At 41.6% G+C, this 122,891-nt stretch overlaps 2 protein-coding genes across 7 annotated transcripts in view; both read left to right on the top strand.

Moving 5' to 3' along the window:
- The window catches only part of LOC147181617 (RNA binding protein fox-1 homolog 3-like), a 486,306-nt gene extending 452,485 nt beyond the window's left edge, over positions 1 to 33,821 (top strand). For 4 of the 6 annotated variants that reach the window (XM_086090602.1, XM_086090576.1, XM_086090609.1 and 1 more), the window contains 5 exons: positions 9,096 to 9,228; positions 10,914 to 10,953; positions 14,687 to 14,745; positions 18,404 to 18,482; positions 21,329 to 22,919. In XM_086090602.1, the coding sequence (XP_085946728.1) occupies positions 9,096 to 9,228; positions 10,914 to 10,953; positions 14,687 to 14,745; positions 18,404 to 18,482; positions 21,329 to 21,373 (356 nt within the window). In that variant the 3' untranslated portion in view covers positions 21,374 to 22,919. Of the gene's footprint in view, positions 1 to 9,095; positions 9,229 to 10,913; positions 10,954 to 14,686; positions 14,746 to 18,403; positions 18,483 to 21,328; positions 22,920 to 27,847 lie in introns of those variants that run through there. The other 2 variants (XM_086090584.1, XM_086090593.1) reach the window with 2 other exon arrangements.
- A 17,870-nt stretch (positions 33,822 to 51,691) lies between these two features.
- On the top strand, positions 51,692 to 121,625 carry grin2ca (glutamate receptor, ionotropic, N-methyl D-aspartate 2Ca). Its single transcript, XM_086090663.1, has 13 exons — positions 51,692 to 51,757; positions 77,617 to 78,049; positions 91,729 to 92,330; positions 98,369 to 98,483; positions 104,507 to 104,718; positions 108,573 to 108,741; positions 110,066 to 110,219; positions 111,201 to 111,326; positions 112,234 to 112,463; positions 113,991 to 114,151; positions 114,232 to 114,419; positions 116,262 to 116,494; positions 118,902 to 121,625. Exons 2-13 carry the CDS (start codon positions 77,633 to 77,635, stop codon positions 120,480 to 120,482), a joined length of 4,188 nt encoding a protein of 1,395 aa, XP_085946789.1. The 5' UTR covers positions 51,692 to 51,757; positions 77,617 to 77,632; the 3' UTR covers positions 120,483 to 121,625.
- The last annotated feature ends 1,266 nt before the right edge of the window (positions 121,626 to 122,891 follow it).

The following is a 122,891-nucleotide window of genomic DNA, read 5'->3' on the forward strand; positions in this document are numbered from 1 at the left end:
CCGTGGTTCTGCTGGTTGTGTTTCAGAACCACAGACAGCTTCCACGCAAAACCACAGCCTTCCCCTTCGGGCTCGCTAACAAAGGAGGCGGCGAGAGAAGCTCCCTTTCTTTTTTTCCACATTCAGAGGACCCGTGAAAAGAAGAGAAGGCTAATTGGCGCCTTAATAAACGTGGACAGATCCTCTCATTGTCGGCGTGTACGTTTGGGGACTAATTAAGCGTCTAACACTTGATGAGATGAAGCTGTTCAGGGTCCCCAGCGCGGATTAAACGCTTGCATTAGTAACGTCAACCCCGTAAAACATCGCCAGCCGCTGCTTAGCACCCTATAAAACTCATACAGTCAACTCTCACCGACTTGTACACTTTTCTTGTAGAATGTAACTAAAACTGTAGCTGGGCGGGAAACTTCTCAAGATGATGGAGAGAAACTCAATATCATGAAATTATATTTTATACCATAACAGACCTGTCTTTATGAAGCCAAGGATTCATACTTACGTTAAATTGGAGTGCCACAAGGCTCACTACTGAGAAATGGAAACATGTGATCTCCCCCAGCCAATCAGTAAATGAATTGAAAGCTATTAAAAACTCAAATACATTTTCAAATTAAATGTCAACCAAAAAATGTACGCAAACTATTACTTTTTAAAGCAAAACACAGAGGCCTAAAGACAAATATAATGGCAGTTACATCAAATGTTTAAATATGATGACATTTTTAATTTGAAAAACATAAAAAGGATTTAAATTTTGAAAGTTTAAATAAAAACCATTACTTAAACTTTCTTTTTCCAAATTAAGACATTTGTTTAATGTTCAAGTAAAATGAAATTATATTTCGTTAGGTCCCCGGTTTGACCAGAAGGTGGATCCCAGAATCACAGAACACAGAGGGAGAGTGCCAGTGGTTTATTCACCAAAACACATGAATAGAAACACAAAGCGCTGGTCGAAAGTCATGAAAAAAGGTGCTTGCAAAATGCAAGCAAAGGAAGTAACACAAACACAAAATACCCGAAGGCTATAAACCACAAAAACAAGAAATCAACACAAATATTACAGCTATGAAAACGCGCCACACAAGGTGGGAACAAAAAGAGACGTAGCAAAACTTACATATACCAAAACAAGAGCTTTAGAGCCACAAGTAGCGAAGACGAGAAACAGAGAAACAGAGAAACAGAGAAACAGAGAAACAGAGAAACAGAGAAACAGAGAAACAGAGAAACAGAGAAACAGAGAAACAGAGAAACAGAGAAACAGAGAAACAGAGAAACAGAGAAACAGAGAAACAGAGAAACAGAGAAACAGAGAAACAGAGAAACAGAGAAACAGAGAAACAGAGAAACAGAGAAACAGAGAAACAGAGAAACAGAGAAACAGAGAAACAGAGAAACAGAGAAACAGAGAAACAGAGAAACAGAGAAACAGAGAAACAGAGAAACAGAGAAACAGAGAAACAGAGAAACAGAGAAACAGAGAAACAGAGAAACAGAGAAACAGAGAAACACTATGCTGTGGCTGTGAGCTAGCGGAGTAACAACCCGACAGTGGCAGCTTGGAAACTCAGTCCTCTTATAGTCCTAATGACTGATGCGAAACAGGTGCGGCGCAAGGGGACACGCCCCCCTCATTAACCAGGCACTGCGAGACAGAGGAAAAAAACACACCGAGAGCCTAGCAACATGACATATTCAATTATACAGTAACAGCGAATTTTATATACTAAATTTATTAACAGTAAATCAAAGGCCCAAACACAAAACATACTCAAAAAGGAAAAATAATTAATCAAATTTCATTTATAAATATGTTATTGCATGTTTTTACAATTTATGTAAAATTATATTAAAATAATTATTTAAATATCTGGATTATTTTCTTTCTTTTTTTTACAAATCAATGAATCCATAAGCAATTTGTTTAAATTGTAACATGAATTTGAAATTGTATTTAATTGGACCAATATTAATAACAACAATCAGATCAATTTTACTTGAAATCACAGAGGCCACAATACTCCCAAGATTTTAGTAATTAAATTAAATAATTAAACAAAAATCAAATTTAAACAAATTTAGAATCCCCAAAAATATTTTTTCCCACAAATGAAAAATATATTTTCAAACTAATAAAGAAAATACAGTGTTCCCTCGCTACTTCGCTGCAGATTCACTCTATTGCGGATTTTCATTTGTGACCAATGTTTCTGGTTAAGATAAGCCATTTTAATAATAAAAAGAAAACCGTCATCAGCAGCTCGGTATTTATTTTACATTTGGCATGCTAAAATTTACATTTATTAAGTGTAACACGCAGAGCCGTGTGTGTGATCGTAAAAAAAAATTTGTCAACCTCTAATTTGTGGAAATTCACTTCTTGCTGGTGGTATTGGAACGTATCATCAGCAAAAAGTGAGGGAACACCGTATATGTTAAAAAAAAATTACATTTTATGGAAATTCAATCATCAATGAGCCTTTTATTTTTAAGGTTACTGTTGTAACCTGTGAGTTTGAGAGATATTAACATGTTTGGGGTTAATAGTTTGGAGTTTATTTAGGCTTTAATCTTTTAATATAGGAAATTGTATTTAAATAATGGTAATACCATTTTTTGCTCTCAACAATACAATATTTTCCCCCTCGCTTTGATCCTGGAGAATGTTTGACTTTAACGTCGGTGCCATGTCCACGCAGGCCGTTGTTGCCTAGCGAGGTGTGACAGTGGTGTGATTTATGGCTTATTATTGAGGCAGCGTAGCCTATCGCCGGCTCGTTATGAGTTTACCTTCGCATACATCAGCACATGCACGTCGCATACCAATGCTAACAAATACATAAAAGAACAACAGCCCGTTTCAGGCAACGTTTACAAATGCTAACGAGATGAACGCCGCATTCAGGTCCGCATAAATCACCACGGGCTGGTAACGGTTTGTTAGCTGGGGCGCTAACATGTGGCCGTCACTCGAGACAAATGAGGTGCGAATATTGGTGCAATGTAGCAATTTTTGCAGAATCCTCCCAACACACAGACAATCAACACTAATAAAACTTCACATAGCTGCGTCAGTGTTAGCATTAGCGCACATCTGATGCAATCTTACTGAACTATGGCGATGTTAAGTTGAGCAATTAGCATCTTAGGCTGGTAGGGGTTTGTTTGCCAAGATGCTTAAGTATGAGCGTTGCCTGAAATTTGAATATGCACGCAGGCTAATGTTGTTTTATAGCAGTAACAACAAAAAAACAGTTGTTACAAGCTAAAATTGGTTAGCATTAGCATTAGCACACATCTGATGCAACCTAATGCAACATTGATCTGAGCGTATCGCAACATGCTGCTAGCATGAACCGCTAATGTGTGGGTATCGCCTGAGTGAAATGACTTGCAAATATGTGCGCAGACCCGCTAACACAGTTAATACATATATTGCATACACCTAAAAATGCTAATACACAAAAACTGACTAACTCATCTTCAGGGAGTGCTACACAGTGCTCTGATAGTGTTAGCATACATATAGCGACTGTAAGCACAGACCAGCTAACAACTCAGAATCTACTCAGCCAAAACTCAGTGGGTGCTTCAAAGACCTACCACAGTGCTAAAATTAGCATTACGATATCAGCGCACCACTTCTTGCTGAAATTGAGACTCAAATAATGAGATGAAGACCCACTAATATGGTAGTTTTAGCGTAATCCTTCTCACACAATACTATTCAAAGCCATTGTTGCTCGCGACTATAATGCCCGACAGAGCTGATAGTGTTAGGGTGATTAAAGACAGAGATTAAAATGTGTTGACTGGTGCCAGTATCTTACTGGATAGATAGAAAGAATACTTTGAGATAATGAATGAGGAATTTCTTGGCCTAAACTTGACACCAATGTCAGTCTTTTGCTTTTAAAAGCAATGCGGAATATTTCAATGTGGAGTCATCGCGATAGAGTTACGCGCAGACGGCGAGCGGACGGTTCATCCTAAATGAATCGGACACACGTTATTAACTCTACCCGCACGGATGCCGCTGGTCATGCCGGAGCACCGCCACTCGAGTGGCCTGCGGAGAATTCACTACGAAAATGCCCACGGCGATACAGCGGTGGGATGAGAGAACCGTGTGGTGGTGGCAGGCCGGGCATTTGGTTTACTTTGTATGTACATCCATAATATCTTTCTAATATGTGACAAAAACATTAAACATTGCAATAAAATGCGCCTTACGCATAAGCAATGTGGATTCATAAAATGTCTTCAAATCGTGAGATGTGTTTTGCTAGTCAAACTTGGCAGGAACAAAATCTGGTGTGACCAACCAATCAGGACCGGAAAAAACTGATGCCACTGAGACCCAGCACTAGGGTTGGGTACCTTTCACATTTGAATCGGTACCTTTCCAATACTCGGTACCTTGGGAATCGATACCGGTACTCAACTGTACCAATTTTTTTATTATTTAGTATTTATTAAATTATAATTTATTAGTTTTGGTGGTAGTAAATGTTCATCATTGTTTAATAGAATAATCTTTTTAAAAATCAATTTAACAATTACCTTCCAATATATAAAACTTGAATAATAAAAATAAAATAAAATTTCATTCAAATGAGCCAGAGAGGAATAGTAAAAATAAAGGTTTAACATTTTACAATTACTAAAGTATAATTGATATACATAAGTTAATGTTACAAAAAAGCAAAGTGTGAATCAAAGTTATGTGCAATGAACTATGTAAATATATAAATGAATAATAATTGATGTTATCTTGTTTCTTGTGCAGATTTTTTTAAGAACGTAAAGCCTGCCCCGCAATGAGCTCGAAGTTTGAACCCATGTTGGACTCAAATATTTAAAACATGACAGTTGAAAGAGGACATGACATGAACAAAGAGAATGATTGCGTTCAAATTAATCATTTGAATGTACCCGATTTGGTCTGTAAAGTTTGCTATATTTTGGCCACAATCTTTTGCTAATTTGAATATGGTCACCAGTAGTATATCCAAATTACAGTGTCTGTATACCTTAACGATGGTGAAGCCGTGTGCCTTTGATTCGATCGGTGGGGGAAGACGTGCGCGGGCTCCTCATACAGCGAGGACGACACGACACCTCCCTCTCAGCCGTGCATTGTCAGCCGGCACCCGGCATACTTCAGAAACTGTCATTTCTTTGGCTCGGTGCCGCAAAAATCGTCCTCGTTTTCAAAACCCAGAAATGTATTTTAGCGCGTGAAATCCTACGTGAGTGGGTGACGTCAGTACGCTGGTGCACGTATGATGTTGCGTTCAAGTGTATGGAGTTAAAATCATGCCAAATCATGTTACCCTGCTGCTGCGATTATGTAATGTATTGCAATGGGCGTTTCCAGAGCCGCGGGTGTTTCTATTGTTGTTATCACCTACATATTGCAATTATGCCGTGTTGCTCAGCATGGCATTGTTCACGATCACAACCACCAGGCAGTGGCGTTATGATGCAGGGTTAGTTAGGGTTAAATAAGTTAAATAACACAATTTGATGTAGGTGGGACTGCACAATGCAGCTTTCTACCTCGTCAAATGAGTGGCGTGCCGTGTTACTTTTTTTTTTAAAGACTTGAGATTAATGAAGTGTTAAGAGTTAAAATCCATTATAAGTTACAATTGGCTTTAAGTCCAGTCACTCTCTACAGACTCGACTCTCTGCTTAGACTGATTCAACAGCGCCCCCTGCTGTAAAGTTTACTGGTATTTGGATGGATCGTGGGGTTTGTGCGCGTAGATCTGCTCAGCAGAATATTTGTGCCAAAAGTCACGTGACTGTTGTCCGAAGTTGTAGAATTGCTTTTTACGTATGCGAAGGATTTTTTTTGCACTTGAAGGATATTTTTTCATGCTTGAAAGCTTTTAGTTAGCACGTTTTTTGGGTAATTGAAGATATGCTTCTTTATGTCACATTTTGTGTGCGTAGATCACGTTTTGTGTTTGCGGGGTTTTGGCATGATTTTAACTCCATACAAGTGCACCATGCAAAATTGTCAACTCTTCCACTCCAGTCACAACTTTGAAAGACGTGCTTCAGAACCGAAACATGGCACCGTTTGATTTTATGTGAACCGGTGCTCGGAAGTGCCAACCCAAATCGGTCCATACCACAAAATGTACCGTTTTCGGTACCCATCCCTACCTAGCACAAATTTGAAATCTGATTGGTCTTTGAAAAATATCTTGCTACAGACATAGTTTTAGTATCAAGGCTGAAATCTGAATTTTTTTTTATATCTTAACATCCTCATATACATTTACATAGACAATATACATACAATTAACTGTTGAAAATAAAGGAATAAAAATTAATGGAACAAATTTTGTCAACATACATACTTTTTAGGAACTATTAGAATATGTTTTTTATGTTGCTTCATTGATAGAAATACTGTAAAAGAAAGATATAAAAATAGTTTGACATTGATATATATTTTAGATTAATGTAAGAAAAATAATTTTTGTTAACAAAATGTTTTGTGTGAGTTTGTGTACGTGCGTATGGTGCCATACTCATTAGACTTATAAGATATTTTATATTTTAGCATTGTAAAATATTTAACGGTAATTTAAAAAAAACATGTTGTAGAAATGTAATGGTTTTATTTAGTTTTATTAGTGCACTGCATGTGTATTTATTTTTGAAATAATTAAATGTTTAATTTATTGTCTCTTCTTTTACTGTTTTTCTTACAGTGAAATAGTACAGTACAGTGAATTATTACATTTATACATATAAAAAAAATTTGGGTCAGTTTTAATTGATTTTAACTCATTAACTCCCAGCCGTTTTCACCAAAACCATCCCCCTTCACTCCCATTTTGACAGATTTTGCAAGGCCCACAGAGTATTGTGTATATAAAAACAAAATATATATTTCATCAGGATTTTTTTTTTATTTCTATCTGTTTCCGTTTTACAGCAATTAACATTAGAATATAGCTCAATTTCATAATAGTAATAGTAATTGAGGATTTTTTCAACATGGTCCTGATTCATTTCCTATGCTCTGCGGCCACCTGCTAGCCGCTTGTGTAATAACTACCATTTCTTCAACCGTGCTTTGCAGTTGAGAGACTGCATCAAAGCCTATGCTCTAGAAAAAACATAACATATAAGAAAACGTATAAATATATCTTTGGGACACTGAAAACATTCAAAATAGAACGTATTTATACGTTTTTGTGAGCAAACGAGTTCATGCATTTTTTGTGCACGGGAGATGACCATCAGAGAGTAAATGTAAAATAAAGGGTATAGCCTCTAAATTGTAAGCAAACATGTATTAGAGCTGTCAAATGATTGCATTTTTTAATCAGATTAATCACATTTTAGCATTTTTATTAATCATGATTAATCACTATGCCTTTTATCAACATTTTTGTCCGCCAAATTTGAAGAACACCTGTTATGTGTTAATATTAATCTGCGTTAATACATGATTAATGCGATCATTTTTTGTGATTAATCAATGAGTTAATGCTTTAACTTTGACAGCACTGATAGGAAACATGACAATATTTTATTTTAAAATGCTGCTCTAATAACTTTTCTTTCTTTATTTTTCTTTTCTTTTTTTTTTTACTTCTAAAGCACACGCTGCCAGTTGTCAGGAGGTTTGGCATCTCCCGGCCAACCATACTGCACAAAGTGACAGGCTGCTGTACGATAAGCCGTAATTTTCGTTTTGTACCATTTGAAATGGCACCGCTGCCACCCTGACTGAAGGTTAACCACCAACGTTGAGCGTCACTTGGCTCACGACCCTCCCTCGTCCTTCACCCCGAGCTTCGCTGCCACCGCCGTTGGCCAGAGCCGCTCCCAGATGGCTTGGAGATGGGGGTCATGGCGAGGTCGAGGGAGTTGGGGGATTGGGGGTGGGGGCTTGGCCATCCCGGCCCATCTGCTTCATTTCCCCGTGGGGAGCTTGTGAACATCTCGTCACCTTCACCTTTTTTCCAGCTGGGTGGAACCCTTGCATCCGTTACCTGCGACAATGCCCACATTAAAGTTGATCGCAACTGAACTGGGCATAAAAATACATACATATATATATATATATATATATATATATATATATATATATATATATATTGAAACAGTTACAAGGACATGAGAAAATTAATGCATAGATTAATTAGAACCCAAAAAAATAAAAAATACAATAAATGGCAACAAAATAATAAAACAACAAAAACTAGTCCTAAAATGCATTAAAACAGAATAAAACAACCAAGAAATATAATATATTGGAATGAAACTGTCCCCCAAAAATGCAATAAAATGCAATAATTTAGAATAAAACCAACCCCAAAAATGCAATAAAAGAAAAACAAAGGAACCCGAAAAGCACAATGACATAAAATCAGATCAGCTCCAGGCAAAAAATACAGTAACTGTGAAAGAAAAACACAAAATACAATATTTTTTTGTGAATTAGAATTAAACCAACCCAAAAATATAATAAACTGCAATAAAACCAGCCGACGTTTACGATAAAATGCAATAAAATAGAACAAAAGCAACCAAAAATACTGAGAGGAAAAACAACCAAAAGATGTAATTTTGTAATTTTTTAAAATTTCAGATTGCTATGTTTTATGAATTTACAAAACTACATTTTGTAAACTGCATGGAAAATTATATGAATATAAAGTACATGCATAAAACAAGTAACGAAACAGATGTTCACTTCACTGAGAAGAATAAAAATGTGCTTTATATGTTATGTTTTGAAAATGAAATGAATGAATGAAAGTCAGAATATCACCTGCATCATTTCCACCTTGGGGAGCCACCTCGTGAACATACCGTCATGCTCACCTTTTTTTCCAGCCGGGTGGCGCTGTCGCATCCAACCGCGTTTCGGATGCGTAAGCCAAACGTGGTCACTTGCTCACAAAGTGACGAGGCGCAAAAAAGGCGCGTGCCTTATGAGGCGCACGTCAGGAAAAAGACGATATGTTTGTGCCTGCACGTGTCCGATGTTTTCTGTCAGCAGGTAAGCAAAGTGGCTCTCTAACCGCCATTTTTTTTGTGTGTGTGTTCCATAGTAACGGGCTTCCCGTACCCCGCCACGGGCGCCGCCGTGGCCTATAGGGGGGCCCACTTGCGAGGTCGGGGGCGGGCCGTCTACAACACCTTCCGCACGGCCCCGCCTCCGCCGCCCATCCCGGCTTACGGAGCGTGAGTATTGTGTTTACTGTCAAACTAAATATCAAACACAGAATTACACGTTTGTGTATTCAACCAAACTACGTAATTTTGCCTTCCGGAAGTCCACTAGCTTACTGCTAACACACGACGCACAACACAATAGGCAGGCTAACAAACAATCTACAATCTCACAGTTGATATTTGACCACAAACAGTGCAGCAGCGCATACAGACAGATAATATAAAAAGTATGCATACTTTTGCCCCAAATGAAAGCCAAACATTGATGAGATTTTTTTCTATCCTTAAAACATTTTCATAACGATACTACTTGTCAAAGTGGGATTTAATTAAAGAAAGACCACAGTCTGTTTGAAACATCATATCAGAAAATGTTTGTGTGCAATATCCTAATTATGAAATAAATAAAAAATTTCATATATATATTTTTTTTTTAATGTATTTGTATTTTTAGTGGGGGAGGTTTTAATAATTATTAATTCATGTATAATGTATTTTACATTTATTAGTACATTGTAATTCTTGTGTCTTTCTATTTAATTTAAATTGGAAGTCTACCTTGAACATTTCTTGACAATAGTATGTTGTTATATGTGACCTCACTAGTCTAAGCGTGACATTCTGATTAGAATATGAGTTATAAAGCAAAATCCAGCCATTTTTATCAATCTCGGGGCGGCCATTTTGCCACTTGCTGTCGACTGAAGATGACATCACAGTTGCTCAGGGCTCAGGCAACGACCAATAACAGCTCACCTGTTTTCCGAAGCTGAGCTGTGATTGGCTGTTACCTGAGACCTGAGCAACTGTGATGTCATCTTCAGTCGACAGCAAGTGGCAAAATGGCCGCCCTCTGAAATGGATAAAAACAGCTGGATTTTGCTGCTTAACTGATTCCACTTATGCAATATTGACCAGAATACCACAATGTCCCAAAAATGTTGGTTAATTTCCCCTTTTATTTATTTATTTTAAAAAAATATATATATTTTTTTTTTATTCACATTTATATATTTCTTTATTTATTATTAATTTTATGATTGTCACTTGCGTGCACTATTACATTTATTTTACTTTTTTTTTCACATTTTATATTTAACATATTTCAAAATGTTTTTACACTTGACGTAGTGTCCCAGCAAACAAACACACATTCACTTTCATGTGTTTAGTGAGCGCTGAGGGGGTTTATGAGTGGGCGCCGTGTCCTTGCCACTATCATAAGTGCGTGTGTGTGTGTGTGTGTGTGTGTGCGTGCGTGCGTGCGTGCGTGCGTGTGTGTGTGTGTGTGTGTGTGTGTTAGCTACCCAAAGCCTCAGGGGCTCCGAGATAGCGTTAGCATTAGCGCCGACCACATAGCTGATCTCTTGGCTTTGTGCGGCCTTGCCGGCACTCGCCATCGCCTCTTATCGGCTGTGGCTTGGGGAGAGGTCCCACATTGCACCCCCCTCATTGAGGCCACCCCCCACTTCCTCACTTGTCGATCAAAAGTGAGGATGTGTACCTAAAAAAAAAGTGTGTGTGGGTTTATAGAAATTTGTTGTACTTCACAATTAATACAAGTGAACTGTACTAAACAAATGAAACGTGTTACAAAACAAAGGATAATATGGGTCGGTTTAAGCGTGTGAAATCAATTTCAAAAGTTGAAGGATTTGAAAGTGTTCTCATGCTCTCCTGTTTGTCCCTCACAGTGTGGTGTACCAAGACGGCTTCTATGGTGCCGAGATTTACGTGAGTACACTCAGTGGGTGGGTGGGGGGCGGTGGGGCCTTAGGGAACAACGTGATCCCCCCGCAGCGTTGGGCAGCATCTCGCCCTCGCTGCCAAGTCGGCGTCGATTAGGCCGGCGTCGCCTGTGCCAAGAAACCTGACAAGAACACTTAAGACCCCCTCAGCTCCAGCCGGCCAGACATCCTGTCCCGTGTTCTCTCATTTTGCGCATCCATGTCACTTCAGAGGGGTCTGGATGGGGTAGCCCAGTCACCCCAGTGGGGTGGGGGTCTTGCGCGGGCCCGAGAGGAGCCCGGCCGACACAGCCGGGCTGGAGAGAAGAGGGGTGGTGGAAGATAAGGGGATTAGTCCTTGTATGCAGGGGTTGGCTTCAGGGGTGAATGCCGCCCTTGATGGAAGGGGTGGGGGGGCATAATACCCAAATTAGCGCCATGCCCCCACTTCTTGTACCCCACAGTGCAATGGTTGAGATAGCAAGATGACAGTCGCTTCTCACTTTCATGCTGGGAGCGTCTGATAGAAAAGAGCCCCCGATGCCCCACATAGATTTTCGACCCCCCTGCCCTCCACCCACGCCGCCCACCATGATAGGACCAAGATGTCGCCGCTGTTTATCGCAGACACCCACCGCGCGTGACGGATTTTTGTTTGTCTAGTTTGTTGTGATAACAAAAACCACGCCATCGCTTCAGTGAGGCCTGCCCTCGGTACCGCATTGTCAAAATCATCATCCTCACCGTCCTCGCCTGGACAATGTCATCACATCCACCATCACTACAACCCATTATGACAACAGCAATACAATCAGTGCCATATCAACATCAAAATAACATCACCACAAGCAGCACTGTCTGTCCCCACCTATGGAAGTACATCTGTGCTATCGAAGTTGCCGTTCGAACTTTGAATTTGTTTACTTTATCACACTTCTAAAACAAAATTCAATGGGCCCTGTTGTCATAGACAGGCACACGGATGCATGACCGGGGGTCCAAGTAGGTCTCCAATTGCCCACGTCATTATCAGCAAGGGGAGATCTTGCAGTTTAACTGGCGCGCCAATGAGGAAGAATGAGAGGAGCCCATTCAATTGGCCAGTAGCCGGCTGCATTCCATCCCACTCCCTGTGCAAAATCTAGGAAATTCACAAAAGAAAGAAAACTCCACCTATGCGCATAGTTAGGCTGCACTTTGCGCTGGACATGCGCTGGGCACAAAAATAGGGCCCATTGTCTTCAATAAATATGAAACACAAGATATAACCAGTAGCCACCTAAATTTCAGTTGCTTATAAAGAGTTTTTCAATGGTAAATATATTCTGTTAAATCACATGGTATTTGTCAGAGTCTTATCTGAGTTTGAATTTAAAAATTCATGTTAAATTTAACACCGTTTTTTTAAAATATTTTTTTTTACTTTTTCTAATGGTAAAAAACGTCAATATTGTGTAAAACAATATTCAACATTTTAAATTGAAATTAACTATAAGCTCTAATTGATGTGTTTTTTTATGATCAGAAAATTCAGTGTAAAATTCATTGGTCAAAATCAGATGAGACAGTAAATTTTAAGTTTTATTTTGAATTTAAGATGCTGGATAATATTTACATGTACGGGCCAAAAGTTTGAACACACAGCTCATTCAATGTGTTTGCTTTATTCTCATTACTATTCACATTGTAGATTCTCACTGAAGGCATCAAAACTAAGAATCAACACATGTAGAGTTACAGTATGTACTTAACACAAAAAAAAAAGGTGAAATAATTTGAAAACATATTTTAGATTCTAGTTTCTTCAAAATAGCCATGATTTGCTCTGATTACTGTTTTGCACACTCTGGGAACTCCTTCAATACTGTTGCAAAGCATTTCAGTTGACTATAAGCTTTTTTTTCCTATAGTAAAAAGCTTCTCGTAAGAAGTATCAGTTGACAAATGTAAACGTCCATGGCTGTGAATTAATTAATATGACTTTTGACATTAACCCGCCATCACCACCTTCCATCACATCATTATCAACCCAACCAACCATCATCGTGATCGGCATCCACCCGCCATCCCAGCAAGCGTCTCCCTTTGCTGACCTGCTAACAAATTAGCACAAATCTCCCCCACATACGTCACTTATGCTAATGTGTGTGCACGTGCGCGCCTCGTGCACGCCCGCCGCGACACAATAACAAATGTGCTGCGCTGTCGTGTGCACGATTTGACAACGCGGGCGGCGGTGATTTATGGCCCCGCGTTTGCGGCGGCGGCTGCAGTTGTAATCAGTCCCGAGGCGTGGCCGTCCCGCAGGAAGTCATCCGCCCGCCACTTCCTGTCCCCTGCGGAAAAACAAACAAACCCAAAGGGAAAGCGATAGGACTGTAGGGGTCGGCATGAACCTGTGACCTGAATTCTCTGTGAGTTTGAAAATGAACGGTCACTGCATTATTAAACGGCACCCGAGCGGCGTGCGGGACCCAGATGGGCGGCCGCTAATAGAAAAGAGTCGGGCAGCTTCATTTTTCACAGAGTTGTGCGGCGCCCCGACAATGAGCTCCTTAATTCCTTCCGCACTCTGGCAAATGAACACTCTCCCGCCGTCACCACGCCCCGCCGCCGCCGTCTTACTTGATTGGCCGGCCGGCGGCATGTCGAGGGAAGAAAAAGGATGTTTAATAATGCAGCGGGCGTATCTTCGCTCTCAAAATGCTGCGAATTTGGGTGCTCAGTCAAATGTTCAACTGATTAGCAAGCCTCCCTCTGCTTACGTATGAGCCCGAACCTCCACCATCACAGTCCTCCCTCGTCATATTGCGGACATTATCATGGATTTTTAAATCGTACTTATCCAATTTTACAGTATGTTGCAGATTTTTGGCTATGATGTGTATATTTATTCTCCCACACGGACTGTAGACTCAATTAGCAATAAGCGTGATCCAGGAGGCAAGAGTGCGTAAAAGGCAGAATGACCACATTTTGGGATCATTTCACTCAAGTGCGATGTGTTGACTGAAAGCGAAACTGACATCCGCATGTCTCCACTAAACTAAGCATCATTAGCTTCTTTGAAATGTCCAGCCGCTGGTGCACTTTCAAACACTTTATTGAGCAAACACTAACAAAATGTACATGCCAAAACTGATGCCAAGGCACTTAACATGCAAACATTCACATTCACTGACTCCCACGTCACTCACCGGGCCAGGATCCACCTTTCAAAGCTACGCACAGTCAATAAAATCACAGATACTCCAGTCTAGAACATGAGGATGGCGACCTCCAAGTAAGTAAAAAAAAATGTGTATGCATAAAGTTTTCAAATAAAACAAATCTCTACTTTGCATATTTGGGTGGGGTTCTAGAACATCCCTCGAATAAACAAAAGATTTCTTCTTCTTTACTCGCTATGGGTAGAATGATTCACAAAATACACAGTTTGGTTTAGGTCACAGTTTTGTGTTCAGGAATTTGGGTTTGTTCCGGTATACGTTGAATGTTCGGAAAAGGAATTATGTCGTGTAACGTCTTTCAGCAACGCAAACTATACCAGCGCAGCATTCTCTTGTTTTCCATCCATTGGGGATGGACACCCATCATCTTCACCCACCTCTGATTTATGGCCCCATGCTCATTACCTGCGATTGAAGTTAGCCCGTGTCTGAGCCACGCCAAATGTTGAATAGCACCCCCTGGTGTCCGTAACGATGAACTTTTCTTGTCTTCTTGCGTTTTGTTTACAGGGTGGATACGCAGCGTACAGATTTGCCCAGCCCGCCACCACTGCTGCTTACAGCGACAGGTGAGCGCCACCACCTTCTTTCTGGTTAATGAGCATGTAGCGGTTAGCTGAGCCAACGTAGCAATCGGAGTAAAAAGTACCTTGTTCAATAAGCTGCATAAAGGCCAGTGATATTCAAGGTGATATTTTCAAACCACTACACGTTTGAAACCTTAATTCTTGTTTGAATCTGTAAACAAGATTGAAACCCTCATTGTAAAGTCTGAGGCAGGGGTCAGCAACCTTTACTGTCGAAAAGAGACATTTTAGGCCAAATAAATAACAAAAAAGCTGCAAACGCTTTGAACATTATGATGAACGAAACAGTGTGTTAGTGTTCGTCTACTGCACTGAGGGCCCAAGAGCTAATTAAAGCTGCACCGTAACAGAAAATATGCAGCATCCAATACTTTGAGATTCGTTTTCTTCTACCTAATTTTTTTGTGCGTGTAGTTTTTCATACATTTTTAGACTCTTTCTGTCAAATTTCTGACATTCTTGGCAATTTTATGAGCATACTGTATTATGGTCATTTTCTGCCTCTCTTTTTTGGACCCTTTATGGTTATTTTTTTACATCTGTTTCTGGCTTTTTGCTATCAATTTTGACATTTTTGGCAATTTTGTGGACATTTTATGGTAATTTTTGGGATTTTTTCTTTTGGTTTTGGGCATTTTAGAGTTACTTTTTTCAAATCGATTTTCAGACTTTTTTAGGCAATTTCGTGTAAATTATATGGTCATTTTCTGCTTTTGTTCTTCCTTTTTATGGTCACTTTTTTGACATGCTTAGGGATTTAAAAAAATAAGTTTTTGGACAATTTTTTAAATATTTAATTATTCATATTTTATTATTTTTATCTAAATTAATTTCTATATTAATTTCTACTAATTTTTTTAGAGATCCACAGGGAGCCACAGGAATGGGACTTAAGAGCCACATGTGGCCCCAGAGCTGCAGGTTGCGGACCCCTGGTATAAGAGCTTTATTTTGATTCAAGTCTCGTTTAGCTTGTTTAGGAATTTAGCAGATTGTTGGGCATAGACTTTAGACTAAGTCAACCCAGGTCTAAGTGTGCACCAAACCCTCTGCATCTTTGTATCAATCCTTTAATTGAGCACAATGTTGTTATCATCATCATCTTTATTATATTTATTAAAACACCCGCCTGGGCCGTGGCGCAGCTACGGGCAAGTTGAAAGACAAACCAGAAAAAATTGGAGATGTGTGAGATTCCATATTCTCGTGTCAGAGGCGGGAGACGATTCGGCTGACTCCAACGGATGAATGCAATCAATGTCAACTTGCTCTCTGGACTTCTGGCATTCGAGTTAAAAAAAAAAAAAGGAGAAAAAAGTAACCTTGCAGGACCTGAGCTGATGTTCATGAAGGCTCAAGTTATGAATGCGCTGTGTGAACGATTGCCAGAGCGTGTTTGCTGATAAGGAGTGTGCGTGCGTGTGTACGGGTGTCTGCACCTGAGAGGATGAAGATCATATCCGCACTGTCAACATTTATCAGGCGGGGAAGCCGAAATCACAAATTGGACAAGAGTGTAGCTGCTGCTTTTTTTCCTCGTTCAGTTTTCTTGAGACTTTTTCCCGCGGATTTTATGTCATCGTTACGGAGAACGCGATTTAGTTTGTTTTATTTTGTTTGATTGGCGTCCTGTGGGAAAGCAGCTAGAAATGTAAATGACCACAAAGTGTCCAACCTAAGTGGGAGTCCGCTTAGTCGATGAAAAAAAAACATGTTGATAATTTTTCTTCCATAGAGGAAAAACAAATGACGGAGCACCGTAACACTTGTTTTCTGTGGGATTCACTTTTCCTTCTTATTCTCCTCCTCCTTTGCATAAATTGCTCTTTTTCATTCTGTGTTAGGTTTCAAGGCTCCACATAGGGTATACTGTAATCCTTTTTATTTTTATTTTTGAACCACAAAAACATGGTGTGATTGTCAATGAAGTAGCTGAATGTCACGAAGCATCTTGTGCTTCTTACAGGATTTTGCAAGGAATTCACTCACTACAACTTCTACTGTAATCCATCTTCTGCTAATATTCTTTTACATTCAGACTCATTTATCCTTTCTGACTTGTTTCTTCTTCTTCTGGACGGAGTCAAATTATTCCAAGTCTCACATTTCAACAATTCAATGAATTCGGCAACATTTCCGTTAAGCTTTTCAACATTCGTTCCCTCCACTTCTTCAACGGGTGCTGTTGCACCGAATCTTCGGTGATTTACTCACAGAATCCATCAAAAGTAACGCGGAGGGATGAAGTGAGGAGTTTTTCTCCTCGCGGGGGTCCGCTGACATCGTGTTGGACCCCCCGCCGGCTGTCACTCACTCCTGCGAGATACAGTCGAGCGTGAGAGAGCTGAGGGGCTCGGGTTCCATCTGACGATAAGGGTAGCCGAGAGAGAGCATGTGGCGCTCCGCCTGATAGCCTCGCTGACTCGCTGACCTTCACTCCCGACGTTCTTAAAGTGCCGGCTCCGCGTTTAATTCGTCTCCTTGAAGATGACTTCCTCTGTTTTGTTTTGCTTGATTTGCTGCCCTCGCTCCTCGGCCGTCTTATCTTCGCGCCACAGACCGGGTGGAGGAAACACGGGAAGTAAATAAATAAATACGCATCTTGTCCCGCCTGCTGGGGAAATCGCAAGGATTAGTTCCGAACCGGCGATGATGAAAAGCCAGGCGAGGTACGTACGGTGTGCCCCTCCGGGCGTGACCGTGTTCTCTCACGCTCGTCTTTTGTCTACCCTCACTAGTGCGATTACGGCATATTTCATCCCGTCTTTGTGCAGCCTAATGGGGATGAAGTGGTCGCCTTCCACACATTAAAGAGTAAATTGAAAGACATATGATTGATAGTGGCCAATAAGTTTTGTTTGAGTCAGGGGAGAAATTGCATGGAGCAGGTCAGAATGCAGTAGCCCAGCTCTTCCGTCTCGCACGGCTGCTGCAGTTACACGACTGTAAACAAGCCAGCTCGCTATCACAAACATACAATTGTTGACCGTCACTGTGCAAATTCTCCTGCAACCACATGCTGCTTCACCAAGCCATTACTATCTGACTTCACGTAGCAGCCTGTTCCCTTTATGTCAGTAGTTGTCACATCTAAACTAATCATTCAGCAGAATAGCGGTGACAAACATACAATTGTCCACAGTTGCTGTGTCAAACACAACCTTGAGCCACACGCTGCTTCACCAAGACGTTACCTAATCGCATGTAGCAGCCTGTTCTGCTACATTTTCATTTCAGACGCTGCAGTCGCACTTTGATTAATCATGAACAAATGATGGCAAAACATTGTTGACCATCACCATGCAAAGTAATCTGGAGCCACATGCTGCTTCACCAAGACAACATGTAGAAAGAAGCCCGCTGTGGCAAATGTTCATGCATCTGCCACATTTGATGATTATTCCACCTGGTGCTGACAAAATTCAATTGTTGATAGTTGCTTTGCAAATTAACCTTGAGCCACATGCTGCTTCATTAGACTTTCTCTTATCGCATAAAGCATCCGGTACTGGTAAATTGCCGTAAAGGCAGCTACTGTCACACTTGAACTCATCATTTAACTGCGTGCTGATGACAAACTTCCACTTGTTGACATGTTGCGTCATCACGCCTTAACTACTTCTTCCGGTCTCTCTTGCAGCTACGGCAGAGTCTATGCAACGGCCGACCCCTACCACCACACGATCGGCCCCGCAGCCACGTACAGTGTGGGAACCATGGTAAGCTCCTCAAGACCGCCGACGTACCCCCAAACACTCTGCACGCCTTTGTGTGTCTCTGCATCACACACGCACACATGTACTGTACAAGCACATGTACACACATAGAGACATACAGACTAAGGCATGGGCCGATTATCGGTTTGATGGTTTGTCGTGGTTTTAAAAAGTCACGGTTTCAATAAGCGCTAATACTGGCTGTCACCAGTAATGAGCTCTTCTTTTCTTTTTTGAGGGGACGTCTAAGCAGGGCACAATATGATTGATATGGTTGAGTCAACGAGCCACCTCTTTAAAGTCTCTCCTTCTCATTGTGTAACGGAGAAGGGGGAGGAGGGTGGGAGCAAGACTGCAAACACAGATGCTTTTCTGCTCTAAATAATGTGCTTTGACCTACAAAAAAAAAAACGGAATGTGTCAGTGAGTACTTGTTAGCCCTTAGTACAACATGAGTAGCCCAAAGGGTCTGTTCTAAAAATAGCTTAGCAGTGATGGGACACTGTGACTTACTAAGACAGAAGAAGAAGAATGTTAACATTTTTTTATTTAAACATAAAGCTGCTAAATGTAGAAATGTGGCCAAAAATATATTTTCAATAGCCTTTTTAATATGACTATTTATGACTCAAATGTCTTCTTAATTAGCAGATTAACACCTTCCTACTAGCCTTAATAGTTTTGAGACTGGATTAGGGTTCAAATTCCCCGCCCTCTGTCTGCGGATGTGACGTCATGCATGCATTGTGTATGTGCAGAAGGGAGTGTGCAGTTTCAGTTTTGGCCACAGGTGGCAGTAGCGATTCGAAATTAAATGTCCTGCATTGAGCAGTTTTAACATGATACACATATATTCTGTATGAAATACTCAATAGTTTGTTTAAAAATAAAATAGATTGTGTTCAATGGGGGGGAGGAGGATTATGTTTTTATTAGGACATTTTAGAGCTGTCATTTTAATGATATTTTTGCTTACGGTTATTATCATACCATCAAAATCTAATATCAGCCTGTGCCTACAGACACACAAGCAATACATACACACAAACACAGTTTTGCACACACACACACACACACACACCAATAAAGACCCATGGGGTGTTTATTGGTACGAGCGGTACCAAACTCCATTGGTCCTTTTGCCTTTTTGCTCTTTGAATGTGGCGTGTTGAGCAAAACTGGAGCGTTAATGTCTGTTTTTAGCTAGCGTTTGCAGCTATCTTGAAACATCAAAGATGAAAAAGAAAAAAAAAACGGAAATGTTCCCTACATTTGAAAAAGTGGCAACTTTCTCTTTTTGGTTGTGCGCGGGATGGCGAGCTCATCAAACGTGCGCCCAGGGACGAAAAAAGAAGAAGCCAAAAAGGTGGGGTGGGGGGTGTTTGTTTTTTTTGTCTGTGATCGGCGGCATCCGGCATGCATGCATGCATCACTCCCAACGTGAAAAAGCATAGGGTTCCCCCGGTGCAGCTGCTAGCTAAAAGCTTTCATTAATTACGACATCTTTTTTCTCTTCATTGACTTAATTAAAAATGTGCCGCTTATATGCTTCCTCCCCCCTTTTTGCTTCAAATTTCCTTCCATGACGCTTTAATCCCCACTAAAAATATCCACGCGAGTGTGTGCGTCTATGCGAGTGGATAGCATGTGCATGTGTTTCACGATAACCAAGCCTTGAGTTTTAATTACACGTAACGAATGACAACTTTTACATGTAAAATCTTCTATAATAAGAAAAATAAATCATAATACAATAATAATAATAATACTAATAATAATACTAATAATAATACTAATAATAATAATAATGAAGAGTTAATTTGAGGTTGGAAAAAAAAATTGCATGAAAGTTTCACACGGCAAAATGAGCCTTTGAAGACATTGGCTTTGGATTCCTAATTACGGCAGGACTGTCTGTGCGTTTGTGTGTGCGTATATATATATGTGTGTGTGTGTCCTAGATAATGTGAGCCTGACTCAGGGCTGAGGTCCCGCGGCGCTCCTGGAAGATTCCCCCCCCCAAACCCAATCCCCCACCCCAGCATGAAAGGCGTCCACCATTAAAACAGTGTCTCTCTCTTCTTCCTCCTCCGAAAAGAATGATAGAAAGAGAAGGAAGAAAATGAAAGAACTCAATAGAAAGAGAAAGATGAACCAAGCCGAAGAAGAAAGAAAGAAGAAGAATGATAGATAGATAGATAGATAGAAAAAAGAGAAGGAAACAGAATGAGAGAATAAGAAAAAGTGAAAGGAGAGCGAGTGAGAGAGCGAGAAAGAGAGAGAGAGAGAAAGAGAAGGGTGTTTAGGAAAAGTTTGTGTGAAAGATAGAACGATAAAGAACAGAAAGAAAGACACAAACAGAAAAAGAGAGAAAAAACAGAAAGTGAAAATAAGAAAGAGTGAGAAATACAAAAACAAATGTGAAAGAAAAAAGAAATTGAAAGAATGATAGCACCAAAAAAGCGGAAGAAAGAATGTAAGAGAACGAAAGAGAAACAAAAAGAAATGTACAAAAAAAAAACAGATGACGATAATTGAGTGGAGCTATAGGTAGAAAAAAATACCCCCCCCCCCCACCTACTTAATTTGCCGTTGTTGAAGCAAGTCTCATGTGATTTACTCAAGTCTCGCGCGACTTCAGCGCCGAAATTTCACAAATATTTGCGTTTTTCCTCCTCCGTCGTTTCCGGCAGTTTGTGCGTGGCGCTCGCCATCTTTGTCAAGTGACATCACTGGAAGGAAATTTGAGGACAAAAGCAGTCGTAACAATTGAAAAATAAAGAAGTCAACACAAATTGCGAGTGCTGACGTGAATGCTGATTGGTCCTTTTTCATCTTTGATGTTGCAGGCTAGCCTTTACAGAGGAGGGTACAGTCGCTTCACGCCCTACTAATACCACCAAAGAACACAAACACCCCAACAAAAAAAAACAAAAAAAAGAAAGAACTCTTGAAAAAAATGCCCCACAAATCAAGAAGTCCCCCTCATGAGGAGACAAATCTTAACGAGCAGCTCCTCCTCCGCCAGCCGACTTTTCTACCGCCACCTTTTTCACACACTCTCGTCTCCTTCATTCTTTTTGTCACAGGTTTTGTTTCTCTGTTTTTTTGTTGTTGATGATGTTTGTTGAAATGATGGAATTGTCGTGTTGGCATCGTAGCGTGTATATATTGTAAATGCCGGACATTCTTCTGCCTAAAAAAGTATATTCAAACTACGATTTATTATGGTATGACAAGTAATAAAGTGGGCTAACTCCATTTTTGCCATTTGTGATTCAAAGTTTGATGGCAGCAATGAGGTCTTCTTCTCGACAATGGATTTGGGGAATTCGATTTTAGCGTTACAATACAAGAATTTGGGACTTGGACCGTACTGTTCTATTCATGTTGGATCATATTGCTCTCACTTTTATCCACAAATGAGGTAGTGTCATCATATTTTAGCTTCAAACGTTGTTTGTCTGAAAGGGGAAAAAATTAGTGCGGTAGTGGTCCAAGTCCAAACAATTGTTGTCTTCTGCCAGTCTCCAGAACTACCAGATTGGTACACTCGTACAGCACTAGTAGGAAATCTCAATGTCCCATCGCTGGTGAACGGGCTGCTCATGAGGTCCTTGTTGTTGACCCCATGGGTCCATTTCACAAAGCAGGTTCAACAAACTCTGCGACTAACCCTGAACAGCGATTTGACCTACCCCGAGATAGAAAACTCTGCATTTTCGGTTCCAGGACGGCTGATTTGAGCTCGTTTGAACAACGCAGAGTCGGTGAAAACCTGGAGTTACCGCCACACTAAAAAGGCCGCATCAATGGAGCCCCGAGTAGACGAGTCACCATGGCCACATTACCCCTCTCAACTGGAAATCTTAATGTGATCATATGGCGAAAAAAAAATGCAACGCCGCAGCGGCTCCCCGTAGAGGGAGGCGGCGTGGGAAAACGTTGCTGCTCGGGTGTCGGGTCAATTCATAAATTTAAATGTAGTCCTTTGCAATCACAATAATATTGCAGAGGAAACCCTGTTGTATGGTAGCTCAGTGATGTATTTTATTTAAGCGCAATCCTGCGGGGGGAAAGGAGAAAAGGAAATATGAAAAACTTAAGATGAAATTCAAATGGGTTTAAGACAAAAATAGCGCAACCCAATATATGCTGGGATGTGAGCGCATATGACTACGGCTGGTAATGTTGCAAACGTAAGGACGGATTAAGTTGTGTATGTCGATGTGAAAAGGTACCGTTTAAAAAGATAAATGTCAGGAAATGCCAGAACATCTATGCGCGGCCCGATAACCACCTCACAGCGAATATTGAATTCCCTGCGCAGTAATGCTGCCTGCACACTCTAAAAAGAGAATTGTTGAACCAATTTAAGATTACAAATTGAATTGTTGACCAATTTCATAAAATGGCTTCAATTGGTAACACACAATTAAATTAACTTAATTCAAATGAATATATTAAGTTAAATGAACTCATAATGAATTAAACTTAATATATTCACTTTGGATTAATTTAATTCAATTGTGTGTTACCAGCAATTTTATTAAGTTGGTCAACAATTCAATTTGTTAATCCAAAATGAATATATTAATTTGAATGGACTCCTAACTAATTAAACTTAAATTAATTTAATTAAATCGTGTGTTACCAATTGAAGCAATTTTATTAAGTCAACCATTCAATTTGTAATCTTAATTTGGTCCAACAATTCTCTTTTTAGAGTGCACCCTCATCAACGGGATCATTTGTCAAAAGGACATGCTATATTTTTAATATAGGCCTATTGACTGTTTTTTGGGGGGAATAACAGAGCGATGTTACGCCAAAACTCGCCATCTGACTGAATGAATGAGGAAATCCAATGTCATGTGTGGATGAATGGAGGCGGGGACAGAGAACCTCGAGGTTCATTGCGATAAACCTGCTACCGACCAGGTTAGGTTCATAGACTCTGTTACTACGGTAACTGACCGAGAGTTTGAGTTACCTCTTTTTATGAAACAGGCTCGAGTTACCTCTTTTTCTCTGTTTTCAGTTACCTCCCTTTCTGAAAGGGAAAACACAGAGCCTCCTGCATTTCAGGCTTAACAGACTCAGGGTTCTCACTAAACCTGCTTTGTGAAATGGACCCCTGCTCCAACGCTTCCTTTCTAGGATTGTGTCGGTGTAATGTTTCATTCATGTTCATCTTTGCAAACGGGAGTTGACCCAGTGTTGCGCTGATGAACGATGGAAAGTGCCGAGTGCAATAAAGGACCGCCCTCTGCGGGTCAAGTCTTGAAATGACAAACATGCAATTAGCCCACTCTCGTTGTCAGTGGCTCAAATAGACGCATGTTAGATACATGTTGATATCTGAGCAGTGTCCCATCTTAAAGTTTTGTATTTATTCCAAAATATAACATGCAAAAAGCTACAATGTACTGCAATGTAGCAGCAATTGTACATAAGCATATTTAAATGTACGCACACGTATGTTTTCTGTATGTATTCCTATATGATGTGTGTTTACAGTACGTATGAGGAGAACATAGTTTTAATTTAAAGGTTAAAACATATTTTGTTACCTCATTCATATGATGTGGTCAGTTTGTGACAAAGTAACTTGATGTGTGTTAGAATAAAACAGTTAAAAGGGTTGCTTGTAGGTGTTTAAACAACTTTTTGTCAATTTGTTTTTCTGAACAAATTGTTGTAAATTGATGATTTTGCTGCTAATCAACAGGATTCGCATACATGCATCCATATATATTTTTTCCCCACTCGTCAACACGGTTTGTGTCTGTACCTTTTTTTTCTTCTTTTTTTTTTACGTCCTCTACTTTGCGGAAATTCACCTATCGCGGGTGGGCGTGGAACGTAACACCCGCGAAAATTGAGGGAACACTGTATATTGAAATTAATTCACAAAAAAAATACAACCTGTCAAAAAAGCACTGTGCATCAGGTATAGCTTTTAGCATCCGTCTAAGCTTGGTTTGACATGAATCCCGCATTTGCGTAGCAGGCTTGGGGATGCTCAGCAGCAGATGTTGGCGGCGGCGGACGCTGATTGAAGGCGTCACGTCGTCTCCAGGTGGACAGTTCGAGTGGGCGGAACCTCAACACTACAAAGCGGCGGCGAACTTCCGGGCTTGATTTATTTACCGACGGGAGGCGCGCGGGGACGGCTCGCTGTCGCCGCTGATTAGCCTGCATCTATGCTGACGACGGTCCCGGGGTGCCACGTGCCAGACTTTTCACTTCGCGAGCACAAAAAGTTGCAAAGTGGGCCGGCGTCATGACACGCGCAAAAAATCTGTGATGGGAAGTCTCATGGGGGGAGGGGCAAGCCGCTGCAAAGGGGCTCCTCGCCAAGCAAAACTACCAAAAGTATTTTCAACACTCAACGTCGCCGCATGCAACTGTTCTCTTATCTGACTTTTTTTTTCTTCTGAAAAAATATAGACTTTTCCACACAACAAATTGTAAAGAATTTCTTATTGTTATCCAAATAAAATATGTAGAAAAAGTTTAACTGGAAGAATTTTTATAACATTTGAAAAATTAAAGAAAATAAAAAATAACAGAAATATTTATAAAATCGAAAACTCCAAAGTAGTTTTTAAAATCTAAAAATATGGATTAAAAAAAATTCTCAATCACTTTTTTTCTATATAAAATTTCAAATTTGAAAATTATTTTTTTCACTGGCAAAAATATTTAAAACATTTCATCTCTAAAACAGTTTTGTCAAAATAATGTTAGAAAAAGATGCCTTTCACTTTCAACTAAACTATCTTACAAAAATTCTCAAAAACAAAAACTTGTTTTCTCAGCTTTAAAAAAATCACAAAATAATAACTTTTTCTCCCAAATTTAAAACTAATTCTCAAACTATGCAAATGTATTTCTCAAAAATATTTTCAAAATATGTCCCTCCCATTAGCAATCTAAAAACAATAAATATTTCTTTGCCGACGTTACGGTGGAGACGTTACGGTGGAGACGTTGCGGTGGAGACGTTGCGGTGGAGACGTTGCGGTGGAGACGTTGCGGTGGAGACGTTGCGGTGGATGCCTTCGGGGTGTCGCTAGAGTGGAGATTCCTCTGGATTTTATGACCAGTTCAGGACGTCGTTTTTCGTTTCAGGAACTAGAAACAAAGTTGTGAGAGTTGGCTCATCACCATGGCAATTATTTAGTGTCAATTTGCAATGGTGTCGGCCGTAAACTCGCCAAAACGCAACAGCCTTGTACTTAGCAAACACTGTTTTGTTTTGTTTTGTTTTGTTTTCCCTCTCGTCACACATATCCACACAATCGTGGTCTCCCGGGCAGGAAGTCGATTTGCGCCGCCTGCGCTTACAAGCACAGTTGCCTTCACGGAAACTATCCGCGGGCGGGAGAAGAAAAGAAAACTGAGTACGCCATCGAAACGGACCAATCACGAGTGATGTTACGACCCGCCATCTACGGCGTTCAAGATTGGTGTGCGAGCGACGCCGTACTTGACTTTAATGACTGGCGTCGATCACGTGATGTACGCCGGTCATTAACGCAAGAGCAAACGCAGAAGTATAAACCAGGCTTTAGTCAACAAACCGCCACTTTGGAGTGTCCCAGGACAAAAGGAGTTTCTTTGTCTTCGATGAGGTTGCAAAACTTAGCAACCGGCCGATGGTCACTACGTATGTTAAGGGCACAGACCCTTCACCGAGAGAAGTGTTGCAGATGGTGCGTGTTCACTATGGGCAAAATGACTTTGAAGAGGTCAGATGGGATCGGGTCTAACGCACATGTTGTGGTCTTCGAGGCAGCTACCAAAGAGCCAAAGCTTCAGATGAGATCAGTTCAAACTGATGGACAAGGATACGAGGCCTGATCTGTCATATTGCTGGAGAGCTGCTGGTTAATAATTTCTTGTCTAGTTAGACCTGAGGAAAAACTGAAGAAAATCATCAGCGGCATAAGGCAAATTAGGAACCGGAGTGGACCGAGTACGTTTGGTCACACTATCAAACAGAACCCCATGATTATTCTTATTGGAGTCAATCAAATTAGAGAAGTATGCAGCCCTGTTGATAGAAAGTGCACGTTTCTAACGTTTAAAACCTTGAGTCTAATTTTGTAGCTCGCCACTTGTTCTCAAGTTGGCGACAAGAAGAGTTTTAATAAGTGAATGTGTTCAGAAAACCAGGGCACAGTACCTTTACTCATTTTAAGAGGGGCAAGAAGCGATGGAGTCACGTTTACCCCCGGTTAGCTAAAATATAACGAAAACTGTGGGGATTCGGCTTTGAGCGTACGCTCGACGGATACATTGAAAAACGTACAAAACACACAAAAGTGACACAGGGACTTGCAGGATGGATGAGAGGCCGCCATTGACACCTTTTGTAAAAACAAGGTCCGAAGTGTTGCCATGTGAATGAGTAGCACCGTTGACATGTTGGATAACATCAAGAATGAAAAGAAAATCTAAATTCCATTGCTTTGGAATCAGTGATATCATTAATATGGCATTTAGATCACCCACCAGGACTATTTTGTCATATTTGATCAGAGCAATCGATAGAAAACTCAAAGAACTCGGAGAGAAAAACAGGATTATGTCGAGGAGGTGGAGGTCTATAAATTACCAATGCCAAGACATGTTGGTGGGTTTCAATAACCATGGGCAGGTATTCAAAAGATGTGAAGGCACCTAATGAACATACCGTCTGCAGGGCTGAATTTCTACTATCGCCACACGTCAACTTTATGCTTCATGTTTCAAGCGCGATTAAATTAAAGACAAATAAAAATGTAACATTGTTACTCAAAACACCTTTGTATATATTCACAGACGTGTCAGTAGTCTCCCTTCCAAGCACTCTCTCCCGCCCGCGCTTTTGATGACGTATGAATCGGATGTGTGCTGATGAGAGTTCACAGTGCAGACGCATCGCATACATATCCGATTTATATCCACATACAAAAGAGGCCCAGGTCAGATACTTTTGAAAAAATCGGAATTGTACCGTTCACTCTGCATGAAAAAAATCAAATACTTCGGAATTGAGCCGCAGTGTGAACGCAGCCCAAATGATTGCAACGCCGCTACACGTTTTGACTTGCCTAGCAGAGAATAAGATGCTGTAGTCAGGGGGAGACACGCATGTAAATACCATGAAATAAAAGCTGCAATTCTCAACTTTTGTCTTATATTCATCTTTTGATCTGAGACCCAATTGTCTTCAATATACAACAAAAACAAAATAATTGACCTTGCAATACTTTTGGAAACAAACCTGCGTGCGTGTGTGTGTGTGTGGGAAAGCTGACGGACTTCCCTAAGAAGAGTTGAATTCAGATTTTTTTTCTTGTGTGTGTTGTCTGCAGTAAATACGAAACGTCGGGAAGAGGAAGCAGCGCTCAGCACAGTTGGACATCGCAGACGAGAGGAGGCGGAGCAACTTTTGCGTAAAGACGGGAGGGAGACGTACAAAACGGTGGCGGCATCAACGGCCGCCTCCCCCAGCCACCACGGACCGACGTCTTTTTTGGGGCGGCCGCCCGGCCAGGAAGAAAGACAGAAAGAAAAGCGTTCGGATGAGAGGCGTCCCGTTATTATAAAACATTTTATTTTTCTATACTTTTGTCACGTGTGTGTATAAAGGCGTATAAATATATATATGTACAAATATGTCTTTTTATGTTTTGCGGGGAATTCAGAACCGACGGCCGGATGCGGCGGAGGAGGGAGAACCCGTGCCTCCTCTTCTCTTCCTCCTCCACCTCCTTTACTTTTTTCCTCCCTCCCCGCGGACGCTGTCGTGATGTCACTTCCTGCCGGCAGCAACCCCACCCCCCTCCCTTTGGTTTACAGCGCCCCACCCCCACCCCAATGGCGGCTGAGCTTCCACCTGCGGCCGAGGACAGGAAAGTCGGTCGTCGGCAAGTCGGGCGGTTGGTGGCGAACGTCGGGATTTCCCGGAGGACATCTCGAGCGACGGCGTCCATCCGACGAGGGCTCAAATGAGGCCGAGACCACGTCCAAACGTACGCACTTTGCCAAAAAACAAAAGCTCATTTTGACATAGTTCCTAAACATGCAAACATCGTTTTTTGTTTTGCCTTAAAAATTGAAAGGTCCGCTTCCATTTGTTACTTTTTTCCTAAAATATAGGCCTTTTATTCGGGTGGGACTTTTTCACAAAATAAATTCTACTTTATTCTCATTATAACCTAAAAAAAACAAAAAAAAAACGTTTTATTTGTGAAATATTACTTTATTTTATTTTGGCAAGGAATGAATCTTCTCAAATGTTTAAAAAAAAATTGAAAAAATTCATCTTTTCTTGAAAAAAAGATCTTAAAAAAGGTAAGGTTTTTTCTCATGTTTTTTTCCCCTGAAATAGGACATATCATAAAGCTTTTATTTTGCAAAGTACAGTTTTTTTGTCTGTTGAACTGCAACTCTATTACAAAATTTCATGATTTAATTTATGCAAAATTATGACTTTTTTTATTGAAAGAAACTTTTTAGAGAGAATTTGAGAAAATTCTCATTCTTCTTGAAAAATGTTTTAAAATTTCTTGAAAGAAAACAAAGAGTTTTCTTGTATTTTTTTTTCTTGAAAAAATTGACTCACACCTTAAAAAATATGACAAATCTCGAATCTCTTTAAAAAAAAATATTTGTAGAAAATAATGACTATCTTGAAAATACAAAAAAGTAAGTTGTGACTTAATTCATGGTTGTTTACAACATTTTTCCCTGGGAAAGATAGCACTTTTTTTTCTCAGAAAATATATAACATTTTTACCATTTTTCCTAAAAAAATAAAATAAATAATATTTAAATAAAAATAAAAATGAAGGTGAAGATATGCAAGTTTCCCAAGTGTACATCTTATTATTTCTTGGAAAAAACAATAACTGTTTTTTATCCTCCAAGTACATATTAATTTTGTTTTCTGTGCGGCCCCTGTACTCCTTATGTGTGGGTTTTTTTTTTTTTTTTTTTTTGTGGTTTGTAAAACTAGCGGACGCGTACGTGTGGACGTGGCCCCCGCCAGTACCAATTTGCGTACTTGTGTTTGTGTTTTTCGTTTTGTGGAGGACGAACTTTGCCAATTTCTATGAGGAGTGGCTGTCAAACGTGTGGAAACAGGAGAATGTCGGTTGCGTTCTTTGAATGTACTCTTTCTTCTCTGCGTGGATTCTTTTTGCTGTACATAAATATATAGACATATCTATTATATGGGCTGTGCTGATGTCAGGGAGTAGAGGGGGCGGCCACACGAGCCCCCCTTTAGATTTCAGTCCTTGCCACACCCCACCCACCCCCACCCCCCACCACAACCTCCGCAGTCCCCCTCCACTAAATATGCTCCTGATATTTACTGTAACATGTGATCATGTGTTATATGATTGAACGTGTGATGGTGATTGTGTGCCCCCCGCCCCCTCTCGAGTTTCCCCTACACACGCACACACCGCCGCCCCCGCCTCCCTCAACACAATCATTGACTTCGCCTCCTTCTGGAATTAAATCCGTCCAATTTCTGGCTTCTCCCGGCCGTCCTTTGTGGGATTTGAACGCGCGGCCTCTGAGCTCTTTGATCACAAGCCAACAGGAGGAAGCGTTCGCTAATGCTAGTCCACGGGCGTTTTACAGTGTGGGTTGGGGGGGTCGAGTGGAGAGGGAGGGGGAGGGGGGGGCAGAGTAGAGATAACCAGCTAAGGGCGGACTCACACTCACACTAGGCTGTTCCAACCACACTACAGGCCACTTGAAGCCCAAAGCCAACAACCTTCCTTGGTAATTATTCATCATAGTAAACACCTTGCACAGTAGAAATCAATGCTAAAACTGCTACAAATAATCCACAAGTGAAGAAAAAAAATGACCCACATCTTTCTAAAACGTGCAATGTACATATTGTGATTAATCCAATACTACAATCCTGCACAATGGAAAATTAACAGAAGGAAACAAATAATCCACACACGCTCGGTTAAACATGCAATGTACGTCAGAATTCAGTTGGTGGTTTCTCCCGACAGGTATACCTGGTGAGCACCCTTGTGCACAATAGAAATAGTGAAATCAAATAGAAATAATCCACAGAATTAAAAAGAAAAAGGTCTCTGTGTTATGCTTTGTGATGCATGTACGCACATGTTGTATGCAATCATGTCTCCAGTTATATATGATACAGCAATTACAAACATGAGCAATGACATTGATCCCCTCGACATTTGTTCATGATAATTTATGCCATGGCTTGACAGTTATTCATGATAAACGTCACTTTGCAAAATAGAAATCATCACATAAACACAATGGCTAGAAATTGTCCACAGTCAGATAAATCCACGGCACGCTTTGTCACATGCAATTTTTGTTGTTGTTAATGCGCTTATTCCTTTCACCATTTATCTGAGATCATCTCAATTGACATGCACAATAGAAAGGCCACACAACTAGGAATAATCCACTTTAAAAAAAAATAATTGGTGCATGCCACACGCATCCACGTACACACTTTTTGATTGATGCGATTAATTGACAGATTAAAGATATGTTTTCAGCACATAAGCGTGTTCATGATACCTTGCACAATAGAAATCACCAAAGACAAATAGGAACAATTCATAGTCAGAAAATAATCAGACAATGATCCAATGCATATGTCATGTCACAATTGATGTAACCGCTCCTTCTCGTCAGTTATTTATAACAACCACCTTGCACAATAGAAATAAACAAATAGAAATAATACCCAAAGTGAATGAATGAATGACCTAGTGTGAGTATCCTGTATAGATATCTTCAAGAGGCTTGTGGCCGCGAGCTCAACTCCCATTCAGGAAAATCTTCCGTCATTCCACTCGATTGATTTCCTTTGGTCAAACAAATCAGGGCTCCTTCCCCATTTGACGCTTCCTGTAAAGTACAAAGACTCCCTGTGTGGCGACCAATCGAAAGACGGACGGAGCAGGCAGAGATGAACAACCGCCACTGTCGTGCGCATCCTCCGCCAATGATCTATGCACTACCCTCAACCACCACACGATGTCACTCACGCGCACACGTTAGCAAGACTGTTAGCAATTGATACAAAATGTACCTTTGTTGTTTTTGTTTTACAAAAAAAGACCAAATGACAACTCTTGATCGAATCTAAAAAAAACACACATGAAAATCTGCATTTGGGAGGCGAGCCAAGTTGTTTGCGTAGCAGATGTATTAGATACAAAAAAAATGTGTACTTAAGTGTTTAAATGTCTGTGCTTTTACAGAGACGTAAGTGATTATTATTATTATTATGCAGTACAACTGTTTATAAACATGCCGTTTAAGGCAGCGAATCTAGAGTCTGTTTTTAATGGTTAGCCTTTGATTGGCGTAGTAGAGGAGATTTCTAAATAAAGCCGTGTAACCGATGCATGGCTTCACACTGTTGGATATTTTTCATTTCAGGCGGTAAAGCAGCTTTAAGAATTTTTTGAACCACTTGAAACCACACTTGGAATCCAAATCTTAGCCATTAGCATAGCATAGATGTATATCGTCAGTATTATCACGACAACATCTACTGTAAATGTAGTTTTATGGCAGAAAATCTTTTCATCTGTTTTGATTCATCATTCTTTGACGGGTATACAGTATTTTCATTTCAGGCGGTAAAGCAGCTTTAATTATTTTCCTACCACTTCCATGTTAGCCATTAGCATAGCATAGCTGTATATTTGTCAGTATTGTCACGAAAAGCATTGAGATGTACTTTTTATGGCAGAAAATCTATTAGCGATAGTCTGTTTCCATTGTGCAGCTTTTAATGAATGTATATATACGTAGTAGAAGCGAACTGATGTAGGCTTTCTTGTTGTATATATATTTATTTGAAGGTGGTAAAGCAGCTTTAATTCCTTTTTTTTTCACCAATTCCGTAGCCTCTTAAAATCTCAAATCCAAATGTTAGCTATTAGTATAGCATAGACTTAGATTTTCACATCTGCTGTAAAAGTCAGTATTGTGTACCACTTACTAAAAGTGTCTAGATTTACCTTTTTAATGACATGAAAAAAATCTATAGCATTTGATTGATATAAATGTGAAATTCTTCTTCTTCTTAGTCTTCTTGCTTTTGTATATAGTTTATTTGTAATCTTTTTTTTCATACCAATTCCGTAACCGCCTAAGCCCTGAAATACAAATCTTAATCATTAGCATATTTTCACATCAGCAGAACCCATCAGTATTGTTTTATTTATTACTCTGAAAAACTATTTCATGGCAGAAAATCCATTATGAATCGTCTGCCATCATTGTATAGTCTTTGACTGCTTAAAAAAAAAAAAAAAGGTGAACTGATGCTGGCTTTTTACTGTTGGTGCTTACAACAGATGTTATATACTATATAATTATTGTTTTGTTTTTAACAATTCCGTAGCTTCCTAAGCCCTAGAATCCAAATCGTAAACATTAGTATACCTTGGCTGTATATTTCTACATCTGCCAGTAAAGTTTTATCCTGTGTCCCATTCACTAAACCGAGACGCACCGTAGTCGTCTCTCATTGGTTAGCCTTTGACTGGTATTGATGGGAAAATCATCTTCCAGGCCTTAAGAGGGTAAAACTCCACTTCCCTTGACGCTTTGCGGCATCCCAGCTGTTTGTTTACATGGTAACGGTTGTAAAAAAAAACAAAGACGACGACGACTGGTCTTCCACTTCTTCTTCTGTAGCCACGCGAGCAAGCTTGCGACGTTTGACGCGCACAGCGACAAGCCGGCGGTTGTTTATCTCCGCTCCACCAGGTGGCACCCCACCAGATTCCCGGTCCGGAACATAAGTGGGTCCCACTTCATGAACTGACCTCCACCCAGCACCCCCAAACCACTGCCCAGTATGTGTGCAACCCAATGACCCCACTCCCCGCCCCTTTTGTACTCCTGCTGTTCTGTACATAATAAGCCCCATGCCCCACCTCATCCTAAAACAACAACAAAAAACCTTCCTCGTCCAAAAAATGTGTATTTTGTTCAAAAAACAGCAAATTTATTTATAAGGATTTTTAAGGACTTTATCGCTTTCTGCGTTTTGTAAATGTTTAAGGTAAAAAAAAAAAAAGTTTTAAAAATGTTAAATGGCTATATTGAAAGGTTGAAAAAATGTCTCCTCTTTCCTTCCTTCCCCTGTACTATTTCTTGTGTTTTGTTTCTTTATCTTTCTGTATGCTTCTCTTTCCGTGCTTCAGATGAAGAGTTATATTTATTATGACATTAACATTATTATAATTATGAGTAATTATTAATATCATCATCATTCATTATGACCATAAATAAACTTGTCTACTTCAAGGTGGCGCTTTATTGGTAGTTTGTGTGGCTAACATGTTTGCTTTAGCATGTTAGCAGTTAGCATGTCATGCCTGAAAATGCAGCCCTTTTAGCAAGCCTGTATATTCTGGTTAAAACGTACAAAAAAAGGGGGGGGGGTGGGGGGGCTTAGAAAAGTTAGAATGGGAATCAGCCCCCAGCACAAGTTTCTCCAATTGAAACAAAATTTAGTGGCCATGCCAATCATGACAAGACACACGAAAAAGTGAAACAGGAAGTCGTCGATTTTGCTTTAAAGCAGTCATTTTGGGCAGAACTACAAGCACCCTAAGGTGGTCCATCCAGGAGCTTTTTGCCTTTGGATGTCACGCCCTGCGGCTTCTCAAGGTGGAGGACGGCAATCATTTCCACAAAGTGGCAAACAGGCAGCAAAAGAGAAAATCACAAATGTAAATACAGGAAAAGAAAAGAGATCCTCCTGTGTGTTGACTCGCTGCCTCGGCAAAGCAAACAAAAAGACGGAAGGTCGCGTCCGAATGTCAACATGACGTCCCCAGGCTTACGCAGGGAACAGACAAAAACATTGGACGTCATTTTTGGATTAACAAAACAAAACCAATCGTAGTGACTTCACTAGATTATAATTGTGTAAGAGAAGCATCAACTCCACCACTAATCAGTTGTGTGAACCACTTCACCAACTATGACGTCGTGGTTAGGTGAGATGTTTCAAAATCTCACACGCACACAGTGCTGCCGCCAGCGGTGTGAACGACGACACTATCAATGACAGTGGGTCAAGTTTCAGTCTTGAAATCTCACATTAGGACGATTAAGATGATGTGAAGATCATAGAAATGTCATTGTCTTAAAATTACAGGGTCGTCTTTCTCTCCCAAATCTGACTGCGTTATGGTCCAGAATGTGAGCTACTACACTATCACTGACAAAGCGATCTTCTGTTCAATTAATGGGACGACACGAGTGCCATTGTCAAAAAAAGTTACGAAAATGAAGTGATGCTTTTGTCACTGTGATGGTTATCGATCGCACGGTGGTTGCGTGGAAGTCAAACATGGGAAACACTACACTATCACTGAACTTAAGAGTTAGCTGTTTTAAATGCTGCGTTCAAATCATTAGCATCTAAAAGGCCAGGAAATCAAAGTGTCGCTTTGTTACCCTGTACAGTTACCAAACCCCTGCTTTTATTATTATATTTATATTGAGACAATTAGATAATGGTGCCATCGTCCGAAGATTTGTACTGTTCCATGGCTCCCTCGTACCACTATCGATAATATCAGATGTCAGTCCTGTCAACAACTACACTGGTAATGACATAGTGTGTCAGATGTTTCGAAATTGCGCCTTCAGAAAGATAATGAAAGCACCATTGTCTCAAAAATTGTCATCTTTGTCCCAGGTACATTTGTCAAACCCATACTCACTGCAATGAAGCCAGCCATGTAAACCACACTACAAAACGACACTATCGCTAACCTCGTGGTTCAGATGTCTAGCAATCTATTCAGATCGTTAGTCCTAAGTGACGTTTAAAAAGCCAGGGAATCAAAGTGGCGTTTTTGTACACTGTACTGTTCAGCAACGGTGGGTCATATTCAGATAAAGAGATGATGTCAGCACTATCTTTGGTCACCTTATACAGTTATCCATCTCATACTGACTGGCCTGAAGTCAGCTATATAAACCGCTACGCTATCAATGGTCCCACCAATAAGATTATTAGTTGCCTATGCTAACATTTTAAAAAGCCGTAAAACCACGGTGTCACCTTCATGCCCTGTTTGGTTAGCATTAGCTGTGTGAACTATTACATTATCAACAACTGTGCATGTTTCAATCTCGGAATCCTGCATTTAAATAGAAGTAGTAGATGTAGTGAGACGACATTAGAACCATCTTCTTAATAACACCGTCCGTCATACAGTTCATACGCTGGCTTCAATTGTCAGTCGTGTAAACCACTACATAATCAACAAGAGTAGATCATGTGTTTCAGTCTTGGAATTCAGATGTCAACGTCATTAATGCCCAAAAGCCAGGAAATTGCACTATTGCCTTCTTCCCCCGTACAGTTGTCAATCATGTCAGCCGTGTGAACCACGAAACTATCCACTGAAATTCAACGTGTCGTCGGTGTCTTCAGTGCTCGATTGAGGTCAAGCGGGAATGTAAAAGGGATGAAAGCATGTGCTAAGATCCAGTAAAATGTGTCACCACGGTGAGCGCGATCGCACAATTACGAAGCCACTAGTCTTTATGGTGAGGGTCCAAAAAAAACATCTGGACCTTTGATGACATCCAAAACAGAGGTGCTATGAGACACCGCATATCATCACATTGTCTGTGGATTATTATGATATAGTCATTTTTGCTTATTTCTACAGTGCAAGATGACGAGAGGAGCAGTCTCATTCAACATATGACACTGTACATGTATTTCTATGCACCGAAAATACATGTATTTATTTATTTATTTATTTTACTTTGTGGATTATTTCTAGTGGATCTGTTTGTTTCTGTTGTGCAAAATGGTTGTTATCGTTAATAATTTTGCAAATAATGACAGCATTACAGTATTCTTTAACACCACTGCAATTAACTTTTTTTTTTTACTTGGTGGATTATTTTAATCACTCTGCTTACTTCTCATGTGCAAGGTGATGGTTATCAAGAACAATTGGCAAAGGGCTATTACAGTGATTGGATGATTGCAATATGTTCCATGTGCACTTCATAGACTATTATTTTACTCTGTGGATTATTTCTACTCATTGTGTTTATTTGTATTGTGCATGGCGGCAGTTATCATGAATAACGTGGCAGGAATTAATTGTGTGCCAGCGAGCGGACTTGTTTGAGACTCATGGTCCTGGATTACTTGCAGTCCACGTGGGCCTTGGATGAGCGCCAAAGCGGAGGGGGTCACGAGACGCCACGCCGTACATCATCACATCACGAGCCGGCAAAAAGCGCCACGACACGCGAGGAAGCGAGGCGGCGCAAATATTCCGGACTCCCCGGTGTCCTTTTTTTTTGGCAGCAAATGAAATGAACGTGGATGATTCATGAGGCAAATTACGAGCGTATCCGACCCGGTTACAACCCAGTTTGCTTGTCAGTTCACTCAAGTATTTATACGACTATAATTAATCTCAGACGCCAGTGCCGGGGAAAAAAAAAAAAGAAGAGCTGAGCCGGCGTTCTTAAAGGCCAAGCTAGCGTATCAGTTGCAAGAAGACCAAGAAGAAGTCAGAATAAGAAGTCGCTAATACTTATTATCCATTTGTCTGTTTTGACAACTCATTGAAATTATACTAATTGGATTAATTGTGGCAAAATGAGAGTCTCTGAGAAGCTGGAAATAAATGAGACGAGAGGAAGATGATTGATTTCCAGCTTGGGTGTAAGAGACAGCGACCTCTGGTGGCGCAAATATGAACAACAGCACGATCACTGACAGTAAATGCTGCTGCACTATACTCTCACTGGGCAATTTACACAACACTGTGTTAATGCTAATTTACTGACTTTGGGGATTATTTCAAGTCATATTTAACTTTATTGCACATAGTGGAAGTTGTCATAAAGAACTGGAGAGAAGGTCAATCACATTTAATCTGTAATATAGATTGTGGATTTTCTCTGATTTTGTGGATTATTTCTGGCCATTGCGTTTATTTCTATTGTGCCACATATAATAGGAGCTATGAGATATTACTGGCAAGGAGCAATCGCATCGTGGTTGGTGTGTATTCACATGCATGTACCCATGGACTTTTTTTTTGACTGTGGAATATTTCTTGCTGTTATGTTTATTTCTATTGTGCAAAGTAGCAATTAAAATGAATACTTGGCAAGAGGATATATTGCATTTCTCATATGTAACATGAACATTCTGTATGTGTGTGTATGTGCATGCAGTTTTTTTTAACTCTATGGATTTGTTGTAGTCATAAACTCACATTACAGTAATTAAATCATAATAATAAAATACTGCATCAGATTTATATAGCGCTTTTTTGGACACTCAAAAGCGCTTCACAGTGGATACATTACTATATGCTCACACATTCACACTCTGGTGGCGGTAAACTGCATACGTAACCACAGCTACCCTGGGGCAGACTGACTGACTTTCTAGTGTGGAAGATGGCCTTTATGCCTTAATTTTATTTACTGTGTGGATTATTTCTAGTTATTTCTGTTATGCTAGGGGGTGGTTATCATATCTGACCAAGAATGACTGCTGAAGTTATTTATTCATTTATTTTTACTTTGCGGATTATTCCAAGACATTCTGTTGATTTCAATTTTACTGCTGGATTCTTGCCCATCCGTGCCTCAAATCGGGCAAGAGCTGAGCCCCCTAAAGTCTGCTTCTTTTCAGCGAAGTAGGCCCTATCACTTTCCAGTACACTTTTGTCTTGCGGCATAACTCTGCGAGAGTTTTGGATTAAACTTGATGAATTAGCCAGGATTTAAGTGCGGGAGTCAGCAATTGTAGTTTGATTAAGACGACATTTTAATTGATGAACGTTCCCTTGATTGATGAAACAGCGATTAGATTTTTTTCCCAGTACAAACGGAAAAATATGGAGAGGGAAAAAAACATGCCTGATAAATCATCCTACACCGTATCCATCATAATGCGTGAGAGAGAGAGAGAGAGAGAGAGAGAGAGAGAGAGAGAGAGAGAGAGAGAGAGAGAGAGAGAGAGAGAGAGAGAGAGAGAGAGAGAGAGAGAGAGAGAGAGCAGCAGGTTCCTCGTCGACTGCATTCGACAGAACATCCATCAGTGCGCCGCTCCACCATCTGCCGCTTCACTGCGGCAGCCGCCCGGCCTGCTCGGAACCGCTCAGCGCCATCTGCAGCCCGCTTCCCTCCCGACATCACATTACAACGCTCGCAAGTTTTACTCGAGTTAAACATCTTGATTTTATCATGGAGGGAAGAAGTAAGGTAACGAGTTTAAAAGCGAGTCGGGGTAAGGATTTGATATGTTAATCAATGGGCTCAGTCTGTACGTTGATTAATTACTGTGCTGGCATTTACAGTGGACATGATACACTACCGGACTGGTTCAGTTCCAGATGCTGTAATACCCCGGCTGAGCAACAGAGGGTGACAAATACCGACAAAAGTCCAACGGAGGACTCCATCCACCTTCGATGGGCTATTAGGGTTCAAGTGAGCTGCAGCGTATGTCATCTGATTTATAGACAAAGAACGGACTGGTCACCAGACCAGTTAATCATTCAGGTCACACAAAGGCAAACAATTGGACTAATCATCTGTTAATGCTACCGTGCACAAAATATTTATGTGTGGAGGTTCCGTGTGGATTTTGAGTGACCTGTCCAAGCTACACCTCTCAAAGATTCAAAAGTCAGACCCAGGAACCTTAACAGTCCACCGTGCTGCCCAAACAGAAACCATCATGAGCCTAACATCGAGTTCAATTGTGTGATGTCATGGTTTATGATCTTTACTTAACCCCTTTCTCTAATCATATGCCAGCAGGAGCTCCCCCAAGGCCAAAGTTCGTCATGTATTGGCCTGACATGCTCGGAGCTCACTGCCGGCCGATCGGCCCCGAGCTCACCTCTCTGCCATCACCGGGCCATAAGGTAAAATAATGATAAGGAGCCTTGAGAGGAGCTAAGAATAGAAGCTAAAGTGCTGAGCCAGCAGAATTGTGGAGTCACCATTTGCGCAATGAGGTGAGTTCACGTTTATGGCCGTCACTCCGAGGGTAACGCAAGGGCAGGGGGAGGAGAGGGATGCGAGCACGGGGCCTCCTGTGGCATCAGAGAAACCTGCGAAGCGTGAAGAAGGGGAAAAAGTAGCTTAGCTTCATTGAAGATGTATTCAATAGCCTGACCTTCACCTTAACTAAGCACTAAAACCTATGCCAAACCTAACCCGCATTTTAATCCCTACCTTTAACCCCAAAAAACTAGACCCTAATTGCAGAACTAACCTTATTTTAATCACAAAGGCCAACCCTAACCCTGAAATCAGGGGCCACCAAGCTTTTTGACGTTGAGATCTACTTCTTGGGTACTGATTATTGCTAAACTTGATACACACTTCTGACACCCTAACCCTAACCATTATTAATAATGAATTATCTTTGTTTACATGACAACACTGATCATGTTAATACTTTCCCACAATAATTAGGAAACATAAATATCAATATGCAACACTTTATTTCTATCAATCTAATCTAGTGTTCATGTTTTCAAAAGAGCTCTTCTACAGCATTCCCAGAAAATCACAATGTCCCATCATTGGTGCGCTATTATTAGAACAGGCCAACGGGCCACTCATGAGGTCATTGGGGACTACCTGGTGCCCATGGGCATCACTTTGGTGACCCCTGCTCTAAATCCTAACCCCAACCCAAACATACCATTACCATACCCTATTACAACCTAATTCAAACAAAACAAAAACCTTCCCTTTCTTTCTTGTGACTATTCAGGCATCCCACAATTTTAATAAATATTTTTATTTTTATAAAATATTGACGTATAACCAAGACATTTTCTTTTAGTATTCTTACTATTATATAACATTTAAGTGATCAAATCTGAGTCTGTGCCTGGTCTACGTTTTGAGATAGAGCCTTCATTTCCTAACCCTAAATAAACTCTACCCAAGTCCCTAACCCTAAACCCCACCTGAATGACAAATCACTAACACACAACTCTAACGGAACCTTACCCTAGTGACTAGGGTATCGTATGAGGAAGATGATGATGAGGATGATGATGCATGGCTTCCCTGGGCCTGCTGGCGCCATGTTACCAAGTGGCGCAGGATTTAGCAGCACCGCCACTGGTGTCCATCTGCACACCGGATTTGAAATGTGGCTTCGCTGCGACCCGTCTGTTGTCCGGAGCCTCTGGAGACACAACGGGGGCGGGGAGGGGAGGCCTGTGCCAGGAAACATTCCCGCAGCCTCTAAAATTGCGGAGGAGGGGAGCAAAATGTCACCTTTTAGAGCGGGGTCACGCCTCTAGCTGATGTTTTAACTCTGACCTCAGAGCTTCTGTTGCCTTTTTGTATTTGTTTGCACGACATGCAAAGAATTGGCTTGGTAGCAACAACCTAATTCGGTGGGCGCACTCAGCCCCTAATGAATGCGAGTTTAACATTGCAATTATGAAATTTGGTAAACACGTCGAGCGCGAGTAGACCCATAACTAAAGCCACAAGAAGCCATGATAGAAGAATTTGGCCATTTTGATTTGAAGCAGCCATTTTCAGAGTTACTCTAAAATGGAGCTACTATCTCTGGACGTTTTTGTGTGAAATGTTTGCATCACTGGCTCTGTGCTGTGGAAATTAAATACATAAATAAATAAATACATAAATAAATAAATGAATAACTTGATTGTTATTGAGATTATAGAAGTTGTACGTTTGATGTAGTTCAGTTTTATTTTGAAAGGGACTAGATCACAGTACTTTAAGCCCTTCCACAGTTGGGCAAATAATGATTAGGGTTAGGTGACCTTTGACACCATAACGATGTCATTTTTTAAATGCAATATTAGGTGTTTTGCTGGTTATTTTTCTAATGCGGAAGTAAAACCCCCGGTTGAGTAAAACTCCTCTCCTCGTGTGGTTGCCGCGCCCCTGGCGAGCCGGCTGCAGTCTGCTGCCGGATCGCTGCATTTGGCCACGCAAGCCATTCATTCGCCAATAAACATTTGAAACAAAACGGCTCCTTGTGGAGGAGGAGGGGAGGAGAGGGAAGAAGAGAGAGAAAAGAAGAAGGAGAAGAAAAAAAACTGACCGGGTCACAAACCGGGTACCCGTTGCTTACAGGGCGATTGCGCCAATCACTACACTATTAATTAGCATTTTAACATGGCTAAAAGCTCCAAAAAGTTTTCATATTGATGTCCCTTTAAAGTGTACCACCTTTGTATGATAGTTTAGTTTAGTTTAGGGCGGATGAGTAGAAACACTAACGAGATCCTGGAATCAGGTCTCTCAGCAAGATAAGGTTTTCAATGTATTGAAGCAAGATCGGTATAGATTGTATATGATCAACATGTCTAATACAAGTAAATGCACAAGAAAATATCAAGATGCCTTGCCCGGAAAGACAGAGGTCTCTGCCATTTTGCTTTTTTGACCCAATTGCAATTGACCCACCATTTTAGAGTCAATTGGATCTGTTCTAGAGAGTTTGTCCTACCAGCTTCGAGTGAAGTATACTGGACAGAAGAATGTGAGCTTTTCCAGCCAGATGAACGCCACTAATTGTTGCCTTCAGTTTGCACGACAAGAGAGATTTAGACTGTGAGTTTGCATGCTTGCATGCTTGCATGCTGGCCTGCGAGACTGCGCAGTGGACAATCCCACATGTTGGTTTAAAGGCAGCTTACCAAGTGTTGTTTACTCTGATCAAATCCATTTTTTGTTCACCCTGAGGATTATTAAACCGGCCAGGCTGCCGCTGCGGGATGGGAGTCAAAATAAATGATTGTGACAGGAGAGCATCATTGGTGACACCTCGCCTTGCTGTCCATTTGCAATTGTCTTCTTCAATTAAAAGGCCTCAGCTATGGCTACACGTGGCCTGTAGAGGGCACCCTATACATGTTCATGGCGCACATCCTCCTTTAGCCATCCATCTTTGAGAGGCCGCAGTGGACTGAAGTTATTGCAGTAAAACGTAACCTTAAAGACTAATTCATAACCAAACCTAATCCTTATCAACATCCCTTCATCCTAACTCAGTACACTGACCATAATCTGAACCAATTTTAAACCTAAACTAACTATAGGTAACCCTGGCCCAGATCCCTACTATACCGTATACCCTGACCCTTTACTATATGTCGTTGCCTGGATGGTAGAGTTGGGTCAAGTGTTTTACAATCCTAGTACTGAATCTTTTTCAATACAGTTGTTTGCGGTCCTGAAATAAAAGGAAATGTGACATACACTTGTTTTTTTTCGTCAGACTGTACTGTATTACACTAAATTCAAGGTTTGTGGGTCTGAAAATCTCAATAACCATCACGTTTTCTAACATCAACGTGCAAATTCCGGCGTGAAAGCTATAATGTGACTGCTCAACGCTGCGAGACGGGATAAATTCAGCCTCCCTCACGGGATGTCTGACAGTCAATTCTGGCCTTTTACCTCATCTATTTTTTCGCGCCGCCACCTCAGTCACGGGACCGCCTCTGAAAATAGCTCCGGGCAAACCCAGATAAAAAGGAGCGATGGTGTTCATAAAGGCCACCACAAAGCAGAAGGTCTCATTCTTGGGCTGTTTTTTCCCCCCTTTCTTTCTCCCGCCCCTGCCGTATTGTCCTGTGAGGCGACAGGAAGGCCAGGCCACAGAGGGGAGAGCATATGCCCGCCTTTTGCCTTCCCTTCTGCTACCGCTACTCACATGTGTTACTTCCTCCCCCATCAGCCCACCTGTGCAGACCCAAGACTTTCAGATTGCGTTCAATGCCAGGCCAACAGAGCAGCGGACATGTGACTGTAATTTGGACATTTGATGCAGGTATACCCGTGTTTGAGCTGGTATAGTTGGTATCAGAATATCAGAAGAAGAATATGTTGAGGTTTATTTACGTATACACAATTGGACCTCTGCATTTGACCCATCACAGTAAAAATACACTTTTTAGTGGCGCACATTGGAGCAGGGGGGCTGCTTCAGTGCCCAGGGAGCAGTTCAAGGACATTGCATCTGTGTGTTCGAGAGACGGTCGTGAACTGGGGTCCCACTGGGTTAATCACTTGGCCACAGCTGCCCTTAAGAACCACAATCTCACTAATAAAGCCTCGTTTCCACCGACGGTATCTTCCCGGCTCTACTCTACTCTACTCTACTCGCTTTTTCTGGTACCTGTTCCTTTGCGGTTCTAAAAAAAGAAAGTAGCCCAGTTCCAAAACGTGACGTAATTATTTTGAAGGCCGTTGATTGGTTCGAGACATGTCGTCATCAATGTGCACAAACCACAACCCCGGGAAAACAGCTGCCATTAACGATGAAGAGAGGACAACAATGGCTTCCAAACAGATTCATGCTTGGACTTTTGGGGAGGTGCAAACCTTTTTAACATTCCGTCATGCAGTCTCTTCTGGTTGCTGCAATATTCATTCCATGTCTTCAGGCTGAAATAAACAGGCACAAACCATTGTTTGCGCTCTCCATTGTTTTTGCCTGTGTGCGCAGTGCAAGCTAGCTGCGGTCGCTTTAGCATGACATCACCGGCAAGGTGAGGAGGGGCTCCTGGGTGGTGGCCGTGGCAGTGGAGACGCACTGCTTTTTGGTGTAGCGCCAAGTCGAGCAGAGCAGAGCAGAGTAGAGTAGAGTAGAGTAGGGTAGATACCGTCGGTGGAAACGAGGCTTAAATGTTCACCAAATTACTGGTGAATTTAATTTTTTATTTTTGGGAGACTTTCTGTTTCTTGTCAAATTCAGCCCCGGAAGCCAGTTTTACATAGCAACATGAAATTTGGTAGGACTGTCTATCATGAGTACAGTAGACCTCAAAGAAAAAAACTCTCGAGAAGCCAAGCTAAAAAAAGAACGGAAATAGCCCGTGTTGGTTGGAAGTAGACAGTTTAGGGTCCGTTTCTAAGGGTCCAACAAAGGCTACGTTCACACTGCAGGTCTTAATGCTCAATTCCGATTTTTGGGTGAAATACGATTTTTTTGAGTAAGCGTTCATATTCCCTATTAATTGCGACCCCGTCTGTCTGCTGTGTGAACGTAATACGTCCCCAAAGTGACCCGCAAGCGCAGAAGAAGATACATCACTCACAAGCTGTGTTTGCAGAAGTAAATACGTACAGTCCAGCGTCCTAGTTGTATGTTTTAATTTTCTGCAAGCTTCATTTGTGAATGAATGAATAAATAAATAAATAAATAAATAAACAAACAAACAAACGTATGGTCCAGCGTGTCATGGCCACAGACATTTATAAGTCAATCGTCTGGGCTCATATTATTACCATCTCATATCTACAGAAGGAGTGATAGAAATAATATTTTGTGAAAAGGAGGCGAGCCTGTTCGAACTCTCCTCTAATAAATGAGTCTGTGTGGCTAAATTACTAATATCACCACAAATGTCAACTGTACATAAGTACATATATTGGAGCTGTCAAACGATTACATTTTTAATCAGATTAATCACATTTTACAATTTTGATTAATCACTTAATAAAAAAGGGCTTTTTTATCAAAAATGTTCCTGCCAAATTCGAAGAGCACTGGTTATGTGTTCATTCTTTTGACATTTAATGTTATAAGGACGTCTTAAAAAAAAGTTCTCTACTGCACACACTCAATCTCCTCTTTTTCTAATCAATTAATTACTTGCATAATTTAAAATGGAAAAAAATGACCCCAATAGTTTGATATGAACAAATATTCTAAATGTGATACGCAAACATTTATTAAATGCTTTACTTTAATGCATGTAATTATGTTTATTGCTAATACACAACCTGTGCTACCTTAAACGCTAAAGGATAATCTATGGTCAAAATTAAAAGTGTGATTAATCTTAATTTATGATTAATGCGATAATTTTTTGTGATCAATTAATCAGTTAACGCTTTAACTTTGACAGCACTAATTTATATATATATATACGTATATACATATATATATACGTATATATATATACGTATATATATATATATATACGTATATATATATATATACGTATACATACATATACATATATATATATATATATATATATATATATATATATATATATATACGTATATAAATATTAGGGGTGTGCCAAAAAATCGATTCAATCATTCTCATAAGAATCACGATTCTCATTTAGTACGATTCAGAATCGATTTAAATTGTATTTTTTTTAATTGATTTTTTTACTGTCTTGCCTTTGTCTGTGTGTGCCTTTATTTGGAACGCTGTTCATGTTGTACCCGGTTTGGCCACTGAGGGGCAGTGTGGTTCCACGCAGTCTAATACACTGTTAAGTAGTAGCCACATTAGAGAGTAGAAGGAAAAAGTCACAATCAAGTTATTCCAATAAAAGTTTGTTTTTTTTCGGCGTGCAGCCGTTCTTTTGAGTGATAAAAGTGCCGCGAGTAGCGCGCTAATTAGCATTAGCGAGTCAGACTGGAGCATGCACATCTATAGATTGAAGCAAAAATCATTGTCAAATCATTTTGAATAAAAAATTGGCCTTAATCGACCTAAAAAATCTGAATCGAATCGTGAGACATTCAAAGATTCCCACCCCTAATATATATATATATATATATATATATATATATATATATATATATATATATATATACACCAAACCCAACTAGAATTCCATTTAGAAGCAGCAAAGTGCAGACAGCCTTCATAAGCGCAAGCCGATACACAATCTTCCCTTTTCGAATCTCCATTTGTTTGCTTCATTGATCACCTCTTGGACGGACGAGCTCACCAAGCCGTTGATCAGACTCTGGTTTTGTGGACATTTATTACGCTACGCGATCAATGCAGGTCACATGGTGCATCCATAGACGACCATGATGTCCTCGCGCCTTTTTCAGAAGGGCCTCCGCCCACAGAAGATTCATCTGCAGAGCAAAAATGAAGATTAATGGCTTTTCGTGCTCTGCTACAAGTTTGAAATTGTCTTTCGGTTTTGACATTACGGCATACGCAAACGTAAGAGGGACGTGCAGAAACCGTCTCGCCGGCTCATTTTGCTCCTAGTGAGTCACAAGGCGGACACATTTTGCAGAAGTATAAACAACAGCGCTAGAAACACCCTCACTTTCAGCGGTGGAAAGGAGCCAAGTAAATTTTGTTTAGGTAGGAAATTCAATCTCAAATCACCACTGCCACCACTTTGGCCGAAAAATGGAACTGTACACTCCCTTTTTAATGTACACACTCGCATGACGTCACACCTACAGACAGAGGTCAGGAAATTCAAACCCGAATCCAGTCTGAAAACGATTAGCCAAAAGCTTGCTGGAGTACCCATTGCTAGGTGTTCATTTGCTAATTAGAAGACGTTAGAGTCCGAAATGCTCAAATCAAAAGGCTATTTTAAAGATATTTTTGGGCAAATTGCTCATAAGGCAGCTTCAGTTAAAATATTTATTTTTCTTAAGACTTTTACTCTCGACATTTAAAAACAGACAATTAAAGTGTAACTACCCACATTTCAGAGGTTTTTTTTTTGTGTGTGTGTGTTTTTTTTTACTTAAGCAAAGGAGTTGCTTCTCCCAGAGTCTGTATCTGTACACAAGTAACACTTGAACACTTTAGTCACCTCTTCTCACTTAAGAGAGCAGCAGGTGTATTTTTTCCTGATAAACTGTAGGGGGTGCTCAAGCCATGACCTACCTGAAGTGACAGACCCAATGGGCTGGTCCTCTGAGGGGGGAAAAAGAAAAGCAAGAGGCACGGGCAGATATTCTGCAAATACCCGTAACAACCTTTTGCTACACTTACGCGTGACACATTGTGCTGAGTCAAAACTACAAGTGCCGCAAGGTCGCTTAAGGTGAGTTGAGTAATGAGGATTGATGCTCTGGGTGAGCACGACAGAATGGCACAATGACAATTATCAGGTAGCAAATGTCAGGGGGATTACCATCACATTTTTCAGTCAGCGCTTTGCACTTTCTGTTTAGCCCGTGCAAGGCAGGGGAGAAATTGCATAAAGCATGGAATGCAGTCAAGTGAATGTTTTGCACCCACCCACAAGTTTGACCCCTGCCATGCTTTAAACAAATTAAAACCTATTAAAACACTTTTTAAAGTACTCTCGCACCTGTTCTCGCTCACTCACTCGCTTGCGCAGTTCTCCCAAGAACTGCTTATCACTCCCAGTTGAAGGTTACTGTCACATTTACACAGAAACTAAAGATAATTTTACATTGTGTATTTAAACTTAAAAACACCAACTACTGTTATTTTGTCAAATGAAAGTCCACTAACTTTAGGTTTAGGTTTATGGTTTTATTGAACATACGAACATAAAGAAAAAACAAAACACATTACAAGTTTAAAATATAAGTTGAAGTAAAAAAGAAAAACAAGAATAGGAAGAAAGAAAAGGGTTTATATGTTCAAAAGTGGTAAGAGGAAGTTAAAAACGTATCTAGTCCTACCCCTTATTCGTTTTATGTTGATAAAATGATAATTAATGCTAACATACAAGGCAAAAACACCAAAGACGGGCTGACGGAAATTAGCATGGATGCTAAAGTAAATATAAACTCTCAAATAACTGCTACTTTAACACCCATGGAGCAGCAACATGTAGAAACAGAGAATACAACAATACTCACAGGCGTACGGTATGCTGTTTTTCTTTGGTCCATCCCTCCATTTTCAACCGCTTATCCGGGGGCATGTCACGTCCTCCAATTCTTCCGGGGGGGAGACACCTTACCAGGGAGGCGCCCAGGAGCCGTCCAAACCAGATGCCCGAGGCCACCTCATCTGGCACCTCTCAATGGGCAGGAACAGCAACTGGACTCTGAGTCCCTCCTGGATAACTGAGCTTCTTACCTTATCTATAAGGGAGAGCCCGGACACCTTGCGGGGGAAACTCATTTTGGCCGCTTGTACTGTATCAAGGAAGATTAAAAAACCAAGAGAGTCAAAACTGGCACTAAGAAATCTTTTGAAATGTGTGTTTTAATAAGATTAAATCATGTGGGAGGGGTACAACTATGTAGCAGATTTTCACTTTTGCAGGTGGCTCTCAAACAGGGTTCACCAATTCCAGCCCTTGAGGTCCGGGGGTCCTGTAGGTTTGAGATGTTTCCGCCTACCGACACACCTGATACTAAAGATCAGAATCGTTATCAGAAATGCTGATGAGCTGATTATATGAATCAGGTGTGCTAGTGGGCGGAAACATCTACAAGTAAAGCCTGCAGGACTCCGGACCTCGAGGACCGGAATTGGTGAACCCTGCTCTAGAACATATCGCCAACGATAAAAAAGGGGTACACTTCAGGTGAATATGTGAAAACCAAACTGCAAATTGGTGGTGGGTCACTGCACAACAAAATTATTTGAACTGGCCTTCAGTTTTCAACTGTTTACATCCTCAGCGTGGACCAAAAGAATTTGAGACAGAACTAGGTGTCCTCTGCTGTTTGAAGCATGAAATTCCCTTTCGTCATCATTTTTGTCAAAGATGGCCAACTGCTGGAATGCTGCCAGCTCCTGCACTTATGAAGACAAGCGGCTTAACGACATTTGGAGACTGAACAAGTCCTTGTGGAAACGGGGAGAGAATCACTTAGTTACCATTTGTTTTCCATTTTAAATGGAAAATCTCAAATTGCCACCTTGGCTGAGAGAGGAAAAACGTATCCCGTCTCACATGAGGGGCATTAAGTGGTGGGTGCACCACTGACAGTACATTTACAACCTAAATTGTAGTATTTGGTCGTTGAAATTGTATTAATTTATTCCCAACAATGTATTATATTCATTTAAAAGCATTTATTTTTGCTGTATACTTTTTTTGATGGCTTTTTTGACCAATCAAATTTCAGCTTGGAGATGGTTCAAGGATATACCAGCTCAGTGACCTAGTGGTACAGTGTCCGCCCTGAGACTGGGAGGTCGTGGGTTCAATTCCCGGCGGGGTCATACCAAAGACTATCAAAAAAAATGGGACCCATTGTCGCTCTGCTTGACACTCAGCATAAAGGGTTGGAATTGGGAGGTTAGATCACCATATGATTCCCGAGCGCGGCTGCTGCTGCTGCTGCTGCTGCTCACCGCTCCCTCAGGGGATGGGTCAAGTGCGGAGAACGAATTTCGCCCCACTTAGGTGGGTGTGACAATCAGTGAATCTTAATCTTAATATGATGTCCCCACTGAAGGTCCAAGTAAAAAAATATATAAGCATGGCTGGATGCTCTGAAGAAACCACTCAAGACAATACTGAGACGTTCCTGAACATCGCTTAAATCACGATGACTTTTGCTCTCTATCAGACAACAATTTTGTTCAAGGGCTTGTCTTTTGACTTGTGGCTGAACTTGATGAAGAGGTTTCAAGTCTTCAAGCAGTTTGACCAAAGCTTTTAACAAAAAATCTAACAATAGTCTGTAGATTAAATGTTGTTAAGCAAGTCAATTAGCCAAACACGCCTTTGACAAAAAATGTTTCAAAGTCTTCGATTGAAACACTGAAAAGACAAGCACATGATACATGACAGATCACGCTAGTCCCAAATGTGCATATTTCAATCCATGGGGATTTGTCTGCTCGAATCTTCACTTTTCCTTTTTTTCATCTGTATTTCAAACCTCTGGCCTTCTGGTTCCCAAAGCCAAGTCCTTACAAGCAAAACACAGTGGGGGAGGTTTACGGCATTTTGGGGAGTTAAGGTGGACCTGCAAATTTGCTCAGACGTCTGAGTCTGTAAAGGGATAGTGAGAGTCTGGGACTAAGATTCGAAGTTTTAACACACAAGACTCACTTCTATATCTAATTAAATTTTGGAGGGATGTGGCAAATAAATGCCATCACTGTTCCTGTGAAACTCTGTGTAAAAGGGGTTTATGTCCATGTCCATGAACTCTTCACGTGATGTCTAAACAGACTTCTGTTTTCAGTCATTAATCCTGGCTTGCCAACAACTACAACCTCTGATCTGGGATTCTTAGCCAGACAGTTCGACTCAACCAGGCAGAATAAGTCCAGTTACCTCCCCACAACCTTGATAGATCACACACACAGAGAGGACAATTCCCAGAGAGCGAGTCAAGGGCAAACCTGTTGATGTGAGCTACAGTGAGACCTGTAGCAGAACGCCACTAAGAGATTGTGATGACGCATTAGACGTCGACGGGAGGGGAGAAAAAAAGTGTCTGTGTAGTTGCAGAGCATCCGGAAGGGAGGGGGGTTTGATACACGGAGAGGAGAGAGGCAAGAGTAGAGGAGGGAGGGTGAAGAATAAATCCTTACTACATAATCATTAGAGCTCACAAGCCCTTCCTGTGATACGCCGTGTTGCAGTCAGGATTACGACTGGCCAGTGAGAGCCCCGCTGATGGTGGACAGCGGGGTGCAGGTGGGACGGGGGGGGGGAGATACCAAAAACGGGACAGGAAGTGAGTGAAACATCAAGACAAAAAAAAATAATCAGTTGAAAGGAATTTTCCAAACTCAGACGGCGGTCTTGCTCACATCTGTCTCCCGCGCCGTCACCATCTGCTCTCTCCTCTCTCCTGGACTTGCTTTGATGGAGCTGGAGCGCCAGGCGAGGGTGAGGAGGGGAGGCTGGGGGAAGAAGGAGACCAGGGTCACCCTGAAGGATCAGCCTCAGAAGGACAGGTATCCCCACAGAAAAATGGAGTACCACTTGGAGGAGGATTTGTTTTGCTAAGTTTCTGGCATACTTTTGGAGGTTTGTTTCCCTTCCAAGCATCGATCTCGGGCCAACACCGGGATTATTACTCTCCCAGAGGTGGCTAAACATCTTTAAAATAAAAAGGCTTTGCACGCTCAAAGCACCCAGGGACGTTTACCTGAGATCTCCTCCCCGAGCCAAATGTCTCACCTTCCCAACCGGAACATTTAGCCTAAAGTGAGTGTGAAGAGCCACCATGTGTTAATTTGCTCACTCTGAGATCTCTCCATCCCGTCGCATCATCACCCCGCCAACTCCTCCTCTACCACCTCCTTCCCTCCTCCTCACCAGCCAGTGATAATGTGACCTTCTGCCAAAGTGCTGGAAACCATGCCGCCGTCGCAGCGGGCTCCTCTGTTGCTGCTACTGAAATAGACTCAAACAAGTGCAGGGGGAGAAAGAGGGAAAAGAAGAAGGGGACGGGGGAAGAAGAGGGGGAAGAGGAGGATCAAGGACAGGAATGAGCGCTGACAGTTCCGGGCTGGATGAGGATCGCCGACACAGGTAAGAACCTTGTCATTTGTACTACTTGAAAAGAGACGCACTTCAGAAAGTAGCCAGGATTCATGTGGACATTCTCGATTTGTTTTAGTCAAATGCTTGGTGGAGGTATTCAGGTCCTCTGCAGGGAATCAGATATCCCGCTGAGTGTGTCGAAAGGTGTGCGCGAACTGTTGCTTTAACTTGCCAGGGGGTTAGCAGTCGGGTCGGCGGTGGTGAGGCAGCACAGTCAGTAGTAGATCAATGAGTCATTGCAAACAGTCGGAGCAGCTTATCGATGGCCGCACACCTGCCGCCGGAGAGGCACTTTGTCAGTATGTGAGAGCTTGCCGTGGATCTTGAAGGGTCCGCTACTGCACTTGTGGTTGCTGACAAGCACAAAGCAGCTGCAATCTGCATAAAGATACAGTATATTAAAGCGGAGCCGTTGGACGCCCAGACTGATCGATCTGAATACGGGAAGCTTGGTTAAGAAGAAAACTTACATTGACTGACCCAAATTGTTAACTAACTTGGGCAATATACTGCACTGAAGGATTTTACGAATAAGAATCTAGTGTCGGAAAGTCAAAGCTCACGAATGTTCACACTATGTATACAAAGCAACTAAGAGAAAATGACACGTTGACTTTTTGAGTCATTGCGGTGCCATTTAAGGATTGTAGATATCGATAGTGTGTGCTTCAAAATGTTGGCAATGACTACTAAAGAACAAGAAGATATTTCAGCCATCTGTGGACTGGGAATGCTAAGGCTAAAAACAAAAGCTAAACAAGAAAAGGCAAAGGTAACAACATATATTATAACATTTTGGATCGAGAGATCAGGGAACACCAGTTCTATAATTGAAAATGACAATAATGGTCATATGACATTTTGGGAGCTACCAATCGTTCATCGGAATAAGGCTTTGAACTCGCTTAAACCTGGTACACACAAACACAATTGGGCTGTTTATGTCTCCTCTTGCCACCTCCTGACCAAGGGCAACAAATATCTTAAAACCATACACATGGTATAAAATCATTGTGTGATGAGGTGTGTTGTGTGAATTTTTCCCACTGATATTCTTAAATATTAAACGAGTCTTCATGTGTGTGTGGAAAGCTAACGGCTCCCCTGTCATGACTCTGTGTTATGTGACATGAAACGGAATGTAGCCAATCAAGTGACCTGACTGAGGAACTAGGAAGCGGGTGAAACAAAAACAAATATAAAGTCCAATGAACCTCAGAAATGGACGACAGCTCGTAGAGCGGTGGGGAGCCAGAGTGTGCTTATTTTAAGTCTCCGGCAAAAAATAGCTTTCACACTGTCTCCAGAATTTGTCAGTCTTTTTTTTTTTTTTTAAGTTTGGCGATTTTCCATTACATTACCCCAAAACCACAATCGTTCCTTCCTCTCGTATACTCTTGTATATTGTGTCTTGTGTGGTTAGGATGTTCTTTCTTCATTTGGTTTATTCACACATGGCTTCTGTCTTTGGAGGATTATACTCTAGATCAGTTGTAGGAAACCCTGGTCCTCGAGAGCCACTGTCCTGCCTATTTTCCATGTCTCCCTCCACCAACACACCTGATTCATGAACAAGATCGTTATTAGGCTCATACAAAGCTTCCTGATTAGTTGATCATTTGAGTTCGCTGTGTTGGAGGAAGGAGTCATGGAAAACGGGCAGGACAGTGGCTCTCGAGGACCAGGGTTCCCTATTCCTGTTCTAGATCGTTGGTGGAACAGAATCTTTATGAGTGTGATGCGAGTCGTTGAGATAATCGGAGCATGCCACACCAGCTTTAGGCAACTATCAATCAAATGTGTCAATCGAAACTATAAGCAAAGTCAACAGAAAAAACGGTTCCTATTTAGTAGACCAGAGTGCATGTGTTAATCCAAAGTGAGGCGTACATGGTAGATTTACATGGTGATCTTTGGAGACATGACAAGGACGCCGCAAAGATTGCAAATCAGATATGACAAGGTTATTTTTTAAATTCAATTCCCCAAAACAAAGACCTGACACTAAATTTAGCGTTCACAAATTGGAACTCAAGGACGCCAAAACCTTGTCCGTCAGCAAACTTGTTTCATTTTATTTTTTATTTTTTGGGTATACGGGATTTTTTTTATGCCATTGTGGAATTTGACGTAAAGTTGTGTAATGTGAGCCACTTTAATCATATCATTCAATACAGGCACAATTTTAAAGGCCGGCAGGGGGGTCAATCCCCAAAAGCTGTGACAAGCTTGAGGAGGAAAATAATTCAATCCAGCCTTTTCCTTCCTTTTTTCCGTTCATGAAACAATTTGGTGTCCTACATTCACTCCTGACATCATTGACCTGACGAAATCCACACGGATTATTTGCCGAATTCTCCCTGGCCTCTGTGGAAATGGGGTGAAAGTCAAAATAAAAGCAGAACATCGGGAGCGAGAGGACGCTGCTGAAACACTAACTCTCAAATGACACCGCGATAATGAAACGGGGATAAAATATGACTTGTTTCACCCGAGTATGAAGGGGGCGTGTAAACAGTGGCACGGCAGTCCGGCAGGTGACGAATGGCTCTTCATTACGCTACTTCAAGCATGTCGGCGTTTGAGTAATTAGATCTCGTACAATGTGGATGTGTAAACACAAACACATACTTTTCAAGGCGACACACAAACAGCACTAATGGACAACTTTGTTTATGAACACTTCACACGTAGTGTAACAAATGAACACACACACATACTGGGTATTATGTGAATATAAAGTCAAAAGGAGAACAAGAAAATGAGTTTACTGGTCAACACAATTATTATTAATCATCTAGTTTTTTAACTCACGTAGTTGTCGGTTTCCAAAAGCTTTTTGTATCCAGACAAAAAGTGCTTGTGCTCCATTAAGTTCATCATGAAGACAGATGAATAAATTGTGTTTATTGATCAAGAAGTATACCGCAGTGGTCTGTTGTTGTTGGAAAGTCTTTGCTAGCCCGACAGAAAGCATTGGCAACTCAATAAGTTAAGAAACAAGAACTCAAATGTAAAGTTTGTAGAAATAGCGATCAACAAGTTTATCTTGCTTTGTTTCCTTCACAAATATTTCCACATCCAGACAGAGAGAATTTGTGCAACAGTAAGTTGAGAAAAAGTTGTTTTTTGTTTAGTTGTTTTAAGCAAAGCAAGTTGGTTAAATTTGTAGATTTTCTTTCTCAACATTTCTTCTTTTTTTTTTGTTCAGAATGCATCAGAGGAGATAAATGATCAACAAGTTTGTCCAACTGCCATCTAACCTGCTCTCAGGTGAAGGCGTGTGCACATTTGTTTGTTTTTAATCGCTTACTTAATTAAAGCTGCCGTATGGAACTTTTTTCCCCAAATATAACTTTACAGTAAGCTTTTTATTTGACCATTTATGACTGAAACCTTAGCTGTTCACAATGGGTACTCCTTCAAGCCTCTGGCCAATAGTTTTTAGGACTGGAATCGGGTTAGAATTTCCCGCGCCCTGTCTGTGGATGTGACGTAATGTGCGTGGTGTCTAGCGATTCGAAATGGAATATTCTACGTTCAGTGGCTTTAAAAAGGCTTTTTTATTACATTTTTTTGCCCGCTAAATTTGGAGAGCACCTGTTATGTGTTAATTGACCTTACCTTAAACCACGCCCACATGACCTAGTAAACCAATCAAGACGCAAGACGTCATTTCTGCGTCGGCACGCGTGTTTTGCATTGGACAAACACAGCCATCTGGCTACCGGTGGTGCATTAAACGCTGCAGTCACGGCTTGTGTAAGAGAGATAACTGTTATCCCGATCGACTGGAAGGAGGTGTCCGCCTGACATTGTCCGGTTAATTCCCTTCCCTAAACCCTCAAACAACGACGAAAAATGTCTGCGCTGGATCAAACTTTGTGGAAGAGCACACGACCAGTTGAATCCCTCCAAAATTACTTGAAACTACTACGTCCGCACTAAGGTAATGTTCTCTATTGTTGTTTTTAGCCAAAGGCTAACGATAGCTCCGGGTAGCTAACCTTCCACGCTAATGTTTGATGACTTAGTATTTAGTATTAATGCCAACAAAACATCGAAACTATGAGGTAATATAAATTCATTCTTACCCTGCTTGACAGGAACAATTTCCAAAAACTTCGGTTTTGCTGACAATCGGTCGAAGTGAGTGAGGCGACGCTGATGTTTTTTGACTTCTGTGGCATCAGGCAGTGACGTGTATTTCCTTTGTATTAGGGCAAAATTGCAAGGTGAGGGAGTGAAGATACCCTTCACTAAAAATTGAAGGCCCCTCTGTTTGCTTCGAAGAGAAATATCGGCGTCCTGAAAATACCTGACCGAGAAATCAGAAGGAACTTTGCCATTGCTGTGGATGCACTTGACCGGTAAATGTCGGAGGGTGCTGCTCGTTGCATTTGGTGGGCTGTTTCCTGTTTATGATCAAACAATACATTGAACCAATCAATGAGTTTATCTTGCGTAGCTGTCAGTTGTTGGTGTCTGTCTGAACAATTTTTGTACCCGGACAAGCATTTACAATCAAATATTTTTATTAATACACAGCAAGCCTCAAAATAACTTTTTTTTGTTTGCGGAGCAGTTTTGTTAATTAGTGATTTTGTTTGAGGGGAAACTTTTGAATTTTTAGGAGCAGTCTGTGATTGGCTGGAGGGAAAAGAGGTTGAGTCTCCGCCCCAAAACATCCCGGTCAGGTCCAAATGAAAACAAAAGGTTAAAATACAGGCGGGGGGAAGGGGGATTGACGACAAAATTACCACCACACATTAACAGAAACCCTGAGGTGTCAGCTGTTGTTGAGACGGATTTCATTTGTAACCATCCAGTGTTGATTTTGGAGGGAAATGCCTCGTAAGCTATCTTTGAATTGCCGGCTATTTTGCTGTTCAAAGTTGGATATGCTCCGCTTTAAAGCAGTTCCAGCCAGACTTATGCGAAAAGTGTACAGTAGTCTACTCGATCATCAAAACACTTAATTCTGATTTTAAATTTTAGCTTAGCAGTTAGCATGGCTTCTCCATCTTCTGTTTACTTTGACTTTCTGTCTCATCATCCCTTCGTGAGAATGATATTTGTCAAATGTGCAGTTTATTTGCCACCATGGAGAAGATGCCAATAATGTATTTAGCTGCACTAGCTAGCCAACTGAAGCTTGTTGCTGCTAGCAGGTGTGGTGCACCGAGCTTGCCTCGATAGTACCCGAACAGAGGAAAGTATTCAATTATGAAATCTGTACTCCATCAGCGGGCCAGCATCTGTAGCGCATTTGTGGCCCGATACAACGCAGTATCGATCATTTGCTTTCGCCTCCTACTTTCCACACGAAGGTGACCTAAGCATAGTCCACCATGTAAACACACATGCATCCAGCCCAGTAAAGCTTTCTCCGCGGTGGCTGACATTTCTTTGAGTGCAGAAGAATGACAGGGACTAAAAATATGAATTTTATTACTACATTGCAAATTTAAATAACAGCCCAGGTATGTTTCTGTTGAGGATATTATCTTATGGCACGTGTAGTTAAGAACCTAACAAGAAAGTCTCATTTGAAAAAAAGAGAAGTATTTAAAAGGACAAATGATTTAAAATACCTTAATATTTTATGAATCTAAAAGTACTTGGTATCTGTATCGGCGATATTGGTACCAGTATTTACTTAGTATTGATCAATACCAAAATCTCAAGTATCGCACAGCTCTGAATGTAAATGAGAGTAACTCAGTCCGCCACGCATGTAAACGTGTTGCCCTGATTGTTCCACAAACCGGAATTCTGACCATAACCCGAGTATTGACTGCATGTAAACGTAGTCTGTGTTTTGATAGAAGTAAATGTTTAATATTCAACAAGTGAACTGATCAGAAGGTTTCTTTTCTTTGTGAAAGCTACACTTCGTAAATGGCTGCACAGAAGTTGAGAAAATTATTATTTTTATTTTCCAGCTTTGGCAAATAAGAGAAGTTCCACAATCGACACGTTAATGAACAACATGTATACCTAACCGTCTTCAGCACTAAATCCAAAAGCATGGTAGAACAGCATATCCCACATTGTTATTGCACCTGACATGAATTGTGGATTTGGGGAATAAATTCGGCTCAAACATATTTGACGGTGAACATTTCACTCGTTATCACTGTCTTCCGCAGGCAGTTAACTCTGTGTAGCATGTACCTCATGTATGGTTTGTGCTATCCCAATGACACCTTGAGTGTGCGTGCTCCATCAAACGTTCAATAACGAATTTATCTGCAGACCACATCTGAAAACGAAGGAGACATAAAAACGTACGAACACGAACACGAACACGTGGGTGCTCCTGAATACTCCGCTTTCATTGGCCACTGGTTAGGATTGAAAGCCAGTCACCAGTAAGCAGGACGGTAAACATTTATGGCACCGCAACCACGAGGGCAGTAACCAGAACATCAATGCAATCTCTCCAAGGTCTGGGGGAGGGGGAAGCTAAATCACCAAACATTGCCGCGTGAAGCGTATTCTTGCAATTTATGGACACTTGACAGCCACGTCACCATAGCGTAGCAGGCTTGCGGAGGTTAAGGCTGTGGGGCTGATGATATCGCCAATCGGGGGCTACTAGAAGTCATATTGTCAGGTGTCAGGCCGAACTTTCTCGCACTCGCCTCTCCAGAGTTTATGGCTGCGCTCACGGGCACGCCAGAGTTCCTGGCCCATTGAAATTCATAGCGCGGTATCGTTCGCACCTCCTCAAACGCATCATCCCTGCTGGGAAGGAAAACTGACACACCGCAGGCAAAGGGGGGAAGGCATGCATCTCCATCCTTGTCGTTCTGGACGGCAAGTATGCGTGCACGTGGTAGCACGGCTCGGTCCATGTGACGTTGGTAATGGCGGGGAACGGACGAGCTTAATTGCTGTGAGACGTGGAACGCTTGAATGTTTCACATCAAGCAGCTTGGAACAGGAACCTTTCTTTAGTATTCATGCTTTAACAAGTTTTAAAAAGTATATTGTGTTTGAGAAACAAAAAGTGAAATGATGATGAAGTTTGTATTTAAGGCTAAATATGTGTTCCTTCTTTGAACGGCTATTTTGAGAGCTTTCCCTGTTAACACAGTCAACAAATTATTAGCCCCTAAAGCCAGTTTGACTTCAACGTGAAACTTGATAGACATGTCTATGAAAGTCTCAAGACGCCATGCCTGATAAGACACAGGAAGTTTGCAATTTTGGTTAATTTGAAGCATCCATTTTGGGGTCAAAGCACCCTCCAGACATTCAGGTAAACTTAACCCCAAAACCAGTTTCAATTAGCAACATGGAATTTGGTAAGCATGTATATCATGAGTAGACTTACAAAAAGGTCTCATGAAGCGATGAATGAAATTGAATAGGAAGTCTGACATTTTGCTTTGAAGCTGCCAATTTTGAGTCATTGGGAGCAATATCCTCAAAAATGGCTCAGTAGCACCATTCTGACTTGTTGGAAAACTCAGCACACAAAGCCACTTTCATTTTGCACCATGAAATCTGGGACGCATGTCATTTGTGAAGAGCATGCAAAAAAAGTATTTCCATGACTGAAAATGAACAAGAAGTCTGACATTTTGAATTCTAGAGGCCATTTTACGGTTACGCTCAAAACATAGTAGAGGACCCACAAAAAAGTATCAAGCAGCAATGCCTAAAAAGACAGGACGTCTGCCAATTTGGTTTGAAACACCCATTCGACTAGGGTCAAATAACCGTGAGCATTTTGGAAAATTTTGCTCCTGAAATTAGTTTTATTGGCAACAAGAAATTTGGTGGCATGTAGACTCACCCAAAAAAATTTAAAATAAATCTCATATGCAGTGCCTAAAAAAACAGGAAGTCTGCCATTTTTACTCGTGTATTTTCAGGTTATTGAACACTCAAGAAAATGGCTCGGTGGCACCCTTTGGAATTTGTAGCAAAAATCGGCCTCCAAAGTCAGTTTCATGAGTAACATGAAAGTTAGTAGGCATATATGCCAACCATGACGAGACACCAAAAACTCCCAAGAAGCCATACACGAAAGCACACAGGAAAAGTTTGCCATTCTGGTTTAAAATGGACGTTTTACAGCCATTTACAACATTTCTAGGTGTCTTCAAAAAGACTTCGAAAAACCTGCCCTTGAAATTTTGTTCGAGTGTTACCAAATTTCAACCACATATAAGTAACACACAAAAATGTTACATTGAAAATTGCATTATGAATGATATTGTCATTTTGTGTCTGGATGGAGCATTGCCAGAAAACATGAAACTCTCATAAATCACAGTTTTTTAAAGGACGCGTGTGATGATAAATGCAGTAACTCTACAATTTCCTTCAAACTTTTTATTCTCTCACTGAGCCCTCAATCTGGCACGTCTGTCAAATATAAGGGGGCGAAGAGGAACCATTTTTGATGAGAACTATACCACCACTTCAGCTGATGAATAACCGTCCCAAGAAGTCCTTCAAAGTGATTATAGTTCATTGTTGAGAAGTGCGTATATTTAAGAGGTATGACGTCAACCAGATTTGCCCCAAAATAAATTCAACTCCACCAAGTCAGGTTAGAAATCGGCTTTGAAATTTTGAGAGGAAATCCCTCAGACGGGAGCTACGTATTAAACTCAATTTTCATAGGCGGCTGTTTGAACAGTGGCTGCAGAGAAATGCTGTAAAAAAAAAAAAAAATACTACACAACTACACCCTCCCTCCAAGACAGATTAAGACAAAAGTGGTCTGCTCATATGTGGATTACAGGCCGTGTATGCGTGTGTGCGTGTCAGGGGTCAACTGCATGTGTGTGGGCATCCGTCCAGTCCACGGTGACAGCTGGACTGGCAACGGGGGGGTGGAGGGACGGCGGGGTGGGCTAGCGGTCTGGTTTAGCACGGGCAGCCACCGTATCAGATTAACCATCGCCTTACACTTATCCCCGCTCCATATACACAACATGGCTGCCAGCGGAACGCTCCATAGCCGCCCACCCATCAGTCACCTGTCAGTCAGGGCCGGCAGGCGGGTCAAAGTGGGAATATCCATGTCGGAACGGGCACGTGGAGGCCTCTAAAGCTTCAGGTAAACATCAAACCAACGTGTTATAGGAAAAATGGATTACACCGACCCAGATAATCCACAGCCAGCAAACACGTTGGCGTGCAATCTGTTCAATTGGTGACCGAGCAAACGCCACCAGGCACCACACGACATGATTGGCGTCCTTTAATGGAGACGTTTATTCGGACTGTTCCACCGGGACATCTGTAATGTGATGGGATACCGCTGGGATTCCAGAGACAGAATTGCAATAGAAAGGAGAATGACAGCCCTCTAACTGCTGTGGCATTTAAAAGATGCTGATGATGTCTAGTTCACAGGTCTGGACTGCTTGGTCCAGTCCTTTTATTTCCCACTGGAATGGTAAAATCCTTTAATCGAGGCTCCATGTTGACATTGACATTTCTTGAACCCATACCACCAGTGTGTACTTAATACACAAAAAAAACCTAATTGAACAATCGCGTTTGACTGAAATGCCTGGACAATTTTTCAACTGCTTTTGAAAACTGTCCACAATCAGTGGAGGCTGGTGTTTGTGGCTCTCAATCTGCTTCTTCTATCCTTCCTTTAGTCTTTCCTCTGGTCTCTTGAGGTCTCCCTAATCTGTTGGAATTGAGATGTTTCTGGGGTTGGTGAAAGATTCTGGTTTTGTAACTCTGGATGGTAGGTGGTGTCTGGTTGGTGCTGGATTTCACTTTGTTTCATATTTCTTTCCTTTGATCCTTCCTCTGGTCTCCTGACATCTTCACAACTTTGGCGGGACTGGAAAGTATCCGGTTAAAATGAAGTTTTTTTTTAACAGGTTTCAGGTGAATTAAAGAGCACAAACTCACACGCACGCACGCACGCACGCACACAAAACCCATAAGAGAGCGATGATGATGATAAGTTGACTCGGGAAGGCTGCTGAATGAACAATACTGAGCTCTCAAAAACAAAAAAAAATAAAAATAAAACTATCCACAACTGAGGCAGCTCTTCTTTGACATTTGCTATTAAGCACACTTTGTAGTTGGCTACTCTCAGTGGCAAATGTGAGTAAAACCCACACACTACAGAGCCCTGCTAAGACCCGAGGACCCTTCAAAGGAATTAACTGAGTATTTACAAGACCAAACCCCCACCGCCGATCGTGCACACATCGTGAGCCTTTATTGGCACTCGTAATGATCATATTTTGCGATATTTCCACCAGGGCAGGCTTTCATCCAATAACACTAAATCACGTCTTGTCTCGTTAATGAGGAGGCACGGCGAATAAACGTCCTGGTTTCCGTGTCACAGCCAAGACACCCCCGCTGACGTCTTAATGGCTTTGATTAAAAGCGCAAAGTGGCCCCTTGCTGGTGTTAGGAGGTGTTCTAATGAATTAAGAACACATAAGATAAGATGGTCGTGATTAGCGCGGTGAGAGATGTGCGGGGATGAACCCAGCGGGACTTTGGTGTTCTTCAGATTGTAAAGGGAGTTGAACAACGGTTAAATGGCAAAGCAGCAGGAAGTCAACTGCCCTACACCACATTTACTTTTGGGGGATTTTACACTGGCATCTCGAGAACCTGCAGATGTGGGTGCGTGCCAACACACACACTCATTTAGACAAGAGTGACGCTTCGCAGATTAGTTAATTAGCTCCGGATTGAAGCAGATTAGGAGCAGAGTTAAACATGTAAACACAGACTGAGTGAAGGACACTTGATTGGCATCCTGCGTAAGTGGGGCTTTCAGGAGCTGGTTAATGACCCCGGAAAAACTACAATGGTATGATGACTTGGACTAAAATGGGTGGGAAAGAAATGGAGCCTTTAATGCCCTACTGTAATACTCCCGCATGTGGGCAAGGAGAGCCAATGGTACTCACTCAGCCGTCATTTCAGACATTTATTTAAAGAGACAAAACAAAATAGCTCTTAATGGCCAAAGATACAGGAAGTCCGCCATTTTGGTTTGTAATGGCCATTTTAGGAAGAATGATTGCAACCCCCGTCTTATGCTGCATTCGAGGAAAGTGGGAAGTCGGACTTTTCCGACTTCAAACCAGGAAGTGTGTACGGGAACGTCCCCTTGAACTCGGAAATCCCACTTGCGAAGTCGGGAAAAAGGCTTACGACCTTCCTCGAATGCAGCATAAAAATGTATCTTCAGTTTCACATGGCCCCATGAAATACGGTAAACATGTCCATCATTAGTAGACCCACATAAACGTCTGAAGAATCCATATGTTAAAAAAAAAAAGAAAAAAAGGGAAGCTTGCCATGTTAGTTTGAGGCTGATTTTGGATTTTCCTGTTTTTTGACGGCCCCTTCAAAGATAAACATCTCTTAGAGAGGGTGTCTGATTGCTACTAAATTTGAATTACGTATACTAGACAGATGAGCAACACTAAATTGTGAGGAATTTGAGTTTTTGACAGCAAGTTTGATGACTTGCTATAAAACAAACTTAAATGTATACTTGCAATAACAAATTTCCTTCAAACGTTATTAATTTCCCTTTACGCTGGTTCTAAATCCAAACAAATCAAAGGTTGACCAGTGTCCCATAATAGATTGTTGAGTGGAAGAAGAACAAATAGTGGCACCTTTGCAAAGGTGTTTTTTTGTTCTCAGGTTGTTTTCATTAAATAGCAACAAGATATCAATGAGGAATGACCCCACCAGCTGCCGATCCATGCTCGGCCGTATTGATCATGTAGCAGAAAGGGCGACAGGTGCGCATTGTTAAAACAACTGCGGCGTAGGCCTGATGCCCGGAATATAAAAGACGCCATTAAACACGGGGTGCAGCGATGACACATCGGCTCTCGGCAAGAAATCCTTTTCCCCGTCGCAGCTTCACATTAACGATCTGGATCGGGACTTGACACCGCAGCCGCAACTCATCGACTGATGGCACTTGTGTTTTGTAGCCATCATCAAATGTAGAAATAGACAAGCTGAATGGAGTGGGTCACAATAATAGATGGCGGAGCTTTGTGGGGAAACAGCGGAATATCAAGTAGCAGTGGTGTACGCCCCCGCCAAATAGAGCAACAAAAGTAAAGCGGTGAGCAACCTCTTGCGCCCTCTTTTTTTTGGCCAATCTTTGAAATTGAAGTAAAAAAAAAAAAAAAAGCTTTGCAATTTTGTGTCCCCCATCCGTCTAGGATAACTGCCTCGGTTGAGGCTGATTTGGGTGCATTCGCTCGTAGCAGTTTGTCTTGATAACAAGCGGCTTCAAACCAAAATCAATGAATTCCTGCTGCGTTTCCTACAACGGTCCAGCAGACTTTATCATGCATCCTACACGTCCACCCAATTTTGTAAAGGAAATACAGGAGATGATGTCAGGGGGGGGGGGATTCAAGCATTCAGAAATCCTCATAATGATTCATCATATATTCACCATGTTGCACCCAACAATATATGGTTTATTTTAGACCCAAACGTTCCAATTTTAGAATTACCCCCTCCCCAAAAATGGCGGCTTCAATCCAAAATGTTGACTTCTTTTCTCATTTTGGAGATGCATCCTGCTATGACAAACATGAGCACCAAATTTTATGATGATCAGAGAAACTGGTGTTGGTGGTTGATTTTTATTTATTTTTCAAAGAAAGGGCACTACTGAGAATGTTGCCAAAATGTCCACTTCACACCAAAATGATTAACTTCCTCTTCACTTTTTGGCATAGGTCCTTGACACTTTTTCATGTGTCCAGCCATGATAGAAATGTTCATCAAATTAGGTGTCAATCCAGAGATGCTCCGATCAGGTTTTTATGCTGCCAATGCCGATACTGGTCATCTGTGAGTAAGATTTATTTATGGTGACTTGAGTACCATTGGCTATATTATCTAACTTCCTGTTAAATTCCAGGCAAAACTGGTGTTGGGGTCTTATTTCTTCTAACTTTTCAGTGGCTGCTTCTGAGTGAGTTTTGGGCATTCAAGACCCGGTACAGTACTGTACACACACTTGAAAAAAATGTGACCCCCAAAAGCCAACATATTCATTGAAGTTAAAACGGGGTTCCCAAGGACACATCGTCTCCTCAACAGTCTAACGCAAATTTCCAGAAGGAAGATTTGCGCTTCCGTCCATATGAAACCACACTCACATTATCAACAATATTCAATTTATGCCAGCAGATAACATGCAGGCTGATATTTTGCCTGTCAGGTTTATCAAAAATTCCAGCTATCAGTAGTTCCTCCAACGCAATAAATATACATAAGACCTCAGCAGTTATTTCCCCTTCAGTCTTTATCGACGCGCTTTGAATGGACGAGACAATATCGCTGCTGCTACGCTCAGATACTAAATGGAAGCATTGTGAGGAACTATGTCCTCTGATTACATTTCCATTATTTTTATTCCCAGCAATGTTATGGGAGAGCACTCAATCTGATACGTCGCGAGGCACCTCTGCCGTTTGTCTTGGTGAAAATTCTATTCTTTAGGAGGCATGGCCACCAAATACTCTCAGTAGCACATACAGTACACGTTTTTAAAAATTCAGCCCAAGAAGCTTGTTTTCCCACAAATCATGACTACACCCTACCAAAAAAGTCTCAAGAAGTCTTGCTTGGAGAGACACAGGAAGTCTGACATTTTGGTTCAAAACGTCCATCTTAGGGTCATTTGGGGCATTTCTAGCAGTCCAATTTGCCCTTGATTGATATCAAATTTGAACCACACATTTATATGTGACTATCAGACCATAAATGAAAAATATAATGCACTGGATTGGGTATTGGGAGTTATGAATGCTAATTTGACCTTGATTTGGACTCAACTAAAAAGGAACAGGATGAGATGTAATACAACATCCAAATATACGACTTGAAATGATTTTTAAAAAATGTTGTTTGCAAGTCTGCTTTGTCCCCTTGTCGCTCAATTTAACTTTGCCTGTAGGACAGATTGGATCAACATCAAATAAGCCAAATATAATTACAACCAAGGATTAGATCACACACACAAAAAAAAAAAAAACTGAAAAATTATCATTGGTGTCAGGAAAGTGACAGGAAACTTAGAAATGCTTCCATCTCTTCAAGGAAACAACCTTTTGTCCTTACTATTTTTATCATTTGGCTATTAAAGAGACGCAAGCTGGTTGGTTTTCAGTATTGACTTCAATACCAGTATGGCTTTAATATACAAATAAATCGGAAATGTGTTCCCTCATCCTAACAGTGCACCCTCAATCTCCCGCGTGTTTTTTTCCTTTCAATTTGTACGTTTAACGATGCTGACTTTCATGAAGTGTCGCTTGCTGTCAAAGCATGAAATTTGTGCGGCGGGCGAGCGAGATGAAAGCACAACGGAGCGACGACTTCCATCTATTTCCGTCCCGAGTTCATGCTCGACAAAATAGCGAGTCCACGCTGGCCCGCTGGTGGTCATGCATCTTTGCTTTCAAAAAGGGATGTCCCGGCTGACTTTTGATCCCCTCGTCAGGCTTCATGAATGAGTTTTTAGAGCAGTGCTTGTGAAACTGGGGTCTTGCCAGCCATAGCTTGGGAGTGTGCAAAATAATTTGCAATAAATTATTTTGTAGGGATCGGCGCACCGATGAAATAAACATCATAAACATATTACTTCTTCCTACTTTTGTTTTGAGACAATTAAAAGCTCCTTTGTGATTGTGATATATGATCACATAATGACACCTTTGCGTGATGAAGTTGGGTTTTTTAAAACAATAGGAAAACAAGTCATTTTATATACATATACTTACATATATATATATATATATATATATATATATATATATATATATATATATATTATTTTTTAAATATACTGTAATCCTATTTTGTTTTGTGCGAATACAGTGTTCCCTCACTATAATACTTATAACGGTTCACTTTTCGCAGCCTTGCTGTTTCACCAAAACATTTTTGTGCAATTTTGAATGCATTTAGTTTTTTTTTACAGTAAGGTCAAATTTAATAAAATTTATGAAGGTTTTGACATTAGGACATTGAGAATGTTTAAACATGAGAAATGTGAGAAAATGTAAATGCCTCAAGAAAACTGTATAAACTGTGTGGTGAGGGGTTTTAGAGCCTTAAAAATGTATAATAAATGTAAAATATAAAGCTAACTACTTCACGGATTTCATTTATTGCGGGTATTTTTTAGAATCTAACCCCAGTGGAAAAACGAGGGAAAACTGTAAACGTTATTGCAATTTATGTAATTTGTTAAAATTACTTCCTTCCACTAAATATATATTTAAAAAATGAGATTGTTGTAGAAAAATATTTATTTATGTTATTATGTTATTTTCATAACATTATGAAAGTTTATCCCGACAAAAATATGTCTTTGTTGGTGTAAAGATTAGGAATTAGGATTAGGAATTTATACAGAGAAAAAAAGAAGCATTTTAATTTCTATCACATTTGTTGGTACACATGACACATGCCTTTCCACTGTATCACGGGTCAGCGTTCCTGCTCCCGCTATTTGGCAGATCGTATCAAAAGTCCACGAGCGTGATGCCAACGTAATATGAAACACTATAGATGGGCTGCTGATGGAAATGACTCATTTCCATCCATAGCATTGATGCTAATTTCCAATTAGCATCAATGTTACGGTAGCTATAAACTTTTAAACAACTGCAATTTTCACGCACAGGGACCAGCCACACATACAAACACTCACAAGTACACAGTAAATACTACTTAAATACTCGTAAAAACAAACAAACAATTGTTTAAAACTGTGCGACACAGCGGGGCATGAACGATGAACCTGAATATGGCGAGGAAACACCATATTCCAAAATAATCTCTGAATTCCTACCACTGCCTTTACAGTCACGTCACATGGTTGCATCCATAAAAAAGGCGTCAAATATGCGTGGGAAGGTGTCCACTTACACGTAAGTAGCCCTGTAAATCATCTGCTAACCTGATTAGTCGTTACCGCGGGGGAGCGAGCGCAATGACATTAGTGCGTGTTTCAGCTGCGACAGCCACCGGAATCCTTTGGGGTTAATGTTTTTGGCGGGGGGAGATAGAAACGCCATGTACGTGGTCAACATGCTAAAAACGCTGCGACCTTGCTCGGCACGAAACGGCTGCGACAAAACATGGTGATGAAAACGATCATTATAATACAAGACTCGTGTTGATTGAGTTGTGATTTAAAGAGCAGTGAAACAATCTATTTTTGGCCACAAAATCTTGAGACATTTTTTCGTGAAAGTGATGCCGACCAATTTTCTTGTAACTGGTTTCTGGAGATGAATTTTTTTAAAGATTCCGGGGTGCTTGTGAGCCAATGTTTTTTACATCTCAGCACACACCTGAAATTTTTTGGTCTATTAATGGTAGACATACCGTACCTGCCAAATTTCGTGTCGCTAATTGAAATTGGCTTACGGGGCTGAATTTTGTAAATGCTGAGCTCCGTTTTGAGTTCAAGACAAAATAAAATATTTTACAAATGAAGCAATCTCTTTTTGGGCATAGCATCTTGAGACATCCTTATTGGTCTATTCGTGAAAAACATGACTAACAAATTTCATGCTGCTAAGTGAAATTGGCTTGGAGGGAGAATTTCTTTAGTTCATGACCCATGACCACAACATTTTATTTATAAATGAAACGTTCTTTCTAGGTATGGCTTCTTGAGAGCCTTTTTGCCGACTCCGTTTGGCTTTTTGAGCTTGTGAAGTTGGGTTTGACTGTATGTATTGATGGGCAGTTAGACACAGCAGGAAACAAGAAGGTTCTGCGCAATGACATTATCCATGTTTCAGCTGCGACAGCACGGGAATAGTTTGGGGGTTAATGCCTTTGACGGGCGAGCGTGGTACGTGGTCCAAATGCTTAAAAGGCTCCCGACCTTGCACACGCTCAATCAAGACGGCCAAACAGTTGAGGCAGATGCGTGAAGGTCGAACACGACAGCGGATGCAGAATTAAACCAAACAGGGAATGAGTCATCAATAACTCGGTGACAAGAGCTCATCGTCACTACACGCGTGCCGGCCAATAATTACAGTTGACTTTGACGGACAATTTTTCTCGCAGGTGCAATGGTGAGGCAAGGGGATACAGAACTTTCCAGACCCACCCACAATAGGTGGAAATTTAAGCTATAGAGATCTCCCATACACATTAAACACATTTAAATGTATTCAGAAAAGTTAAACTTATTAAAAGACACTTACTTACTTCTTAGTAGCGCCTTTTCTTAATTTGGCTTGCACATTTCTCCAAATTAGTGGCAAAGCATGTTTATTGATAAGAACAATAGCAGTCTAATGTGTAATAAGTAACATAATTAAATAGAATGGAAAGAATTAAGCAGTTTTTGCATTGTGATTTCATGCATTCATTGAGTGTCTCCTGGTGTAGCATAGACGGTCGCAACTGCTCAAAAACTGCAGTTAAAACTACTCACTTTTTGCAGAGGATAAAGAATATACGTTTGCCTGTGAGTAGTGAAACCCTGAGCTGGTTGCAAGGCAATCGCAGGGCACACAGAGACAAACAACCATCCACACTCACAAACACACCTAAGGACAATTTAGAATGTTCAATCAAGCTGCCAAGCATGTCTATGGAATGTGGGAGCAAACTGGAGTAGCTGGAGAAAACCCACGCAGGCACGGGGAGAACATGCAAATTCCACCCAGGGATGCCAAAGCCCGGACTTGGTTAACTACAATACTTCAGATAATTTTTTTAAGAATTGAACTTTTTTCTTCTTCTTTTTTTTTACAGTTTCGCACAAAAATACAAATAAAAATGTGCACATACTATATATATCAATATATACTGTATCTAGTACTGTGCCAGTATTATGGCACCAAAAGCTTTGTTGTTTGTTATTTAGGCCTTCTGACAATCTAAAATCTCCACGAATGTTCAGCTTTTGACATCCCAAACCACTATTTAATGGGAAAACTTGCAGAATAAAGAATGGAAGCCCAGTGATTTGTTAATTTATTGTAGCACAAGTGACCTGATGGACTATTCATTGTAGTTAAGTAAAATAGCGAAGTGATTTCAGAGACATTTTTCTTGTATGCCGTCTTTTAACAGTAAATTGTTAGAAAACCACAATTGTTTGGATAATTGTAGTTATTAACTTGAGTTTGAATTGTCCTACTGTTGTAAGCAGTATTTGAAAGCACCTCATGTCTCATGCGGACATCAACGTTTACTCCCGTTATGATCCTCTCCATTTTATAGATCAACCACAAAGGTTGAGTACATTACAAACAACAAGACAAACATTCCGTCACAAGCATCTGCCTTTTACATGGCACAAGTGATCCAAGAGGAATTTCACCGCTTTTGCTTTCATAGACACAATAAATACATTACAAGGGTCGCTTGATAGTTCGAGACCCAACCAGCTGTATACATACTGTGTTTTACAACAGTATTTATAATTCCACATGTAGGCCTACTTTTGGATGAAATGGATAAGTGTCCAGACTCATATATCTATTTACTGTATCTGCAATTGCTTAAGGCAGGCTTCCCCAATCCTGGTCCTCGGGGGTTGTAGTACCGCAGGTTTTAGATGTGTCCGTCCTCCAAACATAGCGATTCATATAATCAGCTCATCAGCAAGCTCTGAAGAAGCCTGATAACGATCCTACAGGTGTGTTGGATGGAAACATTTCAAACCTGCAGCACTACGACCCTCGAGAACCAGGATTGGGGAAGCCTGTTTTACAGGAAGGAATTAATCTGACATGAAATGATTGTGCCATGTATTAAAATGCCTTGATTGTAGGTACGTTTATGGGAAGGGTCTGAATACACTTGTACATGTGTACATGCACCTTAGTGTATTTAAGTATCCATTACTTAATGATAAAGCTCCTTAACATTTATGTTAATATCGTTAGCCTATCTCGTGTTTTAGCATGTTAGCATTGAACTCGAGTACTTTGGTCTGACAATGAGGTGTTTGCTTAAAAATACATGTGCAATTCTCTTGGTTTGATGTTTTAAAGTAACATTTCACTGAAGTTTTGCTCCTTCAGCATCTTGAAGCAAGCATTTGCCCTCTTCAAAATGGTTCACTCTCTGCCCAACCGCTGCTTTGTGAAGTTTGACCTTTGCGCTCGTAACTCAAAATGTTTGCTCACAACTCACGACAAAAGAATTGGCCAAGAAGACTGTCCGGTCACACTCAAGTCAAGGTACCACTGCATATTTGAACGCCAAAATGATCAAACAATATCATTTAATCTAGCATAAATCTGATAGTTTAACGTGAACATATAATGTGAAATGCCATTGATCAGCAAACGTAATTTAGTATCCTAAACACACACAGCAGCAACATATGCAAACAGGGCACACAACAATAATGACAGGTAATATGTTCTCTTTACTATCACTGTAGTTTAGTTAAGGACGTCCGCTTCTTCTTCTTGCTCTTGGTTTCGCTGCATCTCATCCTGTAGTGCCTCCCGACGTGCTGCGACACAACGTGGCACTCCACTCACTACGCGGCCTCCATGCAGCCTCGTGCTCTTGCCAAATCTCCTGATAAATTTATACGCTACAATCAAGCCGCAGGGGCTGTGACGCCTGACGGGGATTACCGCGGGATTACTATATATTCACCCCACTGGGACTCCATCACATGCTGGATCGGGTCTCTCTGACGGGGGAGCGACGCTCCCCTGGGGACTCCCAACGGCACTTTGACACGTTTGACAAAAGGCAGCAACAACATCGCCGGGGGTCGCCTTCTCTGCTCCCATAAAGACCAACAGTGACGCAATCCGACTTTTGGAAGCAATAAATTCATTTAGTGCTGCAAAATCCAGTCCATTAGCAAGGTCACACAAAGAGCTTGGATTAGCTGAAAGGCCGACTTGGCCGTTTCAGGGGAGTAATTAAAAATTGCAGCCACCAACGAGGAAAGAAACCTATTTTTTTGCACTACAGCTTGTAAAGAGTCGTGGCTCTCAAACTCCCTTGACCTCCGGGCGACAGCGAGCTTTAACAACACAACAGTACAGGAATAAATTCACTTGTTAAAATGTCTTCCTTCAACGGTTAAACTTGAATACCACATTTCTACTTTACTGTGGAAAAACAAGACTTTACTCTCGAATAATAGACTTTCTATCCAGACAATGCATATTTGTTCTTGTAAAAGATTACTAGTTTTTTTTCTTGAAAAAATATCAGATTTGTTTTTGGAAAAATTACATTTCCTCGACTTTGTATTCTGACAAAATACATGTTTGATCTCGTATAGATTTTCAACTCTTTCATTTTGACCCTGAAAATAAACAAATATGATCTGAAAAGGTTGCAAGATTTTTATCTTGGGGAAAAAAAAGCAACATTCTCGGATTAGGATTTTTTTATTGAGAAAAAAATGTTGTTTCTTGTCAAGATTACCGATTTTTTCCTTCTTGTAAAAAACTATTTTGGAGAGAGGTAAATATAATCCACAAAAATCATCTAAAATGTACCTGGTTACTTTAGACCGTAACGGAATGATCAAATGCAGGGTAAATTTAACTTACACTACCTATTATGGAACAGTAAAAAGTGTAACCGATAAAAACTCAATAAAACGTACAGACGCACATGATCATCATTTCCATAGCTTGACGTCATCGGCCAGCAGAAGTCTTCCGCCCAGTGGAGCATGATTTGCATTGCCTATCTAAACAACCAATCAGAGTGATCTCCATTTTGTACACTGCAATTGATGGCACAAACCATGTCTAAAAAGTACAATCACTCTTACTTGTTCACAATTATAAACGCAGATTTTTACTTCGATGTGTTCCTGCTTGTATTTTTAATATGTTTGACATTTTATTTTATAAAACCACGACAGTAGTTGGTCTCACAAACAATTTATCTGCCAAGTACAACACGTGAGTAAACCCTGGATGCCGAGCGCAGTTCAAGGTGTTCCTCAACATCGGGTGGACCGAAATGTTTGACTCCGCCCACACGGATTTTTGACGTTCGAAGCGCTATCTTTCTTTCTTTGTTGTTAAATCTAACCCTAATCCTACCACATGATAATTACAGTATGTTTTGAACACTGTATTGAACAATGGAAATTAAAAACTGCCCGAAACCTAAATACTAACCTCAACCGTCCAGGGATGCGCTATCTGCTGAGGACATGTAGTACTGCACTTCCGCCTCTTCCTCAAACTGTTTAGTTAGCTCCGCCCCGGCTGACTGAGGCTTGAGTGTTTTTAATTTTCGATGCTCCATAATGTGTTAAAAGACGGCGCATCATTAAATCTGCAAATTTTGTTGGGAACAAATTTTTTTAAACCATTTTGAAAAGTACGTGTGGGCGGAGTCAAACGTTTAAGTCCACCCGACGTTGAGGCACGCCTCGAACTGCACGCTGCATCCAGGGCTACTGGCAACACATAGCAGTTATAGGGAAGTTCTTCCTATAACATACCGTCAGAGAGGGGTGACCGCGTTACGTTGTGTACGTAAGCGTTTTTAAAATCAGTACGTACCTACGTGAAATACTTTACTATTTAATACTTTTTTTTACTAAGTATTTTAATTAACATATGTACTATACTTATTGCACGTACCCACGTAGGCTTTCTCACTGTCGCACTCATGAAAACTGTGAACTAAATTGTTTGTGATTAAATAATTTCATTCTCCTTTATTAATGTGATAATTTATTGTCGTTCATAACATGTTATGGCAAACACAGTATTTAATTTTGAGTAGTAGTATGATAGGAAATTGTGAGTATATTTACCCAATTATGATTAGTAATTGGTTGTAGAATGTAATCAGAAATGTTAGGTCAACTCTACCCAACATATTTAAGTACTGTATTTCATAATTACTGAATTAATGTGATATTTAACCACACTGTTTAATTAAAATTTTCCAATTATAGGTTGTTTTTTTAAGTGACTCTTTTCAAAAGGTTTATTTTTTATTCTGAAAAAATCCGTATTTGTTTTGAGAAAAAAAAAATCTGACTTCATTCTCATAAAATTACACATTTGTGTCCCGACAAAATGCATCTTTGTTCTAGTATAGGTGACAACTTATTTTCTTGCTAAAATACAGCTCTTCTCAAAAGATTATCGCTTCTTGTCATATCTGATCAGAAAGGGTTTAAAATGTATCTTCTTGAAAAAAAACTTTATTTTTGTAACTTTGGATTCTAAAAAAGTTGTAATCTTACAAGATTTGTTATTGTAAACATTACAGATAGCAACTTTGATTTTCCTGAAAACATTTTACAACTTTTTTTTTAATTGTAACATTATGACATTTTTCTTGACGTTAGGCAACTTTTTTTTTTACACCCATAAGGTATTCAGGGCCAGGTACACATGGCAGCTACATGTAATTGAGTCTGGATTACTTGGAAGAATTTTTCCCAAATTGGAACCCAAAAAGTTTGTGAACCTGTGATAATGTGTCAGTTCATGACAACCGCCAAGTAGACCGTTGGCAGATTATGTCTGAAAAATTAAGCAAGTGCCTCAAGCATAATGTCACGAGAGAGTGGGCTGGCGCGGGGGACGACAAATCCTCTTGTTCTCCATTTGTTGCATTAAACACTGGCCGCCATCTGTTGTGTTGGAGCACACAACGCAACAGCAGCGAGGCGGCAGATGCCACCCTAAGAGCGCCGGTCATCGGCCCCACGCTGCACGCCGGCCGACACTCTAAAAATACCACTCTGAGCTGCCGTTAATGGCCTCTCGGTTACGGCGCAACGAGCCACGCCGGAACGCTAAAATAAGACAACAAGCTGTGGTGTGGATAACTGCGTATTTGCACAACACAACAGAGAAACGACTGCTTTTACAGTTAAACTGACTTCAGGATGGGGCAACATGTCTTTTTACGTACTTTTATTTCTTACAATATTACACATTGTTCCCTGCACTGTGTAATGTAGTATATTGTCTTTCTAAAATTGAATGTGTGTACGAGTGACTATGCTTAACAGTGCTACACACTGGTGCAAAGCATATTTTGTTGTCATAAATTATGTCATTTGCGCATGGTCACAACCAAATCAACTAAATCGGGGATTCTCAAACTGTTTAGTTTTTTTGTTTTTTTGTGAGCCCTTCATGAACCTAATGTCGGTTGGGTTTTTTTTATGCAATGTGTACCGCTAAATACCATAGGAAAAAAAACGATTATGCACTGAAACTATTTTTCAGAAACAAATTGTGACGATTCAATAAATTAATATTTTGTAGAGAATTTGTAATATTACGGCAATGGCGTTTTTGGGGGTTTGTGGTTCAAGTAAAAAATCATAATAGTTACAAGAACAGACGTACTGTATAAAATTGTATACATTTCCCTGAAGAAAAACTTACAAATACATGTTTTGTCAGGATAAAAAGTTAAATACTCTAATGAGAGAATAATCATATTCTTTCAACAAAACAAGGAGTTTTCAAATGTATTTTGCCATGTTAAAAAGTTGTTACAAGAACAAAGCCGCATTTTGTCAGGACTAAAAGTAACCTTACAAAAATCAGCGCACATTTTGCAAGGCAACAAAAGTTATCATTTTACAAGAAAAAAAGTCATATGTTTCCAAGATAGTCATAATATTACGATATTAAAGTCATTTTAACAGAAGTCTGGAAAACATGCCTTTGTGATAGCACTGGGGGTTTCATCAAAGCATTAAGTCATGTTGAGAGGCCAAATTAAAAACAAACGAAGTATCAGCAACAAAAAGCTCATTTGTACTTCTATACTTATTTTGACGGGGTGGGGGTTATTCAGTTTTTGTTTCCCATGATATCTCTTATGGCCTCCATTACAATTACAGCCCGGATGCCAGTTGTGTAAATTAGGTGATGACAGAAAACCAACAGTTAGTTTCCTTACTGGGGAGCTGGCAACACTGATCTACTGTTTGACTGTAATATTTTACTTGGCCACCAGATGTCGCTGTGGGGAGATGTTTCTAACGTTCCAAAAAATTGATTATTTTTGTAAATCAGTAGTTTGAAATGAATTGATCGTTTCAATGTTCCGAATGGCCACCCTTATCCCCTAACCCAGGGATAGGCAAGTTCGGCCCTAGAGAGCCGCAGTCCTGCATGTTTTCGGTGTCTCCTGCCTCCAACAAAGGTCTTTCAAATCGTCAGCTCATCATTACGTTCTGCAAAAGACTCTCAGCTGTGTTCGAGGAGAGAGACATCAAAAACATGCATGACTGCGGCTCTCTAGGAACCAACTTGCCTACCCCTGCCCTAACCCCTCGTTCACTACATAGCCCCGCACTATATAGTTGCCTAATATGTAGTGCCTTCATTCTGTTTGGCGATTCGGACAGCCAGCTCACTACTTTCTCCTCTTCACATATCACGTGACCACCGTACCTGTCATGCCGCACCGGTGCATAAATCTCGATTTATTGTGAATTACATTTTTTTTATACCTTATTTCCTTCGTTGTTTAAAACTGGCGGCTGTGGCTCAGGGTGTAGAGATGGCCGTCTAGTAACCGGAAGGTAAGCTGTTCAATCCCCGCTCTCCCCATATCATGTGACGTTGTGTCCTTGGGCAAGACACTTTTTACACACATTGCCTCCAGTGCCACTCTCACTGGTGTCTGAAAGGTGCGAATGTTTGGTGACGGTCAGAAGGGCCCAAGGCGCACACTGGCAGCCGCGCTTCCGTTAGCCTGCCCAAGGGCAGCTGTGGCTACTTAAGTAGTTTACCGCCACCAGAGTGTGAACGTGTGAGCGCACGAATAATGCAACCACTGTGAAGCGTCATTGAGTGTCCAAAAAAGCGCTATATAATTATAATGCATTATTTTTATTAAAACTAAAACGAAGCAATTATTTCTGTAGGATATATTTTATGCAACACCAGCGCCATATTTTTGCATATTGATCTATATCAGCATGGTTGAGTGAGCATCAATGTTAAATGTTGAGTGCATTGTGGATCATTTTGAGTGCCCTACATTTTCGCTCCCTGGACATTCCACTACAAAATGACGTGACACCTCAGTAGGGCACTATATAGGGAGTAGGGCGCACATTTGGACACAGCTAAGGACAACAAAACACACATCATGGTAGACTAAAGAAACTCGAGAACAAAAACAAACAACAAAACTAACCAAAACCCAACCCCAAACCATTGCTACTTCTTTGTTCTCAATGAAAAATGCATCTGTTTCTTAAAGGTGTTTTGGGGAGTTAGTCTTCTTTTTTTTTTAATCGCAACTGCCAACTGGCCTAAAGCATAACTGCAACTTCTGTGTCAAGCTCGTGCATGGCGCGCGTGAGAGTACGTGCGCTCGAATAAACTTGTCATTTCTTCAGTTTTCTTGGAATTCGAACTGGAGTTTGGGATGTGCTCGGAGATCGGACCTCTTGTTTGTTTGTTCGTGTTTGCAGTTTCCATCTCAATGATGTCGTACGTTAGCACTAAATGTCTGCGCGGACGAGCATGACGTCACCCTCAAACACTCCACCCCTCCCCACCCCAAGAAACTGTGTCGTGGTGGCCCTGAACACTCCACACTGAAAGGGAAGATACAAGCTGATCGGCACAATCAAAGTAAAAAAGTCAGGGCTCTTTGTACTCACCTGGCCATTGGTGGAGCATGCATCATGTACAAAAGCTTTAAGATGAACATTTTAAACTCCACAATGCCACCTTAAAGAAAAAAAAAGACTATTCACTAATGTGATACGTCATTTATTGCAAATAAATACTCTTCAGTCACACCACTGAACTAACAAAGTGCGATGTATCTAATGTCAGTCGCCTCTGTTGTCCCTGCAGGCAGTAGGTGACTGAGATGGGCGTTCGTTTGAGCGCCTCCTTGTGGTGGCCGCCGCTGCTGCTGCTGCTCTACAGCGCCACCCCCCGCTGCTCCGGCCGGCCCTTCGGGATCCCGGCGCCCGCCGTGAACGTGGCGGTGGTTTTCAGCGGCTCGGCCTACCAGTCGGAGATCAAGGGCCGGCTGAGTCGCGAGAACTTCATGGACCTGCCTCTGGAGGTGAACCCCATCACTGTGTTGGTGAACAACACCAACCCCAGAGCGCTGCTCACCCGCATCTGTGACACACTCTCCACCAACCGCGTCCATGGCGTGGTCTTCGAGGACAACGTGGGTTCAGAGGCCGTGGCCCAAATCCTGGACTTCATTTCCACTCAGACCGGCGTACCCATCGTGGGGATCAGTGGAGGCTCGGCCGTCGTCCTGCCGTACAAGGTCAGAACCAGGCTACTATCCTGATTTGAGCACAAACCCAACACTGTCCTTGATCACTGTAACCACATATGCCAACAGGAAATAGAAAGTGATGTTTGGGTCATATAGCTAGCATAGCTAGCTAGCATATGTTTGATTGTGACCTGCTGGTTCCAGTGCCCAATTTGAACCCAAATCCCAGTGCTGTTCTTTGACCACTAAGGCAAAAAATACCAACAAGAAGTCGAAGGTCCACCCCCCCATAGGTTTTTTTTTATCGTCAAGCTAACACTAGTTCTTAAAGTTACCTAATTGCGTGTGAGTCCAGGGTGACTCTTTTGTCTCATTTTAACCGCAAAAACCAGTGCTGTCCTTTGATAATGGTATTGAAAAATGCCAACAGGGGATGTTTGGGTCAGAATAACAATCGGCGAAGGCAACTTATTCTGTCCTGTTTGGTCCAGAGCCCAAATTGAACCGAAATCCCAATGCTGTCAGTTAATAACCTCAACCTAAAATACCAACTGAAAGTAGAAGTCCATGTCAGGGGACACTCAGGGGAAGTGGAAAGTCTTTCCCGACGAGACTCAAGTTAGCCGTATTGGAAGTTGCCTGATTGCGTCCTATTAGGTCAACGGCTCAATTTGAACCCAAATCCCAATGCTTTTCTTTGATCACTATGACCAAAAATGTCAACACAAAGTATAAAGTAGCAACGTAGATTGAACCACACACTTGGAGAAGAAAACAGATTGCATCCGATTCGGTCGATAGCCCAAGTTGAACCCAAATTTCAATGCTTAGAACCTTAACCAAAAATGCCAACAGGAAGTACAAGAGTCCACCACAGGCATATCACTCACCCAAGTGGAAGTGCCTGATTGCATCCGGCTGTGTCCATGGCTCAATATAAACCCAAATCCCTATGCAGTTGTTTTTTAAAATTCAATTTAACCGAAGACCTTTCTGAAAGCCAAGCAGACCTCAACTTGAATGACACACGTCAGTCGACTGGAGGTCGGTTCATTTAGTCCGAACGAGCTTGCTGAGGTTCCTCTGACCTTTGTTTTGTCAGGGTAGATCTGACTCATGTTAATCTTGCTGTCCAGTTCATTTACTCCAGCACGGTTCAGTCGTTGACACTCGTTTCGTTTACGTGCCATCAGCATTTTGACGTGCAAACTTTTTAAGACGGCTCTCAAGTTGACATTCTTATCGCAAAGAAAGCAAAGCTCACATTCTCTTGACGTAAACGCACCCTAAGGCTCAGTCAAGGATAATTACAACCCTTAACAGAGGATGAAATAACAGCTAATTATCTCACATCCAGTCCTCTGAGTGCTAATTAGCTCAGCCAAAATGGACATTAGACCGGTACAATCTGTCATCTTTACATGACTTTGCGTACGACAAGACAACTTTTCAGGGTCAAAATCTTCAATGTAGACGAGGATTCTGTCATTTTCTTGGATTGGGTTTCGCAAGCTGTAACTTGGTGGGCAAAACAATTTGCCATAAAACCCTGGCACACCAACACTGTATATAACTACATATACGAGGACCAGCACACCATAAAACAAACATATTAAACAAATGACTTCTCCCTCCATAACTTTGGACCAAGAACAAGCGTAATATGAGAATAAAGTTTTGTTACTTGTTAAAATATGACTTTCTTTTCCAACTTTGCTCCACAAAACTTGAGAAGCCCAGCTTCATGACTTTGATAACACACAAACATGTTGTATGCTTCTAAGAGGCACAACAAACTTGTTCAAGAGTGTAGTCCGGCAATCATAGAAGTTGAAGTGGAAAAGTGAGGCGGCTCAGCACTGGAGTCCACATGTAATCCTTTTAAAATGGCTTCCGTGTCGCTAACATTTCCAGTCCTCTGACACGCCAGGGAAATCATGTCGGGAGGAGAAAATTTATGATAAATAAACTACAGTGACTTTTTAAGTGTGACAACTTGTGATTTTTTTTTTTTATGTTAGGAGCAATCACTTGCTTGATTTTATGTTTGTTTGTCTCTTTGTTTAGCGTAGTTTTTTTGACGAGTCAAAATGCCCTTACATGTGGGCAAGGAGAGCCACACTTGCTGATGCCCTTTAATGTATTTATTTAACGGGACAGTCAAACACACAATACAAAATGATGATACAAAACACTCGCAAGGAGCTGCTGTAAGACACATCTCATGCCGGAGATCGGACAATCTGACCAATCCGACCCAAGCTCCTCATGTTACTCACTTGGCCACACCCCTTAAAGGCACACCATGTAGCACATGAATACCACAGTATGAACACTAATTGTAGTTTATGAAACAAGTTTATATCTTTTCATTTGTTATTATATTTTCATGCACTAGAGTGCTATTTGTCTTTATTAAAACATGAAACAATTGAAAGCATTCCAATTCACTTTAATAGGTGAATGAAAAACGAATAAATGGAATGGTGCAAAGGAACTGTATCTGTTTTAGAAATAAGTATTTGTACATCGATTTTCTCCATAGTTGCAAGGGTTAGAGACCAAGCCCGGATGCGAAGAGCAAAAATCGACAATTAATTGACCCTTCCAAATGCTTATAATTGCCTAAATTAATAGTTTAAAGCTTTAATGCAGTGGTATTGTGACTTATGAATTAAAATCATTCTATGAACAAGCTCATAACTTCATTTACTCGTATATTAAATGCATTTTTACCCCACTAAAATGAGCTGCCTGTGGCTTTGGAGTTGTGATTTGTCATGTTGTTGCGGCTTGTCAAATTTACGATTCTAGCAGCAAATGATCTAGTGAATAATTAACAGCAAAACATGGCTGTAGACTTCAGCGTCTGCTTGTTTCGCTTGAATTAAATTGTCCTGATTGGATTTGCTCACATTTGCCTCACCCCAGCAGGACCCCGTTATGCACATTTATACGCTTGTGTCCAACAAAATACCTAATTTTCACAGTGTGACACTCTCTCAAAAATACTATTACCGCTCTGCCGCTCTATTCTGCACGGAATGGAACACTGAATCCATTTGACATTGGGTTAACCTTGTCCTCGCACTGGCCTCTGGGGTGGGATGTCTCTCAGCCTCTAATGCCTCCCATTCCTCACCTCCGTCCTTAACGCCTTTCTTCCAGGTGTGACCCGGTCGGAATACATTAGCACGCAAACAGGCGTATTAAGAAATTGGCGCGCTGCGACAAAGGCGGCCGTTAAGATGAAATAGGACCGCTCTGCAGTAATTAGCCAGAAAGGGACGCTAACTGCTGCCATATACATCATGCAGTGATACGTTTAAAGCTCCTAACAAAGTGGAACACGCAGGTGTCATCTTTTGTCTTGGGTTATCATGTACCAGGTGTGACAATAAATGAACAAATCAGCAGAGGTGGGCACTTCCATCAATTGTCAATTCCCGACCAAGCCCACCATTCACCGAGTGTTTACGATTTTTTAGCAAAGCCTCACAAAAATTCACAAAATAAGAAGGACCATCTGTAGGGACATTAGACGGACGTAAACCTGCTTCAGGCTTCGCGTCATTGTGCACTCGCCGAAAGGTGGGCGTAGTCATTGACGGGAATTGACAACTGACAGCAGTGCCCACATCCGCAAATCTGCTGGAGCCATCTTCTGCACTATTGTAAAAGCACATCTTACAAAATTCAAATGGTAGAAAAGTTTAAACCGAATTTAAGTGGGGGACAATAATAATAATATGTTCTATGCAGCCCCACTAGTCTAAATTTGGTATTCTGGTAAGATTGCATTAGTGGAATAGGAGTAAAGAAGCAAAATCCAGCAGTTTTTATCAAAATCATAAGGCGGTCATTTTGCCACTTGCTGTTGAGTGAAAATGACATCACAGTTGCTCAGGTCTCAGGTAACAACCAATCACAGCTCAGGTTTAGAAAACCGGTGAGCTGTGATTGGTCGTTGCCTGAGACCTGAGCAACTGGTATATCATCTTTAGTCGACAGCAAGTGGTAAAATGGCCGCATAAAAATGACTGGATTTTGCTGTATATACATATAAGACATGCTTAGACTAGTGAGGTCACATGTAACATATTATTGTCAAGAAATTATTAAGGTTGACTTCCGATTTAAAATTTTAGAGATGCACGCAGAAAATTTAGGAACGCACACAATTAAATTGACTTGCAAAGTAAATGCTCAAGGTTCCTCTCATTTTCACTGTTTTACTGAAAAAATGCTTTGACAATAAGCAAAAAGCAGAAACTACATTTTCAATTCAAATTCACTGCTCTGGCACAATACTAATACTGTAAGCATTGATAATCCTCTTTGCAATTGTTCATTGTTTACGATATTATGTACAAGCTATAGATTCACACAATAACCTCAAGACACACCTCTTTTCACATTTTACACTCCAAAGTATTTTCTGATACAAGATTTTGTTGATGCTAAGTCCCATTGCAGCCTTGCGGATAGACTTTCCCTGGCTTTGCGCAAATGCCTGCCCTAGGAGCTTGGTGTTTTCTCGGCGGTGGTAGAGACAGGCCTTACGTGATGTAGTTTTTGAGAAACTTTCCATAGATAGTGTAAATTGTACCGTTCGTTGAAGCAGTGTGCCGGCCATAAAGTTTCTCAAAAGAGACAGAAAAACTGCTTGCCAGGTGGGCAATTTTGCAACATTGCTCTAATGACAATTGGTGAGCCATGGGCACAGGAATGAATTTCAAAATGGGCAGCACCTGAATAGAAAAAAAAATCTTCCCCAAATGTCAGGATGATTATCTGGAAAAGCTTGGGCACCAATCTTGGCACACGCCGTTTTGAGCCAATATGGTCCGCGCTGACTGTTTATTCAGGCTGAGCTTCTGTCAATGTCTACGCCATGTTTGTCATGACTTGGGCTCATCCTCCACCTCCTCACGATCACACTTGAAGTTTTGAGGATTTGTTCCACTCAAACGTGTGCCACACAGAGTTTGAGACACTCAGTTGAGCTCTACACTAAATTTAAGTCATTTCGCATGGATTCTTTGCTCTATATTTGTTCTACCAAATAGAAGCGTGGCAGAATAACAATAGCCTGAAAAAGAGGCCGCCAGTATCATTTATTTATTGTCATACTTTTCAATATTATTACTTGCAGCGCATAGGCCATGTTTTTATTCCATTTTGATTCTTCAGTGATTCTAAAATAAGATTGCACAGTGTGGCAGAAAAAAATACCATTTGATGTGGATCCAAGTTTTTTGTACATCTTTTTTTAATCTTGCAAAACGTCCATTCTGCACCAGTTTAAACGACATTATTAGGCACACACAAGACGTGTGTATGTCCAAGAAAGAGCTCACTCTAAGGATTGATTATAATACGTTGTTAGTTGTTACTATGTATATTCTTGTCACAGAGACTCATTGTGGTCCAATTCAGAGCTCGTCCGCAGTTTGGTCATCTGCGTTAGCTCCAGCCATGGCAAGCGATCAGGGAATCGTGCGTCTGCTTCTGGTTGCCGGGCGGGATCTCGGTGACGTGGGCCAAGCAGGATGCCGGAGTCGCTCCATATGTCGCGGTAAAAGAGCGGCAGCCGAAAGTCATTCTTCAAAGAAATCCAGGCGGAGATGGCGGCACTGCAGTCATGTCGCCATGTCTCCATTTAGTCATTGCTCTGTTCCATTTTATTTTTCATTGTGCTTTTAAGCCTCTCCAAGCCAACTGATATCAATCTCCGCTTTCCTTTAGCTTTTTTTGGACGCATTCCCGAGTCTATTAATAGAGCAACCTGAGTCATTCCAGTCACCTTCAGCCAAATGAAAGTGTTTCAGTGCAGGTAGTGACTCCATATGGCCCCTGTTAAGACTTATAAGAGCGCTGTTTGGTTGTCCCGCAAACAGCTGTTTGCAGATAATCGCCGCTTCACCGCTCTTGTCTAACCCTCATCAGGTCCGACGGCCGCTAACCTAGCGAGCGGCAGAGATTCTTCGTATGCGAGGGAGTCTTCAGACTAAACGTGAGGAGGTGGGCGCTGAAGGCGTCTCCTGTGGGGCACAAGTTGAGTTTGTCCACGGGATGAAAAGAGTTCTCGTGAACATTTTCGCCACTGTAAATGTAATCTGAGCGCGGAGAAGCTAAGCTCTCCACTCAATGGCTTTAATCTTCTTTAGGACTGTGGACTATTACTGTGAGCTCCTGTGGAAGTGCATCTCGCTGTACTGGACTATGGAATTATGCTCATAATCTAGCACATTCCATGCGTACTACGAGGAGAATCCTGATTGGTTTGATTACAGTATAACAGCGTCGCAGAAATAGATGTGGATACCACTTGAATTCAACAGACGTCAGACTACCTCTTGTGGACTCGTAGTTCATGAGTATATTTGAGACTCTGTGTATCAGTGATGTAACAGTAGGAGCGTTGATTTATTTGTCTGTGAGGTGGCCACGATGCGCGTTCTTGCAGCTGGTGCGGCTTCAGGCATTCGTACTGTTTATAAACTTCTTGTTAGATGCAATCTATATTTTGTTGACAAAGTTGAATTGAATCAAATCGAAATTGAAAAGAGCAGCGTAAAAAGGGGCTAGTGACAGAACCCTGCTAAAATTCAAAGCACATTGGGCGGCCTGTGGCGATGCCCCAGGGCTGTCGTGCAAGCGTGCTATCCGTCAACTTTGTGTTAACGGAGTCTGACTGACTGTGTGAGAAGCTTGGCTCTGACAAAGAGTCACGTTCTGACCCGTGAGGGTAATAAAGTGCATTGTGCACTGTCGCTGCTACGCACGGATGTGCACGAGTCAGCCTCTGGTGGCATTTCGCTTACACTCATTTCACTGATAACTGAAATTAATTTACTGTACTGGCACGCTTGGAAGATATAAATATGGCAGTTTTAATTAAGCAAAGATGAATGAAAAGCCAAGATAAAGTTCCCATTTTCCAATTTGATGGAAGTTTTAGGACATAAATGAGCAATCTAATACAGTGGTACATTGACTTCTGAAGAGTGTTCCGTCACACTTTTTATGGTCTGAAGGAAATAAAATATTTGGGGTTTTAAATATAGCTGATACAACAACTTTAAACACTGAGACTGAGAACAGTCAAAGTGGAGCTTCTAACGTTCATCATTCCTGCCATGATATCAGATCTTGTTTAATATGCAAACATTTATTCTCATTGGATTTTTGAATTTAGAATTTTCCAATGCATGACACTTTGGCTACTCACATTTGAGAATAATTACAGTGCTCCTTCAGCATTCATCTTCATCCAAAACAAATTCAGATGTAAAACTAACAGTTGTTATGTAAAAAATACAAAACAAGAACATTTGACCTGGTTTTGTGAAATATTTTCTGCACAATTACAGAAACCAACATTTTAGAAACTGCGACTTCCAGAGAAATTCCAGAGAGCGTCAGATGTTGCAGGTTCTGGATTTGGATTTTTTTTCTTCTCACTCTTCCATCATTCCCGCTGTGATGTGGAACCCATCATGGCTGAGAGGAGTTGCTTTAATCAGCCTCACCAGTGGCAGAGCCCCAATCAAAATGCAGTTTTGTTTTTTTCTGCGATGAATCCATCAGCAGACTCATCAAGGTAGCTAACAACTGATTCATAGGTATCAAACTACTGGGAACCAGTACTACAAAAAAAAATTAAAAAAATTTTAATCCTCATCTCTACATGTGCCCCAACAAGTTTTTGAGTTATAAGCCGCCACTTAGTCAATTTTTCTTTTTCAACTTTTATAATTATATTTATTTATTTGCATCTCCTTGTGTTACAAGGCAAAATGTGAGTTATGAGCGAGCTTTAAATACAGAATGTACTTTCAGCCTGTTATTGAACAGCCAAACATATGAATACAAAGTGAGAACATTTGCGAGAAGTTACTATAAGCCACAACTTATAGACGCATAGACGCTCACACAGACTAACTAGCAGCACACACACAAATCCAACATTTGTATCTAATTACACTTTATAAAAGTTGATTTCTTTATATCCTCTTTGATTTCTCTTAATCAAGAACAACAACAAATTGTTTTTGAGGGGGCTGAAATGGATTTATGGCATTTCTATTTGCAAAATGTATTTGATATATGAGTTGAGAGCTTGCTCGCGAATCGAATCCAACTTGCAAGTCAAGGTACCACTGTACAATATATACTTGGAAGACATTGATCTTTGCATTTCTCTCAGGTGGTGCTTGAAAGGGACTGAGAAGGAGATAATAGTTTTTTTCCCCAGGACCAAGCAGAGTGAAGAAAGCGGGTGGATTTAGCTGTGACGTCGGGACTCATAAGATGCTCATACATCACCGGGGCGGCCTCTCAAGGACACCGAGGAGCCAGGCGCAACAAGATCACAGACCCGCTCGCAGTCTCGGGGTACTTGACCCCGCTCTCGCCCCAGTTGTGAGGACCCCCACTCGCTAGAGTGCTTTTATCCCCCCAGAGAGGAGAAGGTCAAGATCATCCGACAGGTTTTATAACACAACCGTTCAAGAGAGACTCGGAAAGTCTGACACTAAAGAGGAGAGAATGTGCTTGGAGTCTAGCCATGACTCGGAGTAAAATAGCATCATTCCACAATCAGTAAAATTGTCAATCAAACATTCTGATCTCTGCCTTATGACAACGGACTTATTTAGGCCATATGTATATAGATATCTTTCAAAATGTAGATTTTCACTGATTGAAAAAAGAAAAAAAATCAATAGCTCAGTCATAAAGGTATATTTTCCTTGCTCTTTTTGAAAACAAGATCCAAAAGCTCAATTCTTCGGAACAAAAACCAACATCCACTGCTTCAGTGGTTAGACTGTAAGTCACACTAATTGGCTTTATAGTTGGTTAATATGAAGTTTATTTACATGCTGTTTAAGGGTGATACTACCTGTAATTGGATTAAGATCGGGTTATTAACGAGTGATTTAACCGTGCTAGGTTGTTGGACGAGTAGTCCGCAAGGGTCCAGGGGAGTTTGAAAGGGTATACTGCGCTCAGGAAGGCAATGAAGAAGGCCCAACAGTGATTTTGGGATATTTTGTGGTCAGCATCATATTAAAACCAGATGACTGGCTACTTCGCGGTATAGATCTGGTTATTCCTATGCCCGATATGGCAATAAGTGTTGTCTCAAGCCAAAGCTCACAATGGTCATGTTTACATGGAGACTGGTCACCTGTTTATATGCGACGTGATCCATTCCAATCTGCTGCTGACATCAGATCAAGCCTGATGGTTTTAACACTTATTGACGCAGCAGATTGATAAGGCGAGCTCTTGTCAAGACGCCGCCATTTTAATGGGTGGAAAGGAAACAATGACGTCATGATGCATTTATGTCAAGACAGAGCATGCGCATACTGGACGCAACCTTGCCATTCCGGTTAAACTGTTTACATGACGCTCGTTCGGATTGGCAAAAAGGATAACCCTCCCCTGTTAATCCAATTGAAATTCTATTCAGATTCAGCCTTTTTATTCCGATTGAGTTGTTTATATGGAGCATTTTCATTCCGTTTGGCCGTTCGGATTCATTCTCATCTGAATTACATGGCGACATGTAAACATGGCCAGTGATATGCCTCCAGGTCACAAAGGCTGTCTAATTATATCCCCCCCCCCCCCCCAAAAAAAAATACAATGCATATTTTAGCAGACACTGTGAAGAGTTCTTCAACTCACGCAGGGTCTTGCTGTTCAACTTCGTAGAAAATTAATTTGACCTGTCAACTTCATTTAGGACAGAAGCAAGTATATGCCGCCATCTTAAAGCAGTTGCGGATTTGTTTGTAGAAATGACCAGAGTTTCGGGACTGGAAACTTATGCCTCCAATCTTAGGATTCAGATCATGCTTGGCTGCAAGACTCAACTCGACTGTCTTGGTAACATTTTCAAATCTGCAATTTGATGTTAGTGTGCCAATTGTGTTATTTTTGAAAGAAAAGTTTTGTTGTGTTATGTGCGCAAAATTGGCAAGCCACCAGTACTGCATGCTACGAAGCAGAGTGCAGAGGCCAACTCCGTGAGCAAGTATCAAGGAGGAAGCAGCCAAGAGAATTACATTGGATTCAATGTTTTCTGTATGCATTTGCTTTATTCTCATGACTGGTTACTTTGTAGATTCTCACTGAAGGCATCAAAACTATGTATGATACTTAACAAAAATAAAGGTGAAATAACTGAAAACATGTTTTATATTATAGATTCTTCAAAATAGCCACCCTTTGCTCTGGTTACTTTTTTTGCACACTCTTGGAATTCTTAACCCTGGGAAAATCCTTGAAGACTGTTACCTTTTGAAGCTCGTCAAGAGAATGCCAAGAATGTGTAATCAGAGAAAAGGGTGGCTCGTTATTCATGTATTTATTTTATTACTTTTTTTCTTAAGTACATAACTCCACATGTGTTCGTTAGATGTCATAGTTGTCGTCATAATTTTGATGCCTTCAGCGAGACATAATTATCTAACTTCATCCACCACTATAAAGCATAGGTAAGCCATTGTAATTTGACAATTAGCTGGTCAAACAATAATTACGCTTCATGTTGGTGATGCATTTCGTTGAGAAGATAATTCAATAATAGTCAATATAAAAACTGGTTACCACTTGTAAAAAATGTGATAGTGAATGTGTTTTTGGCGGGTGTAACAGTTCACAGAAATCAGTGTTCTGTGCATACCTTGGCTTTGGTGCCGTGGTTCAACAAGAAAAAGTATGACAAAACACCAAATGCATACAGTAATTCTCATTTTATATTTGTTTTTAGCATGCTGTAGTTGAAGTATTTTCACGTTTTTGTTCAAAAAATGTGTTTGTCTACATTGTTAACAGTCAGAGCCGATTTCTTGAGATCAGATGTTGCGAAAATCCTTTTCGTTGGGAACTGAGGTGGCAGGTGCCAGTTAACATCATTCCAACATGGCTAAATTAGAATAAACGGACTTATTATCCTTCAACCAGGCAGTAGAGTTGGAATTGACTTAAATGTACTCTGTTGCCGTGTTGGCAGACAATTTGTTCTTAAACCGCTGCTTTAAAATGGGATTGTTGATCTGGCCAGCTTTAAAGAGTGGGCAAAATGTATCTGCCTTTTGCCTGGCTCCGGTGATTGGCCCTACGGCCTCGTAAGGAAAGAAAGTATCCAGAATGGAATTGCTCCTCCTATAATGTTTGTAGGTGATCTTACAGCATACCCAAATGAAATTCCAATACACTGAACTTGCCTTTTTGACTATTTAACACAACAAATGGGAATTACAAAAACGATGGTCGAGTAAAACTATTTGGCACTGGATCGTCCCTCCGTCTCTCATGAGAGCAAGAAGCCGCCTCCCTAGTGGCTCGGCAGTCGACTTCTTGCTCTAGCCCCTGAGATAACGGTCCACAACTGCGCTGGTAGCCCCTCCCTTCCAGGTGAGCTGTTCTGTACCTGCTACGTGATTGCATTACGTGATTGTTATTCAGTGTGATCAGCAAAATATATATAATATGCATTAGCATGTTTGACATGTTTCCAAGGACACTCGCACACTATCAATGTCGTACTCCACTGGGCAGCCAACATTTTCCAATACAGCTGATATGACTGAATAGTCTTGAAGCTCCTGTTTGTCATCTGAACTCGCCATGATGACAACTTTTCATTTTGTGTTTTGCTGTTTAATGTCGGCTGGCAAACAGTTTTCGGTGCATTATCAACACCTGGTTTGGAGTACGGATATCACCATGGACTCGGGTGGATTTGTCGTATGTTTGCATGCCATACCATACCACAGCATTTCAGGACCAATGCGTATCCTAATCCGTATCCCAAGTTAGTACAGATAAATGATGCAAGTATAGATACTGAGTGCAAAGCAACTACTGTAATGTGAAAATATACTATATGTTGTGACTGAGCTAGATTGTATGACTTAACTCGAAATGTAGTAGGTACTCGAGTTGCTTGATCTTTCAGCCCATACAGTAACTTGAGACTCGCCTGAAGGTTAAAATCTGACACTTATATATCTGACTTATTCCCAACTTTGAAAGTTACAACAGATCCCACCAGAAACCAGTCTCTGTGTAGGATCTGATATTCAGTAAAAGACCATTTGAGATTTTGCTGAATGTTTTTGGTCATAATAATTCGCAGTGAAACTACAACATAATAGTCCTCCCTCCCCCAAGGTCCCAAACCGAGGCCTGCCACACAGATTGTAGCATTTGTAAATGGATGGACATTGCCTCGTGTTCGCCTGGCAAAAGTGAGACACGTGCTTTCACTGATGAATGAGTCTGGAGACGCAGAAACATTTAGGCACGTCTGGACGGCCAAGAGTCACTTACAAGATGACGGAGAGGTTCTCGCTGAACATTACAGAACAGAAATTGAGTGTTTATTTGGCTTGTTGATGAACAGCAATTGCATTAACTACTGAATGAATATTTCATCTTGGCCGGTGCTGGGATTTCACAAAGTACAAAATACAAATACTTCATAAGTTGATTTTTCAGGTGTCAGTACTTTACTTGAGTGTTTTTCTATGTATGTATCAATGACCAAAGACGATTTAATATGATTCTCGATACATGAGATACAATACGATTCAAGTGTGTAATACATACAAGATGTCATAAAAGATGATTCGATACGTATCTCGATACATGGGGTGCGATTCGATTTAAAGGGACAGTCAGTGATCCCTAGTGCCATCTAGTAGTGAACTAATAATTCATTCATTTTAAAAACTGACTGTTTATGTCAGTAGTATGAAAAAAAAATATGTTGTACGGCATAATGTTTTTTTTAATACAATTGTAGGTCTACTAATCACTAATTATATTACATACATGGCTGTAGTCTCTCTCACCTTACTAGAGCTGCCATCTTCCTGATTTGGATGCCCAAAGGACAACTTCGCAAATGTAGTTAGCCCGAGTGGTGCTTGCATCGCGTGTCGGACCCAATGGGTCGACCGCCTCTTACCTTCCACAGCTGGGGCCTGCAGGTGGTCGACACTAACTCCCGTGATTCGGGCCCGTCACTATCACTTTCTGCTTTGCTCTTGCAAGCTTTTACTAGTTTACTGGTTTACTTACTTTTTTTATATTAGCTCCTCCCGCTAGCCATTCTTGTTAGCTGCACCGGCTAATTCCAGCTCGCTCGGCCTTTCGACGTTGCTCACCGGGCTTCACAACGGCTGCCAAGTTTCCGTTGCTCATCGAGATGCTCGTTTGCTCACGCAAAATAAGAATTGGTAGTAGGATTGCGAAATATGCTCTCTCTGACCAACCATAGTGTGCGTGCTACTGCGTCCTTCTAAATGCTCTTCTTTGACCACTAGATGGTGCGAAGGACTACACACTGGGGCCGACGCAGGGATTTCAAAATGTAACACTTTGAGTCAATTTGTCAAATCAAAACCGATTTTCTGATTCAAATCGTTTTTTGTTTCACCCCTATTACTATAGTTTACCCACAACAAGCTAACTTTACCTCCTCACCAAATAATATAGAGTTCTTCAGTGTTCTTTTTTTTTTTTTTTTTAGCAAAGCCATTTGTCTAATTCCTCATTCAAAGACCAATAATTCATGTCATGATGTCAATAGAAAACAGGAATGCCGCCGTGTGTGGCCACACATATCGCACATACCAGAAAGCGCCTAAGTGTGAGTACTTTTGCCACCTCTGATCCAGACGTGATTTTCTTCCCTGCAGGGCGAGGGATCCAACTTCTTGCAGCTAGGCTCGTCTATCGAGCAACAGATCAACGGCATGTTCAAAGTGATGGAGGAGTACAACTGGGACAGTTTCGTGGTCATCACCAGCCTGTACCCGGGCTACGAGGCCTACGTGGATTACGCCAAGGCCTACATTGACACCAGCTACTTCATCTGGGAGCTCCAAGACGTGCTGACTTTCGACATGTCCGCCGACACCACCAATGACATACGGGCGCGTCGGCTGCTGCAGCAGATCGACGCCCAGGTGCTCCTGGTTTACTGCTCCCACGAGGAGGCCCAGTACCTCTTCACCATGGCCGTCGAGGCCGGACTGGTTGGCCCAGGCTACATCTGGATTATCCCCAGCCTGGTGGTGGGAAACCCTGACATGCCGCCGCCCGACAGCTTCCCCGTGGGGCTCATCAGCATCATCACCGACCGCTGGAGGATGAGCCTGAGGAAGAGGGTGCGGGACGGCGTGGCCATCGTGGTGAAGGGCGTGCAGAGCTATCGCAAGCAAAGGGGCTTCATGCCGGAGGGACACAACGACTGCCACAATCCCGTCAAGACCGTGGCGACCAACGACACGCTCTTCAGGTAAGCATCAGACTTTTTAGTCCTGAACGGTGCCATGGAATTGTACCAAAAAATGTTGCGACGTGATGGCACTTGATGAGATAATCACGGCACAAAAACCTTCCGGTTTCTGACAAGTATATCACCGACCGCTCCTCTGAACTATTCCATAATTCCAGAGCAGTTTATTGTATGGATTGCCACCATTTTGCCCTCAGTCTTAATCTAACAGTTTGTTGTAAAGGTGTTTCCTTGGCCTGAAATAGCCAACAGTTCCCCCAAAGACATCTGTTCTCTTCCCCACAGACAGCGCAGCTTCGTCTCTCCCAACTGCCTGACAGTAATTCAAATTCCACTATCGCACTTAACTCGCCGACAAAAGCCTTGATAAAATCAACAGCAACGACAATAAAGATCTCTTTAGGGAATCAATCGGAGACACTCTTTTTTTGACTGCCGCGGAGTGCAGCTGCATACAAACTGTTAAACTGCAGGCAAGCCAGGGACTATCTGTGAATGGGTGCAAACACCAAATCATAAATTGGCAATGAAATTGTGGCGGGATGTTTATTTATGTGGCAAGTCGTTCATGAATTGGAGAAGGAGGCCCTATTCAGGAATGCTCTCAGGGATGGACTCATTCATATGCATGTTTGGATTGAGTCGCTCTGCACACAGCGAGAGTGATATCCAATTGGTTTATGGGATTCCGAGCGGGAAAGGGTCAAGGGGGGGACTGAATGAATTGATTGACTCCACCAGGGAAACGTGACATTCTCGTCTGGAATGATATTTGCCCGTACATGCTGTTAATACATTTTCAGAGATAAACCTACTTAAGTTGTTTTTGGTAGGCTATTATTTATTTGCCCAGCTGTCAGGACACTGGGGAACACAGAGAGTTGTAGTTCCTCTAGCAGCTACTTTTCAAAAAAGCGACTCACAAGACATAATTCGACGGACCAGCATGTGAACAAATAAAAGCAAATCATTAAAAATGCTGAATGTAATCTAGTGGCATTATTGGATGCTTTTTTTCTTCAATTCGCAGGTCGGCCTCATCTTGTTTTGCATAACGTAGCATGTTTTAAAACGCAACGTCGTCGCCAGGCTCCAAAAAATGTGACAAAGTGTAACAACACAGTGTGTGTTAAGATGAATTAGTTCTCATGATCACACAGTTGTTACTCTTGCATTATTGGACGTAAAATTTGATAAGGACGAAACTTCACTTCATGCCACTAACCTCATTACCCGGCGCCAGTACCGTATTCGGTTATCAAACGAGTCAAGCTAGCAAAGCTAACCTCTATTCTCGTCTACATCAACCTTATTTTCGTACTCTCTGAGGCTGAGCCACGCTGGTGTATGAAGACTGTGTGGCCTTGTTGGACGGACATTTACCAGCTCCAAAGGGTGTTATAGTCCAGAGACGCCAGCAGAGGGGCACATCGAGCCCGCTGTAAATTGGCCGATTTGAGGATGAGATGCCAAAAATACATGTATAATGATTAATTAATTTAAAGCATCAAACGTCGATGCCAAGTAGCAAAGTCATCGGTTTAACCATATCTTACATGAAAGACAGCTGGAGGGGGTGTTACAACATGACAGCAACCGAGCCATGCAACTCGACGACTTTTTGTTTTATGTTAAATTGTTAAATAATGAATGTTTATTTAGGACCATGTTTACATAAGTGTTTTTGACAACATTGATTTTTGTCCAAGAGAAAATTCAGTTGACCCCAACATATTTGTGGTTTGCCAATCACCAGTTTGTAGATGTTTTTTTCCCCTATCTAATCTATCCTCAATTATTTGGGAAAACACATTGTATTTGCTTTTTTTTTTCTTCAAAGTCATTATATGGAGCATCAATTAGCAGGTTTTCACTATTCACGGTCAGGCTGTCCACTGCACTTATTTTCACACCAGCTATAAGAAAAATCAACAATGTTATTCTTTCTGTGGAATTTAAAGCAAGTTAATGTTGAAGAGGGGGAAAAAAGCAGTAAAAACTGACAACAGGTGAAATAAAACCAATCCCAAGATGGAAAAAAACTAAGGGCATAACTTGTTTTGAATAAACTCATTGTTGGAGAAGTATCAGTTAAAATTAAAATAAAATAACTGATTCTAGTTAAAAATTTAAATTACATTTTTGAGGGGAGAAAAGAACAAACTGTTTGACTTTTAGGTACAAAAACCAAAAAGATGGGTTGCATGAGCTCATCTGTTTCTTTTACTTAATATTTAAGTCAAAACGGTGGTTGCCTTTTTGTTTTGCACCACTTTACTGGGCCTGAAACTGTTCTACGAAAAAGGTAATAGAGTTGTTGACGGGCACTTGCAGCAGAGCAAACAAGCCTAACCTTGGACAATGACCTAATGACAAGGCATTCATATTTTGATCACGCAATCAATTCCTATTACAGCTGTCATGTTTCAGAGCTAACAATATGTACTTCACCCTAGAAATATGTCACAGGGACCAATTATTTTTATTTTCATTAAAAATGATTCAGGGAATTGCTGGAGTTTTGATTGTGCCTGACATGGTGGAAATGTGGATACATGGCACACTTCCTGAAAGAGCATTTCACATCTCACGACGCAACGTTCATTTATTTATCCGGGACTTGTTCTCACGTGTTTGGTGCGGTGCTGCAGATTTATGGCCCCTGTCAGTCCCCTAAACTGTGTCCTCACCCGCTGCCATCTATCTCATCACGCCTTTATACCTCCGAGACGGCCGGGGAATTGAATGTGGGGGGAGTCACTGGTGACAGGCAGGTGTGGCCTGTCTTTAGAAATCCTAAAAAAAAATAAGTTTGCTACCATTTGTCACAAGGAGATAATTATTATAATATGACAACTGTATTCATTTTAGATGACTGATCATCAAGAAACTAAACTACTATTATCGCTGTGCTGTGGAACTTGGAGTAAATTAAATGTTACAGTTGTGCTTGAAAGTTTGGTATGTAAACTTATGAGCACACTGTATGGTGAGACAAAAACTTAATGCCCATAAAATCCAAAATTCTCTCGTAATTGTTTTGATAATTAGAGAGGTTGATGTTGACATGTGTAGCGGTGTCCGTGTGAATTTTGGTGACGATTCAAAGCATTTTTGAGTCACTCAGCGACATTTAGCTTTGGTACATTTGCAGTTGTGTTCATAAGTTTACACACCCCAAGGGTATGCAAGCTTCCAAGCATGACTGTAACTAACCACATATTGTACTTTCTGTAGAAATTGCATAAGAATGCTGAACTTATAGCGTGAATAAGAAATGTTGGAAATGTAGAATGTAAGGGGGGAAAGAAGAATGATAAGATGAGTTGTAAACTTGTAAAAAAAATATCTCATTTTAAATGTGGAATTCCTAAAAAAGTAACTTTTTAGTGTTTAATTTGAATCAGTGAGAAATTAATTTGGGAGAATTGTTTAAAAAATTGAACTTTGAATACTAGGATTCTAGAATAATTTTAATTAGTATAGAACTGCTTAAAGAAATGCTAAAGATATTTTCAACCTTCATTAAATATTTTCATAACTCTTCTGACGAAACATGCACTTATAGTGGTGTGTCATGGCCTGAGGGGGTCTGTATCGCTTTTCTAACACAAATAAATTTGAGGAGGGTGGAAGAACTAAAAAATGTGCTGACTTCTTTACGGCATACGGCATTTCCCCGTTTCCCACGGAAATCGATTCAAACATCTACACACAGTTATTGCTGTCTGGGCAGAAGCTGCCAAAAAAAATAAGTTTTGTTTAAGGAGATTTTTTTTTCTTTTTTAATGGAGGCTACCCGGATCAAAAGACAGTGAAGGATCAACATCCGACTTTTACTCACTGCCGTAGCTCAAAGTTGACACTATGCACTGGTTCTCATGGCAAATGTGCGTTCCTTCAGGCAAAACACTACCGCTTTTGTCCATGTGACATCACCATAATTAGCGAAAAGTGAAAGCTCCTTGGTGTTGCTAATTAGTATACATCATGGGAATAAGGAAGCAGTTGAGAAATGGTGAATTAGTTTTCCAATACTTGGGAATTTTCTCTTGAAATGTGAAATTCTTCCAAAAAGCACTGCAGTTAGAATGAATTCAATCTTCACTCTCTGGATTTGACATTCATATTTTCTTAATAGTTTTTTTTGTGTGTTTTTTTATTTATCAATGGTGGAAATAATTTAAACATTGTGGAATCGCTTTGGAATGTTTTAAATTTTGAACAATTTAGAGTTAGTTAGTTAGAGTAACTTGAATCCGCTAAGAAATGGTGAATTTGAGGTGAAATTGTTATATTTCTCCATTACAGTACTTTGAATCGGTTCAGCAATGTAGAAGATGAGGTGAATTTGTTCAAATTAAATCAACTTTGAGTTGATTTTTTTCTTCTTTGTGGGAAAAGTAGGAATTCTGGAAATGTGGAAAAAAAAAAATCCTGTTTGTCCTGAATGATCGGAATATTGTGTCGAGGTAAAGGTTTGCACTGCATTGCAGCAATTAACCGGTTATACAATTAATCGTGGTTTTTAAACGTCAGGATTAAATAACCGTCGCCGCCGCCGGGTATCACCAGCACACCGCTCGCCGCACCGCCGCTCCGTCGCCACCGACCGACCGTCGGCCGCCTCCCCAACACTGGGGCTCCGGTCCCCCCCCATCCACGGCCGCCCGCTGGAGAGACCATAGGCCAACACTTTACCCCCATCTTGGGACTCCCAAGAAACGTATCTCGGCATATGCATTATTGCTACAAAATGCCTACATGTGTAGTGGTAAACTGCACAAATCGCCAGGTTAAAGGCTGTGGACGAACATTTCACCTGTAAGTATGGTTGAAATGTAAAGATGAAAAAAAAAGGTTTTTTTTTTAAGATGAAAGAAAAAGAGGGTACATACCGTCCACTTGTTATACATAGTGCCCAGGCTCTATTTTAAGAGTCGGTCTAATCTGCTGTATTTGTTTTAAAGGCAGCAACTTTTTTTACATGTATTTACAGTTATTTATTGTTGTTAAAAATAATCATTTTCAAAGAATGCTGATGTGATTTTTTTTTATGTCTACAAGAATAACCGTAAAAAAAAAAAAAAATGGAAAACCGTGTTTTTTTTCTCAGACAATAATCGTACACCAAAATCTGAAACCGTTGCACCCCTACCACTGATACTGTCAATTCTAAGCATATGCAGCAGAAAAACATATTTTGTACAAAACAAGGTTGTTCAGGGACACTGGCAGTGGTTACGTTGCTATTGGAACAGGTCTCTGGTGTCATCTCCGTAGGGGAGACAATTTTGTGAGGCCAAACTGTCCATGAAAGAAAAAAAAACGATTGGAAACGATGGAACATTATCCCGGGCTTTGATTCTTCACCGATCGCTCTCGAAATAACCCAGCGGGCACGATTTGAGCAGCTGCGTATTGAAGGTCGAGCATACAGAACAAAGCTCTTCCTATTGGCTTTACTGTCTTACATTCTCGCACATCAAACATTAACCAGCCTTACGCTTTTCGCTGCATTCCTGTCTGGATAATAAATCAGTTAACCTGTCAATTGGATTATCACAGATTACCCGACTGGAGGGGCTCTTCACGGGAGCGTGCGCACTTTCATCACCTCCGCTGGAGTGATGGCGGCGGTGCAAGTGCGGCACCGCGGGTCTGATTTAACGGGCGCGGAAGTGATGTAAACCACCGATCAAAGGAGGCATACGAAAACGAAGGGCAGGCAACATTGTTTCACAATCCAGACGGAAAAAGGTTTGACAGCCTTGCATCAGAATACTTGAAGAATTATTCTTTACGTGACCCTGGTCCAGCACATCCATATGTTAAACTGTTACAGATACCAGTACAAGTATTCACTCTCTGGGCTGGGTTCAAGAAAGAAGCTTTGCTTTGCCCACACTTGGTCTAAACTGAGCGAATGACACTTGCGACACCTACTGCATACTAAACAGGAAGCGGCTAACATCACTTCTTTGTTTTTGGGTCAATGACTTCACGTCCCCGGTGGGCTTTCTTCTGTCTTCTCGCAGACACATGCTGAACGTAACCTGGGAGCACAACGACTTCTCCTTCAACGCCAACGGCTACCTGATCAACCCAGCAATGAACATCATCTCTCTGGACCGAGAGAGGCAGTGGGACAAGGTAATGAAGGCTCACAGCCAGAGAGTTCAGAACAAGCCGACTTGTACTGTCGTTTTTTGAGCTGCAGTGGCAGTGATTTCATCCATCGGCGATCTCGTTATTGAGGCTAGTTAGAGGCGGCGCTCACATCACTGAAGCTCTTAATGAAGGAGCGGCTCGCACTAGCGCGATTCTACCCGTCAACTCCATCCAGCACACACACTTGAGCTCGCTAACTTTTAGAGGTAGAGGGGGAAGTCACATAAGTGCAAGACATAATAAGAATGTGTCTCAAACATCAAGTCCCTATAGTTACTCTGGCAAAAATCACACCAAAAAAATATTTCCTGTGACATTTCGAGTCAAGTCATTATTCGGGCGAAGCAAGTCACAAGTCAAGTCACACACACTTGCTTTATCACAACATATACAGTATTTTGCATTTCAAGTCAGGTTTTCAACTCAGCGAACATTAGGTGTTTGAAATTAGGGTTACAAATATGGACTTGTGTTTCAAATTAGGGTTTCAAACCAGGGTTAAAATTAGAGTGACAGTTTCAAATAGGGCCCAACCTATATCGATTTTTTTTTTAGGCCAATTCCGATATTTGACAGAATAAAATTCCCACAATTGATTACAGTGTTCCCTCACCTTTCACGGGTGATATGTTCCACGCTCGACTGCGATAGGTGAATTACCCCAAAGTAGATCTCATGATTTATTTATTTTTTGCCGAGCGAGTTACCTATCTCTGAAAACAACAACCCAAGATAAACCCCGCAATGTATGAGTTATTGACCCAAACCCAAATAGAAATCGCTGGTAGAGTGAATCTGTAATAAGTGGTGAAGCAAAGTAGCGAGGGACCGCTGTATTTGGCAACCCTTCCCTGCTTGCACGATCGGTCAGTCACGAGACTCAAGAAGAGAGTCAAGAAGTCTTGATTCTAAACGAATGCATCCAAGATTCTACTGGAAAAGTCGTTGCGGCTGGAGGGGAGGGGACTGCAGCATGCAGCGTTTCGCCGGTTTATACATGGCAAAGATGGCTAATAAAAAAGAGACGATCAGAACCAGACACCTGATACCAGGGGCCGACTGGCCATCGGGAATTTTGTAAGATTCCCGAACGGCAGGTCCAATTTCAGGGCGGTGAACTGCTCACCCACACAACCCCCCGTCCCGACAAGGTTGGACGCACGCCTCTGGTCATCGAAAAAGGATTCGCCGCATTGCCGGCGTCTGCACCCACAACAACCACACACCCTACGCTAAATCTTGGGCCAATACAGCGATGAAAAATGAAAAAAATCTCCAGATTTTTCACAACCCTAAATTGGCAAATATGGTTTTATGTATGTTGTTGTTTGTTGATATGTTAAAAAAAACTGCCGATTTTTGTGGATTTTTTAAGAGCTAATATCGACCCATTAATTGGTCAGCCCGAGTGCAGGTCCAGGGTTTCAATTTTAGGTTGGGGGTTTCAAATTGGGAAGTATTACGAATCAAGCCAGTGATAGGGTGAAAAAGATCAAAATAGAAGATGCAAATAAAGCACAATAAAAGCCCCGTTGTGTGAAAGTAATGTACAAAAAGATACAATTTGTTGCTCTAAACAAACTCTTTTCATCTCACACATTTTCTGCAGATGACTAATGTGTGTTTCAATCTATGTGCTCTATGGCCACTTGTTCTGCTCCTTAACGTTTGAGCAACAGTCAACACTTGCGTGTTAATTGCAGCATTAATTACCCGACATTTTACGAGCAGGTTTTAGTACCGTCTAAATTCACCTGCTTTCAGCATTGCTGCATTTAAAAATCTTTTGGCAATCCAAGGAGAGAAGAGCTCAACTTTCCGCCACACACTGATGAACTTTCCATCAACCGCGCACGGCGGCGCAGGATTTCACGCAGATTCTCGACACAACGTCGCGCCACTTTCACCAAATGTTGGCTCATCTCCATGAGGCAACGGCTTCGCTGCGCTTATCTGTCTTGCCTCAGGGTGTTCTTTATTCTCAGAGCTCAACGTCGATTCTGCCTTCTGATCGCTTTCTTCTGAACTTGTTTTAGTGATTGTTCCTTCTGATCACCTTTTCGTGACTTATTTGAGTGATTATGTTCCAGGGTGGACAGTGTTGTTGAGTTACCTCTTTGGTGCTGACACAGTATAGACTGAAGCACCTCGAGTTGGACAGTTCGTTGCATTTTAACGAACCTTAAATCGGTGGAATGTCCTCGTTATAGTGGTCATTGTTCAGCGGGTGTGTCAAAGTAAGTCAGGAAGATGGACGAGAAAGCACAGGAGAGGATGAAGAATCCCCGCAGGAGGAAAACAGGAAAGCGTTACGCCTTAGTCCTCGCTCGAACACTTTGTCCTTGGCAGACATTTACATGTCCCTCACGGCGGTTGAGACAATATTGGCTTTAAATGATTGATAAAAAGTTACAATTTCCACTTTATTTTTATTTCATACCCGCAAGGTTTCTAAACTTTGATGACATGAAGTAATACGGCACTCCTTGGATATTCAAAGAACAATCCAAACTTTCAAGTAGCTTTCTGCAGACCAGAGACCGAAAACCGCGGATCATCACAAAGCAAGCCTTCAAATTTAAAGTCGGGTTTAAGGTCAAGGTTAGAATTTCAAGTTTGGAATTAGGAATTCAAACATGGGTTAGGGTTTCCAAATATAGGTTTCAGGCCTCGGTTAGGGTTTCAAGACAGGGTTAGGGTTTCAAACTTGGGTCTCAAGTCTTGGATAGAGTTTCAATTTAGGGTTTCAAGCTTGGGTTTAGGTTTTACGTTCGGCTTTAGAGTTTTAAGACGGGCTGAGGTTTCAAATTAGGGTTTGAAGTCTGAGTTATTTTGAAATTATGTGTTCAAGCGTTGGTTAAGTTCAAAATTAAGGTTAGGATTTCAACTTAGGGATTTAACTTTCAGTTTCAAGTTAGGGTTTCAAAGGACAGGGTTAGACTTTCAAAGTAGGAATTAAAAACAGGTTTAGGTTTCTAATTATTGTTTCAAGTCTGTGTTAGCGTTTCAAACAAAGTTTAGGGTTACAAAGCGGCAACACAAGCCAAAGTCTCCTTTCCGTTGTGAAAGAAACCTGCTAATTTGTTGGTGTCATAATATCAGCCAAAATGGAGGAGATATTGACAAGACAAAACCAGATTGTGAAGTAAAACACCTGGATGGAGTCGCCACGCATATAATTATATAAATGTGCAAACCTGCAACACTTGTTGAAGACATAGGAATGTCCTGCTTTGTTACTAAAAAGTGATCGTCTAACCAGTGGTTCTCAACTGCGGTGCTCGAGTACCCATATCCAGTCTGTTTTCCATTTCTCCTTCAGCCAACACAGGTGTTTCAAATGATCAGCTAATCAGCAAGCTCTGCATGAAGCCTGATAACAATCCTCAGCTGTGTTGGCTAAGAGTGACATGGAAAACAGGCTGGATAGGGGTACTCGAGGACCGGGGTTGAGAACCACCGGTCTAGACCAGGGGTGGGCAAACTCGGTCCTCGAGGGCCAGAGTCCTGCAGGTTTTGGATGTTTCTCTGCTCCAACGCAGCTGATTCCAATCAACAGGATTACCAGGCTTATGCAGAGCTTGCTGGTGAGCTGATTATATATCAGCTGTGTTGGAAAACATCCTAAACCTGCAGGACTCCAGCCCTCGAGGACCGAGTTTGCCCACCCCTGGTCTAAAAGAAAACCCAAAGCAAAAAACCAGCGAGGCACAGACTATCCCTTATTGCCAAAGACGAAAATCCCCAAAGGGTTCCGTCTAATTTCTACGGCATGGTACACGTCATCAGCATTTGAATGAGCACAAATGAGTTTCTGCTCTTGCTGTCACTCAATCTTATCGCACTGGTTTCTCTTTCAAAGATGCATCGACAATTGAGATCCGTGTCTGAGAAAAAACCACAGTGACGCGTTCGTTCTCATCTCTGTGTATTTTTGCAGCTGTTTGAGACTCGATTGAGAGGCGCAAAGGTAAATAGCAGAGCCAATTGGCGGGACCGCCGGCAAACATCCGGAGAGAATTGAGTGTTTGTCGTCCGTTTCTCGCGGCTTCCTCATGATTTCTCTTCATTGAGCTGGTCGAGAGTTGCCGCTGCTGGTACGCTCTGTCCTCACGAAAAAGAAAAAAAGAAGTAATTAAATGGTCAAATTAAGACAGCAACATTCATCACTTTGACATCTTATTCAGCACAAAACTAAATGTGACGGCGTTCGGTTACTCGTTGCCTGGCAGGTCTGGATTGCTTCTGTGCATCCCAAAACTATACATTTATATATATATATACCTGGATTGGCTGGCAACCAGTTCAGGGTGTACTATTGCCCGAAGCCAGCTGGGATAGGCTCCAGCGCCCCCGTGACCCTTGTGAGGAATAAGCAGTTAAGAAAATGGATTGATAGATGTATATATATATATATGTGTGTGTGTGTGTGGGTGTGTGTGTGTGTGTGTATGTGTATTATATATATAGATATATATATTTATAGATATAGATATATATATATATATTAGTGCTGTCAAAGTTAAAATGTTATTGATTAATCACAAAAAATGATCGCATTAATCAAGTATTAATGCAGATTAATCACACAAATGATCGCAGATGATCCTTTAGCTTGACAGCAGATGGCTACGTTAAAGGTAGCACAGGTTGTGTTTGAGCAATAAACATAACTACATGCTTTAAAGTAAAGCATTTATTAAATGTTTGTGAATGACATTCAGAAAATGTGTTCATGTCAAAATATTAGTTTTTTTTTGTTTTCATTTTAAATTATGCAAGTAATTAAATGATTAGAAAAAGAGGAGGTTGAGAGTGTGGAGTGGATCATAAAATGTTGAAGATGTCTTCATAACATTAAATGTAGAAAAAATTAACACAGCAGGTGCTCTTCAAACATGGCGGGCAAAATTTTTTGATAAAAAGCCTTTTTAATTAAGTGATTACAGAAGGGACATAGCAACTGCATAGTAACTGCAACATTATTATAATCACAAGGGAACAAATACAGGATCATAACAATACATAACAATGACCCACCCCGAAACCCAGTCATTACAAAAAATATGAATTTATCATGACATCCATCCATCCATTCACCCCCCCCCCCCCCCCCAAAATGAGGCACTTTTTAAGTCCTATAGCATTCAAGGATACACATAATAGTTATTGTTAGCTGGTATTCGGTTTATGAGGGGGCCCTTAGAAGAAAAATTCTCCCCTGCTCTAGTGGCGCTGAAGGATTCAATCCTGCACCTTAATTACTTATATTCAGCTCAATTCCACCACCACGAGCAATTAGAATTAGCTAACTGGTTGTTGTGTGGTGCATAAAATTGCAGCATCTCCGTCCGGCCTGACCCAAAAATCAATTTCCTCTCAAGTGTCCACAAACGGCAGCCAGGTCCTGACGCACAAACCTTGCAAGGATGAGTGATAACGGCGGTGGCGGCGAGAGGGGGAAAATTGGGGACGGCTGCATTAAGATGGGAGATTGTGATAAAAGAATGTTATGCAGGCGCATCCTCAGCAGTTTCATCTCACGCACTGCGGGCGAAAAGGCCTCATTGCTCACATGTGTCGCCACTTTATTTGTGCTTTAAAAGGCGTGGCGTAAAACAGATTTATTACGCCGTTAACTGTTTGGATGTGGCCTTCTCCAAAGAGACATTACTTTTACACTGCACTAGTGTTTAGACCCAGGGTTGGAGTTTTAAAGTAGGGTTTATAGCCAGCGTTAGGGTTTAAAGACAGTGAGGTTTTTAAATGAGGGTTAGGATGTTTCTAATTAGGCTTTCATTTCCTATTTGGGTTTCAAAGCAGCATTTCACATTAAGGTTTTTGAAAATCGTTTTAATATATATATTTGTTTAAAATGATATAATTTCTTTAGGATTAGGGTTTCACATTAGAATTTCAAGACCAAATCGAAGGTTTCAAAATGGGGCTTCCAGTCGGAAATCTGGTTTGAAATGAGGGTTTCAACCAGGATGTTACTGTTTCAGGTGGGAACTTACGAGATGAGCATCCTCCAGATGAGGTACCCGGTATGGCCACGCTACGGCTCTTACCTGGAGCCCGTGTCCGACTACAGGCACTTGACGGTGGCCACGCTGGAGGAGCGCCCCTTCGTCATCGTGGAGGCCGTGGACCCCCTGACCGGAACCTGCGTCAGCAACACGGTGCCGTGTCGACGACAGTCCAACAAGACGGAGGCGTGAGTGGACCGGCACGCGACACGTCAAACCAAACGCCAAAGCTACTGTTTTTGTCTAGGCAGCCCAATATAAACAAAGACGAAAACTACAAGAGAGTAGGTTTTATTTAGTAGACTACAGTGAAGCCCCACTTTTGTGGAGGGTAGGGACTGAACTCTATTGTGAATAGTGAAAATCAGCAAATTATTGAAAACCCCGCCCCCCACCCACAACAAGGATTTGCAGTTATGCATAGAGTCGACAGGGAATAGCAATGTACTTAAAGTTGAGATGATCATAAAAGCCTCAACGCCAATCATCTAGCATGTAAACAATCATGAACCCATGTTACGTGCAGAGACAACTATATTCAGTAGTTAAAATTTTCAACACAAAAAAGGCCTTCACGTGTGGTTCATCAACAGCTAAAACAGCTAAATGATATTGTCGGCTGCACATGCGATGTGGGCATTTGGAGACCGCCTTGCACCCGCATCCTGACATCCCCCACTGCTTTTACATGTAATCATCGGGGTGCTACTAGAAAAAAAATAAGATAGTAATGATAATAATTTGCTCAAATAATTGATTTCTGCAATGATTCAGACGCTGTTGTCATATTTAGGAATTAAATAATTAAATATGATGACGAGTTAGACCTGGTTTTACCGAATCACGTCCACTTTATGTTACCAAAATAAAACTGCACCAGTGGCTGTGGCAGCTCAGTGCGCCAGAGCGCCCAGGGAGGCATAGCGCGTGTAATTCACAAACATGCTTAACTAGACTTGCCTCTGCACCAAAACAACAATGCGCCCGTTTTTACTCCCTGTTACCAAATTTCCAGATGTGCCGGGACCGCGGCAGCTCGGTCCGCCGAAACACCCAGCCAGATGCAAGAAGGTCCCAAACACAGTAGACGAGACTTAGCCCCAGCACCAAAATAACGATGCGCAGGTTTTTACGCATGTGTGCCTGTCTACAAAAATAAGACCCATGGTCTCTCTTCCACTGACTTCCAAAAACTCCTTTATGCTAAAATCTCATCTGTACAGTTGCTTATCCATTCCTGCTCCACAGAACACATCTCCGCTAACCTTGGTCACCTTCTCTGGCTCGCATACAGCAACATATCAACTACAACAGTGGTCCCCAACCACAGAGTATATATGTCCCAATCAGGGATGTATGTAAGCACCCCTAGGGCTGACCCCCACAAAACTCCCCCATCGATGACGACAAACGGTTGCCTGTCTGCGAAAAACCTCTGGTTCCACTGAACTCCAAGATCCTCTTCGTCACCTATAAAGCTCTGAATAACCTGACACTATCTTACCTGAGGGATCCCCTCCAGTCGCCGCCTCCGTTCTGTAGACGTCAACCTTCTCACCCCCATTACCAAGACAAAGTATCACAGTGAGGGGCACAGAGCCTTTACCACTGCCACCCCAAGCCCCTGTAACTTCCCTGGCCCTTGACATCCGCAACCCTGACAGCCTGACCTCATTTAAAAGTCGTCTGAAATCCCATCTGTTCAAGATCGCCTATAACATCTGAACATCGTCCAGTACGCTCCCATCTTCCTGTTAGGGTTGACAGTTTTTTGCATATATGTCAAACATCTTTTTATAATGACAGAAAAACCCTTTTGGCCACAACTATAAAATAATCAAATGGAAACCTGACCCAAAAAAAAGAGGTTTTGTTCTTATGCCTGATGCTCTTCCTGACGCACTCCTTTTGTTTATCCGGAGACCAAACGACTAATACTCCCGCTCAAAGAAGCAGAACCACGGGGAATACGTTTCTTAATGATGAATGAACAATTTGTGAAATGTGGGTACATGCTGATAAACATCCTCAAACGGATGACAAAATCCCCAGCAGGGAATCTGATCAACAGCCTTTTCACACTCAGCTAATTAATGTCCCAATGAGACCACCACTCGGAATCACTGCAAGTGTTCCGGTGCGCTAACATGTCCGTCTTAATTGATTTCTTATCATACGTGAACGTGCCATTAGCTGCGAGATGAAGCGCCTCGTCCCCTGCCGTTGCCGTCATATCGCTCACGTAGAGGTGCGAGGCCCGTCGGCCCGAGCGTGGCGCATCCCTGGATCGACCCTTCATTAACGTTGGGGTTGTTATCGTTAATGGGATCCCGTTCCTTGACGGTTATGGAAAGCGGTCACTGGTTTAAAACGCCAACATCGTGTCAGACAAGCCGGCGGTGGATACGAGTCAGTGGAGCGAGCTGCATGTTTGAGCTTGAAAAGGAGAAAGCCTGACCGGCAGAGGCTGAAATGGCTTTCAGGGAGGACTGGCGGGAAGCGGGAGGGCGCCTGCAATTTTTGGGCCGCCGCCCAAGCGTCCATGTTTGAAGAGTCGTTTCCGAGGACGTGGGGCTCATACAAACAATCCGGGGGGGGGGGGGGGGGGGGGGGGGGGGAGTGTGGTTTCAAGCACATTTTTTTCGAGGACAACTTCATTTCCCAGCACCTTATATCTGTGGCAAATTACAAATGTAAATGAATTCCAATTGTTCCCAATTTAGTGTTGCTTAACACATCTGTGTGCTTCAAATTTAGTTTAAATCGGATAAAATCTCAAGGACAAGTTCCATATTGAAGGGCAACTTTCCAACCAAAATGGCAGACTTCCTGTGTCTTTTCAGTTCAGGTTTCTTGACCGTTTTTATGGGTCGACCCATGTTGCTAAGCAAAATTGACTGATATGAACATTCAAGATATTAACATTGAACACTAGGACGACATCAGTCATGTCATGTAGACTTGCCACACTTCAGGCCAAACAACCACAATCCTCCTTTCAAGTTTGACATTGATCCACAGCCAAAGCCAGCCAATGACAATCATTTTGTGCAGGAAGGAGGGAGGAACAAGGATCAATTATTCAATGTTAGATTTTTTTTTTTTTGCCTTAAGTATCAGTGGGATGGTATCAGCATTATTCACAAGTACCCAATATCTTAATATAATTCAGGCATCGGCCTGATACTGATACCTGGTATCAGTACTCGGCCATCTTTAGTCTTGTGAATTAAAAAAAAAAGTCATGCCACAATGCAACATATTGTAAGGGGATCGAGGCTGGCACAGTCCACACATTACATCGCCCATTGTGCAGGAGTGAGTGGCGACTGTAATATTTTTTGTGACCGTCCGGTCAGGGCTGGACTGGCCGTCTGGCATACAGGGCAGATGCCCGGTGGGCCGGTCTGTTTTGCGGCCGATGCAGTGCTTTTTAATTATTATTTTCCTACATTTTACCCCAAGAGACTGGCATGCAATTTAGAGGGACTAGTATGGTAATCCAGTTCGCATAAAGATCGCAAAAAGAAACATCATCAATAAACATCACTGGCAGAACTACATTTTAGGCAGGAGTCGGTTTGGGCCGGGCCAGACAAGGCCAGTGAACTAAGTAAAAAATGCCAGGGCCGATTTTTTTGTGCCAGTCCAGCCCTGCGTCCGGTCCAAGTTGGGTTTGGAAGCATCGTGCCCTAACACTCACACTACGTAATGCGTCAAGCCCCACATGCATGGATATATTGGTATGGAACAACACACAAAGTGATGCAGTTCACACAGAATTTTAATTTTGCGATGGGTTATAAGGCAGGGTTAGGATTTCAGCGCAGTATTCAATATCAACAAGTGTATTTGTCAGCTAATGGCATTGACTTCAAGGTGATTAAAGGCAGATCCAGGACCAGCGGAGGTCAATACTTTACATGACTCGCACGTGCTGCGATCAATCGATCGTAAAGTAAAGATTTCCCCCGCTTGTAACGAGCGTCATTCATCACGAGTGACGCCGCCGTTTGTTTTGTTTTAATCGGTCGTGCCGCAGCATCGTGGGCCACACGGAGCCGTACACCAAGCTGTGCTGCAAAGGCTTCTGCATCGACATCCTCAAGAAGCTGTCGCGCAACATCAAGTTCTCCTACGACCTCTACCTCGTCACCAACGGCAAGCACGGAAAGCTGGTGCGCGGCATCTGGAACGGCATGATCGGGGAGGTAAACGTCTGCTTCCATACGTTCATTTCATCAATTCATTTGGATTGAGTATTATTAGCCAAAGTGAAAAATCTAAGTATATTTTAGATGTTCTGATATTCTATTCAAGAGGAAATGGATGGATTAACAAAGTATTTCAAATAAAAAATACATATATGGCGTTAAAGCACTACTTTAATCAAATAAAACTCCTTAATTCATTTCAACATAGTTCCTTGGCACAAACATGGCACAAGGTGGTGGCAAAGCACTACGTTTGTCTAAATGACGATCTTCCATTAATTTCAACATGGTTTCTTGGCACCAACTTGCCACAAGATGGCGGCACAGCACTACATTTGTTGACATGAAGCTCTTCAGTTCAATTCAGTATAGTTCTTTGGCACACAAATGCCACAAGATGATGAAAAGCACTGTTTTCATCTAAAAATGAAGTGCACAATTCACTTCAACATGGATCCTCGGCACTAATGTACCACAAAAGTGTACTGGCCTGAGCACAAAAAAACATGAATAGTCGATGAAATGTTAAGTGAATGACTTCCCCCCCCAAAAAAATCCACAAGTACTGTGGATAGAGAAAGTCTACACACCCCTGTTCAAATGTCAGGTTTTTGTGACGTACAATCAACCTTAACCAAGAGATCTATTTTCCAAACTTTTTCTACCATTAACTTAACCTGTAACCTGTGCAACTCAATTTAAGAAAATAAATAAATGAAATCTTTTTGTGAGCGATAGTAAAAATAAACAATGATGATAATAATATTGTGTGCAAACCCTCCTTACTGGATGTGTGGTTAATCAATCGCTTTCAACTCAGCCACACATGCCACCATTTCAAGTACAGTACCTCCGATAAACCTCAAATTTTGGACAAAAGAATTATGGACCAGCCAGAATTTCATGGCTCATTTTATGATGTTCTTTTGTTGAACATTTAAAATGTTAATTAGGATCAGGTTTACAAGCATGCTTTGACAGGGGGGACATTTCTCTCAAGTGGAAGTACTTATTTTCATATTATCTCCACCGTAGCGCATGATCGGCGATTATTTCTACTTCCTGTGTGTAACATTTGTCTGGCAGACGCTTTATGTAACCGAGACAAAGGGACCTTATGCTACATCCTACAAAACCTTAGCATGGATTAGGGATTAAATGACGCTTTACAATGCAGAGGTTGAAAGGTAAAACTGTGAGGATTGTGAGGATGGACCGGACCTGGAGTGACTGCCAGGAGTCAGGACCGTGATGGGTCTACTTATAGAATGACATCATCCACATCAAGAGGGAAACGTGTTTCTTTTTTAATCCTTCACAGGTATTCTATAAGCGTGCCGACATGGCCATCGGTTCGCTGACCATCAACGAAGAACGCTCAGAGATTATCGACTTCTCGGTGCCATTCGTGGAGACCGGCATAAGTGTCATGGTGGCCAGGAGTAACGGCACCGTCTCGCCGTCTGCCTTCTTAGGTCAGAAAAATTGCATTTAATGTATATTTTGAATTATGTTTCCCCATAGTTTAATATCTTCGCATGAAGTATCCATTTAATACAAGTGGCGCTCCCTAGATAGATAGATAGATAGATAGATAGATAGATAGATAGATAGATAGATAGATAGATAGATAGATAGATAGATAGATAGATAGATAGATAGATAGATAGATAGATAGATAGATAGATAGATAGATAGATAGATAGATAGATAGATAGAAAGAAAGAAAGAAAGAAAGAAAGAAATCTGTTGTGAATGATTGTTTGTTTGTTTTATTCTAACCTGTTGATGAGAAGTCCTAAAGGTCCATTTGAGCATCCAGTATTAGCACTACAACACTGTAGCAGCATCTAAAACAAAAAGTTACAGAAAAACAAAGGCATATAATCCGTAATGTACATTTTATTTGCTATACTGTATAAGATAGCAAATGTTTTTCATAATCGATATTCACCAAGAAGTTACATAAAATTACTAGCTAGTTAGCTTGCTAGCAACTGGCCCTCGAATTACTTGTTAAAGGGCAGAATTTGACTGAAACTGAAAGTCTTGTTTTAACTACGCGAAACTTTCTAACAAAACAAATCACGGATTTTACTCTCACTGTTAAAATATTAATTTTAACTGATAATTGCGCTTTTTGGGGGGGACAGTGTCACTTTCATTTTTCTCTCTTGCTTTAGCTCCTCCCCTCAAAAAATGTGATAGGTTGGACAAATGCAACCAAACTTGAAACCGATGAACCGAAAAGAAAGATTGACACCTTCTTTATCCAATGCGGACCTACAACGTTAAGGGTCTACGTAAGCGTGGGAGATATGATTATTTTACGAAAAATGGGTGATTAATGAAAACTATAGCACCTAACCCATGTGTTTGTTTGTTTATTTATTTGTTTTTAATTGATCCCACATAAATATTCAACCTGCGAATGTGGTTTTGGGGTGTGCTTGCAGAGCCGTACAGTCCCGCCGTGTGGGTGATGATGTTCGTCATGTGTCTCACTGTGGTCGCCATTACAGTGTTCGTCTTTGAATACTGCAGCCCGGTGGGCTACAACCGCAGCCTGGTGACGGCGAAAGGTGAAACATTCTCCCCCGCCCCTTCCCCCTCCTCCTCCACCTCCCTATCAAGTAATCAAGCTCACATAAGAAATCAATAGATAAGAAATTGAGTTTAATCTTGGTGCCGAATGGCCTCAAACAGTGGTTTTCAACCCACGTACTACCTCAAAAAATGCTTAGCTCTCTAAAGAACCACCATTATGAGCAACATTAAAATACAGTAGCATCGTAAGGGCAGAGGTTTTGTTCCTAAATTTATTGTGATTGCCATTGTGACAATATGCACAGTTTGAACATGAATAGGCCTACAGTGCTTAAATAAATGTAAGATTTTTTTTTTTTACTGTACACTGAAAAAAAGTCCTTTCATTCAATTATTTGGGTTGCATATAACTAAAATGCGGAAAACTGACTTTAATTTCCCTCTTCTCGCTGATAACAATAAAATAAGAAACCTCACTTTACCACATTTTAATCGTGGGAAACCGATGCAGGTCGCATGTTTGAATCACGCCAATTTAAAGGACTTTTTTCCCCCCAGTGTGCTTCAATAAGGAATCCACTCAAATGTATTTTGCTTTTTTTTTTGCTTTGAGAGAGTAAAAAAAGAAAACAAATATTTTGCATATAAGTCCAATTAACATGGTACCTAAATAAATGTTTAAAGCTAAAAATATATTATAATTAAATCCAACTTGTAGGTAGCTTCCTGTGTCACTTGCAAACCTTTTAAGTCTTAATTTTATTTGTATCTCAGCCCATTTTCTTCTCATTGGTTGACAAGATATTTTCAGGTCATTATACTGTCGTATGTAATTGTGTTACTCTTTCACGTACCACTAGAGGGAGCCTGCGTCCCACACATTGGCAATCACATTTTTCTGGCTCGTTGTCCCTCAATTAAATGCAAGCGTCTTGTCCTCAGATCCCGGGGGTCCCACCTTTACCATTGGGAAGTCAGTGTGGCTTCTGTGGGGAATCGTATTCAACAATTCCGTGCCCATCGAGAACCCCAAAGGGACCACCAGCAAGATCATGGTGCTTGTGTGGGCTTTCTTCGCCGTCATCTTCCTGGCTTCTTACACGGCCAACCTGGCCGCCTTCATGATCCAGGAGCAGTACATCGACACCGTGTCCGGGCTGAGCGACAAGAAGGTAGCGTGCCTGTTACCTGAGCTTTCAAGCAGGGTTAGGGTGTCAAATTAGGGTTTCAAAAATGGGTCAACATTTTTAACTAAGGTTTCATGCCTGGGTAAAGGTTACAAACAAGTGTTTTAGCTCCAGCATGAAGGTTTTAAAGTAAGGTTGCAAGACAACTTTAGGGTTTAACTATAGGTTTCAATCCAGGGTTAGAGTTTCACAGTAGGGTTTGTAGCCGAGGTTGGGGTTTCAAATTAAGGGTTTGAAGCCAGGTTTGGAGTTGTACGTCATGGCTTAAAGCAAGATAGGGCTAGAGTTTCCAAGCTTCAAGCTTGAATGAGTGTTCAAACAAGGGTTAGGGTTCAAAATGTTGGGTTCAGGCCAGGTTTGGTGTTTTAGGATTAAAAATCAGGATGACTTTTTCTAAGAAGGGTTTCAAGACAGAATTAGGGTTTCAAATTAGGGTCTCAAGATTCATTTAAGGTTTGAAATTGGGGGTTTTAAGCCTGGGTTAGAGGTTTTGAATTAGGTTGTCAGATTGACATGTGAAGCCAAAGTTTGGGTGTCAAAGTAGGGTTTGACGTCTGTGTTGGGTTTCAAGTAGAATGCTTACCATTATGCTTTCCTTTTGCAAAAACATGTCACGCAAATGAAGACATGTGGTAAACGTCAGTGACTTTTTTTTTTTAATGACTGAAAAGCTCGTCAGTGGAATGTCATCGTTCCACCCAGGTGGCGTCGATGATGGTTTTTTGCATGAGTTGGCGCTTACCGGCCCCAGGAAAGCTTTTATTGGGGAGTGTGCATTGCGAAACGGGCCACTGCCGGCTGCTCATTAGAATTCCGATAAAGCTGTTGTGGACGTTAGCGGGCCGTCTGTCGGCGGATGGAAACGGTTCAGCGTCTGTTTGTCCAGCTGTGCCTCCCCTCCCCTCTGCATGCCCCTCCCCCCTTGTGCAGGTGGCATGTATGCAAATGTGACCTTGTACATCACAGACGAGTGCAAGCGTGATGACGAGCGGCTCCCTGAGGAACAACATCACCAACACAAAATCAGAGAAATATTGGGAGAATACTTTGTTGGACAGGCACGAGGGATGAAGATCACACATTTTAATTTTTATTTTATAAAAATCTAACTGCTTTGTCATCAAGTCTTTATTAACTACTGGTTCACATAAAAATCCAGAGAAAAAGCCCCAAAATGCTCACTGATGCACATTAATTGGGAACCCTAACCCTATTTGAAACCTTATCCCAGACTTTAAGCCCTACTTTGAAATCCATATCCAAGTCTTGAAACCTTCATTTTAAACCCTATGAGACCCAATTTTAAATTCTAAACCAGGTTTTGAACCTTAATCTGAAACTCAAAGTTAACTAAACCCTATCTTGAAGCGTTGTTTGAATTGCTACTTTGAAACGCTACTCCAAGCTTGTAAGCAATCCAGTTTGAAATCGAACCTTGATTTAAAGCCCCAACGCTTTTTTAAAAGCTAAAGTGTTACGGGTTTGCTGAATACGGTGTCTTCCGCGTCCCAGTTCCAAAAGCCTCAGGAGCAGTACCCTCCCTTCCGTTTCGGTACGGTGCCCAACGGCAGCACGGAGCGCAACATCCGCAGCAACTACCCCGAGATGCACTCGCACATGGTCAAGTACAACCAGAAGGGGGTGGAGGACGCCCTCAACAGCCTCAAGACCGGGTAGGTGTCCGCCTAAAGGACCTTCGCCGAACCCGAGCGCCGTGGTCAACTCGCGTCCTTTTTCCGTTCGCCGCCGCCAGGAAGCTGGACGCCTTCATCTACGACGCCGCCGTGCTCAACTACATGGCGGGGAAAGACGAGGGCTGTAAACTGGTGACCATCGGCAGCGGCAAAGTCTTCGCCACCACCGGGTACGGCATCGCCCTGCAGAAGGACTCCCGATGGAAAAGGCCCATCGACCTCGCTCTGCTGCAGTTCCTGGCTGATGGTAAGATTGTCATCATATTCTCTTTCATACAAAGATCCTGCAAAATGAGGGACCTAACTGAAGACGTTTGAAGGATTCAAAGGCAAAAGCCGTCAAGTGATATTTAGACAAAAAATAGGGCCACACCCATGACAGGCATATTGCCACTATTCTCAGTGACTCAATATACCACAATGATATTGGTCTTTTTTCACAGAGGATAAATAATATATGCCTGTGAGTTGTGATATTGTCAATCTACATGTGTTCCTCCCAGAGGTGGGTAGAATAGTCAAAATTGCACTCAAGTAAAGAGTACTATTACTTTAGCATAATATGACTTAAGTCAAAGTAAAACAAAAAAAGTATTCAGTGAAAAAAGCTACTAAAGTACAGAGTAACTACTGAGTAACGTCCAATTTAGTGCTGAACAATATTGCTTAAATTGATACTTGACTCATTGAGCCATTTTCAACAGTAAGAAAATAATATTTTGTCTAGAATTAATGTGATAACTTCTTTATTTTTCTTGAACAATTAATACCTTTAAAATCATGACTCAGTTTGCTGACCAAAGCCAGCAAACAGGTGAGCCATGATTGGTTGTTACCTATTTCTTCAGCACAGGTCATCTTCAAATCGTCACTAAGTGGGAAAAAAAATAGTTTTTAAAGGTATTAATTGTACATAAAAAATAGTGAAGTTATCCAATTATTTCTGGACAAAATATGAACTTTTTCATACTGCTGAAAATTGCTCAATGAGTCAAGTATCCCTTTAATATAAACAATAAATGAAATCTTTATAAAATAAGATAATTTAGGGCAAATTCAGCCCAATATACTATTTTATTTCCACTTGTTAATCGGCACAATAGGCTCACCAAGACAAAGGTGCAGTGTATATAAAAAGTCTACACACCCCTGTTTAAAAATATTTTTGTGATCCTCCATCCATGTTAAAACAAAAATGAAACCAGGATAAATCCTTTCAAAAACATTTCCCTTATTAATGACACCTAAAACCTTGTACAACTCCATTGAATAAAAGATAAAACAGCTGAAAAGTTTGGGTTGAACAAGTGTGCCCACCCTCTTGTAGCTGCGATGTGGCAACCAATCTCACTCGAATCACATGCTGCTTTGTTGACCATAATTGTCTTTGATGTTTAGTTTGACAGTTAACTTTAAATAACAGCGACGTTAAAGGTGCGTAGTGCCGTTTAAAAAGGTCATATTAAAGCTTTTTCTACATCATGCATGCTCCACCAGTGCCCAGATGAGTACGAAGAGCCCTGACTGCTTTACTCTGTCGGCTTTTATCTTCCCTTTATAGTAGAGTGTTTCTTTGGGGAGTTGTGTCGTCATTTGTCAGCTGTGGCTGTGGCTTTAAGATCGTGCACGTACTCGCACAGACACAGATGCTGCAGTGGCTTTAAGATCGTGCACGTACTCGCACAGACACAGATGCTGCAGTTACACTTTGGGCCAGAGGTGGCAGTCGCGAGTAAAAAAGTGACAAACTGCACAAAGATCTTTTAAGCATATTGAAGGTTTTTTTTTTTTTTTAAGAATTCACTGTCACCATATAGCACCTGTTTTGCACGTTTAAGTCACAGCCAAAAATCGTCCGAATGACGTCTCGTATCGTGAAAACTTCATAAGTCAGGTCAAATCACCTTGGCATTTGTGTGTGTCCTAAATGTATTGTATATTATGTTCTATATTTTGGTCTTTTTTACGATAATACAAGTGCGACTCCAACTATTGGCAAACAATATCATTTTGCTTTAACAAAACAAAACGTGTTTCAAATGGCCAATCTAGATGACGGCGATTGTGATTTTGCGATTCCGTCTGCCAGGCGACACTCAGAAGCTTCAGACGGTGTGGCTGACGGGCATCTGCCGCAACGAGAAGAAGGAGGTGATGAGCAGCAAGCTGGACATCGACAACATGGCGGGCGTCTTCTACATGCTGCTGGTGGCCATGGGCCTCAGCCTGCTGGTGTTCGCCTGGGAGCATCTGCTCTACTGGAAGCTGCGTCACTCGGTGCGAAAGGCTGAACGCCTTGACTTCCTCCTGGCCATCAGCAGGGTACGTTTTTAGCATCATTCCCATTTTTTGGAGGCTGATCCTTTGCCGTTTTGATGTGATGGCCATGACGGTTGGCTCCATCTGCTGCTGGATCAATTTGGAGTACAGTATTCATTACCATGACGGAGCTAGGGCGTTGCGACTAGGCGAGTGTCTTCTGCTTGCAAAGGCTGAGCCTCAAATGTGGATACCAAGAAAATATCCCATGAAGACAATAAAAGCATTTTCGCTGGTGGAGGAAGCACTTTATACACTTGATGTGGGGGACACATTACCAAACACAAATACGCATCCTCTACTGCGGGGCCAATGCCAAGTACAAATTTCATTAACATCAACCTCTGTCATTGGGACTGGCTTCTACTTGCTGAAAAGGAGACCACAGTTTTGCGGGGAAATGTGACATCCTGTTAACATACCACAAGCATTTTCACTGGTGAAGGCAGCACTTCATGTGTCAATTCATGTAGGTGACATTCAGTGGGGCTAATTTCATTAGCTAGGACCATCCGACTATACAGGCAAGTGGCTTCTACTTGTGGAAGCGGAGCCTGAAGTGTCGGTAAATAAACAAGCACCCGTGAAGATAATTAATGTATTTTCACATGGCGACGTAGCACTTCGCACTCTTGTCAATAACAATACTCAAATGCCCCCTAATGGTAATCTATGCAGCTAGCAATTCAGCTCTGCTTACCGTTTGGCTTTGACATGACTGTGTTACCTGCAGCGTGGCTTGAAAGTGGCTCTTGATCTTTGGCTAGCCTTGCTTGCAAGTCATGGATGTACAAACTCGTTGTGAGGCAGTAAAGAAGCCAAATTGTGACATCCGGTTAAAATCTTGTTCAGACACATTTTCAGAATTAGTCAGAAAATTAAAAGATTTACTTGTTTAAATTCTCACTTTCAATGGGAAAGGCCCTCAAAACAATCAAAAGTCGTTTTCACATTGTAGGTCTCCTTTCCAGTGCAAAATGAAACGTGTGATGAAGTCTTCGCTGGGGAAAACACAGCTGAGCTTTGTAAAGCGATGCAGTGCGGTTGATAGCAGGCCAAACAAGCCCCCAAAAAACAAAACAAATTGAAGTAAAGCCAGATGAAAGCAATAAAATAACTGAAATATTGCAGGCGCTTGTGATCCGGCAGCACCTGCATTTAAATTGCCCTATTAAGAGACGCGTGTGTGTGCAAGTGTGAGCTTATGCGCGAGGCGGCGAGGGTCTCATACGAGGAAGTGCAACCATCAGCAGTTGATGCCGTCTTTTTTTGTCACATTCTGTGTCACTTTCACGCAAGGTTACAGAGTCTTTTGATTGTTTTGATGGCCCGATCCGACTGCGTTTTATATCACGTCGGAGATAATCAAATAACTTACTTTGTCCTACACAAGATGGATACTGAACTTGTCTCAGAGTGAAACTCACATGCTTGGATATGTTAGCAGTCCAGTCCACTTGTGTGAACGATTAACTGAACAGGACTGGACTGGACAGCATAAAATAGGAGATACGTAGCTAGATAGCTGACTAGACAAGACAGACTGGATAGATCAGGACAGGACAGGACAGAACAGGAGATGGCTGGATATGACAAGGCTGGATAAGAGAGGGCGGGATGAGACTATATAGTAAGGGATTTGATAGGACAGGACTGGATGGTACAGCAAAGGTCTGGAAGACAGGACTGGAATGGATTGGGTATGACAGGACTGGCTAGGACAGGGGAAGACTGGTGGGCAGGTTTGGGCAGGGCAAGAGGGGATTGGATTGATGAGGGAGAACTGGAGGACATGACTGGATTGGAAGACTGAACATGACAAGAATAGATAGGAAAGAACGGGACAAGACTGGAATGGATTGGGTTATGACAGGACTGAATAGAGAAAGGACAGGGGGACAGGACTGGCTAGGACAGGAAAAGACTGGTGGGCAGGTCTGGGCAGGGCAAGAGGGGATTGGATCGATGAGGAAGAACTGGAGGACATGACTGGATTGAAAGACTGAACATCTCAAGACTGGACTAGATAAAACAAAAATGTACTTGATTGGAGAGAAGGACTAGATAGCTCTGTTCAATCCAGTTCTGTCCAATCCGTTCCTGCTCTATGCCAGACCTCTCCTATATTACCCTGTCCACTCTTTTCCTGTACTATCCCAGGCCTGTACTAATACAGTCCGTGTCCATGTCCGTCCTATTCAGTCATTTGATCTCAATACTGTCCTTTCTCACCCAGTCCTGTTCTGTCCACTCCTTCTCAATCCTATCCTATGTAATTATCCTCTCCAGTCCTGTCCATATCATGTCAGACGCTGTACATCATCTCGTTTCCTGCTAACTGTTGCTTTGCAGCGTTCGGGTTCTCAGCCTCGTGTCATGTCCTAAAAACTTTCTGCGTTTGTGTGTGCAGGGTATCTACAGCTGCTTCAACGGCGTGGAGCAGTCGGATCGCAACGGCAGCATCCAGAATCCTGATGTCACCACCAACTACTCACAGGCCAACATGCTAAAGATGCTAAAGACGGCAAAGGACATGGTGTCCTCCGCCCGGGTGGAGAACTCCCTGGACAGCGCCACCAAGACTCTGGAGAGCTGGAGCCGGCGGGGGGCGGCTGACAACCAACGGGCCGGCCTCCCTCTTCGTGTGGCCACCACCGCGGACGTGACGCACTGCCGCTTGCCCTACATTGCCAGCATCACCGACAACCATTTGTCCTACCCGGTGAGGAGCCGCACCCCTACCTTCCCTGTCCACTACGGGGACGCCGCGGCCCAGCCACTCTTGGAAAAACCGCGGGTGGTCACCCGGCCCACGCCGCTCCGCTACACACTCCCCGCCCGCAACAACCTCTTGGAGAGGACGCTGCCTATCTCCAGCCTCAGCAGCCCCCACCTCGCCATGCCCGACGTGTCACCCACCGCCACCACCCAGCCTCACCATGCCGGCCGGCTCTACGTGGAGAACCCGGCGCGGCATCCGGCATCCCCGTTCATCACCTACCGGGAAGTTCAGGTTCCTAGCGTCTATGTGGAGCATAAAGCACCTCTGAGGAGGAAGCTGAGTTACCCACCCGACTGTGGTGGGCGCAGGAAGCGCAGCTACGTGTTCGACGCCCCCGACCTGAGATCGAGAGCCGACTATGACGAGCCACGATCTTGCCTGGCTGAGCTGAGAGCCAACCAGCTGATGAAAACCCACACATCGGATGCCAACCCGGGACATTACCCTTGCGCCACGCCGGGACACTATCCGAGTGCCGCGACCAGCTGCAACTCCTGCATGAAGTCGTATCTTGAACCCGAGATGATGGATGACGTACCCCTGCTGGGCAAGGATAAACTCAACCGCAGAGCCTCTTTCCTCAAAGCCACCTGGGGCAACGAGCGCATTCGGCAGGTGGACGAGACCAAGCCGTCCACCTCCACATCGCCCCGCGCCGACATGCCCGACCTGTTCCCGCGGGTAGTGGTCCCGGCCAACGCCAGGCCCCACAAGCTGTACGGCAGCCTGGGCCACAACCTGTCCTGCTACCCACTGGCCGCCGAGCCTGCCTACTTGGACCCGGCCCACATGGGCTCGTACCCTTACAAGCAGAAACTCAAGTACGCCGACTCCACTCGGCTGCCGTCGTATCGGGAGGCCATCCTGCAGAATCCTGCCGCCCTGCGCCGGTCCTCGTCCACTTTGGTGCACAGACACTACTCCACCTACCTGAACTCCTACTCGGACATGCCGGTCTATGTTGCACCGCCAACCCAGTTCTACGACAGCCCCAAAGATGTGTGCCACCTGTTCCCGTGTGCCACCCACTGCCCAGAACACGCCGCCGCCCGTCCCGTGGCCTACCAGAACAGCATGTTTGGGGCCGAGCGGGACCAGCCTGTTTCGACGGGCAGGGAACGCCGGCAGGTGTTGGTGGCGCGCCGGCTGAACAGTCCGTTTGTGCCAAAACCCTGGGGGAGGGTCTCCAGCCTGGAGTCAGAGGTGTGAAGAAGCAAAAAAAATAAATAAGAAAGAAATGCAAGTGACCACCACCAGTGTACTTTGAGAGGTCGCCTCTCACTTTTCAGTGCAATAAAAACACAAGACACTGACTAACGACTGGGACAAACCAGGAACAAACTCTTTAAAAGCATTTAACAAGTTAACCTCTCTGTCATTTTTAAATACTCATATGTTGGTACCTTGGCTTACAAGCGATCCCACTTGGGATATTTTTTTTCAAGTTACGAGCAGTCACTTGTTTTTTTTATTTGAGGTGGCGCAGCAGATATGCTCCTGTAATGCCCTGGCATATGGGCAAGGAGAGCCAGACTCGCAAAGCACTTTCAGCTGTTTATTTAAGAGACAGTCAAACCCACAAATGCAAATTGACATGTGCAAGAAGCTGCTGTAGGCCACAGCTCACATCCAGTTGCTCACACGCAGACTCACCAGACAAGTTCCCGATCTCAATCAAAAAGGTGGCCCCCAAACTTTTTTTTCCAAAAGAGACCACTTATGTCATCGTAGTACGAGTAGATCAATTTCCCAATCTGAAACTAATGGGCAAAGGAGTTGGGGGAGCACGGGGTTGAACGGGGGGGCGGAGCTTGCATATATTCCTTATCAGAACGTTTGTGCTGTGCTACAAAATATAAGTGTTTCTTCTCATTCTGTGCAGCCTGGTTTCAAAAGGCCAGCAGTTGGAGAACACACATGTTAGGCCACGCCCCTTAAGGCACACATCCAACACATGAAGTACGTACAGAAACTTGACATTTTCCTCTATGCTTTATTATGTTTTCATACAATAATGTGCTATTTTTCTTTTATTATTAAAAACACGGAACAAAAAAGTTTGCTTTTTTTGGGATTGGAACAGATTCAATTCATTTCAATGGGGATAATTGAGTTACGTGTCAAATGAAACTCTGTAAGTCAAGGTACCGCTGTGTGTGCGCGTGTGCGTGCGTGTGTGTGAGTGTGTGTATGTATATATATATATATACATAGGTGTATAGAGATATAGATATATATATATAAAACGTTTGTTTTACTTTTCTAAAATGATTCCAAGTAAAATTTCTTGCCATCACTATTATAGCGACAAATCTTCCGCTCACAAGGGGAACATATATCAAAACGTGTAATGTGTATTTCCAATGTTACACTACCCTTTAATAAACAACAAGGTCATTGCCCTGCCTCGCTCTCCAAATCAATACACATTCACAAAAGCAGACATTTTGTTGTTTTTCACAATTTCAAGGAGTTTTCACATGACAGGATTTTTGCCATCTAATCAGGGTCATTTTCAACGTTTCTTTGAATGATTTGAAAATTCAACCCCTGAAGACGAGTTAATTTAGCAGTATGAAATGTGTTAAGCATGTTTATCGCGTATTATACGAACAAAAAAATTCTCAAGCTATGCCTAAAAAGACAGAATGTCTGCTATTTCGCATTGAAGTGTCTATTTTAGGGTCACAAGGATTTCTTTGAATGCTTTGAAAAACCAGACCCTAAAGCCCAGTTAACTTAGCAACCTGAAATGTGTTTAGTTCCCCACAAAAAAGTCTCAAGATGTCCAAAATTATACAATAAGTTAGCAGTTTTGCTTTTGCACCCATTTTTCTGTAATTTTGGCCATCTGCATGGTTACTTCTAATGTTTTGAGAATTCAGCCCCAAAACCCAGTTTAATTGAGCAAAATGAAATTTGGTTCAGGTGTCTATCATGGCCAAACAAAAAACTTGCCCGAAATGAGATGGTCTTGGTTTGAAGCGTCCATTTTAGGGCCAATTTGATCATTGACAGAGTTTCTTGGAATGTTTTGAAAATGCAGCCCCTGACACCATTTTGACTTAGTCACATCAAATCTGGTTCACATACCAATTACAAGTTGATCCACAAAAAAATCTCAGGAAGTCATGCCCAAAAATGAACATGCTAAAAATGCTATTTTGCTATGAAGTGGCAACTTTGGGGTAAGTTTGGTAATTTTCATTGAATGTTTTGAAAATTCAGCCCCCGAAGACAGTTCTGCTTAACAGCATGAAATTTGGTAAACATGTCTATTGTAAGTAGACCCACAAAAAAGCCTCTTGCACCCATGTGTGAAAAGAAACAAGAAGGCTGCTACTTTGCTTTGAAGTGTCGCCATTAGCGTACTTTGCGATGAGCTGACGACAGCTCACCCGTGACCCTGACGAGGATATACAAGTGGATGGATAGACTTTTAAGGTGGAAAAGTTTCCCCTTAACTTTGTGTCCCAGACACGCTTCCCCGCAGACAAGGTGTTAGTCATGTGTTTCATCAAAGCACCTGCTCGGCTCCATATTGGCTCACGTCCACATCTACGCACACTTGCACACACACAGTGTGACCCTCATTAGCTGGGTAGCAGTGATGTGTGG

This window comes from Leptonotus elevatus, chromosome 1, assembly GCF_054856555.1.
Source record: "Leptonotus elevatus isolate MCC_2025b chromosome 1, RoL_Lele_1.0, whole genome shotgun sequence".
NCBI classification, from domain to species: Eukaryota; Metazoa; Chordata; class Actinopteri; order Syngnathiformes; family Syngnathidae; genus Leptonotus; species Leptonotus elevatus.

What these genes read in the sequence shown, in the direction of transcription:
- grin2ca (XM_086090663.1), top strand. Translation starts at nt 77,633, where the DNA reads ATGGGCGTTCGTTTGAGCGCCTCCTTGTGGTGGCCGCCGCTGCTGCTG. An exon ending in GAGAGAGGCAGTGGGACAAG is followed by an intron (nt 98,484 to 104,506) that starts GTAATGAAGGCT and finishes TTACTGTTTCAG; the next exon opens with GTGGGAACTTACGAGATGAG. An exon ending in GGAACGGCATGATCGGGGAG is followed by an intron (nt 108,742 to 110,065) that starts GTAAACGTCTGC and finishes AATCCTTCACAG; the next exon opens with GTATTCTATAAGCGTGCCGA.